This window comes from Elephas maximus, chromosome 6 (genome assembly GCF_024166365.1).
Source record: "Elephas maximus indicus isolate mEleMax1 chromosome 6, mEleMax1 primary haplotype, whole genome shotgun sequence".
NCBI classification, from domain to species: domain Eukaryota; kingdom Metazoa; phylum Chordata; class Mammalia; order Proboscidea; family Elephantidae; genus Elephas; species Elephas maximus.
Window position 1 is genome coordinate 75,329,473 of NC_064824.1, and position 144,179 is coordinate 75,473,651.

General features: G+C 40.5%; 2 protein-coding genes across 8 annotated transcripts; one reads left to right on the top strand and one right to left on the bottom strand.

Moving 5' to 3' along the window:
• The first annotated feature begins 43,985 nt into the window (after positions 1–43,985).
• HNRNPA3 (heterogeneous nuclear ribonucleoprotein A3) lies at positions 43,986–54,723 on the top strand. Of its 4 annotated transcripts, none has more exons than XM_049887525.1 (11): positions 43,986–44,127; positions 46,406–46,528; positions 46,615–46,761; positions 46,841–47,051; positions 47,382–47,471; positions 47,554–47,649; positions 47,742–47,822; positions 48,628–48,768; positions 49,968–50,087; positions 50,170–50,239; positions 50,331–54,723. In XM_049887525.1, the coding sequence occupies exons 1-10, from the start codon at positions 44,056–44,058 to the stop codon at positions 50,220–50,222; spliced, it is 1,134 nt and encodes a 377-aa protein (XP_049743482.1). In that variant the 5' UTR covers positions 43,986–44,055; the 3' UTR covers positions 50,223–50,239; positions 50,331–54,723. The 4 variants fall into 4 exon arrangements, with proteins under 4 accessions (XP_049743482.1, XP_049743484.1, XP_049743481.1 ...); XM_049887527.1 differs by having other exon boundaries at positions 53,003–54,723; XM_049887524.1 differs by having other exon boundaries at positions 50,170–54,723.
• Positions 54,724–59,673: 4,950 nt separating this feature from the next.
• Positions 59,674–104,725, bottom strand: NFE2L2 (NFE2 like bZIP transcription factor 2). 4 transcript variants are annotated; one of them, XM_049887520.1, is made up of 5 exons: positions 104,132–104,725; positions 67,963–68,229; positions 67,071–67,160; positions 66,214–66,405; positions 59,674–61,256 (listed from the first exon to the last, which is right to left on the bottom strand). In XM_049887520.1, exons 1-5 carry the CDS (start codon positions 104,174–104,176, stop codon positions 60,027–60,029), a joined length of 1,824 nt encoding a protein of 607 aa, XP_049743477.1. In that variant the 5' UTR covers positions 104,177–104,725; the 3' UTR covers positions 59,674–60,026. The 4 variants fall into 4 exon arrangements, with proteins under 4 accessions (XP_049743477.1, XP_049743480.1, XP_049743479.1 ...); XM_049887523.1 differs by lacking the exon at positions 104,132–104,725 and adding an exon at positions 103,308–104,125; XM_049887522.1 differs by lacking the exon at positions 104,132–104,725 and adding an exon at positions 102,969–103,301.
• Between the last annotated feature and the right edge of the window lie 39,454 nt (positions 104,726–144,179).

Consider the following 144,179-nt stretch of genomic DNA (forward strand, 5'->3'; position numbering starts at 1 on the left):
AGTTCTACTCTGTCATATAGGGCCACCGTGAGTTGGAATCAACTCGATGGCAATGGGGTTGGTTTTTTGTTTTTTGTTTTTGGCAGATCCTGAGATGATGGGTCCCTGGTTGGTGCAAATGGTTAAGCACTCAGCGGCTCACCAAAATGTTGGAGGCTCGAGTCCACACAGAGGTGCCTCAGAAGAAAGGTCTGGAGATTTACTTTAGAAAAATCAGCCATTGAAACCCTATGGACCAAAGTTCTATTCTGACACACATGGGGCCACCGTGAGTCAGAATCCACTCGATGGCACCGGGTTAGATCCTGGGCAGAGAGAAGGTTGTGAGAAGCTGAAAGAGGCATTTCACCAAACATGAGTCGATTCTCATGGCACCCCATGTGTGTCAGTAATGTAGGCGACCATATTAGTTCTCAAAGTACAATTTTAGGAAGTCATACAGCAAGCAGGTGAGGAAAATAAAAATTGGGGAACCAAAAGTAATGGGAAATAAATCAATACAGTATTCCAATACTGTAACCTAAAAGGAACCAAAATTCTAATAAGAAATTAAAGGTGAAGAAATATTAGCACTGCTCTCTGGCACATAAAACAAAGAGGTATGGTGTTTTTCCGGAACACGTCTGTCTTAGTTATCTAGTGCTGCTGTAAGAGAAATATCACAAGTGGATGGCCTTAACAAAGAGAAGTTTAGTCTCTCACAGTCTAGTAGGCTACAAGTCCAAATTCAGGGCATCAGCTCCAGGGGAAGCCTTTCTCTCTCTGTCTGCACTGGAGGAAGGTCCTTGTCATCAGTCTTCCCTTGGTCTGGGAGCATCTCAGCGCAGGAACGTCAGGTCCAAAGGATGATCTCCGCTCCCAGCACTGCTTTCTTAGTGGTATGAGGTCACCATTCTCTGCTCGCTTCCTTTTCCTTTTATCTCTTGAGCAGGGATGGACCTGATAAGAGTGTTACAATCCCACCCTAATCCTCTCTAACATAAAATTACAATCACAAAGTAGCAGACAGCCACACAATACGGGGAATTATGACCCAGCCAAACTGATACATAAATTTTGAGGGAGACATAATTCAGTCCATGACCATGTCCATTTCTGTACTGCATAACTGACTAATCAAAAAATGCTAAATTTATTAAACTTCAAGCTCACAACCAAGTGTTTTTCTTGCTTTTGATATATCCTAAAACATTTTAAAGTACTTTAAACTGTCATTTCATATAGATTTATTAGGTGGCTAATGGTATGTAATATAATTGTTATAGTTTTAGTAAATAATAAAATTAATGTAGTCTCTTAAAACAAATAGTTATGTGAAATAATAAAATGATTAAAAATTCTTCAAATTATAATATTTATTATGTATTTTTGTTGGAAAGAAAGAAAATATCCAATGGAAGCATGTTCTGTAAACTTCTTTGTAGTCATAACACCTTTTTTGAAAGCTATGCTTTACACAGACCCAAAAAAAACCCAGTGCCGTTGGGTCGGTTCTGACTCATAGCAACCCTATAGGAGAGAGTAGAACTGCCCCATAGAGTTTCCAAGGAGCGCCTGGCGGATTCAAACTGCCAACCCTTTGGTTTGCCACCGTAGCACTTAAACACTACGCCACCAGGGTTTCCTTTACACAGACATTCTCTATAAATACAGCAAGTACAAGCAGATCTGCTCCAGTGCTGTGCTGGTAAACATTTAACAACCAGCTCTCTGAGAAAAACTGATTTGTAATGTTTGCTGATTCCTGTGGTGGAAATGTTCCTACCATGAAGTTGGGAAGATATGAGCACAATCTGTTCTTGAGAGCAGCACGCCTCTGAAACCTTGCCACCCAGCACTTTTCACCTCTACCTTGATGCCACAAAGGGCACAGTCTAAAAACTGATAATGAAATAACTTTGTATATGGAACCTTTATGACCTTCAGCTGGCATATTGCTCCTTATCAATACTTGTTAGGTGCCATCGAGTTGATTTCGACTCATAGTGACCCTATGTATAACAGAATGAAATCCTCACAATCGTTGCTATTTTGAGCCCATTGTTGCAGCCACTGTGTCAATTCATGTTTTTGAGGGTCTTAGAAACTCCATTTTTCTACACTTATGATTGAATGAAAGATTTTTAAAAATACATAGTAGAAATTTAATAACCAATAACAATTTTTCCTTCTTACTGAAATAACCTTTTGACTTTCATCAAAAGAAATACCCTGTATATATATTAGACACATTTTCCTCAAATTTAGGATTACATGGAATTCCAAAGGAGTCACACAAATTCTTAAAAGCTTGCTCTTAAAATTATAAAAATCAAAGCATACCTACACATTAACTTCCTCCCTGCTTCTTTCCCTCCCTCTCCTTTTCCTTCCAAAAGTTGTAACAAATTTGGAGGTATTTAGCCTGGTTGTATAAGTAATTTGAACAGAAGCTTAAAATTCAAGGACATGGACCTTTTGATTACGGGGAACCTAGGGAAACCCCCACACGTCTGTCAGTTGGTCGCACTGTGGGGACTTGTGTGTTGCTATGATCCTGGAAGCTATGCACTGGTATGTCAAACACCAGCAGGGTCACCCTTGGTGAATAGGTTTCAGTGGAGTTTCCAAACTAAGACTAAAAAGAAGGACCCAGTGACTTCCTAAAAAAAAGGCCAGTGGAAATCTTATGGATAACAGCAAAACATTGTCCGATGAGCCTCAGTTGTGAGGATGGCACAGGGCCAAGCAGTATTTCATTCCATTGTACATAGGGTCACTATGAGTCAGATGGAACTGATTTGATGGCACTGAGACCACAGCCTCCGGGCACCATTACCAAACCCCAACTTATAAGTAGAGTAGCATGAGCCACCTCCCCTTCTAACTGGTTTCTCCTGATTTTTTTTAGTCAATTGTCCAACTTCCTGTCCAAGATAAGCAAAACAAGAGGCTGGGGTCTGCAGACCACAGAACAAGTTAAGACCAAATCTGGCCCACCTGACATGCACAGAACCATCAACCCCAATCTGTGGGTGACCCCAAAATTTTCTCCCACCAGACAGAACCAAATTTTAGCAGCCCGAGATTAGGGGAAGACTTTCAGAAGAGAGGGGTCCAAGCCTAAGATCCAGTTTGAGAGACCCCTCCCTTTTGGACTGAGTATAAGCACAGATGATGGAACCGTCCCAGAAACATCTTTTGTGAGCCAGACCAATCAACGGCCTTGCTCCTTTCCACCAGGACCTTCCCTCTAATAAATACTATTTCAGCCATTTTTCCAGGAACCATCTTGGAGAAGCAAGTCCCAGTGTGCTACTTTGCTTGGCCAACCAAATAAAGCTCCTTTTTTCACTTTCACCCATTCCATGTCTTTATGGCTGCGCTGAGAAGACCTGATTACAGCACCTAACAACGAGAGAAAGCCAAGGAGCCCTGGTGGTGCTGTGCTTAAGCTCTCAGTTGCTAATTGTAAAGATTGGCGGTCCGAACCCATCTGCTCTGCAGGAGAAAAATATGGCAGTTTGCTCCCCTCAAGATTGTTGTTGTTGTTATTAGGTGCCATTAAGTTGGTTCCAACTTATGGCAACCCTATGTACAATAGAACAAAACACTGCCTGGTCCTGCGCCATCCTCGCAATCAGTGTTACACTTGAGCCCATTGTTGTGGCCCCCACGTCAATCAATCTCCTTGAGGGTCTTCCTCTTTTTCGCTGACCCTCTACTTTACCAAGCATGATGTCCTTCTACAGGGATTGATTCCTCCTGATGATATGTCCAAAGTATGTGAGATGTAGTCTCACCATCCTTGCTTCTAAGGAGCATTCTGGCTGTACTTCTTCCAAGACAAATTTGTTCATTCTCTTGGCAGACCATGATATATTCAATATTCTTCACCAACACCACAATTCAAAGGCATTGATTCTTCTTCTGTCTTTCATATTCATTGCCCAGCTTTTGCATGCACATGAAATGATTGAAAACACCATGGCTCGATCTTGAAAACCCTATGGGGCAGTTCTACTCTGTCCTATAGGGTCGGTATGAGTTGGTAAACGACTCCAGGGCAACAGGTCTAGAGAAAAAGCCAGGAGCAACGTACCTTCCATTTACTGGGTCTGCCTGAGGAAGCAAAAGGTGATAAAGGCCCAGTTAGAGACGACTGCCAGGCAGGATGGCAGTCACATACGGTGATGAAAAGGTGAAGGAAAAAAGGAGGAACTGATAAGGAATTCCAGCTTTTGCCACTAGGCACTGTCCGTGTTTTCTTCCCTATTTTTACGTTTGTGCTCTAGTTAGCAAATATTCACTTCATTTTTCTTCCTTTCATGGCTTTCTTTAGCCTCTTTCTTTTTTAAAATGTTGCTGTATTATGCTATCAGGGACAGGAGACAAACATTTTCTCACACATGCCAGGGATCCACAGTGAAATGCTCGCCAGTCTCTCTATGGGAAGATAAAGTTAAGGGAATAGTAGGACGGGTGGGAACTGATACACGGAGTTAAGTGAAGACAAGGGGCCTAGCTGGCTGTCCTTCTAAACTACAGCCTGGCCAAAGAGGCTGGGCCATCACTTAAAAAAAAAATTAGTCCACACATATTTAGAGAGGTTCTGGAGGGCCTGGACACTAGTTCTGCCAACCAAGAGCCCCAGTGTGCCCTCAGTTGACGGTTTTTGGTGTTTGTTTTTGTGGGGGCAGGAAGTCAGTGGTCTATACTCATTCCAGGCTGTATTTAAGTCCTTTGCACACATCCAGCAGGGAAGTATCTGAGATCCAAAGCAAATGTCCACAGCGCACTTGAGGGGCTGTACCCTCTGTCTGGGCAGGGGTGAGGGGTGGCGATGCTGGGAAAGGAAGGTGAAAAAGGGAGGCAGAATGTGTCCCCTGGAGCAGGCCAGGCATGTTGAGGACATGCGGAGAGGGAATTGTGAGTGAGTAAAAGCTTTCACGGGAACCATAGCTTTAGAGAGGAAATATAGAGAATCTAGAATGTCATTTTGGTGTTGGCAAAGAATATTGAATATACTATGGACCGCCAGAAGAACAAATAAATCTGTCTTAGAAGACATACAGCCAGAATGCTCCTTAGAAACAAGGATGGCGAGATTTCATTTCACATGCTTTGGACCTGTTATCAGGAGGGACCAGTCTCTGGAGAAGAATATCATGCTTGGTAGAGAGTCAGAGAAAAAGAGCAAGATCCTCATTGAGATTGACTGACACAGTGGCTGAAACAAGGGGCTCAAATATAGCAATGATTGTGAGAATAAGACAGGGCTAGAGCCATTTTCTTAAAATCCTTGTCTTCTCAGGACAGCCCCTTGCCCAGCCCATTTCCTGAAGTTGTTCTTCTCCTTAGAACTTTGAAAAGAAACAGTCAATGGCTAGCCAAAACTGGCTGAAACTTGTCCTGCCCTCCATCTTAGCACTCCAGATAACCTTTAGCTCATTAACTGACTCATGCATAGCAAATTCTCCACCCCTAGGCGGAGAGCTAACACACTAATAAACAAAAATGGCTAACTTCCTCTTCCCCTGGGAATCGAACCCAGACCTTTGAAAATGCTTACTCATTCTAGAACACTGCGCATGTGCACGCACTGTTTTATATTCTGAAACTGATCCTGCCTATATAAACTCCATATAGAGTCTCAACAAGCTGCCTGAGAGCAATCTTCGAAGGGACTTAAGTCACTACTGTCTCCTTGCTTGGCCAATCAATAAAGTTGCCTTTCATTCTCCCCATCTTGGTCTCTGCCTTTCTGGTTGTGCTGAGCAGAACCCAGAGTTCCCAGCAACAAGGATGGCACCGCACAGGGCAATGTTTCACTCTGATGTATATAGGGTCACTATGAGTCAGAACGTAACAACAACCAAATGCCCTAATTTGGGATAGAAGGGCTCCAGCAAGGAGCAAGCGCAGGAGAGGACAGAAAGAGAACATTTGCTCAGGGGAAGCTCACCTCAGGGAAACTGATCAGAGGGTGAATATTCATAACTATAACATATTCATACATGTGAGGGATTCAGGTGACCAGAGCCCAGGATATGCTGGTGAGGAAGGGTCCTAGGAAAAGAGTATCTCAACATTGCAAGGCAAGCCTGGAGAACTTCAGCAAAGTCAGGAAAAGCCCACTTCTCCAGGAGCCGAGAGGTCAGAAGAGGATTCATCCTAAGCCTGGGAATAGAAGAACAATAGAATAACCAGTACAGAGGAGAAGCTAGAAGAACTAATACTCATACTGTGGGCCAGGCACTTTTGTAAACACTTTACAGGTACCAGCTCATTTAACCATCGCAATAGCTCTGTGGGATGGGTATTATTATTATCCTCCTTTTCCAGATGAGGAAACCGAGGAACACAATATTTATCTCTGCACGGTCAGTAAGTAATGAAGTCTAGATTCAAAGCCAGGTAGCATAAGCCCAGAATCTGTGCTCTTAATCACTATGCGATAGCACTAACCCAAAGAATAACAGAATATAACTGAGAAGAATAGGTTGATGTTTTCAAATGAGTAACATGAAACTGTATTATTATGACTTACCTCATTCATCAGTAGCATGTGTCCCAAAATTCTTGCGTATTTACCGTAAAGATATTTGTTCGTGTGACAGATTTTGTGCATGTTGTACAACAGACACATACATTCAACAAACCTTTATTAAGCACCTCCCTCACTGCAGGCCCTTGGCTAGATAATAGGAATTCCTGCTCTCATGGAGCTTACAGTTAAATGCAAGAGCTCAATGGTGATGAATTATTACTAGAGAATATAAGATGGAGAAGAATCCTTAGGTTTAAAAAAAAATAAACACTTTAATATTAAACACTATTGTTATGAATTGAATTGTGTCCCTATAAATGCATGTCAGCTTGGCTAGGCCATGATTCCCTGTATTGTGTAATTGTCCACCATTTTTTCATTTGATGTGATTTTCCTATGTGTTGTACATGCTACCTCTAGGATGTTAATGAGGCAGGATTAGAGGCAGTTTTGTTAATGGACAGGACAGTCTATGAGATTAGGTTGTATTTTAAGTCAATCTCTTTTGAGATATAAAAAAGAGAAGCAAGAAGGGAGAAGGATGGGGCTCATCACCACCAAGCAAGAAAAGCCAGGAGCACACATCCTTTGGACCCAGGGTCCCTGCCCTGAAAAGTGCCTAGTCCAAGAGAAGACTGATGACAAGGGCCTTCCTCCAGAGCTGACAGAGAGAGAAAGTCTTCTCCTGGAACCGACGCCCTAAATTCAGACTTTGAGCCTACTAGACTGTGAAAGGAGCCTTGGAGGCACAGTGGTTAAGAGCTTGGCTGCTAACAAAAAGGTCAGCAGTTCGAATCCACCAGCTGTTCCTTGGAAATTCTACGGGGCAGTTCTAATCTGTTCTATAGGGTCACTATGAGTTGAAATCCACTCTATGGCAATGGGTTTTTACCATAACCTACTTTGCATTTCTATTAGGAAGCTGTTGGTTGGCAAACTGACCTCAACCCTCTTCCCCTACAGATTGTGGAAGAATTTGGGGCATTGAGAACAGGTGTGGTTTGAAAATCTGGAGATCCCAGTTTAAATTGTGACTTCCCCATACTGACTCGTGTTTTGGTAGAAATACAGAGCAACCCACAGCGAATAATGGTGGCACTTTGTCCTGGAGTAACTATCCTCAAGATTGCTTAATTCTCTCTCAACACACATACCCTTATACGTTACATGACAGTGGCCATGTGTAAACACACCCCAAGAAGAGTGAAAAGTGAGAATAAGCACAGAAACAAAATAACAAGAAAAGAAAAATAAAAAAGATATGAGATCTTCATAAGGAGCCCCCCAAATAATCTCTCTGGAATCCTCCAGGCAAATGCCACTTGGTAAATGGGCTTTTTTTGGTCACCACTGAGTCCCCTAAAATAACTGAAGCCTATAGATCTTTAAGGAAACCCTGTTGGCGTAGGGATTAAGAGCTAAGGCTGCTAACAAAAGGTGGGCAGATCAAATTCAGCAGACACTCTTTGGAAACGCTATGGGGCAGTTCTACTCTGTCCTATGGCGTCGCTATGAGTCGGAATCAACTCGACAGCAATGGGTTTGGTTTTTTTAAATAGATCTTTAAAAAAAAAAGTTAGGTGTTACAACTGGATTATAATACGGCTGTGATTAAGTGTTTGGCTGCTAAGTAACAGGTTAGTAGTTCGAACCCACCAGCAGCTCACTAGAAGCCCTATGGGGCTGTTCTGCTTGGTCCTATAGGGTCACTATGAGTCAACATCGACTCAACGGCAATGGGTTTTTTTGGTTTTGGGTTTTGTTGGAATTTAGGTTCTAATGCCATGATTCTCAACCTTGGCTGTATATTGGAATCACCTGGGGAGCTTTTAAAAATACTGATGCTTGAGTCCCCCCCTCAAAAACTGTGATTTTAGTTGGTCTGGGGCCTTGGACATTATCAAACCAAAACCAAACTCATTGCCGTCGAGTTGATCCTGATTCACAGCAACCCTATAGGACAGAGTAGAAGTGCCCCATGGGGTTTCCAAGGAGTGGCTGTTAGATTTGAACTGCCGACCTTTTAATTAGTAGCCAAGCTCTTAACCACAGCACCATCAGGACTTCAGCCTTGACATCAGGACTTTTAAAAGCTCCCCAGTTGATTTTAGTGTACAGCCAAGGTCAAAAAAAAAAAAAACTCAGGAAAAAGGTCAGCACCGAAAGGACTAGAAGAAATTTCTCTGAAACAGTAATAATGGTTATGTTTGGACAGGGTGACTCTGGATAATGTTCTTTTCTCCTTTTCTCTTGTTCAAAATTGTATTGCTCATCCACCACTTTTATTATCTAAAAATTTAATAATATTTAAGAGAGAGGACATGTCTTACATTATCGATATCTATACAAATGTTCTATTTCATTTTCCAATTTGTGAAAGCAAGGATCAAGTCTTGTGCAACTGGATTTCTTTCTTGGCTCCTAATACACAAAATGGGCTTAAGGGTCAGACTTTTGGCCTTATCAGATACTCAAGAAATATTTAAGTGTCAAAAGTTAGCTCCTTCATCACTTGCCATTCCGCTTGAAATTCTTGCACTTGTAACTTCTTTGGATTAAAGCAAAGAAGGCTCCTGATAAACCAAAAATATGCTTTCCAGGAAATGTAATACACTTAAGTCTTAGTTTCTTAGTGCTTTTATAACAGAAATACCACAAGTGTGTGGCTTTTAATGAACAGGAATATATTTTCTCACAGTTGAGGATGCTAGAAGTTCACTCAGGGCACCTGCTCCAGGGGAAAGCTCTCCCTTTCTACTCGAGGGGAAAAACCTTGTCTCTTACCATTTCTCCTCCTTGGTTCCTTGGTGATCTCCAAGTGACACTAATCTTTCTTCATTTATGCTTCCTGGATTTGTGCTTATCTGCTCTTTTTATATCTCAAAGGTGATAGGCTTAAAACAAACCATACACTAACACATTTTTCATTAACGTAACAAAGAAAACCTTATTTCCAAATGGGATTACATCAACGAGTATAGTGTTTAGTATTTACATCACATATTTTGGGGGGATACAATTCAATCCATAACAATTTAACACCTTAATTTATCAAAATAGGAAGTCTACCTTCTTATAAAACGCAGCAGGAATAGGACAAAGGAAAACTAAGTTTTATTGAAGGGTTTAGGAGGGGGTTGAATGATTTTCAAGGATAGGGTAAATCACATTCTTCTATGGAGGCCCACAGGAAAGAGGGTGGGAGAGAGGCTTTCATCAAACTATATATGTTTGACCCTCCCCAATCTGATACATTCTATATGGTATGTGTAGGAGGGGATGAGAGAGCATGTTTAGTGAGATGTTACTAAAGGGAACTGTGTGGAGACATCTTTTTCCCAGGTAAAGGACCTAGGTAAAGTACCATGGTAGATGACCAGGGATAGAACAAACATTGTATTGTATTGCCCCATAAGATATTAACCAGTTTTTTATCTATTCAAAATTCATTTCAGCATTCCTGACTACAAGTGTCTGTATATATTCATCAATACAACACTGATATTTATCGATATAAATGTGTTCTTCAAATTCATCTTTAAATTGGTCTTACTATCTTATTGGTTCTCTCGTTAATTAACAAGTTGATACATCTTCACTTTATATTTGCATGAAAATGTTTTTAACTTTTTGAAAATTATAGTTTTGATGTTGATGTTTGGAAATACTGTTGATATTTCTAAACCAATTTATTGGTTCATATGTCAGCAAGTTCAAAGTTTTAATTATAAAAAATATAATTCCACTTTTAAGCAGATAACAGTTTTGTAATAAATCTAATTTTTCCTAATTTGAATAAGAAAAATGTACCCATCAAGTAATTTCCATTTGGGTGTGGAAAAGAAGAAACCAAGTCAATTGCTTTAAAATAAGATCTTTTAACAAAAACATGATTAGAAGCAGGCAGATCAGGAAAATGTAAAGAGAACAAAATCAAAAGGTGACCACTGCTAAAGATGTATGATTTTAATACTAATGTTGGGCAAATCAACAATGCAATTAGTTAAATAGATGATTTTTGAACACTTACCCCCCCCCCAAAAAATTGATCACAAGCACAGAATTATAATTGAGGCAAAAATCCTGTGGAGTTTGATCCATATACCCATTTTGTTGATTGATCAATGCTTCCTGGGAAATCAAATCCCACTTACCTGACACCAAATGTGTAGATCAAATGAATGCAATCCATTTATTAATTCCACTACTTATACCAACTTTGCAGTGGATCTTCCTCTGATCCTAATCACCTGGAGAGCTACGTCAGATCTCACAAGTTGAAAGGGCACAACTTTCCAGACCGGCAAGACTGCACAAGCCCTCAGACGCCAGCTGCAAGCTTGGAATCCCCATAACACTATCACTTCTGACCTGCTGGCTATAAATTTGGGGTTTTCCCACTACTGTCTAAGGATACCAGGCATAAGCTCAGGGGTCTCCCACCGTTCCCCTCACTCTGACCTACCGGCTCCCACTACTCCCCCAGGTTCGATAACTCAGTGGAATAACTCACAGGAAGTGCTATAGTAGCTTACAGTTTTACTCTAGCAAAAAGATCTGAACGAAGAGGGGTATAGGGCAAGGTCTGGGAGGGTTCCTAACTCAGAACTTCCGTGTCCCAAAAAGAGATGTCCTACCCTCCCACGTGTAAAGATGTCTGTCCCCAACCAGGAAGCCCACGGAGCTTCCAGAGCCTTTATTGGGGCCTCATTACATAGACAAAAGGAGCCCTGGTGGCACAATGGTTAAAGTACTTGGTTGGTGGTTGGAACCCTCAAGCTGCTCCACAGGAGAAAGATGTGGCAATCAGCTTCTGCGAAGATTACAGCCTTGGAAACCCTATGGGGCGGTTCTACTCTGTCCTACATGGATCTACTCGAGGACAATGAGTTTCATTTTTTGGTCATTACTAAGCATGATTGTTTGAACTCAACCTTCAGCCTTCCTCCCCTGGGATCACACAAGGGGTCTTTCTGGCCTGGCCAGCCCCCACCCAAGAAGGAAGTCACTACCATAAATCTCCAGATGTGGTGTGAAGACCTCATCAGAGACAATTCAATCACTAGGGAAATTCCAAGGTTTTATAGGTTATCTCTCAGGAACCAAGGACAAAGGCAAAATTCTTTGGGTAAAGTTAATCTTGTTTAAGTCCTTTATAGTAGATTATGTATAAAGATGCTCTTTTATCTCTTAGATCATTTTCTCCTTTAAAAGCTTATCTTCAACCATCCCAGTATCTTGGCTCTTAAAAAAAGTTAAGGCATCAAGTAGAATAAAATATAATTTGATCTATTTTGCATTTTTGCTTCCTGAATGCTTCATAATCAGATTTCACAATAACTAAAAATGTCATTGGAGTGCAGCAGGTCTGTATCTCACATTGCTGTTTACTATTTAAGCCAAAGATAATGAGTGTTTTAGGACCTACCCTAGGTAACACTTGTCTTTGGTGTCCCTTTTCTCCCTTTCAGCACTCCTTTCTACCAGAGATCCCGTTCATCATGGTTCTTGATGTTTAGGAGTCCCACTACATTGCCCTACCCAGACTTGTCATTCCAACTTTATCCCTGACACTGTCATCTATAGGCTTCCACCCTCACCAAAACCTTATTGCATTTTGTTTTCTTAGGTGTAGGACAGATGAGACCTCTGCTCCTTTCTCCTCATTTTCCCATCTTGCTTGCTTCCAACCCAAACCAAAGTAGGAAATGTCCATATGATTGCAAAGCCCGAGAGATCCAGTTGGCCAAGTTTACTGTTGAGCAGATTCACTGTGTGTTTTAAGGCCATGCTCTCCTCTCTCTTTCCCATGACACCAGACTAATGATTCAGGTTCCCAGCCAAATTCTTCCATGTGACCAAAAGGAAGATAAGACATCAAAGATAACTTCAAGTAACATGATGAACATGATAAATGTCACTGAACTGTACATATGAAGATTATTGAAATGTCAAATATTTTGTTACATATTTATTCACCACAGTTTAAAAAAAAAAAAAGGTTGAAGAATAGAATTGTCCACAATCTAAAAAGAATCTAATCTTAAATTGGTTTTGATTGGACCCTTAACCAGTAGTCTCAGAAGGACCTAAGGCAAAACAAATGCAAAAACATATGAGCTCTCTTTACTTTTAGGAGTGACCCATTTAGGTCAGAAGTGAATTGGAAAACTGAGGGAACCCCATTCTTGGGGCATCAGCTCTTTAGATAAAGAACAAATTTAGTTATTCAAGGACACTAATCTACGTTTTTCCATGAACGCTAAATTACTAAAAACTAAAAAAGGAAATAAATGCAAAAGGTCAAATTTTATGTTTTACCTAATACTAAAAAAAAAAAAAAAAATACTAGCAAATCAAATATTCACAAAAATCTCTCAGTAGAGGAGGCAGTAAAGATACCTGGTTAGAGCTGGAAATCTGTCCTGGGAAGGTGTATAGAGGAAGCCACCATACCTACAAACATATATAAAAATGATCTACTGAAATGTCTTTGTTTAACCTAGAAGATGATGGTCCAGTGAGCTGAAGAGAAAAAGGGAGCACTAGAGTAACTAGAAGAATTCAGGGAATGTACAGTGGGAGGGGAAGGTAGCTCCCATTTGTTACAGGGAGTTAGAGAAACACCATTCCAGGAATATGCTACTGGGTCTTTCATGAAATATGTTTTTGTTATTTTATAACTGCTGTGAAAATAAAAAGATAAAACAAAAGGCGTAAGAAATCAAAGACATGAAATTTTAACCCGGACTTTGCCGGGGTTTAGCAATTAGACTTTGGTCGAATTACTTAACCTATAATGAGGAGAGACAGCACTTTTGACTCAGTTGTGAAGAAGTGATAATAAATGGTTGTAAAGCAACCCATAAAAGAGCCCTGGTGGCACAACGGTTAAGCACTTGGCTGCTAATTACTGATGGTTCGAACTCACCCAGCAGCTCCACAGGGGAAAGACCTGGCTTTCTGCTTCAGTAAAGATCACTGCCTAGAAAACGCTATGGGGCAGTTCTACTCTGTCACATGTGGTCATGATGAGTTCAATTTGATTCGACAGCACCTAACAACAAAGCACTCCATTAAATAGCAACAAAATCAAAGTTTGGTAGTTTTTATTTTTGTTTTTTTTAAAACTAAATGTAAATTCAATGTTTAATTTCTTAAGGCTGGAAACATAATCTATTCTCAGCAATACGATGCTAACCAAGGGTCTCCTGAGCCTTCCTGAGCCTACCCATAACAGACTGTGCAGACAAACCCATTTAAAGAAAGGATACTTCTGAAAATATCAAAGTGTATTTCATACTAAAAGGATTGTAATATCTTATTTCAAAGTAAAAAATGTTTTCAATGTTCCTTAGGCTGAATATCCTTCAGATGCCTCAAACTCAGCCCATGTCAAACAGTGTTATTTTTTATCTCTTATCATCCCTACAAACCCCACCAAAAAAAACCCAAACCCAGTGCTTTTGAGTTGATTCCGACTCATAGGGACCCTACAGCGACTCTGTAGCTACCCTAGCCCTATCTTATTCCTACATTGTAAGTTAACGATGTCATCATCTACTCACATTATCCAAAGACATCAACGCCTACCTCTCTTAATTTAATCAGTTGCTGACTCCTATACGCTGTTTGTCTCAAAACGTCTGATTCATGTTTTCCTTACATTCAACTCCTGCCCTGGCTCCCCTCTATCCCTCATCCCTAAAAACAAAACACATTTAGCTGAAATACAATGATTAGCATATATTTATAAACGCTTTGAAGAAAACAGAAATTTCTATCTGATTTATAATTTACCACCTACTAAAAATATGTTGTATGTCGTCGACTTGATTCTGACTCATAGCGACCCTGGAGGACAGAGTAGAACTGCTCATAGCGTTTCATAGGCTGTAATCTTTACAGAAGCAGATCATCAGGTCTTTTCTCATTCAGAGCCTCTCATTTAGCAGCCGAGGATGTAACCATTGGCCAGCAGGGCTCCTTCCTAAAAACATACTGGATTTTGTAAAAACTTTGTATTTTGAAAATTTCAAATATGAGCGAAAAAGAGAATAATAAACTTCCATGATCTATGTCTTATCATTCATCCTCTTGTCTAATCTTCTTCTAATTCATTTTCTTGGAATATTTGAAACAGGTAGGGGGCATTCGTGGTTCACTGGTAGAATCCTCTGCTTCCTACACCACAGATTCAGATTTTATTTCCAGCCGATGCGCGTCATACACAGCCACCACCCATGGGTCATTGGAGGCTTACACAGGAGCTTCCAGACTAAGACAGACTAAGAAAAAAGGCCTGGCAATCTACTTAGAAAATCAGCCCACAAAAACCCTACAGATCACAATTCTGATCCACAACTGATCATGGGGATGGCATAGTGTTTTGTTCTGTTGTGCATGGGGTGGCCAGGAGTCAGGGGTCAACTCGACAGCAGCTAACAACACCAGAATATGCTTCATATAATGAATCTTTGAAATTTTAGTTTACGTTCAGCTTCTTTTTCAAGAAAATTGACAAATTATGTATTTTAGGGAGCTGAAACCCTTGTGGCATAGTGATTAAGTGCTACAGCTGCTAACCAAAGGGTCAGCAGTTCGAATCTGCCAGGCGCTCCTTGGAAACTCTATGGGGCAGTTCTACTCTGTCCTATAGGGTCACTACAAGTCAGAATCAACTCAATGGCACTGGGTTTGGTTTTGGTTTTTTTTAGGTGGCCCTCTTGAAGTTATGTCAAAACTGGGATTCTGTTAAGATGAAGGATATAGCCTAAGATACATCTATTGGTCTCTACTCATTCAGAGCAAAAGAGAAAGAAGGAAGCCAAACACTCAAAGAGGAAAATAGTCTACAGGGCTGTTAGTCTGCAAGAACCACAGTCTCAACCTACCTTGAGACCAGAAGAACTAGATGGTGCCCAGCTACTACTATCAACAGTTCCAACCAGGGACATAATAGGTGGCCCTGGATAGAATGGGAGAAAAATATAGAACAAAACTCAAATTCCTAAAAAAGTCCAGACCCAGACTTACAGGACCAGTAGAGACTAGAGGAACTCCTGAGAACATCACTCTGGGATACTCTTTAAACTTGGAACTCAAACCACTCCCAGTGGTCACCTATCAGCCAAAAGACAGAGTGGCTCATAAATAACATCACCCATGAGCACTGTGTTCCTCTAAATTATCATCTAAATGAGACCGAACTGTCAACATTTACCCCAAACCAAAGCTGAGAAGGTAAGTGAGGACAAGGAAGCCAGATTAAAGAAAACAGAACAACCAGCATGGAAATAACAAGAACTCTGACACACTGTGAAAAGTATAATCAATGTCACTGAATAGTATGTATAGAAACTGTTAAATGAGAGCCTAATTTGCTATATAAATTGTCTCCAAAATCACAACAAAATATTAAAAAAAAAAAAAAGAAGAAGAAGATGAATGTAGGGATAGCGAGCCCATTCCAAGCACGATGTTCAGCCACATCTCCAGGCCTTCACTCAAATTTGACACCAGGAGCACCTTTCTGTCTCTATTCTATCAACTCAAAAATTTTCCATTCTTTAAAGCTGCATTTAGAAGTCTCACCTCCATCATGGATCTTTCTAGATATTTGAGACCTTCATTTATTTCCCTACTTCCCTCTAACACAGCACTTTAATATAAACCACAATTCAGTATTTATATGTCATCTTCTTGCTCTATGAGAGCTCTTAATCTCTTTTAGTGTTTCCAAAGCTTTCCATAAAACCAGTTGCTGTCCAGTTAACTCCCTCTCATGATGATGTGAACATAAACTATATTCTGAATAAATTCTTGATTAATTATGGTATGGGGGAAGAGTCATAGAAGCCTGAGGGAGAAGAAATAAAATTCATATCCAAGCACTATATCCGTTGCCATTGAGTCTGTTCCGACTCATAGTGACCCTATAGGACAGAGAAGAACTGCCCCACAGGGTTTCCAAGGAACAGCTGGTGGATTCGAACTGCCGACCTTTTGGTTAGCAGCTGAACTCTTAACTACTACACCACCAGGTCTCCTAAGCACTATTAAAAAAAAAAAAAACCCTTTGCCTTCGAGTCAATTCTGACTCACAGCGACCCTAAAGTGTAGAGCAGACCTGCCCTATAGGGTTTCCGAGGAGTACCTGGTAGATGCGAACCGCCAACCTTTTGGTTAGCAGCTGTGGCTCTTAACCACTACACCACCAGGGTTTCTGCTAAGCACTATAGTGCCTCCAAAGTCATATTGAAACATTTATTTATTATGCAAGTAATCTGAAGATGTTAGTATAAAAATAGGTCTTTATCAGTGATTCCTAAAACCACCTGGTTTGTACCCCACATACTTCTCAGTATTTATTCTTTTCTTATTCATAAAGTGGGCCCATGTTTTAGCCTAGTTTACTAGAAAACAAAGTCTGAGGCATACTGAGTACTGTTGCTTTATTCGGTAGGTATAAATCCAGAGCTGGTAAAGTTGTTAACATGCTCGCCTGCTAACTGGAAGATTGGAGGTTTGAGTCTACCCAGGCGTGACTCAGAAGAGAGTCCTGGTGATATACTTCCCAAAAATCAGCCTCTGAAAACCCAGTGAAGCAAATTTCTACTCTGACATGCCTGGGTTTGCCACGAGTTGGGGTCAACTCAACAGCAAATTTTTTGTTTGTTTAAAAGAAAGCAACACTTTCAGTTTCTACCTATAACACCTGTCTATTGTAGGTCTGGCCCTTCTGAGGTGGAGCAAGCCCACATTTGTCCTATTCAGGGGCACGGGTGATAATTGCACAGCCTGGGGTAAGAATACAATTGAAGGTTGCTGCCTATAGGCTGCCCGCCCCCCCCATCTTCTCTTTAGGTCTCCTGCTATGACCCCCAGGAGGAGGAATTTCAGGAGTGCTCAGGTTGAAAATACCAGCCTACTCATCTAAGAGGACCTCACCTGGGAAATAGTACATCTTAGGGAGGACAAATGAAGGGAAGGGACACCTGCAGACTCGGGTGTGTGTTTTGGACTGTTTGGGCAAGGAATTCAGGGGCCCCCAGAAGCTGGAGCATAGTCAGAAAGGGAGTTACTCTAAGAAAAATCACAAAATTGTATTTCTTACTGTAGGTAGTTGAAGGCAATTGGCTGGCTCTGCTCTGTTTAGGCCTGGAGGCCTTTCCATGAGTTTCTAGGGGCAATGTCAGCACTGCTTGCTGGCTGTAGATGATATATTGGCATTTGGGTGTGGGTGCCTGCAAATATTTCTTATGAGAGATCAAAGGTTTTATTTTGTCGTTTTATTGTGTAACCTAGCCAAGGACCTGATTATCAATATTTAATACCTTATACCACAGAGCTTCTTTTGAGCAGAGAAAAACCAAAGCAGAATGGTGTCAAGATGTTAGGAATGACATGGTGAGAGATTACTAGGTGATAATTATAGTTTCATTTTAAATTGTATATTGTAATACCTGCTTTGTTTCTCTTGTGGAAGGGAAGGCAGGAGGGATTTGAGGATTTAGCCAATTTCTCAGGTAAAGTCCTTAGAAATAATTCATTCTTCCAGCATGAAATGATATCATATACTATTTTGATTACAATTTATGCAATCCTGCTCTTCGATCCGAGAGATTTATTATATCTTGCGAGGAAGTAGCTAGTGGCTTATTTTATACTCCTTAACTCACACATCTAATAAGATGGGCAAAATCCAATTAACATCTAAATTTCACACGACTCTGGAAAAAAAAAAAAAATCTGTACTAAAAGCCAGCTCTGAGTCTTCCAAAACTGATTGTCTCATTATTTGAAAGAACCAAATGGGGAAAATGTTTGAAAGCAAAAAAATAAGCTTCGAACTCACTGGGAGAGAAAACAGTACAGGTGCCCGAATACTATACCAACTCCATGTGGGAAATTTCACTGGGAAACTCCTAATAAAATAAGGAATTCAAAATTATACCTTAAATTTTACTCAAAGTACGCTGGGCGGGTTATGGCCTTCATTTCAGAAAACTGAAGTTTCCATGGGGTAGCAGTGACTTTTATCCTTCCTTTGCAAAGGTAGAGTATGGCCTAAGCTGTTGCTATGGCAGGACCAAAAAGAAAGACACAGTTGATGAGTTCCTGGTCAGACCTAACATTCTCATCCCAGTCTTACTCTTATTGTTGCTAGGTGCCATCGAGTCAGCTCCAAATCATTGTGATCCTCTGTACAACAGAAGGAAACACTGACCAGTCCTGTACCATCTTCATAATCATTGTTATGCTTGAGTCCATTGCTGCAGCCACTGTGTCAGTCTATCCCATTGAGAGTCTTCCTCTCTTTCACTGACCCTCTAACTTACCGAGAATGATGTCCTTCTCCAGGGTCTGGTCCCTCCTGATAATATGTCCAAAATATGTGAGACAAAATCTTGTCATCTTTGCCTCTAAGGAGCACTCTGGCTGCACTTCTTCCAAGCAGATTCGTTCGGTCTTTTGGCAGTCCATAGTATATTCAATATTTGCCACCATCACAATTTAAAGGTGTCAAATCTTCTTCTGTCTTCCTTATTCATTGCCCAGATTTCGCATGCATATGAGGTGATCGAAAATACCATGGCTTGGGTCAGGCCCAACTTAGTCCTTATGGTGTCATCTTTGCTTTTTAATACTTTAAAGAAGTCTTTTGCAGCAAATTTGCCCAATGCAATGCATCTTCTGATTTCTTGACTGCTGCATCTATGGGTGTTCATTGTGGATCCAAGTAAAATGAAATCCTTTACAAATTCACTATTTTCATCATTTATCATGATGTTGCTTATTGGTCCAGTTGTGAGGATTTTTGTTTTCTTTATGTTGAAGTGTAATTCATACTGAAGGCTGTGACTTTTGATCTTCATCAGTAAGTGCTTCAAGACCTCTTCACTTTCAGCGAGCATCATCTGCATAACGCAGGTTGTTAACAAGTCTTTCTCCAATTTCGATGCCCCATTCTTCTTCATATAGTCCAGGTTCTTGGATTATTTGCTGGCATACAGATTGAATAAGTATGGTGAAAAGATACAACCCTGAGGCACACCTTTCCTGACTAAAAACAATGCAGTAGCCTCTTGTTCTGTCTGAATGACTGCCTCTTGTTCTATGTACAGGTTCCTCGTGAGCACAATTAAGTGTTCTAGAATTCCTATTCTTCGAAAAGTTATCTATAATTTGTTGTGGTCTACACAGTCAAGTGCCTTTGCATAGTCAATAAAACAAAGGTAAACATCTTTCTGGTATTCTCTACTTTGAGCCAAGATCCATCTGACATCAGCAATGATATCCCTGGTCCCACATCCTCTTCTGAATCCAGCTTGAATTTCTGGCAGTTCTCTGTCCATGTACTGCTGCAACTGCTTTTGAATGATCTTCAGCAAAATTTTACTTGTGTATGATATTAATGATATTGCTCAAGATTTTTCACATTCTGTTGGATCACCTTTTTTTGGCATGAGCACAAATATAGATCTCTTGCCGTCGGCTGGCCAGATAGCTGTCTTCCAAATTTCTTGGCATAGACAAGTGAGCATCTCCAGCACTGCATCCCTTTGTCAAAACATCTCAGTTGGTATTCTGTCAATTCCCGAAGCCTTGTTTTTCACTAATGTCTTCAGTGCAGTTTGGACTTCTTCCTTCAGTACCGCTGGTTCTTGATCATATGCTACCTACTGAAATGATTAAACATCAACCAATTCTTTTTTGTTGTTTTTACAGTGATTCTGTGTATTCTTTTCGTCTTCTTTGGATGCTTCCTGCATCGTTCAGTATTTTTTGCCCATTAATCCTTCACTATTGCAACTCGGGGCTTGAGTTTTTTCTTCACTTCTTTCAGTTTGAGAAATGCTTGAGTGTGTTCTTCCCTTTTGGTTTTCTAACTCCAGGTCTTTGCCCATGTCATTATAACACTTTATTTTGTCTTCTCAAGCTATTCTTTGAAAACTTCTTTTCAGCTCTTTTACTTCATTTCTTCCATTAGCTTTAACTATTCTAAATTCAAGAGCAACTTTCAGGGTCTCTTCTGATATCCATTTTGATCTTTTCCTATTAGCCATAAGCAAATGACTTAGCTTCTCTGACTCATAGTGTTCTGACCTCTACAATGGAGATAATAAAACCTATTTATGGTCAATGAAAGGAACCTTGGTTGTGCAGTGGTTAAACACTGGGCTGCTAACCTGAAGGTTGGAGGTTCGAACCCACCCGCCGATCCGCTGGAGAAAGACATGCTCCGCTAGAGAAAGATGTGGCAGTCTGCTTCCATATGGATTTGCAGCCTTGGAAACCCTATGAGGCAATTCTACTCCGTCCTATAAGGTCACTATGAGTTGGAATGAAGGCGACAGCAATGGGTTTATAGTCAATAAAAGGTCCCTGGGTGGTGCATGTGGTTTGGGCTTGGCTACTAATTTTTGGTTAGCAGTTCAAATCCACCCAGTGGCACCACAGAAGAAAGGTCTGGCAATCTACTTCCCTAAGATTACAGCCATTGAAAACCCTATGGAGTGCAATTCTACTCTGAAACACATGGGGTAGCCATAAGTCTGAATCAGTTTGGCAACAGGATGATCAATGAGAGGATTAACTGAAACAATGTATGCAAACACCTTTGACAATTTGTTGTTATTGTTAGTTGCCGTCCAGTTTATTCTGACTTAAGGTGACTCCATATGTGAAGAATAGAACTGCTCCACAGGGTTTTCAAGGCAGATTGCCAGGCCTGTCTTCCGAATTGCCTCTGAGTGGGTTCGAACCACCAACCTTTCAGATAGTAGAGTGCTTAACCATTTGCACCACCTAGGGACTCCTTTGGCAACTAAAAAAACCAAAAACCTATTGCCGTAGAGTCGATGCCGACTCATAGCCAACTCATAGCGACCCTATCAAACAGAGTAGAACTAACTGCTCCACAGGGTTTCCAAGGAGCGCCTAATGGATTTAAACTGCCCACCTTTTGATTAGTAGTCATAGCTCTTAACCACTACACCACCAGGGTTTCCTTTTGGCAACTAGTGGGCTCTTAATCTACGTATTCATACCACCTCCTACCTTCTAAATATAGGTAGAAGTGGAAGGGCACACTGTTCCTACCTTGTTAGTTATCTTTGTTGACTAGAAATTCAAGCTCACAGCACAGGAAATAGCCCAGAATGTAACAGTGGAATTAGATTAGTGCGCCAGGAATGAGACGATAGACGCTGTGTTCCTAACCTGGCAATTCTTTGACTCTGTGGAAACAGGGTTTCAGAGGAATGAGCAAGGAATTTCAATTTTAGATACCTTTTTTTTTTTTTTAACTACTTAGAAATCTGATGTTATGAACACATTTTAGAAGAAACCTTTGTTCCACATATATACAATTACTTTAATGACACCCTGGGACTCAGCTCATTCTATCCTATAAAGGAATGTATTGGCTAAAATATGATGTTCTTGACAACTAAAAATAGCCTTCCATCACTAGGCTGAAAGACTCCTTTCAGTTCTCAAAGGTGTGTGGCCACTGACACATGAACAAACCCGAAGTGTTCAACATAGAGCTTTAGACCAAGGACTTCAGAGTTGACGCGGTGCTTTGATAATCGGAGCACTATAAATATTTAATGAAGACACTGTAGCAATAAACCTTTTGTTATCAAATAGCATAAAGAATGTCCAAATTTTATTGTTACGAGTTTTAAGGAAGATTTCAGATTTTTCTACAAGAGAAAATCCCAACATCAGTGATATCATCTGTATATATTTGATACTCTACTAATTATGAATGAAGGAAAATCACCTCAAAGTTGGGTTCATTTGCTGTAATAGATACCACAAATATGGCCATGTTTTCATTTCATATCTATGAAGATGGGGCCAGGTAATGCAAAATTAAAACAAAAATCTATCCTGAACAAATATTCAAGTAAAAATTATTGTGTAAATATAAAGCTTCACTGATAAAGATGAAGCTTCATTTGGGTTTCATTTTCTGTCTAAAAAGTGCTCATTTTATATAGTCCCAGATTCGCTTATTCCTTTTTGTCACCTTGAAACTATACTATACCAATAATTAGAAGAATAAAATATAGTATAAATTAATAAGGGATTTGGGTTCCATAATCTGAGGTTCCTTCCAGATCGAATAATTGAAATTCTATTATAATAAAAATTCGCAAATAATATAAAGGGTGTTGAAGGAGAAAAACAACATCATAGCAACAATGAAATACCTAAAGTATAGAATTCTTTCCGGTAATTCAACCAGGCAATTCTTCTTTGGTGAATTTGAATTTATGTGGAATTTCATTACTGTAAAGTGAATTATAGTAACTCAAAATGTCCCTGAATTCATGAGACTATGTTGGCATCTCCTGTCTGTAGGGGAGATGAGAGAGCAGAGGGGGCCAGAAGCTACCCAAATGGACACTAGGAGAAAGAGTGGAGGGAAGAACTGTGCTATCTCATCAGAGGGAGAGCAATTAGAAGTATATGGCAAGGTATATGTAAATTTTCGTATGAGAGGCTGACCTGATTTGTAAACTTTCACTTAAAGCACGATAAAAATTGATTAAAAAAAAAAAAAAAAGGTCCCTAAGAGAATAAGCAGCATGCTCAAGGTTACATGGCAATCCAGTGCAAATTTGTTGAAATTATCAAATGTCAACCGATAAAAATCTTGAAATAACCTCATTAGATTTGTCTTTTCTGTTAATGCAAGCTGTTTGCTAAAAAGCATTTTTGAGAAATAAGTGAATTAAGAAGGACAGTGACAGGATGTCCAGTTCCGTCTCCAGTGAGCTGTGTGGCCTTGAATCACTCACTTCTGTTGTCACACTTCTGTAAAAGTATGGGACTGAAGTAAATTACCTGGGAAGCTCCTTCCAGCTCTAACATTCTACAGTCACCACTGAGGGTTTTAGTCTTTTGAAATTTCTCAAGTATTTTCAAAAGTTTTGCTTTGGATCAAATGCATCTCTGGCAAATCTCCAGCTACAATTAGAAATTCAGTGTTTACCTTTGTTTGAGTGAAAATAAGGAGGAAAAGACATGTAGAAACAGGTACACTTTGGAGTATTTAATGCCAAATGATTTTTTTTTTATATAGGATTCTTGGGTCACTACTTAGGTGTACTTACACTGCTCTATTTTTTAAGAACAATACTTTCAGCTTTTTAAATTATCTTATACCTGATAGTCATAACAGTTAGTAATTAAAGATGAATTTGAATGTAAAAAAACACTAATGAGTAATATATAAATTTTATTTCCAGAAGTCATTAAAACTGCTTTAAACCTAAATCACTGCATATTAGAATATTTATAATTACCTTTTTTATAGGGTTCCTATGATATCTGATTTAAGGGACATTTCACCAAGAAATAATTAATTTGCTGAAAAAAATACAGTAGGAATATAATTACAACATGTAGATAATTAAAACAAAAAAATTGAAGAAATGGATATAAATGGAAAAGAATTAATCTGGTTTTACTAGTATACATTATTTAAAATATAACTACAATTTTAAAAGACCATAGCAATATCGAACTGAACAGAGTTCGCAGTTGATATTGTAAGCTTGTAGCAAACACACAGCATATGCTAGTTAGCACACTCTATGAATAAGCTATGGGATGTAAACAAAACCAGAGGTTTATTATTGTTATAAAGTTCAATGTAGTTAACCCTACCAAATGGAGATTGTTTGCCTGTATTTATTTAAAAAAAAAAAAAAAAAGACATTGGAGATTCTATCTACTTTGTCCCAATAACCTTGTATATTACCTCTCCTATTATGTCAGGTTTCTTACTAGTAGCCCCGTTTTGTTCTTAAGTGTTTACTTCCAAGAATAATCTGAATTGCACTTTGTTTTCCTGCTTGCAGTTCTGTGATTGCCATCATTACTGCAAGGAACTAACCAAAAGAATAGTCCTGTCATATAAAGCAACAGAATAACATTGTTTGGATTTAATATTGCTCTATTGTAAAAAACAAAGTAATTCATTAACTCAGCCTTCACCCCATTTATGCCTGTCATTTCCTATGGACTTAAGGTTATTTTCATTTCACGAACTGATAACAAACTGAAAGCCAGGCGTTCATCTTTAACTTCTGAAAGGATTGTAAATTATCCAATCTACTTCAGGCTACCTTTACATCTACAAAGGACCACTAAATGCCTATGTTTTGAGCCCAAGCAAACCCCTTGTAATTTCATTTTTTTCAGCCATTTTCTCCACTTCGTTCTATGAGTCATAATAACAATAATAATACACAATTGCTAACTTTTTTGCGTTTTTACTCTGTGTCATGTTTTAATTCATTTAATCCTTAGAAATACCTATGAGGAAGGTATAATTATTGTTGCCCTCTTTTATACATGAGAGATTAAGTAACTTGCCCCCAGGTTTCAGAGATAGCAAGGGGCTAGTCCTGGGGTCCATAATCTGGACAGTCTGGCTCCCAAAACCTTGTTCTAAACCACTGTATTATATAGCCCCTGTGTCCATGTGGCGTAAATTGACAAAGGCATCAGAGCTGTGCCAGTCCCAAAGTACATACCTTTACAGGCTGCTGCCCCTCAGAGCCAGACCCCTCAGCAGGCGACATGTCCACGGTAAAGGTTCTGGTTGAGGCCTTTCCTGGTTCCTCTTTTTTTTTTCCTTAGGCTTACCCTTCAGACTCTTAAAGCAACATGAAGAAGAGAGATATCAGTCAGATTCTCTTCCCTTTTAGGAGTCATCTACTGAAGGAAGAAGCCATTTCCTACATAGCTTGTGTTATAGAGAGGATAGGACCAATCTTAGCCAAAATTACAAAATAGAGAACATTTCTTTTTTACTTTCTCAGCTCCCAGAACCCATTTCCCAGCCTCCTGATGCACTCAGAATTCAACCTACTCTTTTAATCAAAAATTTAAAAATTTCTTTGTGGTTAAAAAGGAGCTCTGGTGGCGAAGTGGTCAAAGCACTTGGCTGCTAACCAAAAGGTTAGTGGTTCAAACCTACCAGCCACTCCAAGGGAGAAAGATGTAGCAGTCTGCCTTGGAAGCTCTATGCGGCAGTTCTTCCCTGTCCTATAGGGTTGCTATGAGTGGGGATAGACTGGACAGCAATGGGCTTGAGGTTTTCTTGTTTTGTTTTGTTTTCCAGTTAGATATGGCCATGTGACTAAATTTTGGCCAATGGGATGTAAACATATATTGTGCGTGCAGTTTGCAGGAAGTGTCCTTAAAGAAAGGTGATGTGCCCTTAACTTCCCCTTTCCTCCTTCCTGCTGGCTAGAATGTAGACTTAATCGTTGGCACTCAACATTTTGGCAGCGGTTTTGGATAATGAAGTGTCCTTAGGAATACAGCACAACAGGCAAGATAAAGAAGCTTAATTGAGTCTTTAACACCATGGAATATTATACAGTAAAACCTGTGAAAGACAGAACCTGTGTAAGAAGGAAACCTGTCAGAGAAGGAAAATTTAAATATTTTTCACTAATAGAGAGCAACAGAAAAGTGGTATGACTGCACCCTGTTCAAGGCAGAAAACTTGCAAGACCTGGAAAAACAAGGCAGTCGTGGAGAGTTCCCCCTCTCATAGATTTCACTGTACCTACCCTGGACTGACAATCTCATGGAGGGAAAAGACTTCCTGAATATGACAGAGGAATAAGTCACTATTGTATGGAGTGTTTTGTTACCTTCAGACAAATTTAACCTAACTATTTTCCTTTTCTGCCCTTGAGCAGCAAAACTATGGTTTTGCTAACATGAACAGAAGCGTATCTATCCTCTGTACACTAGGGACCATTGTGAGCTGGACCCTCGTGGCTCAGCCAGTGTGTATTAAAGAGGGAAAGGAATTTGGAAAATTCTTGCCTATGATAAGAACTCAGCTTGCAAGGTTACTGACTTACATGTGCTATTTTGGTTTCAGAAGCTGTATATCATCTAGCTTTTTCTTCTTGCATCCTTTCTGTTTTAAATCCTAATTTCCCAGTTCTGCCATTCAGATTGACACCTATGCCAACTAGAGAAAAGATTGTGTACTAAGAAAATCAAAAGAGAAAATCACGATAATGGTTTTCAAAATATTATTCAGTTACAATAACCTGAAGGAAAATAGCTAAGTCTCATTTCTTTGCATCCATAAGCTGTTTCTCATTCACACAGCAACCAAAGACTCTTTAAAAAAAATACCAGAAAAAATGCCTATTAAAGGAGTAGAGAAAATGATGCCCACCCCTAAAGTCTACAATAACCCCTATCTCTTCCTACACCTACTTCTTTTTATTCTTCTTTCTAATTTTTATGTAAACGTTTGGAGGTTAAAGAGTATGCCTATTATATGCTGCAACAGCAACTAGCAAATTTTGTTTGCTCAGCTGAAAATTCGTAAATAAGACCACTTTTCTTAGTACATAGTTTCTTCCATTTATACTTAATGACATGGGGCTGGGGAACTAACTTCTTCAACAGTGATATCAAGATTTCTTGTACAGGGTATTTGAACAGAGCTTGGAAACCCCTGTGGCATAGTGGTTAAGAGCTATGGCAACTAACTGAAAGTTCAGCAGTTCAGATCCCCCAGGCGCTCCTTGGAAGCTCTAAGGGGAAGTTCAACTCTGTCCTATAGGGTTGGTATGAGTCTGAGTAGGGCTCTACTCAAGGGTACCGAGTTTGGTTGTTTTCGGTTTGAGGTAAAAGGAATTTCAGCAGGGAAAGGATGCTACTCTGCATAACAAAGGGGAGAGGAAATACTGTGCCTGAATCACATTTAAGGTTGTCAATCCCAGATCCTTGATTAATCAAGGGAAAAAAAAAACAAACTCTTTGCCTACTCTATAGGACAGAGTAGAGCTGCCCGATAGGGTTTCCAGGGAGCAGCTGGTGAATTCGAACTGCTGGTCTTTTGGTTAACAGCCATAGCTCTCAACCATTGTGCTTCTAGGGCTGGCAGATTTCCCTTCATATTTTTATCCCAAAGAAAGATTTAACTAAATTGAGAAACCCCAAATATTGTCTAGGAAAACTGAAGTATCAAAGTAAAAAGTTCTTGACGTGAAGCAAAATAACAACATATCCCAGGAAAAGAACTAAGGCAATAATGTAGTAGAAGGACCATCAAAGGAATCATCAAAAAGGGAAATACAAAGAAATTAAAATCAGGAAATGAAGCAAAAAGTATTTTAAAATCTAAGCGGAGACCTAAGTGAGTAGAAGGAAAAAGGGCTAAGGGTTACCGGGAAAAATGGTAATCTGAAGTCTTTTCCTTTTTTTAAGTCACAGTGTTATTTCAATTCCCTACATCAACTATCTCTTGAGCACTACTATATTCAAAGCAATATGAAAGCACTTGTCTGAAAGCACTAATGAAGGATATTTCATAATTGCCACTCAGGATTATTTAATCTTCTCTACCTTCTATATCATTTACAACTATATAGCAGTAAGATTGAAGCCAGGGCTAGAGGTCTGTTTAGCAGAATAAAAAAAATTAAAAAAAAAAACCCTTTGCTGTCCAATCAATTCTCACTCATAGCGGCCCTATAAGGCAGAGTAGATTTTGACTCACAGCGGCCCTACAGGACAGAGTAGAACACGCCCATGGGTTTCCGTGGAGCGGCTGGTGGACCTGAACTGTCGACTTTTTGATTAGCAGCTAAACTCTTAACCACTGCACTGCTAGGGCTCCTTTAGCAGAATAAACCAAAACCAAATCCACTGCCGTCGATCGGATTCCGACTCATAGTGAACCTATAGGACAGAGTAGAACTGCCCCGTAGAGTTTCCAAGGAGTGCCTGGAGGATTCGAACTGTCAACCTTTTAATTGGCAGCCGTAGCACTTAACCACTACACCACCGGGGTTTCCCTTTAGCAGAATACAAAAAAAAAAAAAAAACTCACTGCTGTCGAGTCGATTCCGACTCATAGAGACCCTATAGGAGAGAGTAGAACTGCCCCATAGAGTTCCCAAAGAGTGCCTGGAGGATTCGAACTGCCGACCTCTTGGTCAGCAGCCGTAGCACTTAACTACTACGCTACCGGGGTTTCCAAAAGGAAACACCTATTAAACTGACTTTGAAAGTCCCTGTCCGAAATCAAATTCCTTCACTGGCTTGCCCCAAACCAAACCAAAACACCAAACCCACTGCCATCAAGTCGATTCCGACTCATAGCGACCCTATATGACTTGCCCCAGTGACCCAAATTCCCAGCATTTGAAAATGTTTGCTTTGGGGTAAAGAATTATTGTCAGAAGAAGTTTTCTTGAAAAAAAAAAAAGAAGAAGATCCCCTAGGAGAACTAAAATAACCCAGAGCTGTGGAATTCATTTATTTAACAAAGTGAGCTCAGAAGCCATGAAGTAACAAGGTGCAGAAAAGCTGTTTCCTCATTGGAGGGTCCCAGGGGTCTACTCTCTCCCAGCGTCTCAGTCAGAAGCCTCATACACATTATCTATACACATTCATATTAACATGCTTTCTTCATTTAGGCAGTTCTACTCTGTCCCATAGTGTCGCTATGAGTCGGAATCGACTCGATGGCTGCAGGTTATTAAATCCTACCGATAAGTATTTCCCTTTAATTTTAATAACTTGTATTTGAGTCATAGTAATCTTCACATTTCGTACGCAGATAAGCAGAGAGTTCATAATTTGCAAACAACCGCAAAGCATATATATAATAATTTCAGCCTTCCACTGCCTTTGAATCCTGAAAAAACAATGGGGCTTTTGGGGAATCTGGTGTTCAAAAATAAGGGAAGAGAAGACTCCCAAAGTCAAGATGGGCCTAGGAGGGCTGATTCCAAGGACAATCTCACTGGCAATTAGATGTTATTAACGTTAGCTGCCACAGAGTCGGCCCTTGACTCATGGCAACCCCATGTACAACACAACTAAATGCTGCCTGGCCCTGTGCCATCCCATGTCTGGTTGTGAATCAGACTGTTGTGATTCATAGGATTTTCTTTTTTTATTGTGCTTTAGGTGAAAATTTACAGCTCAGATTAATTTCTCATACAAAAATTTATACACATATTGTTATGTAACTCTAGTTGCTATCCCTATAATGTGACAGCACACTCCCCCTTTCCAATCCAGGTTTCCCGTGTCCATTCAGCCAGCTCCTATGCCTTTCTGTCTTCTCGTCTCACCTCTGGACAGGAGCTGCCCATTTTGTCTCATGTATCTACTTGAACTAAGAAGCACACTCTTCACAAGTATTATTTTATGTTTTTTAATTCTATCTAATCTTTGTCTGAAGAGTTGGCTTCGGGAATGGTTTTAGTTCTGGGTTAACAGAGACGCCAGGGGCCATATCTTCTGGGGTTCATCTAATCTCAGTCAGACCATTAAGTCTGGTCTTTTTATGTGAATTCGAGTTCTGCACCCCTTTTCTCCTGCTCCATCAGGGATTCTCTACTGTGTCCCCTGTCACGGTGGTCATTGGTGGTAGCCGGGCACCATCTAGTTCTTCTGGTCTCAGGCTGATGGAGTCTCTGGTTTACGTAGCCCTTTCTGTCTCTTGGGCTCACATTTTCCTTGCACCTTTGGGGTTCTTCATTCTCCTTTGCTCCAGGTGGGTTGGGACCAACTGGTGCATTTTAGATGGCCGCTCAATAGCTTTTAAGACCCCAGACGCCACTCACCAAAGTGGGATGCAGAACATTTTCTTAATAAACTTTGTAATGCCACTTGACCTAAATGTCCCCCAAAACCATGGTATCCAGACCCCCGCCCCTTCTACTCTGTCCCTTGAAGTGTTAGGTTATATTCAGAAAACTTCTTAGCTTTTGGTTTAGTCCAGTGGTGCTGACTTCCCCTGTGTTGTGTGTTGTCCTTCCCTTTACCTAAAATAATTCTCATCTATTATTTAGTTAATGAATTCCCCTCTCCCTCCCTCCCCACCCTCGTAGCTATCAAAGAATGTTTTCTTCTGTGGTTAAACCTTTTCTTGAGTTCTTATAATAGTGGTCTCCTACAATATTTGTCCTTTGCTACTGACTGATTACACTCAGCATAATGCCTTCCAGATTCATTCCTGTTGTGAGATGTTTTGAGGATTTATCATCGTTCTTTACTGTTTTGTAGTATTCCACTGTGTGAATATGCCATAATTTGTTATCCATTCATCCATTGATGGGCACCTAGGTTTTTCCCCTCTTTTTGCTATTGTGAACAGTGCTGCAATGAACACGAATATGCATATATACATTTGTCTGAAGGCTCTTACTTCTCTAGGATATATTCCAAGGAGTGGGGTTGCTGGATCATATGGTACTTCTATTTCTAGCTTTTTAAGGAAGCATCAAATGAATTTCCAAAGTGGTTGCACCATTTTACATTACCACTAGCAGTGTATAAGTGTTCCAGCCTCCCCACAGCCTCTCCAACATTTATTATTTTGCATTTTTTGGATTAATGCTAACCTCGTTGGGGTGAGATGGTATCTCATTGCAGTTTTGATTTGCATTTCTGTAATGGCTAACCCGAATGTTTCCTCATGTATCTGCTAGCTGCCTGAAAGTCTTCTTTGGCGAAGTGTCTGTTCATATCCTTTGCCTGTTTTTAATTGGGTTATTTGTCTTTTTCTTGTTGAAGTTTTGCAGTATCTTGTAGATTTTAGAGATTAGACCCTGATCAGATATGTCACGTCAGAAATGTTTTCCCAGTCTGTAGGTTGTCTTTTTACTCTTTTGGTGGTCTTTTGATGAGCATAAGTGTTTGATTTTTAGTAGCTCCCAGTTATCTAGTTTCTCTTCTGGTGTTTGTGCATTGTTAGTAATGCTTTGTATACTGTTTATGCCATGTATTAGGGCTTCTAACATTGTCCCTATTTTTTATTCCATGATCTTTATTGTTTTAGATTTTATATTTAGGTCTTTGATCCATTTCGAGTTAGTTTTTGAGAATGGTGTGAGTTATGGGTCTTGTTTCATTTTTTTACAGATGGGTATCCAGTTATGCCAGTACTGTTTGTTAAAGAAATCGTCTCTTCCCCATTTAATGGACTCTGGATCTTTGTTACATATCAGCTGCTCATAGGTGGATAAATTTGCCTCTGGATTCTCAATTCTGTTCCATTAGTCTATGTATCTGTTGTCGTACCAGTACCTGGCGTTTTGACTACAATGGTGGTATAATGGATTCTAATATCAGGTAGTGTGAGGCCTCCCACTTTGTTCTTCTTCTTCAGTAATGCTTTACTTATCCAGGGCCTCTTCCCTTTCCATATGAAGTTGGTGATTTGTTTCTCCGTCTCATTGAAAAATGTCGTTGGAATTTGGATCCTGTAGCATTGTACCTGTAGATCACTATGGGTAGAATTGACATTTTCACAATGTTGAGCCTTTCTATCCATGATCAAGGCATGTCTTTCCACTTACGTAAGTCTCTTCTGGTTTCTTGCAGCAGTGTCTTGTAGTTTTCTTTGTATAGGTCTTTTATTTCTCTGGTTAGATTTATTCCTAAGTATTTTATCTTCTTGGGGGCCATTACAATACTCTGGTATTGATTTGGTGATTTCCTCTTCAAAGTTCTCTTTGTTGGCATAGAGGAATCCAACTGATTTTTGTATGTTTATCTTGTAATCTGATCCTTGGCTGAAATCTTCTATTAGTTCCAGTAGTTTTCTTGTGAATTCTTTGGGGTTTTCTGTGTATAAGATTACATCACCTGCAAATAGGGATATTTTACTTCTTCCTTACCAATTTGGATGTCCTTTATTTCTTTTTCTTGCCTAATTGCTCCAGCAAGGACCTCCAGCACAATGTTGAATTAGAGTGGTGATAAAGAGTGTCCTTGTCTGGTTCCTGATCTCAAAGGGAATGCTTTCAGACTCTCTCCATTTAGGATGATGTTGGCTGTTGGCTTTGCATAAATGCCCTTTACTATGTTGAGGTATTTCCCTTCTATTCCTAGTTTGCTGAGAGTTTTTATCATAACTGGTTGTTCAACTTTGTCAAATGCCTTTTCTGTACCAATTGATAAGATCCTGTGGTTCTTACCTGTTTTATTTATGTGATGGATTACATTGATTGTTGTTCTAATGTTGAACCATCCCTGCATACCTGGTATGAATCCCATGTGGTCGTGGTGGATTCTTTTTTTGGTATGTTGTCAAATTCTATAGGCTAGAATTTTGTTGAGGATTTTTGTGTCTATGTTCATAAGGGATATTGGTCTGTAATTTTCTTTTTTTGTGGTATCTTTACCTGGTTTTGGTATCAGGGTTATGCTGGCTTCGTAGAATGAATTTGGGAGTATTCCAACCTTTTCTATGCTCTGAAATACCTTTAGTAGTAGTAGTGGTGTTAACTCTTCTCTGATAACTCTGATAGTTTTGTAGAATTCTGCAGTGAAGCTGTCAGGGCCAGAGTTTTTGTTGGGAGTTTTTTAATTACCTGTTCAATCTCTTCTTTTGTCATAGGTTTATTTAGTTGTTCTATCTCTGTTTGTGTTAGTTTAGGTAGGTAGCATGTTTCTAAAAATTTGTCCATTCCCTCTAGGTTTTCAAATTTTTTGGAGTATAATTCTGTATAGTATTCTGATTCTTCTAATTTCGGTTGTGATATTGCGCATCTCATTTCTTATTTGGGTTATTTTCTTCCTCTCCTGTTTTTCATTTGTCAGTTTGGCAAATGATTTACCGATTTTGTTGATCTTTTCAAAGAATCAGCTTTTGGTCTTGTTAACTCTTTCAATTGTTTTTCTATTATCTATTTCATTTATTTCTGCTCTAATTTTTATTATTTCCTTTCTTCTGGTGCCCATGGGCTTCTTTTGCTGCTCTCTATTTGTTTGAGTTGTAGGGATAGTTCTTTGATTTTGGCCCTTTCTTCTTTTTGAGTGTGTGTATTTATTGCTATAAATTGACCTCTGAGCACTGCTTTTGCTGTGTCCCAGAAGTTCTGGTAGGATGTGTTTTCATTCTCATTTGATTCTGCAAATTTATTTCATCATTAATGTCTTCTATAACCCAGTAGTTTTTGAGCAAGGTGTTTAGTTTCCATGTATTTGATTTTTTTTCCCCTTTATGGTTTTATGGTCAGAAAAGTTGGTTTGTAGTATTTTGTTGTTTTGGATTCTGCTAAGGCTTGCTTTGTGGCCTAATATGTGGTCTATTCTGGAGAATGTTCCATGTGCACTGGAAAAGTAAGTATACTTGGCGGCTGTTGAGTGAAGTGTTCTGTATATATTTATGAGATCAAGTTGGTTGATTGTGGCATTTAGATCTTCCATGTCTTTACTAACTTCTTTCTGGATGCTCTGTCCTTCACTGAAAGTGGTGTGTTGAAGCCTCCTTCTATTACTGTGGAGCTATTTATTTCTCTTTCTAATGCTGTTGGAGTTTGTTTTATGTATTTTGGAGCCCTGTTGTTGGGTGGGTAAGTATTTATTATGGTTATGCCCTCCTGGTGTGTTGACCCTTTAATCATTATATAGTGTCCTTCCTTATCCTTTGTGGTGGATTTTGCTTTAAAGTCTATTTTGTCAGAGATTAATATTGCCCCTCTTGCTCTTTTTTCATTGTTGTTTGCTTGATATACTTTTTCCATCCTTTGAGTGTTAGTTTGTTTGTGTCTTTGAGTCTAAGGTGTGTCTCTTGTAGGCAGAATATATATAGACGGGTTGTGTCTTTTAATTCAGTCTGCCACTCTCTGTCTCTTTATTGGTGCATTTAGCCCATTTATATTCAGCATAATTATTGATAGGTATGAGTTTAGTGCTGTCATTTTGATGTATCTTTGTGTGTGTTGTTGACAGTTTCTTTGTTCCACTTAATTTTCTGTACTGAGTCATTTTTCTTTATGTATTTTCTTTTCATCTTTTTCGTTGCTGTTGATTTTGTATTTGCTGAGACTTTTTTTTATTGTGATATGTAAGATTTTTAGTTTCCTTTGTGGTTATCTTAATATTTACCCTTGTTTGTCTAAGTTTGAACCAATCTTTTATTTCTTGATATCACCTTGACTTCCTCTCTATATGAAAGTTCTATGACTACATTTTCCAGTCCCTTTTTTTGGTTTGTTTTAATGTTGTCATTTTTTACATATTGATGTCTCTGTTTCCTTATTTTCAGCATTTTAGCTTTGATTTACTTTTGTGACTTCCCTTTCTGGGTTGATATCTAGTTGTTCTGTCCTGTGTTCTAGTCTTGGGTTGTTACCTGATGATATTGATTTTCTAACCAGAGGACTCCCTTTAGTATTTCTTGTAATTTTAGATTGGTTTTTACAAACTTCTTAAACTTCTGTTTATCTGGAAATGCCCTAATTTCACCATAATATTTGAGAGACAGTTTTGCTGAACATATAATTCTTAGCTGGTGATTTTTTTTCCTTCAAGGCTTTATATATGTGGACCCATTGCCTTCTTGCCTGTATGGTTTCTGCTGAGTAGTCAGAGCTTAGTCTTATCGACTCTTCTTTGTAGATGACTTTATCCCTGGCTACTCTTAAAATTCTCTCTTCATCTTTGGTTTTGGCAAGTTTGATTATATCTTTGTGACTTTCTTTGAGCTCTACTTTATGTGGGGTTCGATGACCTTCTTGGATAGATATCTTCTCATTTTTCATATCAGGGAAGTGTTCTGTCAACAAAGCTTTAACAATTCTCTCTGTATTTTCTGTTATCCCCCCTTGTTCTTGTACTCCAACCACACATACGTTATTCTTCTTGATAGAGTCTCACATAATTCTTCGGGTTTCTTCATTTTTTTAAATTCTTTTATCTGATTTTTCCTCAAATAAGTTGGTGTCAAGTGCTTTATCTTTAATCTCATTGATTCCGACTTCCATTGCCTCAGTTCTGCCCCTATGACTTTCTATTGACTTGTCTAAATCTGAAACTTTATTGATAATCTTTTGGATTTCTGTTTGCTGCTCTTGTATAACCTTCTTAAGTTCCTTTGTTGCTTTGTCTATGTGTTCCTCGGCTTGGTCTGTGTTTGCCTGATCACCTTCCTGAACCCTTGAACAACTCTTATATCAATCTTTTGAATTCTACCTCTGTTAATTTCAAGACTTTATCTTCCTCTGGGAAGTTTCTTGGTTCTTTGTTTTGGTCACGTGCTGAAGCCACCATGGTCTGCCTCTTTACAAGATTTGATATTGACTATTGCCTCCAAGCCATTAGTAAGTTATTGTATTTATTTATTTTATGCTTGCTTACCGTGTCCTAGTTTCTTGTTTTGTTTTGATATACCCACATAGGCTGGTCGTGTGAGCTACTTTGATTATTGGCATCTTTGAAGCTCTCATATCCTGTCACCAGGTAGTTAGAGCTGTTACTAAGTATGTGAGCCCAGGAGTCCATTTACTTTTCTCATGTGGATTCAGCTTTGGTGTCCAGGTCTTTGGTCACCAAGTTCATGGTACAGGCTCTCACCATAGTCCTAGATGTGTGGGGGTGACTGGAGTAGGCACAGGTATCTAGTTGCAGTAGGGGTTCATGTGCTGAGCAAGGCAGGGGGCCGACAGCTGCCCTTGAGTACCTGGGTAGAAGGCATGTCCCTGTTCCCTGGAGCGCATGGGTGGGTGGGTTTTGTAGCCAGACTTTGAGTACCCAATGCTGTTGACTGTAAGGACTGAGAGGCATCACTTATTCTCGGACCCCTGTCATGGGTGGCTAGGTGCAGTGGGTGGAGCCACCAGTCCCCAGGCCCCTGATGTGGGTAGGTGAGGACCCTGCTTGATGGGCAGGGTGGTGTCAAATATCACGAATCTGCCACTTCCCCTTACTGTTGCAGTTGAAAATAGACTTCAGTTGCATACCATGTCATACTGTGCTAATGAGGGCCTACACTGTTGAAATTGGCCCATACATGTCTAGGCAGGGTGAAAGGCATTCAAAGTCCTTGAGCCCCTTATGTCTGTGTCTAGGCAAAGGGGCTGTGCCTGCCCTGAGCTCCTGGCTTAGGGGAGCTGGCAGATTATTTTTTCCCATTTGTTAATTCTTTCGTTCTCCAAAGCTGGGAGAATGGCACAGGATGTGTGACAGGTCCTATTTCTGGCCCAGTGGGTGCAGCATTCACTGAAGTTGGCCTGGGACCGAAGCAGAGCAGGCAAAGGGCAGGTAAATGAGAGAGAGGTACTTCCCAAGGAGAGGAAAGGTTTTTTTGATCTGCTCTGTAGGTTAGATGCTTGTACTTACCTCTCACCAATTCAGCGCCACTTCTCACCGCTTCCGGAGGTTTGAACTAACTCTGCTTCTTGGTTTCTCCTGAAGCGGAAAACGCATCCCAAGCACTACTGCTTGCTTCAGCCCACAGATGCTGATTGATCTGGCCTGCAGGGTGCCAGCCAGGTCAGGTCTGGCAAATCTTCCCTGCTTCTGAACTGTCTCTCCTTCCCCCTGCCACTCAGTCTAGGTTCTCAACATTGTTCTCGATGTTCAAAGCTCCTAGATTGTCATATATAATTGATTCACTTGTTTTGGAAGGTCTTTGTCTTAAGAGGGACCACAGGCAGTATCCGACTACTCTGCTGTCTTGGCCTCACCTTTATTTATAGGGTTTTCATTGGCTGACTCTTAGAAGTTGACACCCAGACATTTTTTCCTAGTCTGTCTTAGTCTGGAAGCTTTGCTGAAACCTGTTCACTATCATAGCAACTTAAAAGCCTCCACTGGCACAAGGGTAGTGGCTGCACAAGAGGTACATTGGCCAGGTTGAACCCCAGTCTCGAACCCACGTATCCCAAATAGAAGGCAAGAATTCTATCACTAAACCACCGTGCTCTCCTTTATCACAATTGGGAGGCATGTAATGTCAGGTTGTCCCAATATTAGTGACGCTAGGTTTCATCACTTAGTTAAGGTGGTGATTGCCAATTCTCTCTTGTTAGAGGTAGTATATTTTCCCCCCTTCATAATTAAGCAAATTTCCCCCCAATTAACCCTTTAGGGTAGGGTGCAAAAGGTGAATGCGCTTGGCTGCTAACTGAAAGGTTAGAGGTTTGAGTCCATCCAGAGGAACCTCAGAAGAAAGGCTGGTTGATCTACTTCCAGAAAATCAGCATGTGGAGCACAGCTCTACTCTGACGTACATGGTGTCTCAGCTACTGGTAATGTAATGCAATCTGAAGTACCTGTGATGTATTCTTGCCAAAAATGTTTAATCTGAATCTAAACAAATTCTTGGATTTATCTTCTAGTTTACAGGAAATGCAGGGGATATAGAAACAAATCAAATGGGCCCTGGAGAAAACAATCAGACAAACTCAAAATGTGAAACTTTCTACAATTCATTTGGCATGATCTCTTCAAAGAGTCAGTTCCATGGGAGGAAAGTGGAAGACTATTCTAGGTTAAAACAAAACAAAACTAAGGAGACATAATAACAAATGCTACATGTAATCTCTGTTTGAGTCCTGGGTTAACTAGTTATGAAAGAAATTTGAGGTACAACTGGGAAACTTTGAGTATGGACTAGATATCAAATGACATCAGAGAATTATTAATTTTTGTAGATGTGACATTGTTAGTGACCATGATTAATTTACAGCACCTAGCATTGCCTGGAAAGAGTCAGTGGTGGCTCAGTGGTATAATCCTTACCTTCCTTGTGTGAGACCCAGGTTCAATTCCTGGGCCAGGCACCTCACGTTTGCCAATGCACCACTGGTTTGCCAGCGGAGGCTTGCATGTGACTATGATGCTGAACAGGGTTCAGCAGAGCTTCCAGACAAAAACAGAGGCCTGGTGATCTACTTCTGAAAATCAACCAGTGAAAGCCCTATGGATCACAATTGTCCAATCAGCAAACCATCAAAGGAATAGCGCCGGACCAGGCAGCATTTCCTTCTGTTGCACATGAGGTTGCTTTGAGTCGAGAGCCAACTCCATGGCAGCTAACAACAGCATATCCTGGTACATTTAATGAATGACTGGCTTGTTAAGATTGAGGGGAAGGGAGAATATTTCATATAAATCTATATATGATATAGATATATTTTTGTATAAATGAAACAAAGGTGGCTATACATACAGACTCATATGTACTTACTACATGGGGCCACTGAGTTGGAACCCACTTGATGGCACCTAACAACAACATATACTTAAATTATTGATTAAGCCTAGAAGAAAATGTAAAAGGATATATACTAAGCTATTGACTGGGGTCAAATCTGTGTAATAAGATTTGAGGGGGAAGAGATTTTTATTTTGTTTTGTTTTTTACTTTATATTCTCATTATTTAAAAACCCAGATTTAAGAAAAATAAAGCTATTGGCATATTCTGAATATAGTGACAGCTTGTATTGGTTAACAAAGCTTATAGTTTATTCCTCTATTCTAAGGATTACCTTCCTCATGTCCAAAATGTCTTCATTCAATTCCCATTCTCTTTCTTCAACCCTGATCCTATCATAATTTGCTATAAGATCTTGGAAAAATCAACTACCTGCTTTGCATAACAGCTTCTTCATTCACAAAATGAGACACACAATCCAGACAGTTCTTCCCAGCTGGTTAACTTTTGCACACTTGTGCCCTGAATGGTGATGAGAAATTGACTCCTTCTGCAGTAGGGCAGTTGAAAGGGATCTGGGGCAACCACAGCCCTCTGGCCTAATACCTCTGGCCATGAGTAGCCTTGTTCAGGGCTCCTCAGAGGAGCCTGTGCAGAGCAAGGCCTGGGGTGCATGCCAAACAAGTAGTAAGCACAATGGACATTAAGCAGCACTTGAAGTTCTGTTGTGTGTGTGTGTGGCCAAGGAGGCGCCTGCCACATGGGCATCTGCTAAGCAACCCACTGCCCATGATGGACCAGAGACCCTGGGGCTGCTACAGGTATTTGTGATCCAGGTGCCCAAGGGTACAGCACACAGCCCCAGAGGTGGTCTGTCATGGGGTGAGAGAGGAGCCTGGACTGAGCAGGGTTCCTGGTAGGCTCAGCCCCAGGCAGCGGCCATTAATATTTGTCTTAACATATAGAGGCTATTTTTATTCTTTGCATTTGATGTGCCCTTTTAATGGTGCCCAGGCTAGCTGCTGACAAGGCATTCATATTCTCAAACTAGAGCTTCAATGTGCAAATCTTGATACACAATTGTACTATTGGGTTTGAAATTCATTTGCATTATTATATGAAATTGCAATTACATTTGTCAATAAAAGAGAAGGAAGAATTATTAGATTTTTTAAATATCATTAAAATTGTAAATTTTGAATAGTTGTATAAATGGTTTTAAATATTTTATCACCTACATATGTGATCAGCATCCCTCACTGATAATGACTACTCAGAATATGAAGAATTCATCATTAAAAAGTCTGCAACAGAAACTGGGTAAAGCCATTTCAACTGTAGCCTAATATCAAAACATTATATTCACAGGAACAAGCTTAAGTTGATTATTCAAAAAAATGAAAAAAATGTATTTGAAAGTTTGATGCAAATTCAATATTTAATGTCTTTCCTAATACTCTGTATTTTTTTATCATGATTACGTAACTTAAAGAAAACGTTATGAATTTTTTTACCAACCATCATTTAAAATCAAAAACCTGTTGCCGTTGAGTCGATTCTGACTCATAGCAGCCCTATGTACAACAAAATGAAACACTGCCTGGTCCTGTGCCATCATCATTGTTATGTTGCAGCCACTTTGTCAGTCCATCTCATTGAGGGTCTTCCTCTTTTTCGCTGCCCCTCTACTTTACCAAGCATGATGTCCTTCTCTAGGGACTGATCCTTCCTGATAACATGTTCAAAGCACGTGAGACGAAGTCTCACCATCCTAGCTTCTAAGAAGCATTCTGGCTGTACTTCTTCCAAGACAGATTTGTTCATTCTTTTGGTAGTCCATGCTATGTTTGATACTCTTTGCCAACACCATAATTCAAATGCATCGATTCTTCTTTGGTCTTCCTTATTCATTGTCCAGGTTTTGCATGCATATGAAGCAATTGAAAATACCATGGTCTAGGTCAGGCACACCTAATCCTCAAAGTGACATCTTTGCTTTTTAACACTTTAAAGAGGTCTTTTGCAGCAGATTTGCCCAATGCAGTAAGTCTGGTTTACTCTAGCGTATTATAAAATTATCAATTTCTATATGTGCCATGATAAGAAAGAAGTTGGGAAGCCCTTATGTTGATTACTTATAAAAATGACTGCCACTACAGCCTACTCTAGGACTCACATTCCTTCCTCTCCACTCTATACACTCTCTCTTCTCTCTCATTTCAAGGACAGTCAGGACTGCAAGGCTAGACAGCAACCAAGGATCAAGTCCATGTCACACAGGATCAAGAACTAGAGCAGGGATTTTTATATCTGAGGTACCATGTGGCTCCAGGGATGGAGTGTAAGCTTAAGCAAAAACATAAAAAACAGCTAATGTCTAAAAAAACCCACACACAGTCTGGATACACAACAAATCTGGACAAATCAAAAGGATGGAATCCACGTTTTACTAAAGGACAAAAAGCAAGACCTAAATAAATGGACTGACATACCATGTTCTAGATGGAAAAACTTAGTATTGCATCCTATGTCATTTCTCAAATTAATATAAATATGTAGAATTCAAAGAAGAAAGAATAAGAACAATAAAAGTTACTGGTGGTGGCAAACACCTAGACATGCCCAAAAGTGAAGCCAGGTAATCACTCTACTTGATCACTCTTGCAATGTCTCACAGGGCACCTTGGTGTGAATATCATCTTCCTAAAGTCCTTAACTTTGTATTTTTCTATGAACCCAGAATTGATCAAGTTATTTGGGACTGTTTCATAGGAATCGAGCTCACCAAACCTTGATATGTTAACCAGACACTAAGAGTATACACTTTTCCAATGTCTAAATTACTGTCATTAGGTACTAGAAGTGTTGTGGTAAGTTGAATACATAAACAAAATTTTGTTTGTAATAATGAAATCAGAGTAATAGGAGGAGTCTAGCTTGGAGGGTTATTTCTTCCAAATTACATTAAGGCCTGCTGCAGTGCAATGAATTACTTAATATGCCCTTTCTAGCCATAGTCTCATAACTCCAATTAAATGACTAAGTGGGACTATGGAAATAAGGTGCATGGGGCCCACGATCAGGATTGGATAGCTTGCTAATAATGTAAATAAGGTGCATGGCATCCTTGCAGGGGTGAGGCCATACAAACAAGATATATGGAACCCTAACAAGGGGATTGGTCAGTTTTGCCATTGTGCAAGGTTTAAAAGAGCAGTCGAGCCCAGAGCCGGGGGAGGGGGGGCGGGACGGACTACTACCACCAAGAAAGAAGAACTAGGAGTGGAGCACATCTATTGGACCCGGGATCCCTGGGCTAAGACCTCCTACACACAGGAGATAGAGAGGCAGCTATAACACCAGAGGCTGTGAAAGACAATAAGAAATAGTGGCAGAGGAACGGTGGCAGCAGAGGCAGCTGAACCAGAAGATGAGACAGAGTGTGGGCCAGGAGGCCCATGGAGGAAGGTGATTATAGTGGGTGTGCTAATCCACCTAGCAGGAGAGCTGAGCACCTACCAGCCAAGGCTTACTGACAGAGTGGGGGTGCCTCTAGGCACTTATCCTCGGAGCTAAAAGAGCTTTGCAACACTCGCCCAGGGCCACTTTGAAAAGCGTGCCTGTAGGCACAGCTGAGAAGAGGCTGTCCGGATTGAAGAACTGTATCCTGGGTGCTACTGAACCTGAATTGTGACCTACTAAACCTCACAATTGTGAGTACTGTCTGTGAGTTCTGTGTGGCCATTGTGATGAAGTATCAAACCCAGCAGAGAAGCAGAGAGTGCTATGGGAGAGACAGCTAGTGTCAGAATTGGTAAAAAAAAAAGTTGGAGGTGGAGATACAACTATCTTCCACCTCACTGGAATCTCAGGCTGTTGATCTTGATTCTCCTTCTCCTTGTGAAGTTAGAGTAGGTCAGATGCCCCCTCCACACCATTTTTACACCAGGTGACTGGTTTCTGCCCCAGAACAGAATACCAAAAAAAAAAAAAAAACACCCAGTGCCATCAAGTGGAGTCCAACTCTTAGTGACCCTATAGGACAGAGTAGAACTGCCCCATAGTTTCCAAGGAGCGCCTGACAGATTCAAACTGCCAACCCTTTGGTTAGCAGCCACAGCACTTAACCACTATGCCACCAGCGTTTCCCAGAACAGAGTAAAAACCCTTTGTCAAATACAACTCCTGTCCCCTGGAGCAATATTAGATAAAAATCAATAAATTCTTCTCTTTGCCCTCCATTTTTCTAAATTCCAAGTAACCACTCCCCATTTGTTAACACAAACTTTTTAAAAAAGAATTTGCAATATAATTGATTAGGTTTTCAATCTTTGCAAGTGAGAGCCAAACCAATTCTAAAGCAGTTGCTTCCATGGATTGCCAAATTAAAATGTAGGGCATTTTCCAGTTGGGTAGGAAGACTTCCCAATTGTGGTTATTTTCATGTGTAACTTTAAATGTGGATCCGTAGATCACGAATTTACAGCTGTGTGTTGAAGATCATCTAACCCCATACCCATTCTCATCAAAAACCAAAACACTAAAGCTCAGTAAGGTTAAATGATTCAAAACCACGTGGCCAGTTAGTAACCAAGAAAGGCTTAGGCCCCAGTTTTCTGACTCTTCCACTGTTTATCATATGTCACAACACAACTGGAAACAATGATCACATTAAAATAAAAAAAATCACTCCGAAACAGTAGCATATCTGGCGAACCTACTTATTAATCTTCTAGATTACTCAATTTCTTCAATTCCATGCACTAGGACACATGCATCAGCTCTTTCAACACTAACTAGAAAAGTGTTAGGAAATGGTGCCGACAGATTTCTTGAGATCAGTGAGTACCTAACGAACTGACCTCGACCAGTCCTGCCTCAGCTCGTTAAGGGTAAAAATACAGTGCGTCTGCAAAGTTTCGAGGCCTTTCCAAGGTGCCCATAATTCATGCACGTGGATACTGCAGGAATTTTCAGTATGAGCTCTCTCAGGTGGACATCTCAGAAACTGGTCCCTAACATTTGGAAACGTGCGAGGAGATGCCAAGGGGCTGTGAGGGCCTTCTTGTAATCTTGAAGTGCAGGACAGTAAAGTCTGTGGTTTTCGTTTTGTGAGGAACCGGAATGGAATGCATTCGGAAATGGAGACCAAAAGGCCTGTGTGGGGGAGGGGGAACAGGCGCGAGAAGAAAGGAAAAAGGCCTTTCTCTCTGGTGACGAGCGGTCATGAGGCGTTCTCCCGACGTGGGCTTCCCGCATTGGAGGAGCTCAAGCTGACGTCCCAAGAGCCGCCCCGGCGCGAACAGCGGCAAGGGCGGTGCTGCTCTGTAGGCTGGGAAAGCGCGCGCGCTCCCGCGGTCCGCCGCGCCCCCGCCCTCCGCCGGCCAATCCGATCATCCAGTCCCAATTCGCGCCAGCTTGGCCCCGCCCCTTTCCCAGCTCGCCCCCCCACAAGCACGGCGGCGCGCGGAAAGTGCGTCACGTGACGACTAGCCCCGCCTCTTCCTCTCGGTCTCATATTGAACCCGAGTTGGAAGAGGCGAGTCCGGTCTCAAAATGGAGGTAAAACCGCCGCCCGGTCGCCCCCAGCCCGACTCCGGCCGTCGCCGTCGCCGCCGGGGGGAGGAGGTATTAGGGGGAGAGCGGGGGGTTGCTGGGTAGTGGCCGGCGTGGAGAGCCGGGCTCAGTGGGAGCGGGGAGGTCGGGTGGATGGGGTCGGCCGTCCCGCGCTCTGCGCGGAGACAGGCGGTGGGAGGGGGAGGGGAGCAGGCCTTGGAGGCCTCCTCGGGGCCCCTGGCCTGCCTCGCTGCCTCTTTCGGCCGCACAAGCGGCCCCTTGGAGGCGTGGCATGGCTGAGGGGGCCTCGGGAGGGGAGCCGGCCGTGCGGACTCGGATCGGAGGCCGAAGGCGGTATGGCGGGCCTCGGCGGGAGCGGTTGGGAGGAGGTGGGGGGGAGGGGAGGGGAGGGGACAGGCAGGCACATCCGGGCGAGCGAGCAGGCGGGCGGCGGCCACATTGACATTGATCCGCCGCCGCGTTACGAAATGGCGCATTGGCCCGCAATGGCCGCCGCCTCGCTCCGCCGCCGGCAGCGAGAGCGTGGGATTGGAGGAGAAGGAGAAGGCGGCCCGGCAGAAAGTGCAGCAGATGGCCTCAGAGCTTCAAGCGTAGTGCTTTTGCTGAAGTTCTACGGCCGCGTTTCTAGGCCTTAGAGATCTTTTCATCGGCGTGGAGAATTTAATTCTCTGGCCTGCTCTTTTCTTCGCAGCACCCAGTTGAAAATGAGGTTTTTTAAAAGTTTGGTGCCTTAGAATACTTCCTGATCCTGCCATTCTTGTTAAAATACTTGGGATTATTCTTATCTTCACAACTGGCCATGTGGGTTAAGAACTCGACTGTCTGAGTGTAGATGTGTAGGAGGAACTTAAAAGTCAACTCCTAGTTTTCTGGTTCTCTGATGATTTGGCTCTGGCTGTAGTTTTTTGGCTTTTTGTTTTAGAAAATTGCAACCACAGTTAAAATTTTCATGTGTTTACGGTGCTTTTATGTGGATTTTAATTTCTTTATTATATTTAAAATAAAGCGTCATAATTAAAACGTGTAACGTCAAGATGTAACAGACTTAACATGAGATTAATAGTGAATTCATGCTGGAGGCTGTTAATCATACAACATTTTTCTTCAGCACGTGAGTCTTTTTGATTAAATAAACGTCTTAACGTTTTCAGTACTGGAAGATACAGCAGGAAGGTATTACAATGTGAATGTGAGCCAGTTTGTTTAAAGACTTCAGATGAATGAGATTTTAATGCATACATTTAAATGGCAGTTCATTAATTTATTAAAGAACTTTTGACTAGTCAAATTGTAAAACAGTTCAGTCCACATCTTGATTTTCAAAAAAAAAAAAAAAATCAGTTTCTGCTTTATTGTCCTCCACTCTTCTGGTCAGGTAGTAGTATACTTAATGTAAGTCCTTTGTAAAGCCAATTTGTTGTGACTCCATAAAAATGTTGTACTTGAAATTGTTAACATATGATAAAAGTACAGAAAGACAGTTTTTGCAGCAAATAACATACTTTGGAACAGAAAGTTATCAAATAGGAGGGGGAGATTTTTTTCTTTGTTTTAGGGAAAGGGCCAATTTGGCCTTTTAAAAAACCAAACCAAACCCAGTGCCATCAAGTTGATTCCAACTCATAGCTACCCTATAGGACAGAGTAGAACTGCCCCATAGAGTTCCCAGGGAGCACCTGGTGGATTCAAACTGCTGACCCTTTGGTTAGCATCGGTAACACTTAACCACTATGCCACCAGGGTTTCCAAACTCAGTGCCATCGAGTTGATTCTGACTCATAGCGACCCTATTGACTACCTAATGCCTGTTTTAACATCATCATTCATTTACTTGAAATTATTGAATTTCTCTAAATTTGCTGTTCAGAACTTTTTAGTTGTATTCTTAGATTCGTGGTTTAAAATTAAATGCTTGTTGGCATGTAGACTAAAGAGGGAGGATATGAAAAGAAATGTGGATATAGCACTGTTTCTATAACACTTTTGTTTCTTAGAAAGGGGTGTTATTAGTCACAACTTAAAATCTGTCCCAAGACTAACTTGTAGCTTAAAAAAAATTAAGGGATTTTTGGTTCTGGAATTCTCTTGGATTTCAATTTAGTTGAAGTGATGTTCACATTTGGAAGGATCGTTATAGGTATTTGGTACCATTTAGTTCCTTTAACTTAATAGGTTGCCTTTTGTATTCGTATTCCAGTTTTTATCTGGACAATGTGTAACTGTTACAGGAATTTCATGTTGAATGTATAATTTTTGGTTTGTGTGCTTAAGCAATTAATTGGCTCTGTGAAATAATGGGGCCTATTGAAACATTGGTTCTTTTCATCAGGGCCATGATCCAAAGGAACCAGAGCAGTTGCGAAAACTGTTTATTGGTGGCCTGAGCTTTGAAACTACAGATGATAGTTTAAGAGAACATTTTGAGAAATGGGGCACACTCACAGATTGTGTGGTAAGTTACTAAAGGAACCAAAAGGCTCTGAGGGGTAAAGAGTGACCTGTGGTGTGTTGTAATGGTTTAAAATTTTTGTTCTGTAGGTGATGAGAGACCCCCAAACAAAACGTTCCAGAGGCTTTGGTTTTGTGACTTACTCTTGTGTTGAAGAGGTGGATGCAGCAATGTGTGCGCGACCACACAAGGTTGATGGTCGTGTAGTGGAACCAAAGAGAGCTGTTTCTAGAGAGGTATTTTAATAACATGCTGTGTAACGTGTGGAATTGGTGTGAAAAGTTGTTTTTTGACTTTCGTATTTTTTATTTGTAGGATTCTGTAAAGCCTGGTGCCCATCTAACAGTGAAGAAGATTTTTGTTGGTGGCATTAAAGAAGATACAGAAGAATATAATTTGAGAGACTACTTTGAAAAGTATGGCAAGATTGAAACCATAGAAGTAATGGAAGACAGGCAGAGTGGAAAAAAGAGAGGATTTGCTTTTGTAACTTTTGATGATCATGATACAGTTGATAAAATTGTTGGTAAGTAGCAGTTTAGCCATTTATTGGAATTGGAATGAAGTAGCAGAAATGGCTTCTCTGTACTGAATTGTTCCTAATCTTTTAACGTGTATAATAGTACATTAAGCATAATAGCACATATAAAGCCCTTAGTTTAGTTTTCACAAAGTGATGAGGTATGTGTAACCAACATCTGGATCAAGACAAATGTTACTAACATCCCAGAACATTGCCTCATGCTCAGTCATTACCTTGATAATGTTGTAGTTGGTTATGCAGTGATAAAGGATATCATGTGTGATTTTCAGACAGCATAAACATAACTTGTTTGTTTCATTGAAAAATTTTTAGTTCAGAAATACCACACTATTAATGGGCACAATTGTGAAGTGAAAAAGGCCCTTTCTAAACAAGAGATGCAGTCTGCTGGATCACAGCGAGGTGAGTAGGACTATATACACATACACAATAGATGCGAGTGGTGTTTGTAAGGTTCTTAAAATTATCTTATCTGTGTTACAAGGTCGTGGAGGTGGATCTGGCAACTTTATGGGTCGTGGAGGAAACTTTGGAGGTGGTGGAGGGAACTTTGGCCGTGGTGGAAACTTCGGTGGAAGAGGTAGGATGGTTATCTGATATCGTTAAGTATATGCCTGTCTAAAACTCATGGGTAACTTGAATAAATTTAAACAATATCTTGTTTTTTTTCAGGAGGCTATGGTGGCGGAGGTGGTGGCAGCAGAGGTAGTTATGGAGGAGGCGATGGGGGATATAATGGATTTGGAGGTGATGGTAAGTTTTTTAAATTGATGTTCGTTTCCATAACTTACTGAAAATTTAGTATTTGTTTACACTTCTCTAGTTTTAGTCAAAACTTATTAGACTTTACAGTTAAAGTATGTCTGTAACTTGTAATTGCTGATGAGAGTAGATTTTTTTTTCCCCCTGAAGATTTGACATTAGCTAGTCCTTGTTGGATAATTAGGAGTTCCTGGGTGGTGCGAAGGAGCCATGGTGGCTCAGTGAGTGGCTAAATACTTGGCTGCTGATCAGAAGGTCATGGTTTGAACCCACCAGCTGATGGGTGGGAGAAAGATGTGGCAGCCTACTTCTGTAAGGAGTACAGCTTTGGAAATCCTGTGGGGCAGTTCTCTTCTGTCCTTTAGGGTCACTGTGAGTCAAATCGACTTGACGACAATGGGGTTTTTTTGTTGGGGTAGTGCAAACGGGTAAGGTTGGAGGTTTGAGTTCACCACGAGGCACCTCAGGAGAAAGGCCTGGTGATTTACTTCTGGAAAACTTGGCCATTGATAAACCCTGTGGAGCATAGTTACACTCTGACACACTTGGGATTGCCATGAGTGGTAATTACTAATTTTTTAACAGTGTACTGACAAATAAGATTTAGGGTATTAGTAGTTGAGCTGTAGTTGTTGTGGAGGAGACTGTCTTTCCCAGTGTGAAAATGAAAGCAATAGATTTTAATATCAAGACGTTTAAGGATTTACATTCTTACTAGCCAGTATTCTTGTTGTTCTGTTTACGACGTGTCAGCAGGCTGCATTTATAATGTTTTCGTGTCATCTCACTTTTTTAGGTGGCAACTATGGCGGTGGTCCTGGTTATAGTAGTAGAGGGGGCTATGGTGGTGGACCAGGATATGGAAACCAAGGTGGTGGATATGGTGGCGGTGGTGGAGGATATGATGGTTACAATGAAGGAGGAAATTTTGGCGGTGGTAAGTTACTCAAAGTTTTATTTAAATGTTAAATGCTAAGTATTCTTTATAATTCCATTACAAATGTTTGGAGAAAAGTGCATAAGAGTTAACATTTGGTCAGATTTTATGTAGTATATAATTAGGAAAAGTATTCACCTGTTGGATAATTATAAAAGGAATTTTCTTAATTTTGCTCTTATTGATAAAACATTCAACTGTTAGTATTTTTATGCAGTGGACACTTAAGCATTTTTTAATACATACATTACATTATTTTTAATCAATGATGTATTTGTTGCCAGAATTTTACGTAACTCCTAGGCAGTTTTAATCTGGACAAGTAGGAACTGAAAGCTGAATACTAAGACTTACTAATACGGTGTGCCGTGTGTGCTAGCTGGAGTTTGGTTTACATTGGTGCGGAAGTACTTTGGATTTTAATACTTGATGTTGCAGGATATAAGCAACTCTGAGGCGTTACTCCATGGAATTATAGATAAGAAACCATGGTGGCACGGTGTTAAGTGCTTGGCTGCTAGCCCCAAGATCAGCAGTTTAAACCCACCAGCCATTCCCCAGGAAAGAGATGTGGCAGTCTGTTCTTGTAAAGATGTAAAGATTTACATTTTTGAAACCCTGTGAGGCAGTTCTACTCTGTCCTGTAGGGTTGTTATAAGTCAGAATTGATCCACTGCAGTGGGGTTGGAGGTGTAGATTAAAAAGCCTTGCTATGAATACATTTTTGTTGAATCATATCAAAACTGATGGTATATAATAGATCTGGAATACCTTCTCTATCATTGATTTAAAATGGTAGTTATCGTGAATCAGTAGTGACAATTTTGATGCTGTTACTACGGACTAAATAATTCAGTGGTGTGAAGGAGAGAACGTGCTAAGGTGTAGAATCTAATCTAAGCAAGATATTGATGTTTCTCTAATAACCTGGCATCTGACATTTACCTAGAAATGTGCTAGCCTCACCACCTCGTTTGTTTGTTTGTTTCTTCCTCTCCCACTTGAGCCTTAGGTCTGCTAGTGTGCCTGTAGGTGTGTGGTAGAGGAAATATGGTAGCTCTAAAATCTTCTCAAAGGTTTGCACATGGTAGAGCACGCTACCAGATTTATCAAAAGATAATGTCATATTAACGTAAATTTAAAAAGGAGAGATAATTATTGTGTAGGTCAGCCACAAATAAAAAGCTTTGTAATTTCAGGTAACTATGGTGGTGGAAACTATAATGATTTTGGAAATTATAGTGGACAACAACAATCAAATTATGGACCCATGAAGGGGGGCAGTTTTGGTGGAAGAAGCTCGGGCAGTCCTTATGGAGGTAAGTAGTTCTTCCATCGAAAATTTTCAGAGGCCTTTTTAATTTAAAAGTGTGTGTTTAAAAACTCCATGTGTATTTCCAGGTGGTTATGGATCTGGTGGTGGAAGTGGTGGATATGGTAGCAGGAGGTTCTAAAAATTCAACAGAAAAGGGTAGGTATCTTTCAATATTTATAATGATGTAAAAAATATGTGGATCTGTTCACTGAGTGTAATAATTTTTTTATCCTGTATTATTCAACAGGCTACAGTTCTTAGCAGGAGAGAGAGCGAGGAGTTGTCAGGAAAGCTGCAGGTTACTTTGAGACAGTCGTCCCAAATGCATTAGAGGAACTGTAAAAATCTGCCACAGAAGGAACGATGATCCATAGTCAGAAAAGTTACTGCAGCTTAAACAGGAAACCCTTCTTGTTCAGGACTGTCATAGCCACAGTTTGCAAAAGTGCAGCTATTGATTAATGCAATGTAGTGTCAATTAGATGTACATTCCTGAGGTCTTCTATCTGTTGTAGCTTTGTCTTTTTCTTTTTCTTTTCATTACATCAGGTATATTGCCCTGTAAATTGTGGTAGTGGTACCAGGAATAAAAAATTAAGGAATTTTTAACTTTTCAATATTTGTGTAGTTCAGTTTTTCTACATTTTAGTACAGAAACTTTAACAAAATGCAGTTTCGAAGGTGTTTCCTTGTGAGTTAACAAGTAAAGAAGATCATTGTTAATTACTATTTTGTATGAATTTTGCTAAAGTTAACTGTAAAGAAACACCTGCTGACTTGCAATTTAAGGGGAATCTATTCTCCTCATTTCCAAACCATGATACGAATGGGCGCTGACATGTGGAGAGAATAGATATTTGTATGTTTGCAATGTGTGTTTTAGATAACAACTAGGATTGGGTATTTAAATTAGTATATTTGTGAATTTAATAGTATTAAGTTTTACCTTCAATGAAAAAACTCAAAATTCCTATTTGGTTTTTGTGCATTTTCTTTAAAAATGTAATCAGATACGGTTTAGTGTGTTAGCATTGCTAAGAGTCCTAGTTGTGTTTAGAAGATATACATTTACTTTGGTCACATTTGAACTGCTGCCATAATTTTATTTGGGTGCAAAAAATGTCTGCTGCCCTCTGCTTAAATTCCAGAATGGGGTAGTGGATTTTTTACCCTTTCTTCCTACTTTAAAAACCATTCTAAAAATTAATACAGACCACTAAGCCTGCTGTACCCAAGCAAATTAGTGGCTGCCTTTTTTAAAAAATTCTTTTTGAAGCACAAGAGGCTTATGAATCTTCAGTTCTTTTCATTGGTTTGATTTTTTTTTTTTAAATTGATACCAGCTCTCAGAGCAAGAGAATAAAAATCATGCGTTGTTGAACCCTTTACTGGCTGGTATGTTTTCCTGTTTGCACTCTATACGTAATGCATCTTACTGGATGAAATCAAGGATAGTCTAGGTATAATCCAAAATAACTTACTGCAGCAGAAATGTAGCACAGTTGCTTAGTACAAGCTTCTCACTTCCGAAAGACCTGAATTCAAATTTGGATAATCTGAGTTTTTACTCTCACGTAAATTCCCAAGGAACACACTGTTATTCCACATGTATATTTCAACCTAAATCATGTTGGTATGTGTTGGAAGACCCTGGTTGAGAAGGGTTTTAGGTAACAAGGTCATATATACAAAAACCAATGTCTGTTTTGCACCAGTTAGTGCTTAACAATTTCATTTGAGCCCTAAGTATGTGCCCTGCTGTTATTTTTTTCTTTGACAGTTGAACAACGAATTCAGATTCTTTTAAGAAGTACTAAGCAAAACAAGCAATAAAAAGGGGAATGGGGCGTGCTAGTGTTTGAATATGCTCTATCTTATTGCTCTAATTCTGTGCCTCTGTGCATTATTAATACTTGGATGCATGCAATGTCAGCATGGAAATCGGTCTTCACAGATACTACAGTTTTCCAGAAAACACTCACAAACCAATAAATGTAACAGACAACATTCCATTTGTTAATGGGCATAATGTGAATAAGCAGTGTAGAAAATAGGCTGATATTAGAAAATGGTTAAGTCCTTAACAACTCTAAATGTGTTTTTATAATTGGACACTGTCAATGTTCATAACATAAACCTGGGTACCTGGTCAAAATAATGCTTGGGAAGCATTTTATTAAAATTAAGCTAAATTGTCTCAAGTTCTTTTATTCGTACAATAAAGGTTGAAGGAATGGGGGGAAGGGATGAACATTTCCTGTTTTGATGTTTGTGAAATTGTTTGACACAACCTTGACAGTATCCTTTCATGGCATATGAGGTTAATTGTTAACAAACTTTCTGTTCTGGAACTAGTGGAGTAGTGAAAACGTTTTTAGTAAGTCGATGTTTGCGACCTATAAGCAGGTGAAGTCTGTGTATGTGACCTGTTTATAAGTTGTATTTAGCTTAGTTCTTGTGAAGAGTGGAAAAGTAAGCCATGAGGAGAGCGATTTAACCAGCTTTAAAGGACCTAAGACATGCTTTTTAAGCACAGTGTGGATCAAAGGAAACTCACTAAGACAGGACTTCAGCAGCCTTTTGAGTATGGACAAGTCAGCATAAATAAAGAATGACAAGGCAGCAGCAAGAGCTTCAACTACAGAGAAGTGAAGGCATAAGATACTATGGTGATAGTGAGCAACTTTCCAAAGGCTAGTTAAATCTGCTTATTACAACTGAAATAACGAAGAAGGTCTAGCAGGAGCTCTTCGCCTTTTGGAGCATCAATGAGAGATAGTTCCAACAGTCACTAGGTCTAGCATTTAGACCTGCAAGGAAGGGCAATAAGCATTAGGTAAGGCTTGAATTTGATTTTTTTCACTAATTAAAGAGTAATTTTTTGTAAAGCAAGGTAAGAGTAATTTTTTTGATTTGCAGGTTGAATGAGAAAACCCTACTTGCCTATATGAGGAATGTCTTTCCTACCATCTTATATACGAAGGTTTCTGGCTGGGTAAGGTTTGTAGCTTACAGTAAAACCTGATGACACCATTTGTTTACCTACAAATTTAATCTATATTACATATTTTGAAATTTAATTCGTCCCTCTGCAGTAGATGCATTGGCAAAAATTCATCAGCTGAATTTTTTTTTTTTTTTTGAACAATCTCAAACATGAAAATCTTAAATGGGTTTTTTTAATTCCCCTGCAGTTGCCATGAGGGTTCATCTTGAGTCAGATGTGGCCCTTTTTCTTAAGTTCATAGCTTTAGGGTATACTCAGTTTTGGTAAGGGAAAGATAGAGTGACCTCCAATTTTGTGAAAAGTTTAGTAAGAGTGACTTTTAACAAAAATATTAAGTTGTCAATCCCCATTCTAGGAAAACATCTTGGAATGAACTTAGAAAATTGTCAGTTTATGTAAATACAAAGAGGATCTTTTGTCAAGTGGCCTCATACATACATACTCTTGAATTAAATTCAAGGGACTATTTGGACCAATAGGATGAATTTTTGGTTCTTTTTTTTTTTTTTTTAACATGTTAACCAGAAACAGTCAAGTCTAATTACACAAATGTTCCATTTTAATACCCTTTTCCAAAGGATAATGAAAGTATTAATTACCATTCAAATCAATTGCTGATTTTCATAAGGGCTATTTTTGCTGCCCAAAAGGGCATGTTAAAAATTTAGGCTTAATATAACTCACCTCTTTTAATTAACACTCTTGGAGAACAAATGTTCAAAATATAGTTTCTAAATTACAGGTTAGGTTCCTACATAAAATTGTATCAATTTGCCACAGAATTTATTCTCAGAAAATGACTGGTTGGTTTTGTTTCTGTGTCAAAATCAGGACTGATTTCTTTCACATCACCATAGAACGAAGTGTGTTGGATAAGGCCTTTTAATGACAAACACATGACATTTTAGTGAAGCAAATTTCCTAAGATACGGAACATTTTTCTTTTAAAGGTGGTGTTCTTTCCTGTCTGTCTCTTTTCTTTATGGAATAAAATGATTTTATATGAATGTAGTTCCATTGTCATTTCTGAAAAATCCGATGTCTTAAATCCTTTAAGTTGGTAGCATCAGAAAACAAAGCTATGAGGGGAAAATGATCAAGGTGTAAACATTTTAATGTTAATCCAAGTTGTAGGTTACCACTTCTAATACATTTCATTTTTAAAAGCTCAATTTACACCCATTCTAAAGGAGAATATTTTCGTGTGGTAATAAAGACTTTGTTAAGGGATTGAATAATTTAAATAGGCTTGGTTTTTATGGGTATATACTAGTTGCAATCTGAAACATTTCTAAAGAGGCATCGCTGGAGTTCCAGTAATGTCACAAAGTAGTGACTAAGCATGCTAGTGTGGAGGGGTAATTAAGGGTCGTTAGCCTATCTGAATACCTAAATTCCTTTTAAAACTTGAGGATGTTTACTGATTTTTTTAAGACGTAAGAGGTGGTCTGTAATGGATTCAAATGTTTCGTTTGTAGTATAATGAGATGTTTACAGAAAGATAACTTTTTCATTAAAATATTTTTAGAAATGTGTGTGTTTTGTCACTTCACAATGTTCATGTGATATAAATGCTATAGGTGAATATTAAATACATTATTAGCAAGCAGTGAAATAAAAGGGAACTTGGAGTGAGCCTTACGTATCAGTCATTTAAAAAGATATGTCAATTCCATTTGGTAGAAAACATAGTTGCCATGGGAAATAGGCGTGGAAGAATAATGGGTATTATGGAACAGTTGAAAGTTTAGAATCACTTAGCATTTGTTGCTTAAAAGGATTTGGGTCTTGAAAGAATATATGAGATACTTGGGTGACATGAATCCTTTGGAGGGAAAAAGAGTAGTTAGGATAATTAAGCAGGAGAAACAGTGAAACAAGTTGGGAAAAAGGTGAAAGGGGATTCCAGACATTGAGAGGGGAAAGTTCAGTCATTTCAGTTTGCCCTTTATTGGATGTACTTCAGGATGATTGTGATACACTGAAGCAGAGTAGTATCAAACTATGAAGCCACTTGTTACCACTTCCAGGTTAAAAAAACCCTTAACCTGAGCGAACTCACTGCCCTTTACTGTATTACGCAACTAACCACAGTTCAATGATTTCCTGTCATAGAAAATAACTTGTAGGAGTTCTTTAGGTCTCCATTTTCTAGACAGTGTCTTATGATTGTCAGCAGTTTCTCAAGCATACCTACAAGTAGACATTTTCTTGAGAATGACTGCCAAGGTTGTGCTCCCACCAAGCTTTTTTTCTGAGTTTCCAGTGCTCCCATCATTAGGTCTCACCCAAATAACTTATTTTTCTTCTCTTTAACATGGACTGTCTTCATTATGCTCTCCTCTTTCCAACTTCATAGTAGCAATTCAGAATGTACTAAATTTTTGCTCACTAATTTTTAAATCTGCTGTAAATGACCTCTTTAAAGTGTTAACAAAAATGTCACTATGACTAAGGTGCCTGACCCAAGCCATGGTATCTTTAAAAAAATATTGTTTTAGGTGAAAGTTTACATAGCAAGTTAGGTTCTTGTTTAACATTTTTTATGCAGCTTGTACTGTAGCATTGCTTACATTTTTCATGTATGTCAGCATTCTCATTCTGTCCCGTTTCCATTTATCTAGCTTCCTTGCCCTCCATGTTTAGGGTAAATGTTGACTGGTCTCATGGTTAATAGTGAATGGGTGATACATATTTTATAAGCTAATTATTTTAATGAAAGGTGACCGCTGGGAGTGGCCTCAATTCCAAGTTTAAACGGTATTTCTAGTTGTTGGTCCGGTAAGTCTGGCCATTTTTTGGAATTTGAGTCTTCTACTTTTTTTATCTGTCTTTTTATCTGTTGTGTCTCTGGTCAGATAATCATCTTTTATGCCCTCATTTAATAGGTAGAGGAAGAAGATGCAATTAGGTTTTAGTTGGTCTCTTCATTCTTCATACAGGGTTTTGCCTGTCAGTGAGAAATGTACATACAAGGTTTTAGTAGTTTGTGATCTTGAGCAAGTTACTTGGGTTCTTACATGCTATGTTCCCCTTTTGGCCATTTGGTGACACCAACACACCCCTTAGAATAGTGATTGTATATGCATAAAATGTGTAGTTATTAAGACATCAAAATGAAAAGTTTTGGTTTAGTAATGTGCTTTTAAACATTAAATGAGGCAGGACTGGGCAACTTTTTGTTCTACACAAGGTTGCTGTGAGTCAGCTGACAGCAACTAATGGTGGGTCTAACTTCAAAGTTGTGATGCATAAATGACAATTTTGAGATGATTTACAATGCTGATGATGGTTTAATGGTAGTCACAAGTACTGTGAATACTACTTGTTTGCTTATAATGCTGATTTTCAGTGAAAATAAAGATGTAACTTTCTCATCAAAATTCTAAGTTCTGCCCAGGTAGCAACTGTTTATACCCATTTCCTTTTTTGTAAAATGGAGATAATGCCAACCCTCAATTGGAGCTTAGCTTAGTGCCTGCCTGTCCTAGAGTCTCTAAAAATAGTATATTTGGTAATAAAGATGGGTCTTGGTATGCTGAAGCAAACCAAATATTTTAATGGGTATGTTATTTATGCCAATATCTTTTTTTGTTTTTTCCTTTTCGACAGATAGGATTGAAGTTTTATGGTCTTTAAATTTTTTTCCAGTTCTCAAGAATTTCAGTTCATCAACTGAAAAGTGAAACTGGCCTGATAAATACATTTGGAAAAGAGAATTACTGTTTCTTGTATTATGTTCCTGAGGCTTAATGGCAGGTACATTTGAACAGTGCCCCCGATTGCCTCAAAAGCATGGGCCTGAGAAGAAATCTATGTAAGAAAATGGGTTTTATGTAACGTGCAGTATCATGCAGTTAAGATTTCTGATACAACGCTTGACAGCTTCTCAACATAAAAGGCGTAAGGTACATATTTTGAAACTACAGAATCGAACAAGTTAGGCACAGCTCAGATAAGGTTTATATCAGTTGAATAGCTAAATTTATTCCAAAGGCTGATATAACAAGCTCTATTACCTGGAATATTTCAAACCCAGATCAAGAGAAATGAGCCTTTTTAGATTTGTAACAAATTTAAAGTTACATGATAGGTTAGTAGTTCAAAGAGTGTTGGTTCTATCGTCAGCTATCTTGTATGAACTGGGCAAAATCCTTTGGAATATGAGTAATTCTGCCCACAGGTGCAGGTGTCAGCTGTCAGGGCTTTGATCTGCCTGGCGATGCTCATTCCCTGTATGTACCAGCCAGTTCCAGGTGCTCCAGGTAGGGCTGCTGCTAAGGAATTCTTACCACCACCCCATGATTTTGCCTAAGGGTGAGATCTTAGAGATTTGTGATTTTTATGTCCTGAAGTTGGAAAAATGATGTTTTCTTCCCTTACCACTACCAGCATAGGAGGAAATTCTTCAACAGCATGAGGAAGGAAGAGGTCAGCAGCAAAATATTCAGGAAACAATCTTTATGTTTGAATCTCTGTACCCTTGAAGTTATTTCCAACCCTGGACTTCGTTGATTTGAGTCAAATTATTTTACTACGTTAATTTGACATTGGTTTTTATAGACACCAAAAAGCATCCTAATACAAGGCTAAAGGAATTTTGAGAAAATCCCCTCTGAGGCACAGTTAAGTAACGCATTAAACCCAACCTGGGACTTTTCATGAGTTACTTGCCTGTAGTACCTATTCTAAACATAACCTGCAGTTGAGTCTCAATTTCCGTGAGGTAAAAAGGGTGGGAAACCCTAAAACCTATGAACAAACAGTTGCTTAAGCAGTGAGTGGTTATTGTAATAGAATATGCAGGTTTTTGGCAAATTTTGAGGAGCTCTGATTTTGTAGGCTCTATATCAAACCCCTGGGTGGCTGCTAACCAACAGGGAGGTTTGGGTCCACTCAGGTGCCTTGGAAGAAGGGTCTGGTGATCTTCAAAATATGAGCCATTGGAAATAGAGCAGAGTTCTGTTCAGACTTATGTGGGGTTGACACGAATCAGAATCAACTCTGCAGCAACTGGTTTATTTAGATGTTTAATAATCTCTCAAACTGTGTCCAAAAGTAAACATCTTCCCTCCAGCTGGACTTTTTCTCACACTCCACATCCATTATGGCAAGAAATCCCTTCTACTTGGGGACATACAGAATTCGTGCTGTTTCACAATCTGTGCTACCACTGCGACACGAGCCACCATTTCGCGTGCGAATACGGCAGAGCCTTCCAGTTGGTCTCCCTGTTCACGTGTTTGTGTTTCTGTTGAGTATGCTCAACACAAACCAGAGGGAACTATCAAAAACCAGTTGTATGGTGTTATTTCTTACCACCTCTAATCGTTTTCCACTTACGAAGTCGTTATGAAGGAAACTCTATGGTGCACGTCTACTGTCACATGGGATCACTGAGTAGAAAATTGACTTGGAGGGCACCTAACAAGAATTAAGTCTTATAAGGATCTGTGCCGTGGCACCTGTGCCCCCCCCCGCCCCCGGCTCCATTTTTCCTTTTCTTCAGCTACATTATATCCTTGTTCTTTGTGAAACAGGCCTTAGAGCCTTTGCACTTGATGTGTCCTGTCTGCAATGCTCTTAGCTAACAGAGTGGCTTATTCTCCCACACCTCCAAATGTTGCCACCTCAATAAGGATTTTCCTATTTACAACCCTAATTTAAACTGCACTACTTTTCACTGGCTTTCCCAATCCTCGTTTTTCTTAAAACATACTAGAAAACCAAAAGCCAAACCCGGTGCTGTCGATTTGATTCCGACTCACAGCGACCCTGTAGGACAGAGTAGAACTGCCCCATACGGTTTCCAAGGAGTGCCTGGCAGATTCGAACTGCCGACCCTCTCGTTAGCAGCTGTAGCACTTAACCACTACACCACCAGGGTTCCCAAACATACTGTAGTATGTTGTCTCCCCTGACTGGAGTGTTTAAGTTCCAGGAAGGCAGGTATTTCTGTCAGGGCTTTGAACTGGTTCGTTCCCAAGTGATGCTAGTGTTGCTGGTTAGGGACCAATTCTTGAGAAACACTAGTAGAGCAGTGGTTCTTAAATTTATTATACATAAGAATCACTTGGGGATCTTGTTAAAATGTAGATTCTGGTTCAGTGTATCTGGTGGAAAAGCAAAGTCTCAGCAGGGGTTTGAACTGGAACAAACCAGTGTGAAGCCCTGATTTCTGTTAGGACGGCTGTACTTTGAACAATGCCTGGCACATAGTACGCAGGCATCTATTGCTGTGAATAAATGAATGTTTTCACATCAAAGTATAACATTTTCTTCTTGAGATATGCCTGCTGTACCTATGTATCACTGGTGCTGTAAGTTTAGTATAAAATGCTTTTTATATTTTCAAATAAAACTAAGGAAAATGCAAAACAAATGTGTTAAATGTATTATTTGATGTCTTGTGGAGCACAGTGTGTGGATTAAACTCAATTACAATGAATCATGAAGAACTAACAGTCATAATATTCCTTTATTAGTACCAGCTTTTTAATTTTTTTTGCCAGAGTTAAACAATTTAATATAAAAAATGCCATTTTTTGTTCATAATGTATTTGTAAAAAAAAAAGATAGTGGTTAGTTTTGCAACAATTTGCTTTTAGCCAGATGTCATATCATATAAATCTGTGAATGTATTGAATAAGAACAGTATAAATAAGAAGTTTTCTAGTATTTACACTTACACAGAAACTAGCCCAAATGGTGTTCTAAGAAATTAAGTTTGCAGTTAAAGTGAAACTACTGATTCAACATACTGGTAACTTTCATTTTAATGTTTTTTAAAGTTTTATATTATTTCCTATACTAGTTTTGCTTATAATCTTGCATAGAATTACATATTTCTGCATTTCCCGTCACAGTAGTTTTTAGTATAACAGTTTAAAAAAAAAAAAACCCCACTAACTCAGAAAAGGTCAAATCCTGCCAAATCTAGTTTTTCTTAACATCTGGCTTCTTACTTTTGGGAACAAGGAATACGTTGCCGTCTCTAGTTTGCTGCAGGGAGTATTCACTAGGAGAATAAGGTTTTCCATTTTCATCACGTAGCATGCTGAATACCTCAAGATACAAGGTGCTGAGTTGTTTTTTCAGTAAGTGGAGGCTTTTGTCATTTTCTCCTTTTTCTTTGAGCAATTTTTCTTTTTCATCTTTTAAATGATCCAAATCTTGCTCTAGTTCTACTATATTTTCCAGTTTTCTTTTTCTGCAATTCTGAGCAGCCACTTTATTTTTACCCCTCCTACGTATATCTCGAATTAGTGCAAGTTGAGCTTCATTGAATTGCTCCTTGGACATCATTTCACTGAAATCATCCACAGGGAGGTTAATGATTTTTTCCACAGGGAATGGAATATGGAGAGCTTTTGCCCTTATTTCATCTCTTGTGAGATGAGCCTCCAAGCGGTTTGAATGTTTGTCTTTTGTGAATGGGGTTTTTCGATGACCAGGACTTACAGGCAATTCTTTCTTTGGGGTGTTTCCACACTGGGCATCATGCACTGAAGCACTGTGCCCCGGAGACGGTGACAGGGGTTGGACTGTATCTCCAGAAGACTGTTCAGGCTGTGTTTTAGAACCATTCTGTTTGACACTTTCAGGGGCACTCTCTCTCTCTTCCATTTCAGAATCACTGAAGCCAAGCGGTGTATCTCCATAGATGGAAGATTCTACTGAGTGTTCTGGTGATGCCATGCTGGGACTTGTGTTCAATGAAATGCCAGAGTCAGAATCATTGAATTCTGCTGTGCTTTCAGGGTGGTTTTGGTTGAAAGCTTTACAAAGTGATAGATCAGAAACATCAATGGGCCCGTTTAGAAGTTCGGAGAGTGACTGGCTTAAAGTAGCAGAAGAGGGCGTGCTGTTGCTGATACTGGGCTCTGCTACAAAAGCAGAATAAAATTCATCACCAAAATCAGGGTTTATTGTGGCATCTGAATTTAATGAGTTCACTGTCAACTGGTTGGGGTCGTCTGTGGGTAGGATGCTGCCAAAGAAATCCTCAAAAGCATTGAGAAAATGTGGACTGCAGTCACCCACTTCTTTTTCCAGTGACGGGATCGACGAGTAGAAATGATAATTGTCGTCAATTTCTGTCAGTTTAGTGTCTGGACTTGCAACAGTGCTAGTCTCAACTAGCTTTTCATTTTGAATATTAAGACACTGCATGGAAAAAAAGTTTAGACTATATAAACTATATAAAGGTTAAGTATTTTGAAACTAACAAAAACCAACCCCATTGCCGTCACGTCAATTCCAACTCATAGCGACCCTACAGGACAAAGTAGAACAGCCCCGTGGGGTTTCCACCGAGTGCCTGGTGGATTGGAATAACTAACCTTTTGGTTAGCAGCCGAGCTCTTAATCACTATGCCACCAGGGTTCCATAAACCATTTAATAGTAAAAAAAAAAAAAAAAAAAAATTTTTTTTTTTTTAATCATACCTGATTGTAAGCTTAGGTAAACTCTCTTTCCCTACCCCTTTTCTCTCCAAGCAGTTCTCTTCTGTAATTTTATGCCTAAATATATGTATTCTCCCCATGTGTCTGTCCATTTGTCCTACTGTGGGGGCTTGTGTGTTGCTGTGATGCTGGAAGCTACGCCACCGGTATTCAGATACCAGCAGGGTCACCCATGGAGGACAGGTTTCAGCTGAGTTTCCAGACTAAGACAGACTAGGAAGAAGGACCTGGCAGTCTACTTCTGAAAAGCATTAACCAGTGAAAACCTTATGAATAGCAGCAGAACATTGTCTGATATAGTGCTGGAAGATGAGCCCCCCAGGTTGGAAGGCACTCAAAAGACGACTGGGGAAGAGGGGCCTCCTAAAAGTACAGTCGACCTTAATGACATGGATGAAGTCAAGCTTTGAGGACTTTCATTTGCTGATGTGGCGTGACTCAAAATGAGGTGACACAGATGCTAACATTCATTAATAATCAGAACCTGGATTGTACGAAGTATGAATCTAGGAAAATTGGAAATCCTCAAAAATGAAATGGAACGCATAAAGAACGATATTCTAGGTATTAGTGAGCTGAAATGGACTGGTATTGGCCATTCTGAATCAGACAATCATATAGTCTGCTATGCCGGGAATGACAATTTGAATGGTGTTGCATTCACCGTCAAACATTTCAGCATCTATCCTGAAGTACTACACTGTCAGTGATAGGATAATATCCATACACCTAAAAGGAAGACCAATTCATATGACCATTATTCAAATTTATGCACCGACCACTAGGACCAAAGATGAAGAAACTGAAGGTTTTTATCAGCTGCTGCAGTCTGAAATTGATAGAACATGCAATCAGCATGCACTGATAATTACTGGTGACTGGAATTCAAAAGCTGGAAGCAAAGAAGGATTGGTAGTTGGAAAATATGGCCTTGGTGACAGAAACAATGCCGGAGATCAAATGATAGAATTTTGTAAGACCAGCGGCTTCAATGCAAATACCTTTTTTCACCAACATAAACGGTGACTATACATATGGACCTCACTACATGGAACACACAGGAATTAAATCGACTGCATCTGTGGAAACAGACGATGCAAAAGCTCAATATCATTCAGAACAAGGCCGGGGCCGACTGTGGAACAGACCGTCAATTGCTCATGTGCAAGTTCAAGCTGAAACTGAAGAAAAGCAGAGCAAGTCCACAAGAGCCAAAATATGACCTTAAGTATATCCTACCTGAATTTAGAGACCGTCTTAAGAATAGATTTGATGTGTTGAACACTAATGACCAAAGACCAGATGAGCTGTGGAATGACATCAAGGACATCATATGTGAAGAAAGTAAGAAGTCATTGAAAAGACAGGAAGGATCAAGATGGATGTCAGAAAAGAATCTGAAACTTGCTCACAAATGTCAAGCAGCTAATGTAAAAGGAAGAAATGATGAAGTAAAAGAGTTGAACAGAAGATTTCAAAGGGTGGCTTGAGAAGACAAAGTATTTAAATGACATGTGCAAAGAGCTGGAGATAGAAAAAAGGGAAGAACACGCTCGGTGTTTCTCAAGCTGAAAGAATTGAAGAAAAAATTCAAGCCTCAAGTTGCAATAGCGAAGGATTCTACGGGGAAAATACTAAACGACACAGGAAGCATCAAAAGAAGATGGAAGGAATACATAGGGTCATTATACCAAAAAGAATTAGTCGCTGTTTAGCCATTTCAAGAGGTAGCATATGATCAGGAACCGATGGTACTGAAGGAAGAAGTCCAAGCTGCTCTGAAGGCATTGGCGAAAAACAAGGCTCCAGGAATTGATGGAATATCGATTGAGATGTTTCAACAAATGGATGCAGTGCTGGAACTGCTCACTCATCTATGCCAAGAAATATGGAAGACAGCTTCCTGGCCAACCGACTGGAAGAGATCCATGTTTATGCCTATTCCCAAGAAAGGTGATCAAACTGAATGCAGAAATAATCAAACAATATCATTAATGTCACACGCAAGCAAAATATTGTTGAAGATCATTCAAAAGCAGCTGCAGCAGTATATCAACAGAGAACTGCCAGAAATTCAGGCTGGATTCAGAAGAGGACGTGGAACCAGGGATATCATTGCTGATGTCAGATGGATCCTGGCTAAAAGCAGAGAATACCAGAAGGATGTTTACCGGTGTTTTACTGACTATGCCAAGGCGTTTAACTGTATGGATCATGACAAACGATGGATAACGTTGCAAAGAATGGGGATTCCAGAACACTTAATTGTGCTTGTGAGGAATCTTTACGTAGATCAAGAGGCAGTCATTTGGACAGAACAAGGGGATACTGATTGTTTCTTTTTTTTTTTTTTCCCCAAAACAACACAAATTTATTAATTTTACAATTCTGGAGGTCCAAGATTCAAAATGGGTGTTGTGGGCTAAAATCAAAGTGTCAGCGGAGCTGCATTCCTTCTGGAGGTTCTAGAGAGATCCATTTTCTTGCCTTTTCCAGCTTCTGGAAGCTACCTGCAGTCTTTGGCATGTGGTCTCTCCCTCTATTTTCTAAATACAGTTCTCCAACATCTGCTTCTGTCATCCTATTTTCTGACCCTCACCCTCCTGCCTTCCTCTTACAAGGATCCTTGTGATTCCATTGGGCCCACTGGAAAATCCAAGATAAGCTTCCCATCTCACCATCTGTCATGGATTGAATTATGTCCCCCCAAAAATGTGTGTATCAATTTGCCTGGGTCATGGTTCCCAGTATTGTATGACTGTCCTCCATTTTGTGATTGTAATTTTATGTTAAAGAGGATTAGAGTGGGATTGTAACACCCTTACTAAGGTCACATCCCTGATCTAGTATAAAGGGAGGTTCCCTGGAGTGTGGCCTGTACCACCTTTTTTTTTTTCAAATAATTTTTATTGAGCTTTAAGTGAATGTTTACAAATCAAGTCAGTCTGTCACATATAAGCTTATATACACCTTACTCCATACTCCCACTTACTCTCCCCCTAATGAGTCAGCCCTTCCAGTCTCTCCTTTCGTGACAGTTTTGCCAGTTTCTAACCCTCTCTACCCTCCTATCTCCCCTCCAGACAGGAGATGCCAACATAGTCTCAAGTGTCCACCTGATACAAGTAGCTCACTCTTCATCAGCATCTCTCTCCTACCCATTATCCAGTCCCTTCCATGTCTGATGAGTTGTCTTCGGGAATGGTTCCTGTCCTGGGCCAACAGAAGGTTTGGGGACCATGACCACCGGGATTCCTCTAGTCTCAGTCAGACCATTAAGTCTGGTCTTCTTATGAGAATTTGGGGTCTGCATCCCACTGATCTCCTGCTCCCTCAGGGGTTCTCTGTTGTGCTCCCTGTCAGGGCAGTCATTGGTTGTGGCTGGGCACCATCTAGTTTTTCTGGTCTCAGGATGATGTAAGTCTCTGGTTCATGTGGCCCTTTCTGTCTCTTGGGCTCACAGTTACTGTGTGACCTTGGTGTACTGATCAGTTTAAAGTCAGGAAAGGTGTGCGTCAGGGTTGTATCCTTTCACCATACCTATTCAATCTGTATGCTGAGCAAATAATCCGAGAAGCTGGACTACATGAAGAGGAACGGGGCATCAGGATTGGAGGAAGACTCATTAACAACCTGCGTTACGCAGATGACACAACCTTGCTTGCTGAAAGTGAAGAGGACTTGAAGCACTTACCAATGAAGATCAAAGACCACAGCCTTTAGTATGGATTACAGCTCAACATAAAGAAAACAAAAATCCTCACAACTGGACCAGTAAGCAACATCATGATAAACAGAGAAAAGACTGAAGTTGTCAAGGATTTCATTTTTCTTGGATCCACAATTAACACCCATGGAAGCCGCAGTCAAGCAATCAAAAGACGTGCTGCACTGGGCAAATCCGCTGCAAAGGACCTCTTTACAGTGTTGAAAAGCAAAGATGTCACCCTGAAGACTAAGGTGTGCCTGACCCAAGCCATGGTATTTTCAATCGCATTGTATGCATGTGAAAGCTGGACAATGAATAAGACCGAAGAAGAACGGATGCATTTGAATTGTGGTGTTGGTGAAGAATATACTATGGACTGTCAAAAGAACGAACAAATCTGTCTTGGAAGAAGTACAACCAGAATGCTCCTTAGAAGCAAGGATGGTAAGACTGCGTCTTACATACTTTGGACATGTTGCCAGGAGGGATCAGTCCCTGGAGAAGGACGTCATGCTTGGTAAAGTAGAGGGTCGGCGGAAAAGAGGAAGACCCTGAACAAGGTGGACCGACACAGCGGCTGCAACAATGGGCTCAAGCATAACAAAGATTGTAAGGATGGCGCAGGACCAGGCAGTGTTTCGTTCTGTTGTACACAGGGTTGCTATGAGTTGGAACTGACTTGACGGCACCTAACAACAACAAGTATATGTATTATTTTCAGAGTTCCTAGATCAGACTTCAGGTGTACAATCTGATCTATCCTCAACATCCAGCCCATTTAACCAACAAAAGTTCACATTAAGACAGCTCTCATAGCTAATTAAAAAATATCCTCCAATCCTTCCTCTAAGTAGGATGCGTATAAATGATAAATGATGTGAATGACTAATTTAAAGGCACTGAATATAAAACAGAAACAGAGTCTAAGATATACTAAATCTTAGTTACCTGTAATTCTGGAATGGATAATAGCTCCTCCCAAACTTGATCAACGTCCTGCAGCATATCGTTTATATGGGCAACAGCTGCCTGAGGGTCATGAATTTGAGGTGACTGAGTCTGACTAGGAGCAACGAAGACTGGGCTCTCAATGTTGCTGGGAATATCGGGAACAAGTGATTGAAATGTAGCCAAAGTAACCTAAAATTGACAAATGAGGTATTTATCTACCTGAGTCTGCTACCAACAGACAGTGAGCTCTAAGGCACCATCACAATACCTTTAACTGGAATCAGCTTCAATTCACTAGTTCTCTATTAATTAACTACTAATGACCCCTATTTCTATAAAATGAAACAACTCTTTTTTTACCCAACTGACTCCAAATTTACTCCTTAATTTACTTACCTAATTACTTGTTTGATCCTATGCATTTAATGTAAACTTCAAAATGGGTAAGAACAATCTTTTAGGATTTAACATATATCCCTCCATATAATATCTAGTACAACGCTTCAAACACAATAGGTTTATTGAAATTGTTAACAAGTTCTGGTTTATTACCCATCTTGCTCTTTACTCACCAAAAACTTATTTTCAGGTACCTGAAACAAATGAGTTACTTGTATCCATGGTTATATTGATCCATGTTTCTGGCTATGCAGTAGTAAAGGTTTTTGGTTTTGTACGGTGTGGGGGGTCCTTTTTTTTTTTTTCTTAATTGTAAAGTTTCCTTGACAAAATTTCTTCCTAAAATAAGGTTTTTTTTTTTTCTCATTCTTTTAAATGGAGAGACATTAACAGGGCCTATATAGGGCATATGAGATTTAGCTGTAAAGTTTTGCTGTTAACCAAACGTTTCATACCTCATTGTCATCTACAAACGGGAATGTCTCTGCCGAAAGCTGCATGCAGTCATCAAAGTACAAAGCATTTGGTTTGGGAATGTGAGCAACCTGGATAAGAAGGAAAGACATAAAGAAAAAAAGAATGTTAAATGTATTATTGCCAAGCTAAAGGTTCGTGGTTGACGCTCATGAAATGCTTACAGTGTAGTTAATCAAATATATTTCTGATTTCAGAAATCAGTCTGATGTCGTACAGCACAGAATCAAACCAGACTACCTGAGTTCAAATCCTAGCTCCCTCAATTTCTCGAGTGATCTGGCATGTTATTTAAACTGTTTGAGCTTCAACTGCTCATCTACACATAAGATGAGGAACACAGTACCTAATTCATATAGTTATTAAATCAGTTGATAAATGTCAAGTGCCTGCAGCATTGTGCCATAAGTAAACCCTATCACTAGTTCTGCTACTGCCACTCACTACTACTGTAGTTGCTGCTTGATCTTTACATGATGTTGCTATAGCTTACAAAACTCTTACGTAATTTGTGGTGCAGTAGCTACAGTGATCAACTGTTAACTGAAAGGTCGGCGGTTTGAAACCACCAGTGGTTCCACAGAAGAAAGACATGGCAGTCTCCTTCCATAGAGATTTATAGCTTTGGAAAGTCTATGGGGTTGCTACGAGTTGGAAATGACTCAAGGTCAGTGGGTTTTAATTCACATAATAACTGTGAGGTAAGGAAGCCCGGGTACTGAACTGATAAGGAGGCTGAGGTTGGGAAGTTGACAAGGTCACGACACAGTAAGAGGCAAAGCTGTAACTCAAATCCAGAAGTTTTAACTCCTAAATCAATATTCTTTCCTTAAACCCTGTCATATACCTTTCCAAGAACTGAGTACTCTGTACCTGGGAGTAGTTGGCAGATTCACTGGTTTCTGACTGGATGTGTTGGGCTGGCTGAACTGGGAGGAATTCACCTGTCTCTTCATCTAGTTGTAGCTGAGCGAAAAAGGCTTCCTCTTGCTCCTTTTGGAGTTGTTCTTGTCTTTCCTTTTCAAGTTTTTTCTGTTTTTCCAGCTCATACTCCTTGCGCCGCTGACTGAAGTCAAATACTTCACGACTTACCCCAAGATCTATATCTTGCCTCCAAAGTATGTCAATCAACTCCATGTCCTATGTTAAAAACACAAAAAAGGAGAGCAAGAGAGACCATGGTTAAGATGGTTTTTGAGTGGCAGATATCACATAAATTAATTCATACTATGCCATTGTTGACGGGGGAGGGGATTACAAACCAAATCTGAATGGGAACACCGATCCAATGTTCAAGAAAGAAGCAATTAATTCCACTCAATGAATCTATTCATTAAAGAAACAAAAACAAAACAACCTAAAACATACAGCCATCCAACTAATCACTTACTACTTGGATTAATGATTGGATGATGGCAGAGGTCACTAAAGGGCAAAGTAACAAAGGTTACGCATTGAAAGAAACCCAACGCTTGTTTAATGGAATATAAAAATTGGAGCGAGCACTACAAGTCACTTGTTTATTGTGAGAAATGGGGGTCTTGAAAACAGACTTTTTTCCAAACTTAGCAAGTTTCTAGTTTACAACAGGGAAAACCCCTAAGTAAATTGTCAATCTGGCCATTATGAAATATCACCGTTCTTTTAGTTTTTCCTACATTGGACTGATTAGCTCCTCCCATCATTAATTCCTACTCTGGTCTCTCAGTGGATCACTTATTAGAACAATTTCCTCTCAACTTGAGTTTTAGCTCCTGAGGCACAGGCAAATTGGTAATGAGAAATTCTAGCTAGCAGTAATCTTGTAACACGTGACACGAGTGGCTGCGTACTAGAAGAGTTGGGGAAGGGGCTCTACCCCCAACATTAGTGCCCACCAGGTTCATTCCTGAGAAGTCATAAATGATCCTCTTTAAAAAAACAAGGGGGGGGGGTGGGGAAGGATTGAAGGTATTAACATTTTAAGATATGGGAGAATCTTATGGTCTTATAATGGAAATCTTACAATCTCAACACTGGACCAAGGCCATATATATTTATATTTAGATCTCTGTGAATATCTATATGGAATCTTAGTGGTGCAAACTGTTAAGTGCTCAGCTGCTAACAGGTTGACAGTTTGCACCCACCGAGTAGCTCCATGGGGGAAAGACCTGGATATTGGCTGCTGGCTTCCATGAAATTACAGCCAAGAAAATCCCAAGGTATAGTTCTACTCTGTCACATGGGATTGCGTGAGTTGAAACTGACTCTATTACACCTAACACTATTATTTTGATTTAATAAAAGACATGAGAGTTTTGGCCTATGTGACGAGGGTTGATACCACATCCAGACCTTCCTAAACAAAAATGTGTCAAAAGCAATTTTCCTGATTTGTAACTTCAATTTTTGGAAAAGTCTAAACAGACGTAGGAAATTTAAATCAAATTCCTAATTATCTAGTGCTGCTGCTATAGAAATACCACAGGTGAGTGGCTTCACCAAAAAGATTTTTTTTTTTTCCTCACAGTTTAGGAAGCTAAAAGTCCAAATTCAGGGTAGTAGCTCTAGGGGAAGTCTTTCTCTCCCTGTCAGCTCTGACAGAAGGTCCTTGTCTCTTTTCAGCTTCTGTTTCTGGGCTCCTCAGCAATTTTCATGTGGCGTGGCATCTGTCTTCCCCATCTGTGCTTGCTTTTTTCTGTGCCTAATCTGCTCTTTTATATCTCAAAAGTGACTGGCTTAAAACATACCCTACACTGGTATGACATCATTAACATAACACAGAAAACCCTATTTCCAAATGGTATTTCATCCACAGGTTTACAACACATATTTTGGGGGACACAATTCAATCTGTAACAGTTTTCACTTAACAAATCACCTACACTGAAAATAGTAAGATGAAATGGAGACTCTGGGAAGATCAAGATGTAGGGAGAATGGCAGTTGGAACTTGACGGCCAATAGAGACAGTGGGCACAAATTAAAAACTTTGTCTTTTGGTTCTGCTGTGGCTTACAGTGCTAGACCGCCCAGTATTTGTACAGTTCTACTACTTTCAGCCTCCCAAGGGTAAAAATAACACGGTTGTTGCTTCAGTGAGCAACTGAACTATTTTTACCCAACAAAGTAGTAGAAGGCAACCCAGCCTGGAAGGAGTACAGCTAGTTAGATGGCAAAGGCCGCCTCTAACCTTGACTAAAGGCTGGTGTTGGAGTCTCAAATGCTGTGAACCCTTGCTCATGGGGTTCCTATTCATTATCGTAGCCTTGAAGAGTATAATACATAGCGTAAAGCACACAGGCAGGTACAGTAAAAACAGCACCTGTGGCTCTTACGTAACTGTTTTTAAGCCAACACCTATTAAGGGCTTCCTCTCTGCCAGGCACTGTTCTATGTATACAAACTGATCCTCAAAACAACGATATAAAGTTAAAATATCCCTATTTCAAAGATAAGGGTATTTCTTTTCAGTGAATTTAGATACAGTAGAGTGTCTTTTCTAGACTTTTCATCAAACTGGAGCTATCTGACCAAGGAATTGAAGAGGTGCTTAATGCGGTCACATTTACTAAATGCCAGCACTAAAAATTAAAGGGATACAGGGTCACACAATCTTAATCAAATTCTAGTTTCTCTCTTCAAGCTACCAGTTGCTATCGAGTCTACTTCGACTAGCGGCAACCTCACGCGTGCCAGAGTAGAGCTGTGTGTATAGGGTTTTCGGTGGCTGATTTTTCAGAAGTAGATCAAGGTGCCTCTAGGTAGATTCGAACCTCCAACATTTCAGTTACAGCAAATGGTTAACATAAAATAGGCAGTACCTATTCCAACCCCTTTTAAGAACTGGTGTGGAAAGTACAGAAGATCAGTAAGAGAAACCCAAGTGTCTCTGCACCCTGATGCCACCCTGACACCCACTGCCCCCCTCACTTTCTGCTGACTGCCTGGGGCTGAGGCTTCTTCCTTGTTAAGATACGAGATCCTGGCTTAAAAAAAAATATCTAGCTGTCTTTTTCATATAAGAATTGAAAGAGCACTGAAGCAATTTACGGTGGAACAACTGCTCACAAATCTGACTGTTGCCAAGTAGCCTTAGAACCCACAGTCCTCACGGATGGGAAGAAATTCTCTAGTGGAATTCAGTTTAAAATAATCCAATACAGTGGCATCAACAGTTGATATAATTCTTGTTCTTCCTTCCCATCAGATGATCATGTCTAAGAGGTTTAGACGGTGTATTTATAAATTTAGTATAATTATTCCATCTTACTACTATCATACAGATGTTGGTAGTGAAGTGAGATGTGTGAAAGAGATCCCTATAAATGTCAAGAATGTACATATTGTTATGCATGTTGATGGCAATGGGCCTTACCATTGCTATGCTTGAGACTAAATTCCAGGCCAATGGGTAAGAATGCAGTTGTGGGCCTAACCGTAGTGGGAGCTAACGTTGGGACTACCTAGATAGGCAGAAAAAATGAACCAGTTAACTTTTTTCCAAAGTCATGTACACCTTCATTAAAACAAGGGAGCTGCTAAGTTCTTTGTCACAGTACGTTTGAAACTTACTAGCCATGTGCAATATACAATGTAAATAAAAATGAAAGGATTTGGGTTTAAGATTGACTCTAAAATTATTTATAAAGCAACCTTAAGAAGGAGCAAATTAGAAGACGTAATTTCTGTGAATGATGCGGCAGTGGCTGTGGTGGTGATGGCAGTGGGGACTCCCACATACTTTTACATACACTTTCACGTATGTTTACATACACACATACACCCACCATTCAATTGCCACTGAATTCCTATTATGACTACCCTTCAATGCACGGTTACAAACAAACTCAATTTGTTGTTGTTAAATTTCTCATAACATGATCAGAAAAGAACACCTTGATGAATTCTTACCAACAAATAGGAAAAATAAAATAGGAAGCATGGTCTAGGTTCAGCTCCTGAGCATTCCAGTCTCATTATCTGATGTGAAACAAGAAGTGGCTCCTACTGCCCTAGCTTACTGTCTCCACCAGGAAGGCCAACAAAGGGTGTCTTAAGTGACAACATCTAATCGTTCTTAATGTACACTGGGCAGCATTCAATGTGATCATACTGGCACCAAACCAGGTTTGTTAAGTGTCCTAGGTGTCTACTTTTGTATCTTTTTGTTTATGTAATATTTATTCTTGTTATGAGAGGTCTCTAAAAGAAACCTTGTTGTTGTTTTGTTGTTAGGTGCCGCCGAGTCGGTTCCGACTCATAGCGACCCTATGAACAACAGAACGAAACACTGCCTGGTTCTGCGCCATCCTTACAATCGTTGTTATGCTTGAGCTCACTGTTGCAGCCACTGTGTCAATCCACCTCATTGAGGGTCTTCCTCTTTTCCACTGACCCTGTACTCTGCCAAGCATGGTGTCCTTCTCCAGGGACTGATTCCTCCTGACAACATGTCCAAAGTATGTAACATGCAGTCTCGCCATCCTTGCTTCTAAGGAGCATTCTGGTTGTACTTCTTCCAAGACAGATTTGTTCGTTCTTTTGGCAGTCCACGGTATATTCAATATTCTTCTCCAACACAACAATTCAAAGGCGTCAATTCTTCTTCAGTCTTCTTATTCATTGTCCAGCTTTCACATGCATATGATGCGATTGAAAATACCATGACTTGGGTCAGGCACACCTTAGTCTTCAAGGTGACATCTTTGTTCTTCAGCACTTTAAAGAGATCCTTTGCAGCAGACTTACCCAATGCAATGCATCTTTTGATTTCTTGACTGCTGCTTCCATGGCTGTTGATTGTGGATCCAAGTAAAATGAAATCCTTGACAACGTCAATCTTTTCTCCGTTTATCATGATGTTGCTCGTTGGTCCAGTTGTGAGGATTTTTGTTTTATGTTGAGGTGCAATCCATACTGAAGGCTGTAGTCTTTGATCTTCATCAGTAAGTGCTTCAAGTCCTCTTCACTTTCAGCAAGCAAGGTTGTGTCATCTGCGTAACGCAGGTTGTTAATGAGTCTTCCTCCAATCCTGATGCCTGGTTCTTCTTCATATAGTCCAGCTTCTCATATTATCTGCTCAGCATACAGATTGAATAGGTATGGTGAAAGAATAGAACCCTGACGCACACCTTTCCTGACTTTAAACCAATCAGTATCCCCTTGTTCTGTCCGAACAACTGCCTCTTGATCTATGTAAAGGTTCCTCATGAGCACAATTAAGTGTAAGAAAGCTTACACTTTAAAAAAAAAAAAAAGGCTTGAATTTTAAGCAACTTTTTGGAATTTCTAAAAACTAATGTTCTAGCCAAATTTAGGATGCAGCAACAATGGGTTTCCTGCCATGGCCTCAATACGTCATATTCTGTGTTACTCAGATTTTCACGTAAGTTTCAGAAGAAGGAAACCTGCAGAGATTTGATACTGTATGAAACATTCAAAGCTTCGTGTTAAAATGAGAACTGTGACAGTATGTCAACCCAAGCTTCGCTGTTGGGGGGGCCCCACAGGCTCAGTTACTGTGTTCTGTGTTGACCTAACAGGCAGGCAGGGAGCATTTCCTGCAAGGAGCTGTGTGAGCACATGACTTATTCCACAAATGACCCGTCTCTCTGCCAAGCTGAGGCATCATCATCTAAGAGGAAATAATAGTCTGGGTGGAGTCCAAAACAAACAAGAGCAGGGAAGGGAAGGGCCTAAGGAAGAACTAAAACTGCTTTTCTGCACATAAATGCAGGGCATCGAGGAAGTACAGCTGCCTAATCTCCCGCAAGTCCCCCAAGAGGAAGGCTGCAATGCAAAATGTCAGATAAGTAGGGCTTGGGAAGGGAGACGAAAGCAGAGGGATGGTTTGTAAGGTGTTCCTTAAGACTAGGGACAAAGCTTCTTGAAGGCAATGCAGGCACCGGCTCTGTGCCTTCACGTGCCATACGGAGCAAATGCCAAATGCCACTTAGTGTCTGGGTTTTTTGTTGTCGTTGTCCTTTAGTGATTCCTGAATGTGTTCCAAATTATACTGCTAGCTTGGCTTAGACGAAAGAAGACAGCTTAATAAGAAACATAAATGTTGAACAATTCGTGTTAAATCACCATCTGGCCCAATGGAAATATTCATGTTTAAAATGTATATATCATCATTTGCCATCTGGGTAATCTGTTACACATTTTATGGGAAATTTGAAGTTGGACTGTTAGCTCTACCACTTTAAAACAAACATCTTGGCACCAGGATAAACAAAGAAGAAAAGCCTTGAACACAGAATCCATATTAAAGAAGTCTTTTGCAAGCCAATTTTAGTCCTCTGAACAGATCAGCACTTACCATGTTCAGATGAGCCAAAAACTCAGGAAAAGATACAGCAACGATAACACAATCCCTCTTCTAAATTAAAGCTATTCAGTAAACTGAGGCTTTGGAAAAGCAATTGAAATGAAAAATAAAATGGTTTCTTTTACACAATCCGATGTGTAAATGAGACCTGTAACTCCCTTCCTCAAACCATTCTCTATTTTGCCCCAACAATGATGCAAAGGTGGTGGGAGGCTTCCTCCTAAAAATAACATGTCACCAACAAACTCTCTAAGTAAAACTGCACAGATTACTAACTGTGTAAACAAGATGAAAACTGTTACTGGCTTCCAATTTTACAGTAACACAGGTAAGACAGTATCTCAAGTTTTTCCTTCTTAAAATCAGTTATTTCCATTAAGAAAACGATACATCTTATAGTTTATTCCCCTGGGAATCTCTCCATCCAAATACTGGTCAATAGAATTCAGAGTCTGGTAATGTTTTTCTTTTACACATTTTATTCTTATATTACGCCCAGGTAATTATATTATTTACCTAAAAGCTAAATTTAGTTTAATTTTTTTCCCCCATAGAAGCTGCCCAAATATTTTTGAACAAAACCGGATAGAACATGAGTCAGATCCTACCATCTGGATGAGTATAAACCAAATTAAGAACTGCAGGAGGCTATAAAACCAATTGAGGGTGTGTTTGAATTTTGAAGAATTGATAAAACAACAAAACATCCCCTCCTTGATTCACAGAGCTCTACTCCTTTGCAGTCACAATCCTTACTAAATTGTGCTTGCTTCAGCAGTACGTACGCAATCCTTACTAAATAACCAAAGTAAGATAACTCCAAGCAAGTTTGTTGTTAAAATAAATCCCACTAATGATGACTGTATTTCACAAATATTCTTCTACCTATTTACTTCTTTATGGCTTCTTTCCTACTTCTCCATACAAAAAGATAAATCCACCACAATGCCAACTGTTTTCCAACAACTCTAGAGAAGGGAGACAAGTCATTTTCTACAGTTTTCCCACATTTAAGTACTTTGGTTCTGAAGGACCAACTTGATAGCTCTTGACTATATTGCTACAGTAATTGTGAAGTTGTTATTGCTACCTGCTGACAAGAGGCCTCTAAATCATGGCAACCTTACGTACAACCGAACAAAACGTCGCCAGGTTCTGTGTCATCCTCACAACTGCCAGCATGTTAGAGTCCATCGCTGTAGCTAACGTGTTAGTCCATCTCACCAAGGGTCTCCCACACCCCTCACTGCCCCTCTACTTCGTAAAACATGATATCCTCCTCTAGTGACTAATCTCCCCTGATGACACATCCCAAGTAAGCAAATTGGACAATAATTGTGAAGTAGGTGATAAAAATTTTAAATCACAGAATATTGGAGATGAAAGGGCCCTTACACTCATCTAGGCCAAGTCTAAATGTTGCCAGGTTTATTTCCGTGTAACTACAGCTCCATTTTTAAAAATAACTGGCCTAGTAGAGATTCCTAATAGGTAGTAAAGAAGAAAAAAAAAAAATTGTTGCCATTGAGTCGATTCTGACTCAGAGCTACCCTACAGAACTGCCCCAGAGAGTTTCCAAGGCTGTAATCTTAACGGAAGCAAACTGCAGACAGCCATGTCTTTCACAGGGCGGCTGGTAGGTTGGAATCCTCTTGACCTTTTGGTTAGTTGAGCACTTAACTACTGTACCACCAGGGCTCCATAGGTAGTAACTGTTATACTAATCCAAATTTTCTTTCTGGCGAAATTTTACAAAGGATTACCTCCTCCATCTTGAAGAACTAACACTTTTTAATAACATAAAATTTCTTAACCATACACCAACAAGAGAGAAATTGTTCAAAAAGTTAAAACCCCAAATCACAAATTGGCTATTCCCTGGGTAGCAGTACCATCCTTCTACCCTTTTTATCTTTCAACTAGAAAGTGGTTCAGTTTCCTCACAGTCTGGCATCTACAGACATTTTCATGAGCTGCTTCCTGTTCACAAACAAGTTTCTCAGCAATGACTCAATCTAAGAAATGTGATCCAGCCAGTTTACTGGAACTCTCGTCCATTATGCTGGTCTGTAAACTATGAAGCATGATGCAAAGATAAAGCAAAACTGGAAAGCAAAGCAAGCAGTGAGTTGGATTTTTTTTTTTAAGAGGCACATATGTAGCTTGGCTTGAAATTAGAAGGACAGTTAATCTCCAAAACAGTAGGTGACTCCACCTGCTATGAAAAGTATATTGCTCTGTCTTTTCCATGAGGTTTTATAGCTAGGATTCAATAGGATGGTTTTTTTTTTTTTTTTTTTTTTGATTGTATTTGAGCAGAGTGCTACTGTCAGGCCTCAGAGGACATACTCAAGGGTTATGATTACTTTGCCAAGACAAAATGCCTTGGTTTATAAGCACACGTTAGGACACATTTTTCTAATCTCTTCCCCGTTTTTGAACAAGCCATGTGGGTATTCAGTTCCAGATGCTGTCCTCCAAACATGAAAGGAACTTTTTGCCTCTATAAGTAGGTCCTTCCACTACTGTTAGAATGATCCCACAGGGCACCCTCCACAAAGGAGGGGGATTGCTCCAATATACTCCAACCCCAGGGGTTCTGTACAGCCACTTCTGCCACTAAACTCCCTGAGTGGTCCTTGGTCCTTTACTCGCTCTAGGCTTTGGGTCCTGCAGTTGTCAAAGAGATGATACAGTTCATTCTTCAGGGCCCTTTCCATTTTTAATCACCTTAGGGTTTCTGTGAGTCAGCAGAAGGGTTTTGTATGATTAGCTAAAAAAGAAAAAAAACATCAGGACGGTTATCCAGGATTGGGGGCTGAGTAAGTACAATATGCTGTTTGTTAGGCTAGTGTGCCCATGGTGGTGGTGATGAATTTTAAGTATATTTATATATTATGCATATATACTTATGTTATTTAATATACATGTTTATATATTATTATACATATACATATATACAAAGAGAGGGAGAGAGATTGTCCAAAACATTTAGCTTTTTTTTAAAATGCAGATTCTATTAACATGTATTCCAAGGTGTGTTTAAAAGAGTTACTAATGTCTAAAATTTTGTTTTACTGGAATGGTGATAGTTATAAAGCTGCTGGTCAAGACCAAAAAGATTAGTGTACCTAGTGCCCTACAAGGATCATTAGTCCACTTATCCATCTAATATAGCCATCTCTCAGAAGCCAGGAACCGTACTAGGGGCTGGGGACACAAAGGTAAATAAGGGACCATCTCTGATCTCAGTTCTCAGACAGCGTGATGAGGAGCATGTAGGAGCTAAGGCAGCATGGGGGAAGTATCACTAAATCTGCACAGAAAGACCTCACAGAGGAGGTGACATCTGTCATAGATTGTCCAAATACCCTACCTAATAAACAAGGGCCAAACCTGGTTTCCAAAGGTCTCGCCCAATTGCATACTTGAAAGCAAGGAGGCTGTGGAGGCATAAAGAACACAAACAAACTATATCTCCACTCATTTTATGCATTCTTGGTCTCCCTTTATTTATCTCTTTGGAGATTTTCAATCAAAATTTTATATGTTTATTTTTTTTAATTTTAGTTTGTTGATGTTGTTTGGAACATATGCAGCTAGACATACACCAATTCAATAGTTTCTACATGTACAATCCAGTGACACTGATTATATACTTCAAGTTGTGTACTCACTCACCCTCCTTTTCTGAGTTGTTCCTCTCCCATTAACATAAACTCATTGTCCCCTAAGATTCATATCTAATCTTCCAAGTTGCTGTTGTTAATTTGATCCCATATAGATAGCTCTTAAAAGAGCATAATGCTCAAGGCAGACATTTTTTACTAGTTAAGTTAAACTACTGTTCGGTTTTTAAGAAGATTTTCAGGGGATATTTCTGGTTTAAGGTTTAAAGGTTACCTCTTTTTTTTTTCAGGGCAACAGTTTCAGGGGTTTATCCACCCTCCACGGCTCCAGAAAGTTTGGAGTCCATGAGAATTTGAAATTCTGTTCTGCATTTTCCCCTTCAGATCAGGATTCTTCTACAGAATCTTTGATCAAACTTGTTCAGTAAGGTAGCCGGGCACCATCCAGTTTTTCTGGACTCATGGCAAAAGTGATAAGTTGTTCATGGAAGCAATTAGCCACACACTCCATTTCCTCCTCCTATTCCTTTGTTCTCCCGTCTCGATGATGGCAATGTTTTCATACCCGACACAGAGGTTCAGATTTTCCATCTCATACACAGAGACTTCTTCCTCGCATTTGGACTGTTCGGTCAGTATGACTCATCTTAATCGAGATGGGAATTACTGCTAATACCACACTGTCACGGAAATGCTACAATGGGAAGGGACCCTAGGGATCACTGAGACAGACCATTTCGTTTTTTCAATAGGGAAACTGAAGTCTAGAGGATGAAATGATTTGCCCAGGGTCAAAGGTCAAAAGCATCTCTTGCCCTAGCCTGCCAGCTACACAGGCATCTAACAGCTTCTATTAACACCCAGCATTTGCAAAGCACTTTATGGTTTACAGGACTGTTCATGGGTGGTACTCGAGGCTCACTGTAGCAGTGCAAGGGAAGTCGACCAGATATAGTTTTCTTCATCTACAGATGGGCAAATTTAGGCTTTGGGGATCTAGCGTAACTGCCCCAAATTTCACGCTCGGCAAGCAGCAGAGCTAGGACTATAACCCAAAACTTCCCATTCCAAGCCTGGGAGGCTCTTCCCAACACACAACGGTAACACTCCTTGATGCTCACACAAAAACAGGGCAAGCTCTGCAAATGGCTTTAGCCCCTGTGCCCTCTCCCAGAGATGAAGGGCTTGGAAGTCTATTGTCTACCTATAAACACTAAGATCGCTGACCTTGACCACTGACAGGCAAATCTTAGGATTTAATCTTCCCATAAAATCGATATTTACCCATTTTATACATCTTATTTGGGTTTTCTTACAATGGTCTGACTAGACTATGAACTACTTCAGGGCATAACAATGTCTTTTCTGAACAGACAACACAGTCACAGTACAAAATTTTAATGCTGCAGAAGTAATCTCCCAGTTACCCTTCCCCAAGGCAACAACTAGAATCAGATTTTTTGTGTCTTCTTAGAAAGATACTCTATTAAACACACACACACACACAGAGACTAATAATCAGTGTTCCACATTTTGCTTCTTTCCCTCCATTTAATCTGTGTTACGGATAGTTCCACATCAGGGCATAGAGTCGCCCTATTATTTTTAACGGCTGAACATCATTTCACTACAAGGATATTGTTGTTGTTAGTTGCCACTGAGTCAGTTCTGACTCACAGCAACCCCATGTGTGCGGAGTAGAGCTGCTCCATAAGGTTTTCAAGGCTGTGACCTTTCAGAAGCAGATCGCCAGGCTTATCTCCCGAGGCCTCTGGGTGGATTCGAACCAGCAACTTTTCGGTTAGTAGCCGAGTGCTTAACCATTTGTGCCACCCAGGGATTCCGTATAAGGATGTAGCATAACAATAATAATATATTATTTAATAATATAATTATTTATCAGCCCCCCATTGATGGATTTTTGTTTGTAAGCTTCTGCTATTACAAATAATGCTATAATGAATATCCTTGTATATAAATCATTTATAAACTTGTGAAGGTATCTGTAGAATAAATACTTCAAAGTGGAATTGCTGGGTCAAAGAGTACATGCATTTTTAATTCTGAATAAATATTGCCAAACAGCCCTAGCCAGAGGTGTTGTGTCTTTTACACTCTCAGCACTGTGAGAGAATGTCCCTTTCCCTACTCCTTCATGTCCTCACACCTTTCCCAGCTCATTTATGTCCTTCCCACTTGGCATCTTACTGGCACGTGGTACTCACTCGATAAAACACATTGTTTGCATGGTCTCGTATATTAATTCCAGAATCCTTTCAAAATCGAGGCCTCCCATTATCTCCTAACTATAAAATTGAGGCTGAACAAGAGAATAAATGTCACATCCAGAAGTGTCAGTTGTTCAGCAACCAGCATTTCTTTAACCACCAGCCTATGCCCAGCCTTGTTCCAGCCAAGCTAACCTTGGTTTGGGCCTTCAGGTCTAACATGAGGAGCTGGCAGCATGTTTGCAGGGGCAAAAAATGTAGAGGCCCCGGTGAACACAGTTAAGACAGAGTTCAGGCAAAGCTGCAATAGGGAAACAAAGCACAACAGGCAAAATCAGCAACCTCAGCATTTCTAATACACAATGAAACCTTTTTAAAGAGAAAATAAGTCCAACCAGGTCGACCCTAATGCCTCCCCTTGCCTCCCATCCCCAAATCCTCAAAAAATAAATAAAATACTGGGTTGCTCCAAGGGTGTTCGATGAAGTTATTGATGTCTTTTAAATCGGTTTTGCTACACTTAAAAGAAAACAATACCAGAAAACAGGCCTGCATTTCACCAGACACCTCAACTAAGTAATGAACACATGAAATCAAGTTCTCAGTGTTTTCCTCAAAGGACAAACACTGTAGGAATGGTTTAAAACCGCTGGTTTTGAGAAAATGACTTCTTAAAATATGGAAGCCAGATGTATGAAGTTTTCCAAAATAAATGCTCACACAGAGTGTGAGTTGTTTTTACCTCATTACTCTTACCCATGAAAGTATCATTACACTGCCTAACAAAAATCCATGTCCAACCCTACCCGATCACACGGCCCACTGACTGGAAGGCACAGCACAAACTCTTTTTCCTTACCATCTGAGATTCTTTCTTTTCAAAGGCATTGTCTTCAGTCCGGATCTGATGGAAGTTTAATCCCTTTTCATCCCTGTCGTCCACTACATTCCCAGCGCTCCACCCAAACCCCAAAACCACACCCGCCGCCGGTGGGCCAACTCCAACTCATGGCGACCCTCTAAGTGGCAGACTATAAAGAACACTAAGATTAGGTGACATCATTTTACAGTAACTTCTGCCTTGGTTTCTTTACCTGCAAAAGGTTGGGGTTCGGTTAGGTGACCCTGAAAGTCCCTGCCTGATTCTATGAAGTCCAAAATATAAGTCTGAAAAGTAACTTTTTTGGGAATTTATTTTTTATTGTACTTCAGATGAAGGTTTATACAACTAGCTTCTTATTAAACAGTTAGTACACATATTGTTTTATGACATTGGTTAACACCACGATATGTCAAAAACTCTCCCTTCTCAATCTTGGGTTCCCTATTGCCAGCTTTCCTGTCCTCTTCTGCCTTCTAGTCCTTGCCCCTGGGCTGGTGTGCCACTTTAGTCTCATTTTGTTTTATGGGCCTGTCTAATCTTCGGATGAAGGATGAGCCTCAGGAATGTCTTCATTACTCAGCTAAAAGGGTTTCTGGGGGCCACACTCTTGGGGTTTTTCCAGCTTCTGCCAGGCCACTAAGTCTCATCATTTTTTGGGAGTTAGGATTTTGTTCTACATTCTTCTCTAGTTCTATCCAGGACCCTCTACTGTGACCCTTGACAGAGTAGTCAATGGCGGTAGCCGGGCACCATATAGTTGTACTGGACTCAGTCTGGTGAAGGCCATGGTAGTTGTGGTCCATTAGTCTTTTGAAGTAATCTTTCCCTTGTGTCTTTTGTTTTCTTCATTCTCCCTTGCCCCTGAAGGGGTGAGACCAGTGGAGTATCTTAGATGGCTGCTCACAGGATTTTAAGACCCCAGATGCTACTCACCGAAGTAGAATGTAGAACATTTTCTTTATAAACTATGTTATGCCAATTGAGCTAGATGTTCCCTGAGACCATGGTCCCCACCGTCCTCAGCCCAGCAATTCGGTCCCTCAGGGAGTCTGGATGTATCTATAGAGCTTCACGACCTTTCCTTGTACAAGTTGTGCTGGCTTCCCAAGTACTGTGTACTGGCTTTCCCAGTATTGTGTACTGTCTTACCCTTCACCAAAGTTACCACTTATCTATTGTCTATTTAGTGTTTTTCCATCCCACCCCTCCCCTCCCTTGTAACCATCAAAGATTGTTTCTTTTTATATGTAAACCTTGAAAACTAATTTTGAATTTTAAAAATATTGGCTAATTTCAGCTAACTGAACAGATACATGCGCTAAAGCAGCACTCTCCAATAGAAATACAACGTGAGCCACATACGTTATTTTAAATAGTTTAGCAGTCTTATTAAAAAAACAGATGAAATTAACTTTAATAATATATTTAAGCCAATATATCCAAAAGATTGTTTTAACATGTAACCAATATAAAAATTATTAATGAGGTATTAGAAATGACATACACACCCAACATACACTACAATAGTATATGATTTGATAACATGAAATGTAGTCCTATCAAAACAAAGTCGTACATAACAGAAAAATATTTTACACTGCTTCCGTCTTTAAATTTAAGTCAGAACTCTTTAAAATTAAAAATTCAGTTTCTCAGTTACACTAGCCATATTTCAAGTACTCAAGAGCCACAAGTGGCCTAGTAGCTACAGTACTGGGAGTGCAGCTGTGTGTGAGCCTACGGAAAATGAGCCTTCCACACCCCTTACAGGTGAATTCTATTGAACCAACTTCTTCCATTTTGGAAATAACTCCTTAAGCATACACTGAATATACTGAGAATATTAATGCTGTCGCGCTACACCAGGTAGTACTTATAGTGTTACCAATTATTTGTAAAATGCTTCCTCAATGACCTGAGAGAACTTGTGTGAGTCTGAATTACTAAGAGGGCTCCTAAGGACTAATTGGATCATCCTGTGTTAATCAACAATGTTACTGTCTAGACCCCATACAATTTCTGTGATTGTTGCAAAGGTCATCTGAAGAATGGGTAGAAATAAGAGGACTTAGATGATGAGACAGGAAAAATATTATCTGGTCCAACTAAGAACATGATTTTCTCCTGAGATTTGGAAGAAGTCTTCTAAAACAAGAGTCTGCTTCTGTAAAGATTACAGCCTTGGAAACCCTACAGGGCAGGTCTACTCTGTCCTATAGGGTCATTATGAGTCAGAATCGACTCGATGTTGTGCACAACTGTGCGCACGCACACACACACATACACACACACAAATACATATATCTATTTCATTCTCTTAAAATCAGTATGAAAAATGAATCTATTTGTCCTTAATATGAATCTTTTCAATTAAGCAACTAAAGAAATATTCAAGGACAGTGGCTACCTGCTGAGCCTTCACATCAAGATTTAAGAGTGAAAGATCAGTGTCAAGTTTCTAAGTCGAGATAAAGGAAAGCATGATGCATTCTAAGTAATAGACACCATATATCGCACGTCTATGTACTCAGCACTATTCCAAGCACTTGCATCCATTATCTTGTAAGGTGGGTTATATCATTATCCCCATGCTGGAGTAAGGAAAGTGAACCATGGAGAGGTTAAGTATTTTTGCCTGAAGACCTCCATCGAACAAATGGTGACAGCTAGATCCAACCCAGGTTCATTTTTGAGAACCAGAGTTCTTACCCACTCAAATAACACAAGCTCTTACTTCAGAATAACCTAGGCTTCTTTCAGGAGATTGCATGGTGTGGTAGAAAGAAAACATGTGGGTGCCAGCTGGGGCTCTCTCACTAACTAGTCCGTAAGGGGTAGCTTTGGCCTAGCCAGCTAACCTCACTGTGTTGTTCCTGTAATAGAAAACTTAGACTAAAGCACCTTTCCTCACAGAACTGTTTTTCATTTGAAAAAAATGTACGTGAATAGTCCTTAAAAATAGAAATGATGTTGTTGTTACGTGCAGTCGAGTTGATTCCGACTCGTAACGACCCTATCCATGTACAACAAAACAAAACACTGCCAGGTCCTGTGCCATCCTCTCAATCATTGTTATGGTTGAGCCCATTGTTGCAGCTACTGTGTCAACCAATCTTGTTGAGGATCTTCCGTTCTTTTGCTGACACTCTACCAAGCATAGCATTCTTCTCCAGGGACTGGTCCCTCTTATTAGGAGTCTCACCTTCCTCGCTTCTAAGTACAGCATTCTGGCTGCACTTCTTCCAAGACAGACTTGTTCTTCTGGCAGTTCATGGTATATTCAATATTCTATGCCAACACCATAACTTGAAGGAATCAATTCTTCTCCCATCTTCCTTATTCATTGATCAGCTTTTGTATGCATGTGAGGCGACTGAAAATACCATGGTTTGGGTCAGGCACACCTTAGTCCTCAAAGTGACATCTTTGCTTTTTAACCCTTTAAACAGGTCTTTCACAGGAGATTTGCCCAATGCAAAACGTTGTTTTCTTGACTGCTGCTTCCATGGGCATTGATTGTGAATCCAGTAAAATGAAATGCTTGACAACTTCAATCTCTTCTCCATTTATCACGATGTTGCTTACTGGTCCAATCGTGAGGATTTTTGTTTTCTTTATATTGAGCTGTAATCCATGCTGAAGGCTGTAGTCTTTGATCTTCATCAGTAAGTGCTTCAAGTCCTCTTCGCTTTCTGCTAGCAAGGTTGTTAGCTGCATACTGCAGGTTGTTCATGAGTCTTCCTCCAATCTTAATGCCCCATTCTTCTTCATATAGTCCAGCTTCTTGCATTATATGCTCAGCATACAGACTGAATAAGTATGGTGAAAAGATACAACCCTGATGCACACCTTTCCTGATTTTAAACCATGCAGTATCCCCTTGTTCTGTTCAAATATCTGCCTCTTGGTCTATGTACAGGTTCCACATGAACACAATTTAAGAGTTCTGGAATTCCCATTCTTTGCAATGTTATCCATAATTTGTTATGATTCACACAGTGGAATGCCTTTGCATAGTCAGTAAAACACAAGTAAACATCTTTCTGGTATTCTCTGCTTTCAACCAAGATCCATCTGACATCAGCAATGATATCCCTCATTCCATGTCCTCTTCTGAATCCGACTTAAATTCCTGGCAGTTCCCTGTCGATGTACTGCTGCAACCATTTTTGAATGATCTTCAGCAAAATTTTACTTGTATGTGGTATTAATGAAATTGCTCAATAACTTCTGCATTCTGTTGGATCATCTTTCTTTGGAATGGGCACAAATATGGATCTCTTCCAGTCAGTTGGCCAGGTAGCTGTCTTCTAAATTTCTTGGCATAGATGAGTGAGCACGTCCAGCGCTGCATCCGTTTGTTGAAACATCTCAACTGGTATTCTGTCAATTCCTGGAGCCTTTTTTTTTTTTTACCAATGCCTTCAGTGCAGCTTGGACTTCTTTCAATTCCACAGGTTCTTGATCAAATGCTAGCTCTTGAAATGGTGAAACATCGACCAATTCTCTTTGGTACAGTGACTCTGTGTATTTCTTCCATCTGCTTTTGATGCTTCCTGTGCCGTTCAACATTTTGCCCATAGAATCCATCCCTATTGCAACTTGAGGCCTGAATTTTTTCTTCAGTTCTTTCGGCTTCAGAAATGTACAGCATGTTCTTCCCTCTTGGTTTTCTAACTCCAGTTCTTTGCACATTTTATTCTAATACTCTGTCTTCTCAAGCCGTCCTTTGAAATCTTCTCTTCGGCTCTTTTACTTCATCGTTTCTTCCATTCACTTTACTACTCTACATTCCAAAGCCTGTTTCAGAGTCCCTTCCAACATCCGTTTTGCTCTTTTCTTTCTTTCCTGTCTTTTTAATGACCTATTGCTTTCTTCATGCATAATATTCTTGGTATCATTCCACAACGCATCTGGTCTTTGGTCATTAGTGCTCAGTGTGTCAAATCTATTCTTGAGATGGTCTCTAAATTCAGGTGGGATATACTCAAGGTCATACTTTAGCTCTCGTGGACTTGTTTTAATTTTCTTCGGCTTCAATTTGAACGGATAGATGAGCAACTGATGGTCCGTTTTGCAATCAGCTCCTGACCTTGCTCTGATAATAGTGAGCTTCTCCATTTCCTCTTTCCACAGATACAGTCAATTTGATTCCTGTGTATTCCAGCTGGTGAGATACATGTTTATAGTCACCGTTTATGTTGTTGAAAAAGGTATTAGCAAGAAATAAGTCACTGGTCTTGTAAAATTCTATCACGTAATCTCTGGTGTCATTTCTGTCACTGAGGCCATATTTTCCAACTACCGATCCTTCCTGTTTCCAACATTCACATTCCAATCACCAGTAATTATCAATGCATCTTGACTGCATGTTTAATCAATTTCAGATTTCAGAAAAAAAAGAAGTTGGTAAAAAAATCTTCAATTTCTTTATTTTTGGCCTCAACGGTTGGTGCATAAATTTGAGTAACAGTTGTATTAACTGGTCTTCCTTTTAGGCATATGGATATTATCCTTCCAAAGCAACACACAAGCCACCACAGGAAGACAAACTGACAGGCGAGTGGAAAATATAAAGGATATAATCCACATAAAGAATGTAATACATATAAAAGGATAGAAAGGATATATATCCATATAAAGGATAAAGGATAAAGTATTATATTAATACAATTAATAGGTATTAATACAATTAATAAATTCAATTCCTATTGAAGACATCAAATGAACATGGCAAGCATTTAAATTTTAACCTTCTGGGTCTAACCACTACATAAAAAATAAACTATGAGGTCACAACTTGTTTATGTTTCAATCATTTGCATGGCAATAACAAAGAATAATAAACGTAAAAATTTTCAACCATGTCATCTCCCTGAAGGGTCTCAGAAGGCTTTCCTTTCCTTTACACTCTGCTTTTTATTTTAAGGCCAAAGTTTCTTAGGGGTAGTTATCACAAAGAAATCTTTGGTGTTGGTGAAGAATATTGAATATACCACGGACTGCCAGAAGAAAACAAGCCTGTGTTGGAAAAAGTACAGCCAGAGTACTCCTTGGAAGTGAGGATGGCGAGACTTCCTCTCATGTACTTTGAACATGCTCTCAGGAGGGATCAGTCCCTGGAGAAGAACACCACGCTTGGTAAAGTAGAGGGTCAGCAAAATAGAGGAGGATGCCCAATGAGATGGACTGACACAGTGGCTGCAACAATGGGCTCAAACATAACAACGATTATGAGCACAGCGCAGGAGCAGGCAGTGTTCTGTTCTGTTGTACATAAGTTTGCTATGAGTCAAAACCCACTCAACAGTACCCAATAACAACAATAACTAAAAGATGGGGAGAGGGGTGGGAAGAGGACAAGGCCATGTCCCATCAACTCAGATCATGTTTGGAGTTTGCCCTCCACAAAGGCACTTCTACTCCCCGAGTTCCCTCTGTCCTAATAACTTGCCTGTGGATGCTCTTCCACTTCCAGGCCCACAACCCCAGACTAAGACATTCCACCACAGGTGAAGGAGCAGGTCTGGGAAAGAGCTCTATGAGATGGTTTAATAATAGCCATAGTTATAGGAAATCCAGTGGGCAGGCTCGAGGTCCCACAAGCAAGACAGGTGCAGCATGTGGGTGCTCTCTGTTCTAGGGCACTTCTAAGGCCCTACCACGGGTCAGCTTTCTCTCTTATGTGGCTTCAGTCTCCGTGATCATTAGGTCCTCACATAAGGCCAGGGACATGCATAGGGAAGACCACAAGAGAATGAGAAATTTACAGCAAAGAGCAAAAATGGCATGAATGTTTAGCTAGAATTCAAGGAGGGATTTTTTCAAGTGAGACATGGAAATCCTAGCTCCCCACATATTCAACATCTCTGAAGAAGAAGAGATAGAATTATGATAACAATTAGTTATCTAGTGCTGCTATAACAGAAGTATCACAAATAGGTGGCTTTAACAAACAGATACTTAATTTCTCACAGCTTAAGAGGCTAGAAGTCTGAATTCCGAGTGCAGGCTTTAGGGGAAGGCTTTCTGTCTTTGTTGGCTCTGGAGGCAGGTCCTTGTCTCTTCCGAGCTTCTGCTGGTGGGCACTCTTCATTTTGGTTGGTATCTCTCTTCCCCCACCTCTGCTTCTAGCTTGCTTGTTTAATCTTTTTTATATCTTAAAAGAGACTGATTTAAGACACACCCTATACTAATCCTGTCTCATTAACATAACAAAGACAACCCATTCCCAAATGGGATTATAACCACATGCATAGGGGTTAGGATTTACGGCACATGTTTTTGGGGGCAAGATTCAAACCATAAAAGCCCACATTTGTTGAATGTGTATTGCATGCTAGAGCCTGTGCCCAGGTCTTTATCTTATTTAATTCCAACAACCCTGTGACACAGATTTTACCCACATTCCAAAGACAATGAAACAGAGGTACATCTCACTGTAAAATCTATCAGCTTAATTTCTCTGGGTTGCAGTTCTTCATCTATACAACAGGGATAATGCTCCTTACTTTGCGGGACATAGTAAGGCTTGCGTGTGGCAAAAGTAGTTTGTTAAAGCACTCAGGGTCATGCCAGGAATTGGGAAGACCCCAAGAGATGGCAGCTGCCACTGTCAACATTGTTAGATACCCCATCACATTAGCTTGGGGCTCACCAGCAAAGTTCACAGGAGAGAAAAGATACGGTCCTAGTTTTTTTCTTTTCTCGGTTGAATGCTGCTAATCATTCTGACTGGACGCCAAGGTCAGACTGTCACAACTGAAGACTGAAGGCAGTAAATCTATCTTAGAGAAGGGCAATAAGAAAGAACGCCCTCTGTGCCACCTTGGGGAAGTAAAGAATTTACCTGTAAAGCAAAACAGCAACTTCTCGCTGGCTTTTTTTCTCTGCTCTCATCAGTGTAATGAAAACACTGGTAGATGAGTTTTGTTAAAACATACAAATGTATTAGCTTGAGCACAAATGTTTTCATGGTGGGGCCAACAGAGGCAGGAAATCCACTTTTTTAAATTTCTTTCTAAATGGCCGACAGAGGTATAACTTAGGGTTATAATTACAGATCCTTAATGCGTGTGCTGATGCCACACCTACGAAGCCATCACACCACCACTCACCCCCACACTACAGCAGGAGCCCCCTCACTTTCTCCCTGCTTCTAACTTGTCCTTCTTCCCATTCGCCCTCTACAACAACTTCCTACAGCTTCTGGTCTTTCCCTTTCCAAAACCTTCTGTGGTTTCCAGATGTCTTGCATAAAACTGAAACACTTCCAACAGGCACTAAAGGCCCTCTATGTCCAGCCCCAAGTTAACCTTTTCAGCCCTATCGACTCAGCACTCTGCAACAGTCCAGCTCATGCCTGCACCATTTCTTGGGCTTACAACTGAAGCCAAGGCCAATCAAAATCCTACCAGTTAAAATGCCACCTCCTCCAGGATGCCTTCTCCGAACACCCCAGTTGGAAATGACATTTTCTCCTGGGTACTGTCACATATCACACAGTGTTGTTAGTTGTTAAGTCGATTCCAACTCATGGTTACCCCACGTGTACAGAGCAGGACTGCTCCACGGGGTTTTCAGAAGCAGATCGCCAGGCCAGTCTTCTGAGGTGCTTCTTCTATTAAATACTGATCTCCTTGAGCACCATTACTGACTCACTCTCACATTTACTGAGCTCCTACAAAGTAAGCACCAACCAAGCATAGGGCTAGATAACAGTCTTACAAAAAAGAACAAATTACAGTGCCCACCCTAAAGGAGAAGGGGCTCTGGTAGCGCAATGGTTAAGCATTTGGCTACTAACCAAAAGGTTGACAGTTCGAACCCATCACCGGCTCTACAGGAGAAAAGACCTGGCAATCTGCTCCTGTAAAGATTACAGCCTAGGAAACACTATGGGGCAGTTCTACTGTCATATAGTGTCGCTATGTGTCAGAATTGACTCAGTGGCACACAGCAACAACAACCCTAGAACTCATATCTGAAGCCGAGGAGACAAAGGTGTAAACTAATTTCTATTAATTTTGATATAATGGAACATACCTTATAAAGAGCAAAGGGATTGGTTAATTAGGAGACAAATCTGAAAAACAAATGTCCTTCAAGGAGAACAGCACCTGTGCTGCTATCTTAGAAGATTAAAACAACTTCATGTCTTGAAAGCTCCCGAGCTTATATAGACACCTAATAAATATCTGTTGAATGGATAAGTGTACAGTATTCAGGTTCAGAATTCAGTATTTTCATCGTATTATCTAAGGTGACTGGGGTTAAAGAGTTCTAATTACTTAGATAACAAAAAGTATCATGTTTTTATCACTTAAGATCCAACTACTCATCATAGGAAAATTATTTAACCTAACTCACACTAACAATACTTCAAAATTAATCTCTGGGCACTGTATAAAAAATATTTTATCTTAAGAACTATGAGCACATACCCACCTTCCAGTTAACAATAAAACTGATTTTTAGGAAGAGGAATGTGATAGTATCTTTAAATATCCATTAAAGAATTTTGCCATCTGGATAATATAACAATCAATATAAATGTTGATTAAGTTGATTTTCTTAGAGAGTAGTAGTTATTTCCCCCAGGCTAACTGTCAAAAAAAGGACAAGGAAGTGGGCAGCCTCACTTTCCCTCCATTTTCTAGACTTTTTTCTAGAGCATCAAGCTATTACTATCATATGTCAACCTCTTCAGCTATTCTCCAGTTGCCCTTACTCTCTTACTTCAGCCTTCAGACTTCATCAATAAGTACCCAGTAGAAAAGGCAGTGAAGACCCAGAGAGGTATGGCAAATAATTTTTAACTTCATCTCCTTGAAATTTTTTAAAAACCAGTAATAATGTTTATCTTTTTGGGACCAATTTCCTTGCAGCTGGAGGCCTGAGAAATGGCAAATATTAGCAGCAACAATGAATGCATCAAATAATGTTGCTCTCTGTTAAGGGAACTGGCCTAGACCACCTGAGTAAATGAAATGTACCTGGTCCCTCTGGTTTCTAGAGCTTTCATCACTTTCCATGATCTCTCTTCCATTAACCTCTTTCAGTTTAGAATGAAAGATGTAAACAGGCTGCCATCTGGGGACATTGTGGGCCTCCCTGCAAAGAACAAGGTCAACAGTAATACCCTGGCTTCAAATTATCTCTAGAAGTCTGTGTATCACAGTAGTCCACTGGGGATGGCACCACCACCCAGGAGCATTTGGAATTATATTTGGGGTGGGGAGCATTCTGGCTGTCACCAAGACATGGGGCATTAATGACAGTCCTCCGCACCAGAGAAGCCCAGCCAATGTACCCTCTTTGATAAACAAGGGGAGCTTCTTGAGGTAAGGATCCTGACTTATTAATCTTTGTAAAGGTGTCTGCCTTTAACATCTAGCAAAATGACCACAGTCATTAGGGAAGAAGGGAAGGGGGAAAAGGGAGAGAAGGAAAAGAAGGAGGAGGGAGGAAAGAGAAACATAAAAAATGACAGGAAGGAAGGAGGGAGGGAGAGATGGGAGAGAATAGGGGTTACAGACATTCAAAATTTATCTCTGTTCTACACTTGCAGGTAGTATGGCCCTGGACAAGTTATTTAACCTCCACGAATGAGTTTTTTTCATTTGTAAAATGGAGATCATAGCCCTTGTCTCCATAGATTGTCAAATTAAGTAAGGGAACATGCCAAGGGTCTACCACAGTAGAGCAGGTTTTCAGTAAATGTTAAGTTTCTTTACCCTTTTCTTCCATGAAATTAACAGTTCTGTTTGTATTTGGGGCCCTGGCTGCACAATGGTTAAGAGCTTGGCTGTTAACCCAAAGGCCAGCAGTTCGAATCCACCAGCTGCTCCTTGGAAACTCTACGGGGCAGTGCTACTCTGTCCTATAGGGTCTCTATAAATCAGAATCGGCTTGATGACAATGGGTTTTGTTTTTTTGGTTTGTATTTAGATGTCTTGTGACACCAAAAGGCCAGTTCAGTTCTCTTCAAAACTTAAGAAGTGAGTCGGTAACACGAGCTGAAATGAAAGACTAATTGTTTCCTCTTTCTCCGTTTTTATTTTCTCCAGCGCACACACAATCATCATTGAAGCTTTATAGCACAATTGTACTGTTATCAAGTGAACTTTGGAAATGTGGGGCACAGGGCAAGAGCTGTATACTTCCTGAGCCCCAGACTTCCAAGAGTCTGGCAGGTGCAAAAGGAAGTGAGATGAATGAGTTTCTATCTCTGGGAGTCACTGCTACCCACATTTCTCTGGGGAGATAAGGCTTTATTTATCAGGATCAGTGAGAGCTGAGGTTTCCCCAGCTCTGTCTAAAATGCCTCTCTCCTCCTTTCTGAACCCTAAATTCAAAATCCCGAGACCCTAGTCTTTCATTAACACCACATGTATCCATATAAAACCGATCCTACCCTGGCATCCAAATGGGCAGCTCTAGGGAGTACACAGAACCTACCAACGACAGGAATACTCACCTAAATCAGGAACTCCCCTGATGGAGCCATTTACACCCCACTCTTTGGAGGAATTCCTAGGATTACATTATTAAATTAGCCTATCATTATATATGTGAGCTCCATTAACTAAAAGGAATATGTAACTATCAAATGTTCTGTGAAAATCAGAATAAAGTCATCGTTGTGGTCTCATTCCTTCTGCAAACGGGGCAACATGTGAATCCCATGCTGCTACACAATACATTCACCCTCAAAAGCAGGAGTGATATGTGTCCCTAAGACAAATCACCAGGCCTGAGATTTCTAAAAAGGAGATAGTGGTTTACAGAAAGGTGGAAGGACTTTGATAGCAAAAGAGGCTCCAATTCTGGCTCCAGTGCTCACCAGCTTGCCAGCTCTGTGACCATGGTAGTCATTTGCCTGTGGCTTCTATATCCATCCCCCATCCTGCCCCTTTGTTTCTAGGCTCCACGCCCAACTGGCTTCTGGCGGCTTTTCCCAGCTAGCACAAAGTACACCAGCCCTATTGCAGTCCTTTGGGGTTGGTTTTTCAATTATTCGTCATTGAAAATCACCAAGAATAAAACAACTTCTTAAAGAAACTGACAATTTTTCCTATGGCAAGTAAAAAATGATAGTTTTTTTAAAACTTTTTTAGTGTTTTTTACACCAGTATCTTAATGGTTTAAAAAGTTTTTGTTTGTTTTACATGAAAAATTCTTAGTTCTTCAACACACTAAACACAGCAGCAAGGCTCCCTGGTTCCAGTACCGCAAAACAAAGAAAACACACAGGCTCTTAGTTGACCCTCCGCCTCCTGAAGAAGTAGCACCATGCTAGCACCATGCATCATATCTGTGTCTCTTCTGTTCCCAGAAGGCAACATGTCACTGTGTTTAGTTTTCCCTCTATTGTAATCCCTTAGGCTGGGACTAGGTTGGGTTTCTGTATTCATGTGAAATATTATAATTTTGTACTGAGCCTGAGCAGACAAAAGACCATCAGGTCTGAAATAAAGCAAAATTCTATACCCTTTATAAGCAGGTCACCTAGGTACACAGTCAATACTGTCCCAATGGTCAGTTCCGTTCTCTCCCACAGACAAAAGGGGGTGAGAGATGGGTACAACCCACTCTGAATGCTGGCTACATTCTTATAAAGAAGGGAAAGGGCGTCTAATGGAAGAAATGATTCAGTAAAATACCAACAAGTATGCACTGCATGTAGCCTAAATGTTAACACTGAAACTCTTCTGTTTTGAGGTAAATAAACTCATATTATGTATATCATTCAGAACAAGTAAATGAATAAGACATTGTTTTTAAATCTTAATACAATAGAATTCCAAACTACTCAAGACTTGAGTTAGAAAAGCATGCAGTTTCCAAAGGAGTGAGGGTAGGGGCAGGTCTGAGTGGGGCCACATATGCTTTACCTGACAACACTGGGTGGGCAGACCGGGGTGGGGAAGGAGGTGCCCACTCCCTCCTGAACCTGTTCCCACCTTGTTTGCCAGGCAGGTCTATAGGACAGGAGCTAAGCCAGCTTCAGAGGGGCCCCCCACCACACCCTCAAGTCTCTTAAGTGAGACTACTGTTTTTTATGAGACAGACAGACACACATATATCCTGCAAAAGTCTGGAAGCTAGCCCCTGTATTCAAATTTGTAAACCAGAAAACCCTACAGTTAAGTACAAATAGTAACCACTGTGGTCGGGATATGGTGTCCCTGGGTGGCACAAGCAGTTAAGTACTCATCTGCTAGCCAAAAGGTTGGAGGCTTGAATCTACCCAGAGGCACCCTGGAAGAAAAGGCCTGGTGATCTACTTCCGCAAGATCACAGCCATTAAAACCATATGGAGCACAGCTCTCTTCAGAAACACATGGGATCACCATGAGTCAGAATCAACTCCATGGCAACTGGTTTGGTTTTTGATTTGGTGGTCAGGATATAAAGTTGGACTTTATCAGGCAGGTGTAGAGAACCAAAAAATTAAGTCACTAAAAGACCCCTTCAAGATTTGAATGCTTTGTTTTTAGGGCTGGTGACACAATGGTTACAGAGCCCTGGTGGCACAGTGGTTAAGCACTTGGCTGCTAACCACAGGTCGGCAGTTCGAACCCACCAGCCACTCCGCAGAACAAAGATGTGGCATTCTGCTTCCCTAAAAGTTACAGCCTTGGAAACCCTATGGGTCAGTTCTGTTCTGTCCTATAAGGTCACTATAAGTTGGGATCAACTCAATGGCAACTGGTTTGGTTTGGGCTGGTGCAGTGGCTAGGCGCTCAGCTAACTGAAAGGTTGGTGGTTTGAACCCATCAGCCACTCCACGGGAGAAAAATGTGGCCGTCTGCTTCCATAAAAATTCCAAACCAAACCAAACCTACTTCCATCAAGACAATTCTGACTCACAGCAACCCTGCAGGACAGAGTAGATCAGCCGCATGAGGTTTCCGAGGCTGTCAATCTTTACGGATGCAGACTGCCACATCTTTCTCCTGCCTGGCATTTCTCAAGCTGAAAGAACGGAAGAAAAAATTCAAACCTCGAGTTGCAATACTGAACAATTCTATTGGCAAAATACTGAACAACACAGAAAGCTTCAAAAGCAGATAGAAGGAATGCACAGAATCACTGTACCAAACAGAATTCAACCATTTCAGAAGGTAGCATATGACTGAGATTCAATGGTACTGAAGGAAGAAAAGTCCAAGCTGCACTGAAGGCAGTGGGCAAAAAACAAGGCTCCAAGAATTGACAGAATATCAACTGAGATGTTTTGACAAAGGGATGCAGTGCTGGAAGCGCTCACTCGTCTATGCCAAGAAATTTGGAAGACAGCTACCTGGCCAACCAACTGGAAGACATCCATATTTGTCTCCATTCCAAAGAAAGGTGATCCAACAGAATTGAACAATATCATTAATATCACATGCAAGTAAAATTTTGCTGAAGGTCATTCAAAAGTGGTTGCACAGTACATGGACAGGGAACTGCCAGAAATTCAAGCCGGATTCAGAAGAGGACATGAACCACAGATATCACTGCTGATGTCGGATGGATTTTGGATGAAAGCAGACAATATCAGAAAGATGTTACCTGTGTTTTATTAACTATGCAAAGGCATTCAACTGTGTAGATCATAACAAATTATGGATAACATTGCAAAGAATGGCAATTCCAGAACACTTAATTGTGCACATGAGGAACCTATACATAGCCCAAGAGGCAGTCATTCAAACAGCACAAGGGGATACCGAGAGGTTTAAAATAAGGAAAGGTGTGTGTCAGGGTTGTAACCTTTCACCATACTTATTCAATCTGTATGCTCAGCAAATCATCCCAGAAGCTGGTTTAGTTTGTTCTACTCTTCACCATATCCTCACTACCAAACTTATCTTAGATTACTACTTCAAAATAAAAAGAGCCAATGGAACAGGAGAACGTACCAACTAACAAGGCAAACAAAGATAAACAAAAATGCCAGTAACTAGGACATTTAATTAAGAAAAGAAAAATGGCCCCTGGAAAATGTGAAGCAATATCGGACAGTGCTGAATTCCAGACATTTAAAAAACTATTATTATATTAAGAAATGGTCCTGCCTCCCTAAATTAAATCCAGTTAGGCCTCTATATCTTCCTTAGAAGGACTACGTGTGGTAATTCCACTGACAAGCCCAGAAGGTGGGCTGTATGAAGAATGCAGCATCAGTATCAGCAGACTCATTAGTAACCGGCATTATCCAGATGACACAATCTTGCTTGCTGAAAGTTAAGAGGACTTTGAAGCACTTACTGATGAAGATCAAAGACTATAGCCTTCAGTATGGATTACACCTCACATAAAAAAAATAAAGATCCCTACAACTGGACCAATAAGCAACATCATGATAAATGAAAAAAAGTCTGATGTTGTTAAGGATTTTACTTGGATCCATGATCAACACCCATGGAAGCAGCAGTCAAGATATCAAATTACATAACACATTGGGCAATCCCGCTGCAAAAGACCTCTTTAAAGTATTAAAAAGCAAAGATGTCACTTTGAGGATTAAGATGCACCTGACCCAAGCCATGGTATTTTCAATCGCCTCACGTGCATACGAATGCTGGACAATGAATAAGGAAGACCGAAGAATTGATGCCTTTGAATTATGGTGTTGGCAAAGAATACTAAATATACCATGGACTGCCAGAAGAATGAATAAATCTGTCTTGCAAGAAGTACAGCCAGAATGCTCTTTAGAAGTGAGGATGGCAAGACTTCTTCTCACATACTTGGGACATGTTATCAGGAGGTTCGGTCCCTGGACAAGGACATCGTGCTTGGTAAAGTAGAAGGTCAACGAAAAGCAGGAAGACCCTTGATGAGATGGACTGACACAGTATCTGCAATAATGGGCTCAAACATAGAATGACTGTGAGGATGGCGCAGGACCGGGCAGTGTTTCGTTCTGTTCTACACAGGGTTGCTATCAGGTGGAACTGACTCGATGGCACCTGGCAACTCCAACAAAATCTTTACAGAAGCAAATTGCCACATCTTTCTCTCGTGAAGTGGCCAGAGGGTTCGAACTACCAAACTTTTGGTTAGAGGCCAAACACTTTAGCCACTGCGTCACCAGGGCTCCCGTACAGATTATAGCCTCGGAAATCTTGTGGAACAGTTCTTTCTGTTGTATACGGTAGCTATGAAAAAGCTATGAGCCAGAATCAACTCACTACCAACAGGTTTTTTTGGTTTTGGTTTTTAATGGAGAAAGATAATGAGACCTAGGAATGCAGGGAATTAAGTTACAGGGAAGTTAGTGCAGAGCCCAGAGCTTCCTAGTCAGTCTTCTTTCCTAGCCTCCAGGCTTTGTCTAGCTTGAAAACAAAGTTGGCCTCAGAGGAACAGGGGTCTAGCACACCTATCTAGAACATTCTGTGCATTCTGTCATTGCTGCCTTTTCTATGTTATTCCCAAGTAATCTAGGTTGCAGATTATCAGTCTACATTCCTAACAAGACATGGAAAAAATCTACGACTCACTCGGGAAAATGCCTTTTGAACACAAAGTTATTTCCCAAATCTCCAAAGGAATTAAAGACCTCAAGTTATATTTGCTGAATTTCAGACATGCACCTGACACCTTGAAACACAGTTCCCAGATGTAGGTGTTACTCTTAAAGTTGTGAAAGTCAGCAGCCAAACATAAAAATACATCCTTACTTTTTGTGTGACAGACTGACTTGATTTGTAAACTTTCACTTAAAGCACAATAAAAATTATTAAAAAAATATATATATCCTTACATGATTTAGGTAAGACACCCTTACTAGATTTTCTAAATCAATACAGTGAAACCTGTGAGAGCCAGAACTCAAAACAGGACTGCCTTGTTTTCCCCAGGTCTCACAAGTTTTCCGTCTTTGACAGGGTGCCTGCACTCTTACCACTTTTCTACTACCTGTTTTAGTGGAAAGTGTTTGAGTTTCCCTTCTCTGACAGGTTTTTGCCTTACACAGGTTCAGTCTTTCATAGGTTTTAACATAGTAAGTACTGACTTATGCTACTACATGGATGAAACTTGAGAACATTATGCTAAGTGAAAGAAGTCAGTCATAAAAGACAACATACTGTATGATTCCATTTATATGAAACATCCAGAATAGGCAAATCTAGAGACATAAAGTGGATTAGTGGTTGTCTAGGGCTGAAGGCTGGACGTTAACTGTTAACAGAGTATGGCATTTCTTTTGGGGATGGTGAAAAAATGCTCTAATGCTAAATAGCAATAAAGATTTTAAAAGGCAATTAGAGAGACTGGCCTCAGTAATACAAAATATAAAATTATAGACTCAGAAGGAAGTATCAAAGCTAAAGTGACCCGGTATTTTTCATTTCTTACCCCAATCATCTTTTCTTCTTCAATGTTAAAAGGCAATGGAGAGTTTAGATCTCGTCAGTGTACTGCCAATGCTACTGCCCCCAAGTCTCAATTTCCAAGCTTGTGAAAAAGAAATTACTCAGCATTGTCAAGGGAATTTTTTTAATCCTTCAGAATACAGGCTGCTGATGGATTATAAAGACTCTAAAGAGTCAAATATCAACAGGGCCTTTGAAAGATGGACTTGGTGCTCTAAACTCTTCATATGCTCTGGATTGGTCTTTACTAGTACCAGAGTTTGAGCCAAATAAACTCCAAGTGTGCACACATGAACATACACACACGGACTTTCAACTACTAACTTCAAAACACACAGGTATTATAATACACATATCATGAAAACAACTAGTTAAGAGTGCTTTCCACCTTTAGAGTTCCTAATATTCTTAATACTAATAGTTACTGCGACAATGGCTGACACGTAGAAAACTCCTGCTTTAGGTGGCGTAGGATTTTGTTTAGCAGTCTAGTAACAAGTCTTGTTCTTTTGGGGGGTGTGGTGGGGGGAGGGAGGTGAATGTAAGAACACCATCCACATTCTTCCAATACTGAATGGGAATATAAGTATGATACTCTTGAACATATTTGTGCTTTCATTTCCAGAAAAGAAACTGTTATGAAGTGAGGAAGTCTCAGTATATATCATAAAACCCTTCTAATAAATAGTGAAGGTTTTGTTAAAAGCAGGTGGTAATGCAATTTCAACAACTGCTAGATACCAAACGATCAAAATATAAACTCTATTCCCTATCTTATGGTACACGTCAACATACATTTCTACAGCCACGGATGAAAAGAAGCAGGTTAAATATTCCATTTAGTAAATTTGTTCTACATCCTATTGTGCAACAAATTTCAAAAAACTTTCAGAAGTGGCTCAGCCAGGCATTTATCTAAAAACCCTGGATTTACCCAGGCTATACAGGCAACTCATCCATTGGATCCTAAATGTCCTGTAGCATACTTAACTCAGACAAATAAAACAATAATTCTGAATACAAACTGTTCAATGATAAGGACTAAGAAATAAAGTATTTAATTTTGAAATGTACTATTCTCAAAAACCCAATAAGCTTCAATTCGATAGACTTGAGCCCTTATAACTTGCTTCAACTGAGAAGTGCCAAAACAGGGGATTAGTGTTTAATTTGAGCCAACAGGTTTCTGCTAGCTGTATTCAACTCAAATTCTTCCCATTCCACCCACTTTCCTTCAACCTGGTTTAACCTAGTTTGTGCTTGACTACTAACCCAAAGGTTGGCTGTTCGAACCCACCCAGTGGTGCCAAAAAAGAAAGGCCTGGCCATCTGCTTCCATAAAGATTGTTGATTTTGTTAGTTGCCATTGAGTTGATTTCAGCTCATGGTGACCCCATGGGTGCAGAGTAGAACTGCTTCATAGGCTGTGAGCTTTTGGAAGCAGATGGCCAGGCCCTTCTTCCAAGGTGCCTCTGGGTGGGTTCCAGCCACCAAGCTTTCAGCTAGTAATCAAGCACTTAACCGTATACATTACCCAGGGATTCCTCCCATAAAGATCACAGCCAAGAAAACCCTATGAAGCAGTTACACTCTGTAACACACAGGGTTGCTTTCAGCTGGAATCAATTCCACCGCAATGGGTTTGGTTTAGTTTGTTCTACTCTTCACCATATCCTCACTACCAAACTTATCTTAGATTACTACTTCAAAATAAAAAGAGCCAATGGAACAGGAGAATGTACCAACTAACAAGGCAAACAAAGATAAACAAAAATGCCAGTAACTAGGACATTTAATTAAGAAAAGAAAAATGGCCCCTGGAAAATGTGAAGCAATATCGGACAGTGCTGAATTCCAGACATTTAAAAAACTATTATTATATTAAGAAATGGTCCTGCCTCCCTAAATTAAATCCAGTTAGGCCTCTATATCTTCCTTAGAAGGACTACGTGTGGTAATTCCACTGACAAGCCGTATTATCTAACAAGGCCTACCTCCTCCATCACATACCCAGTTATCGAATTTCTTGGTAACTGGAAAAAGGTGCAGACATTAATCTTTTTAATTCCTGTATCTCCTCCCCCCAGTTTTTCTCAATTTATCCACTTTTTAAGGCATGGTCAAGGAGTCACGGGGGTGCAGTGGTTGAACACTCAGTTGCTAACTGAAAGGTCCGTGGTTTGAACCCACCAGCAGCTCTGAGGGAGAAAAGACCTGGTGATCTAGTCCTATAAAGATTACAGCCTAGGAAACCCTACGGAGTAGTTCTACCCTGTTCTATAGGGTGGTCACTATGAGTCAGAATCTACTTGATGGCACACAACAAGGCACGGTCCAGTTCTGAAGTGATTAAGAGCCACAGGTGACAGACTGGAAACCCTGATAGTACAGTGGTTAAGAGCTACAGCTGTTAACCAAAAAGTTCGGCAGTTCAAATCCACCAGGTGCTCCTTGGAAACCTTAAAGAGCAGTTCTACTCTGTCCTATAGGGTTGCTATGAGTTGGAATCAACTCAACGGCAATGGGTTTTTGGTTTGGAGACAGACTGCCTACATTTAAATTCTACCTCTGCCACTCAATAAGCTGGGTCACTTTAAGCAGGCCTCTCTCCCTTTCTGTCTCTTTCCTCACCTGGAAATCTGAGATAACTGTATTCCCATGGAGTTACTGTGAACTTATGCATGAGAAGCAATTATCACACTGCCTGGCATCATGGTAATGCCCAATAACTTAACTATTATCATCTTAGTGCCAAATTCTTTCTGCACCCAAGAGTTTACACTGAAACGTTAACCGAGGTTCAAGAAGAAATTAAAGAAGTATTATTTATATTTATGCAATAAAAAAAAAATACCTTCTTTAAATATGTTTTTTCAGGACAGAGGAAATTCCTGGGGGGGGGGGGAATATGCTTGTAGACCACAGACAGTCCCTTTTCACATACATCTTTGTAAGTATAATTCATCCTGAATAAAAATAAATACTAGGAAAAGTAATGTATTGGACTTTCAACTATTCCTGGTAATCCTAAAGAAAGACGGGTTTTTTGTTTATTTTTTTCTCCCCTACATTGTTTAGAAGAACTCAAGTTTGCAAGAAAGAGTTTATAATGGCCTAAGTTATTTTTAATGCAGAAAGACTGAGTTATGCATTTATTCTCCTACATGCTGCTTGAACAATCTCAGAGATTTTTCACATATCTAAAAAGTCAAGTCGTTCTTTGCTTAACATTAATTCAGGAGATGAGAGGCCCGTTTTCTTCTTTGTGTTTGACTTTTAAAAATAGCCTTATTGGTCTAGTCCAAGATCAACTCCATCCCTCATCTACAAAAGTACTTCATTTCTCCAAGACACCCTTGAAAAGAGTAATGGATGGATCCTTCCTCTAATAGAGCTATATAATAGAGCTATAAGTCCTGTTAACACCTTCTCTCATACAGAGAGTGAAAGACTGCATCCCCACTATGACTTCACACCTGGAGTTTCTCTGACAAAAGGTCAGAATCCACTTTTGACTGTTTAAATCTTTCTGGACTACAAATTGTAATTTGTATGAATTTACTTCATAGCTATAGACATGAAATCCATTCTAAAATTTAACTCCATTTACTTTTCAGTCTTCAAATATGCAAACTGATTTATAATTACAAAGATGGAAAAGCAGTAATTTTATCAAACATAACTGAAAAATTCACTTTAAAGGGGAAAGCAGTACATGCGCTTTATGCACTTTCATATACGGAATGTTAAAGTTCACAATAAAGGAAAAAAATTTTAAAATAAGAGAGGACTTTAGACTACAATTCCTGAATTTAGGAAAACTAAAGTCCATTAGCTCATATATCCCTTGGACAAACAAGAGCTCCTACAGACTACTAATGAACAGCATCTAAATAGGAAGGATTTTACTTCTTCCTACTAGTGGGAACCTGGAGGATACAATCCCAATCAGTACTGGGGGAAGCTCAACACAAACAACTTAAAAAAAAAACAGCACAATGAATCATCGTCAACAACTTGAAAGCTTACATTAGATCTTCAGGGTCAGCCTAAAATTTCACATTTCCAAGCATAAACACATTTACTATTACTTTTTAATCATGTAACACATTTCCTTAAACCAAATATTTTTCTAAAAACCCAATTACACACACAAAAAATTCTGCAAATATAAATACGTATTCCTTTAAATTTTCCCACAAAGTTTAAAGAGAAACTTGTTTTCACTTTTACGACAATTTACAGAACTTGTGAGCAAAGCATTATGAAACACAAGTGTCCCTCCCTCTGCCCTTGCAAAAAAAAAAGGCAACATGCTAAGAAACTGAGGCAAATCCTCAAACAAAAAAGGAAAAATATGTAAGCACCCAAGGGGGAATAATAGCTGAAAGCAAATAACTGAATAGCAGCCTAAAAGCAGTAGAAATTCTAATCTACAGTCGAAACTCTTACCCTTGACAGCACAGAACAGAATATCCTGCCTTACACATTTTGGAATTGCAATTCTGAAACGCTAAATCCAAAGACAAAGCCGCTCTGGGGAAAATAACGATTGCGCAACAGATCAACAGCTCCAACTTGTCCCTTGGCCCCGGCGCGGCGAGGTTTGCACGCTATAAGCAGGAAAGGGCCAACCGAGGGCCGCCGTGACAACCAACCGGCCACTGTCACGGAGGCTGAGGCGGCCGAGGCCACGCACGCGGCGTGCAACACCGGGAGGCACCTCGTCCGGAAAGGGAAGCCCCGGGCGCCGCGCACTCCGACTTCAGTGTCCGCTGTCCTCTCTCCCACCTCCCTCGAGGGGCTGCAGGGTCCGGCCCAAGGTCCACGAGCCCCAACCTCTCCCTCGGCCCGGCAGCCGCACGTCGAGGCTCCAAGCACGACGGGCCGTCAGGACTTCCTCCCTCCCCCGGGGGCTGGGCTTTCTAGCTCAAGGCTGACCAAAGAGTGATTTCATGGATTGACAGCTGATTATTTCGTAACCGAGAACCCATAGACGGCCTGGTGGGGTCTGCAAGCCCCGCAAAGGCCCTCGGCGCGGAGGTCGCAGGACCCGGGGAGGGGCAGCGACAGAGGAGGGGCTCTGGAACGCAGCCCAGCGAAGACCTCAGCTCCCCCGAGAGCAGCCCCGTGACTAGGCACATTTTTGCCCGCTCCTTTTCCTAGGCGGGGGAACCGCGCAGCAGCGGAAGGGCCGGGTCGGACCGGCTCCGACTACGGCCGTCCGCCCCCTCCTGCTCTGCCGCCTCAGCGTCCCTCACACCCCGGGAGCCGGCTTGGGCTCCCCGGTGCCAGCTTCGGCGGCCGGGGTGCGGCCGGTGACGTTCTCTGCCCCACCCGCGCGGGGGCAGCTTAGAAACTCTCCCCACAGTGCCCCTCGGGGGCCGCGGGCTCGTAGTCGGTCTGGCCACCCGGCCTCGTCCCCACACCCATCCCGGCCCCTAGGGTCCCCGCTCCTCCTCTCCGCCGGCTCCAGCGCACGCGCAGCGGCTCCAGTCCGCGGCCGCTGCAGTTCCGACTCTGGCCACAGACTGGAGGAGGAGCGGGCCGCGGTCCCCTGACGACCCTGCCCCAGTCTTGGAGCCACCGCGGGTCTCGGAGGATCGGGACGGCACCTGCTGGGACGGTAGTTCCGGCGACGGCAGCTCCAGATCCATCATGTTGAGCTGGGGACTGTGCGCTAGGGCTCCCCGACGGCGGCCCTGTCCCGGCTGCCGAAGTGCGGACAGGGCGGCACTGGCAGCGGCTCCTCCCGGCTCCCCGGCACTCGCTGCTGGGCAACCCGACCGGAGTCGCCGGCGGTGCTCTTGCCCCGCTCCGCCTCCCGCCCTGCGAGGGCGGGGCAAGAGCACGGGCCCTTCCTTCCCCCGCTGGCCGCGCGAGCAGAGCCGCGGAAAATCCCCCACCTCCGCCCCGGCTGACGCAAGAAGCTTGCGGTCCGGGGGCGCGGAGGGCGGCGGACTGGGGGGCCCAGTGGGAGGCCGCAGGCGGGAAGGCGGGATGCAGAGAAGAGGGGTCCTTTAGCTTCGCGGTCCTCGCGCTCAACTGGCCTTCCCTCGCAAATAAAACCAGCGCCCTCCGCCCGACAGATAAAAGAGTTGTTTGCAGAGGGTCTTTCGGGTTCGGGCGCTTTGAGACAGTTTAAACACTTGGAACAAACACGCCCGGAGACTAGGCAAAGGCGCGGATATCGGAGGTGCGCCTCCCGGATCTGAAGTTGCAGAACCTTGTCCGGGCTTATCTCACTCACCGCTCAAGGGTGGCGCCACCCGGGGGCGGGAGCAACAGGCTTGGACCCACAGTGTGCACACCACAAACTGCCCTTTCGCCCTCGGTTCTCTTCCGGGCTGGGCCCAGTCGGCCCTTCCCAGGGGACATGGGAACCGCGCCGGGAACTCGTGCTCGCAGTCACCCTGAACGCCCTCCATTTACTCCCACGCGCTCGCACTCTCGCTGGGGTCACATCGCCAAGGTCAAATGGAGAGGTCTCATTTGTTCAGAATGGTCAATATTGTCCACCAAAAACTTTCTCTTCCCCAAAAGCTTTTTCTTCTCCCCAAAGCACACTCACCACACCACAGATGGCGTCCTTTGACTAAAACATGCCATAATCCGTAAAAGTTTTTCATTTATTCACGACATAGTTAAGGGGGGGGGCGGAGAACAAAGTTACAAAATGTATAGTAATGGGCCCGTTCTTTGAAAAAAAAGTGCCTAGGGGAAAAGCAAAAAGGAAGGATACCAAAATATTAATAGTTGCAGGATCATGAATGAATTTTACCTTCCTTTTTTATTTTAGGAGCCCTGGTGGCTAAGTGGTTAAGAGCTGGGCAGCTAACCAAAAGGTTGGCAGTTCTAATCCACCAGCCGCTCCTTGGAAACCCTGTGGGGCAGTTCTACCCTGTCCCAGAGGGTCACTATGAGTTGGAATCGACTGGTTTGCAACGGGTTAGGTTTTTTGTTTGTTTGTTTGGGGGGGAGGGTAGGGTTATTTTAAGTATGTTTTAAATCCACAATGAATATATATCATTTTTCCATTAGAAAACAATTATTTAAAAATCATTCCCTACAGAAAACTTCCAAGTTTTTAAAAACGGCAGTATTGTAAAGTCTTACAGGATTTAAAAGGAAATAGCGAAATTGTATTTTTTTTTTTTTCACTTAGGTATTAACAATAACTCTTTAACAAATCTGGTTTTCGGTTTCTAGCTTCTTGGAATTATTCAAAACCAGGTGAAGTGGTGCCACTGTGGTTTTACTATTTCATTCGAAAACCTCACCACAAAAAAAAAAAAAAAGGCCGACTATAGCACATCAAAGGAGCCCTGGTGGCACAGTGGTTAAGTGCTGGGCTGCTAACCAAAAGATGGGCAGTTAGAACCTACCAGCTGCCCTGCGGGAGAAAGATGTGGCAGTCTGCTTCCTTTAAAGATTACAGCCTTAGAAACCCTAGAGGGCAGTTCTGCTCTGTCCTATAGGATGGCTATGAGTCTGATTCTACTGGATGGCAACAGGTCTGGTTTTTTACAGCATGTCGATGCCAAATAAACTGTAAAGAACTGTTTTCTCTTAGTTGCATAATTTGACACTCACAGGATTTACCTGTAAATTAATATCTTCAAATACTTGAGATAAATGAAGCCTAAATTAATTAATTGTAGTTGAAGCAAGCTTCTTCAACCTAAATTAAACCCTTTCAGCGGTTATGTAAAAAGCCTGCAAAATGATCTGCACTTTGAAAAGAAGCTTAGGAAAAATTATTTACAAAGAACTGGACATGAAACATGAAGAGACATAACAATGAAATGAAATTTCTGCATCAAAGAAGGAGACAAGAGTGTATTGTTAACGATTCAAGTTACTTATTAAAACTACTACATTGGCGGAGGTAAACGATGAGTCCAGCAGGTGGGAGATAACAAAAATCATATATGACATGGTTGTTGCCCTCAAGGAATTTATGAAGTACTTGGTATTGTTAAGCAACAAAATTTCCATTGAGTTTAGACTGAATAGAAATAACGTTTACTTTTACAAAACTGCAATTTTCTGGGAGTGTATTGTTTCAGGTACCTGCAGAGTACATGTTTTCAAAGGGAGGAGAACAATATGATAACAGTCTGAACATGTTTAAGAAATATAAACACCAAGGGAAAGCTGTTCAGTGCAAGAAAAGGGAACCTCAATCTGAGATCACCCATATCAAAGAGTGTCTTTAAAGACACTAAAATGAGATAGATTGTCTTCATTTGAGCCTGGGCCCTTCCCTAAATTGCCTTGTCTCCCAAATTTATATATTATGCTATGGGGCACAGATGGGACACGTCGAGAAACTCCAGGGGAGCAGGAAAAAAGAGGTGCTGGTTATCTCCTCTGTTCAGGCTCCATAAAAACCCAGAAGCTCTTCTCACTGCCAACCTCTCCTAGCTTATTATTTTATTTTTTCCCCGATTGGTTTTAAATTTAACTGATCTTTGTACATTTCCATTGATGTCTGAATTCTTTACTGACTTTGGAAAGACAGACCTCCATATATGTTTGTGCCAGAATAGTACCTTGCTCCAAAACTCTCCTCGAGTAAGCTTTCTGTGTACACAAAATTTGGATAATGGTGATGCTTTAATCCATTTATTTTTACCTTCTTCTGCATGCTCTCATCTGCCAATTTGCAAAACCCTAGAAAGTAACAACTGTTTCAAAATCCTCCAACACTTACTTTGAGGTTTCTTCCCTCTTCTCTCTTTCCCTCAGCTATACTCAGTGTTTGAGTCAGAAAAAATATTCAGAATCTCTTGGGATTATAGTTGAAATTCTACTTTGTTCAGCTTAGTTGGAGCATAGGGGGTAGCTAGTTTCCAAAGACGGCACCCAGTAAACTGCCCCTCCTGATAGTGATGTGCTTGTGTAACCCCCCAGCCCCCAATGCTGAGTCATGGCTGGCCCTGTGACTTGCTTTACTTTATGGAAGGAGGCTGCAAGTAACACTGTGCCAGGCCCATGATTGAGCCTTAAGAAGGCCTGGTAGCTTTCAATTTTCCACTCTTGAAAGTCAGCCATCACGTAAGAGTTTGACTACCTTCATGAAGAGAGAGGCCACGGGAGAAGCCTTGGAGGATGAGATTCCAAGTGGAGAAAGGCCACACGAACCAAGGCACCATCTGGTGAATGAAGAAACCATCTTGGCCCTTCCAGACTATTTACTGGTAGTCAAGCTCCCAAAAAACTCCAACCTCAGCTGCTGTCTAACTGCAGCCACACAAGAGACTTCAAGCAAGACCTGGAAAAGACTGCCTGGCTGAAACCAGTCAATCGAAAGAATTGTGAGAAACTATAGCAAACTGTTTTCAGCTACTAAATATTAGGGTGGTTTGTTTCGCAGTAATAGATAAGCAAAACAGCATATACTGAATATCAAAGGCAGGTTTCTTCTGGCTGCTTTTTTGTTGGCTAAGTTTTTTTAACCATCACCAGGAGCACAAGTACAGAAACAGTGCTTCAGTAGATAAGGTAGAAGCTAACTGGCCTTCCTGGAAATGAGGACGGGAACTCTGTTGCCACATACAGAGTGAATAACTTCATCACACCAAGCTTCAGCTCCCATACCACTACATGTTGTTAGCTGCCATTGTATGGACTCTCCGACTCATGGCGACCCCACGCACAATGCAACAAAATGCTGCTTAGTCCTTCCTGTGCCATACCCATAATCAATTGCAGATCGGAATTTTGTGACCCATAGGGTTTTCATTGGCTAATTTTCAGAAGCAGATTGCCAAGTTTTGCTTCCTAGACTGTCTTAGTCTGGAAGCTCTGCTGAAACCTATTTGGCATGATAGCAACACACAGGCCTCTGACAGATAGGTAGTGGCTGTGCTTAAAGCGCACTGTCGAGACGAGAATTCTACCACGGAGCTACCACTCCTCCCTATGCCATTACTTAGATGATAAAAAATATTTTCTTTATCAAAATACAATTAAAGAACACAGACACTTCACCAATTAAGTAGATGGAGGTATAAATGCATATAGAGATTCTGGCCCTAGCGTGACCTCATTTATATCAGTTATGTCAGATGCTTGCTGAATATCTGCTCAGGGAGTTTGAACTTGAAGAGCGACCTGCCCAGCAGATAAACTGAACTCCCATTCAGCAGTGTTCAAAATAATTGGTGTATTAGTTTCAAAACACACCCATAACCCTGGTTCCTTGGTGTACACACCTCATTATGCAAACTACTGCTATGAAGAACTATATGTGTACAAAGCCAGTTTTAACCCTTGCGGTATTCTCCTCGTGGTAGAAATAGTGCCCAGCAGGAACAGCAATACAATGAGCAAAGGGGAAAAACAGAGATTTACAACAGCGGTTTTGAATTATGGGCTGTATGTCTATATAAATCTATATCTATATAAATACATAAACATAGGATAGAAAGACGGAAAGTAGGGGCTCTAAAATGTCAACCATAATTATTCTGATTATTTGCATTAGCAATGATTTTTATCTTGCTCATTTTTGCTGGTCTGTATTTTCCTAAATGAACATATATTACTTTTATAATAAGAGGGGGAAAAAGTGGGGGAGCCAGGGGTCAGGGAGGAGCCCTTGCTTTTCTCCATTTCATTTTCCAATTGAATTTTAACCACAAGCTTTGTAAATCTTTCCATTCTGTATTTACTTGACCTGAGTGAAGCCTGGAGAATTTCACCACACCTTTTTAATATGGTTGGGAGAACAGTCTGAAGATCCATTTCTCTTTCAATCCTCTGTATTTTCAAAGTTTCACTCAGCAGAATAGGAGCCCCCAGACGAAGACCGAATGTTAAGAGCACATCGTATAGCGACCTAAGAAATGCAGCTTCTAAGTGCTTGCAAAGAGGTCCATATATAACATTGCTGCGTGGGTTCAGAAAACCACTTATGCCTAGACCTGTGTCTGCAAGGCTGGTTACCAAATATTAATAATGGGGGGTGAGAGAGAAGATAATTTTCACTTTCATCTTTGTACTTTTTTTGTATTCACGTTTTTATGGCAAGCATTTTTACGATTGGAAAAAACAAACGAACTCTTCTCATTTTTGGACAAATAAAAGGTAGAATGCAGTGAATGGGAGAGCAGAGCATCCTCCTGGACAGGCCTTGCAGACAAAGTCTATATATAACACTCTCTGAGGCTGAAAGTAAAAAAGGGAGGTAAGACTTGGCAAGATAGTTGTCTTCTGACATTTGCTATTCTGCAGGCTCTCATTTTTCTCTCTGAGTAATATTTAGAAATAAAAGAAACCTTAGAGGTCTTCTGACCCAGAGATGACAAGTAGGCTTCACTTTGATTGCCAATTCTGATTGATAGTGGCTACCTACATACAATGCTTTGCTAAGATGTAGTCAGAAGCAGTTGCGCAGTTTGATACAAAAAGTTCAGTGATTGACTACCAATGCCTGCCCTGGGCCCAGAGCTATGGAAGTGATAGCATATATCATCAGTTGTTTTCCCTTCCTGATCTAGTCCAACCCTCTAATTTTATATTTGAGGAAACAGATAGGTAAAGTGGTTACAATGATCACAGAGCTAGTTATTGGCAGAACCAGGAATAGAGTTAACAGTTCCTGACTCCTGGTATTATGTTTTTCCCACACAGCAAATTGACTCAGGCTTTTAAACACAAATATAGCACTAAGCCAGACCTAAAGGTGCAAGTGTAAATTTTATTCACACAATAGCACATTATTTTTGGAGGGGATTAGTGATCTGGTCTATTAATGATAATTTTTGCGTGTATTTTGTAAACATCTTCTATAAATTAAGGTGATACAATTAGGCCCAATATCATAAATCAGAGAGCTACAAAACAATTAAGTGACTTGCTCAAAGCTTAAAAAAAATTATTATTTGAAAAAGGCCAATTCCAAAGTCTATGTTCAGTCCACTCTAGGTCAGGTCTCTGTAGAGTCCCCTGGCTTGTGCTGTATGTACTGAGAATACTCACAGCAAAGCTCCCTGAAGGTTACATTTTTCCACATTCTGTTTAATTAATTCCCCATAGAGAGAATGATAAAGTATTTCTCACTAGAGAGAAAACTTGCAAACAAATATGAGAACAAGATTTCTACATATAAGAACTTCAAGGTGTTAAAGAAGCATTATTCATAACAGCTGAAAGGTGAAAACAGACCAAATGTCCATCAACTGATAAATAGATATACAAGATATGGTACATATATACAATGAAATATTATTTGGCCATGAAAAGGAATGAAGTATTAATACACGCTACGACATGAATGAACTGTGAAAACACCATACTAAGTGAAAGAAGTCAGTTACAAAAGACCACATATTATATGATTCCATTTATATGGAATGTCGAGAACAGGGAGAACTATAGGGAGAGAAAGTAGATTAGCGGTTTCTTAGAGCTGGGGATGGGGAGGATGAAGGACTAGGAGGGTGATAGCTAAAGGGTACAGGGTTTCTTTTTGAGGTGATGAAAATGTTCTAAAATTGACTTTGGTATGGTTGCACGTATCTGTGAATATACTGAAAACCATTGAATTGTACACTCTAAATGGATTAATTTTATAGTATGCGAATTATATCTCAATGTTGTTGTTTGTTGCTGTTGAGTCAATTCTTACTCATTGCAACCCCACGTGTGTGGAATAGAACTACTCTATAGGGTTTTCAAGGCCTGTAATGCTGTTTAAAAAAAAAAAACTCAAAGTAAAGGCTGGAGAGAAACTAAATGGGCTGTTTTGCAACTTTGGTCTCTTCATCTAGTGGCAGGGTTTTTTTTTTCCTTAATGAAAAGGTCTATGAACTACATATAAAATGTACTGAAAAGACTATAAGCTATTGCAACCCCACACTTCTTCCAATAAATAAAATTCCTCTAGTAATATGCTTCCAAAAAATCAAACAATCAGGTAACTTTAAAGGCAGTGGACAAGTCCTCGAATTTATTAAGAACCAGTTTAAAGCTATCCCTTCTCTTAAGACTCAGGCACCCATTCATCACATTTTCTCTCTCCTGATGGAAGATAGAATATTTCATTCATTGGTGTTCATAAATTTTCAAGTTCGTGAAGGTAAATGCATGAACTCACTCGTCTTTTTTTTCCTTCCAACATTTATTATGTTGTATCATAACCCTAGTTTTTAGATTCTTTATTTGTCTATAACACATTCGTTGTTGAGTTAATTCCAACTCCTAACAACCTTATATGACAGAGTAGAACTGCCCCATAGGTTTCCTAGGCTGTAATCTTTATGGGAGCAAGTTTCCAGGTCTTTTCTCTCATGAGGTCGCTGGGTGGGTTCAAACAGTTGACCTCTTGCTTAGCAGCCAAGTACTTAATGACTGCAATGCCAGGGTTCCTTCTATAACACATTAGGGATATGAATAACAATAGCACCAAAAGAAAAACAACAAATATTTACTGAGTGCTGACTATGGGCCATGTGTAAACCCTGGTTGCCTAGTGGTTAAAAGCTATGGCTGCTAACCACAAGGTTAGCAGTTTGAATCCACCAAGCACTCCTTGGAAACCCTATGGGGCAGTTCTACTCTGTCCTGTAGGGTCACCACGAGTTGGAATCGACAGCAACGGGTTTGGTTTTGTTTTTGGTTTATGGGCCATGTACTTTATATGAATTATTTTGTTGAGTCCTCTCAGAAAATCAATGACATAACTTCATTACTACCCCACTTTTCAGATAAGGAAACTGAGGCTTACAGAAGGTATGTAATTTTATCTAAGTTCAAACACTAAATAGCTGAGCATGTTATTCTGACTTTGAAATTATTAAGCGTGGAGATAAACTGCTTCTCACAATGTTTCAAAAAAAAAATGGTGAGGGTTAATTAGGGAATTTGGGTAGAAATGTTTCTTGAAATTTTTATTTTTATCATACTTTAAATGAAGGTTTACAGAGCAAATTAGTTTCTCATTAAACAATTAATGCACATATTATTTTGTGACATTGGTTGCCAACCCCACGACATGTCAACACTCTCCCCTTCTCAATCTTGGGTTCCCCGTTACCAGCTTTCCTATCCACTCCTGGCTTCTCGTCCTTGCCCCTGAGCTGTTGTGCCCATTTAGTCCCATTTTCTTTTATGTGCCTGTCTAATCTTTGGCTGAAGGGTGAACCTTAGGAGTGACTTCAGTACTGATTTAAAAGGATGTCCACTCTTATACACTGCTGGTGGGAATGTAAAATGGTACAACCACTTTGGAAATCTATCTGGCGTTATCTTAAACAGTTAGAAATAGAACTACCATACAACCCAGAAACCCCACTCCTCGGAATATACCCTAGAGAAACAAGAGGCTTCACACAAACAGATATATGCACACCCATGTTTATTGCAGCTCTGTTTACAATAGCAAAAAGCTGGAAGCAACCAAGGTGTCCATCAACGGATGAATGGGTAAATAAACTGTGGTATATTCACACAATGGAATACTACGCATCGATAAAGAATAGTGACGAATCTGTGAAACATTTCATAACATGGAGGAACCTGGAAGGCATTATACTGAGCGAAATCAGTCAGAGGCAAAAGGACAAATATTGTATAAGACCACTATTATAAGATCTTGAGAAATAGTATAAACTGAGAAGAACACATACTTTTGTGGTTACGAGGGGGGGAGGGAGGGAGGGAGGGAGAGAGTTTTTTACTGATTAATTAGTAGATAAGAACTGCTTTAGGTGAAGGGAAGGACAACACTCAATACATGGAAGGTCAGCCCAATTGGACTGTACCAAAATAAAAGAAATATCCAGGATAAAATGAATGCTTCAAAGGTCAGCGGAGCAAGGGCGGGGGTTTGGGAACCATGCTCTAAGGGGACTTCTAAGTCAATTGGCAAAATAATGCTATTATGAAAACATTCTGCATCCCACTTTGAAATGTGGCGTCTGGGGTCTTAAATGCTAACAAGCGGCCATCTAAGATGCATCAATTGGTCTCAACCCACCTGGAGCAAAGGAGAATGAAGAACACCAAGGTCACACGACAACTAAAAGCCCAAGAGACAGAAAGGGCCACATGAACCAGAGACCTACATCATCCTGAGACCAGAAGAACTAGTTGGTGCCCGGCCACAATCGACGACTGCCCTGACAGGGAGCACAATAGAGAACCCCTGAGGAAGCAGGAGATCAGTGGGATGCAGACCCCAAATTCTCATAAAAATACTATACTTAATGGTCTGACTGTGACTAGAGGAATCCCGGCGGGCATGGTCCCCAAACCTTTTGTCAGCACAGGACAGGAACCATTCCCGAAGACAACTCATCAGACATGAAAGGGACTGGACAGTGGGTAGGAGAGAGATGCTGATGAAGAGTGAGCTAATTATATCAGGTGGACACTTGAGACTGTGTTGGCATCTCCTGTCTGGAGGGGGGATGGAGGATAGAGAGAGTTGGAAGCCGGCAAAATTGTCACGAAAGGAGAGACTGGAAGGGCTGACTCATTAGGGGGAGAGCAAGTGGGAGTAAGGAGTAAGATGTATATAAACTTATATGTGACAGACTGACTTGATTTGTAAACGTTCACTTGAAGCTCAATAAAAGTTAATAATAAAAAAAAAAATGACCAACTAAAACAAAAAAAAAACCCATTGCAACTCCTAGTGACCCTATGGGACAGAGTAGAACTGCCCCCCAGGGTTTCCAAGGAGCGGCTGGTGGACTTAAACTGCCAACCTTTTGTTTAGCAGCTGACTGTTCAACCACTGCGCCGCCAGGGCCCCAAAAAAGTAACAAAGGTGGGGGTCTTAAATACTAGCAAGCGGTCATCTAAGATACATCAATTGGTCTCAACCCACCTGGAGCAAAGGAGAATGAAGAATACCAAAGACATAAGGTAAAGAAGAGCCCAAGAGACAGAAAGGGCCACATAAATCAGAGGCTACATCAGCTTCAGACTGGAAGAACTAGGTGGTGTCCAGCTACCACCGATGACTGCCCTGCCAGGGGACACAACAGAGAACCCTTGATGGAGCAGGAGAACACTGGGATGCAGACCTCAAATTCTCGTAAAAAAGACCAGACTTAGGGGTCTGACTGAGACAAGAGGGACCCCAGAGGTCATGGTCCCTGGACCCTTTGTTAGCCTAAGACTGGAACCATTCCTGAAGCCAACTCTTCAGACAGGGATTGGACTGGACGGTAAGACAGAAAATGAGACTGGTGAGGAGTGAGCTTCTCGGCTCAAGTAGACACATGAGACCGTGTGGGCAACTCCTGTTTGGAGGCGAGATGTGAAGGCAGAGGGGAACAGGAGCTGGTTGAAAGGACACAGGAAATACAGGGTGGAGAAGAGGAGTGTGCTGTCTCATTAGGGGGTAAACAGCTAGGAATACATAGCAAGGTGTGTCTAAGTTTTTGTATGAGAGACTGACTTGATTTGTAAACTTTCACTTAAAGCACAATTTTTTTAAAAAGTGACAAAGAAAATGTTAATAATGCAGATTAAATTTAAAAGTATGTGAAAAAAAAAAAAAAAGGATGTCCAGGGGCCCTACTCTTAAGAGTTTCTCCAGTCTCTGTCAGACCAGTAAGTCTGGGTTTTTTTTGTGTGTGTGTGAGTTAGAATTTTGTTCTACACTCTTCTCCAGCTCTGTCTGAGACCCTGTACTGTGATCCCTGTCAGAGCAGTCAGTGGTTGTAGCCGGGCACCATCTAGTTGTGCTGGACTCAGTCTGGTGGAGGCTGTGGTAGTTGTGGTCCATTAGTCCTTTGGACTAACCTTTCCCTTGTGTCTTTGATTTCCTTCATTCTCTCTTGCTCCAGATGGAGCGGGATGAGTGGAGTATCTTAGATGGCCACTCACAAGCTTTTAAGACCCCAGACGCTATTCACCAAAGTAGGGTGTAGAATATTTTCTTTATAAACTATGTTATGCCAGTTGAGCTAGATGTCCCCCGAGACCATTGTCTCCAGCCCTCAGCCCAGTAGTTCGGTCCCTCAGGGAGTTTGGATGTGTCTATGAAACTTCCATGACCTTGCCTTGTCCTGAAATGTTTTGCCAAAATACATCCAGGCAGTTTATTCATTTAAAAAACAATTGATAGAAGAATTCTGCAATGTTGCAGGGTACAAGACCAACACACAAAAATCTGTTAAATTCTTTTACACTAACAAGGAGAAATCCGAAAGGAAATCGAAAAAGCAATACCATTTACGATAGCACACAAAAAGATAAAATACCTAGGAATAAACCTAACCAGGGATGTAAAATGCTTATACAATGAAAACCATAAAACACTACTACAAGAGACTAAAAGAGACCTACATAAATGAAAGGACACGCCATGCTCATGCACTGGAAGAATTAATATTATGAAAATGTCAATATTTCCCAAAGCAATCTATAAACGCAATGAAATCCTGATCAAAATTCCAACAGCATTCTTTACTGAAATGGAAAAACATCACCAACTTCATATGGAAAGGAAAGAGGCCCCAAATAGGCAAAGCAACATTGAAGAGGGAGAACAAAGTAGGAGGCCTCACACTCCCTGATCTCAAAACATAACTATACAGGTACAGAAATCAAAATGGCCTAAAACTTGATAGATACATTGACCAGTGGAACAGAATTGAGAGCACAGAAATAAATCCACCCACCTATGGACAGCTGATTTTCAATAAGGGATCAAACTCCATTCGATGGGGAAGAAACAGTCTCTTTAACAAATGGTGCTGGCAAAATTGGATATCCACTTGCAGAAAAATGAAATAGGACCCATAACTCACACCATACACAAGAACTAACTCAAAATGGATTAAAGAATTAAATGCTAAAGCTAAAGTTTCTGGAAGAAAAGACAGGGATAAAACTATGGGACCTAATTTTTTGTAAAGACAGATTATCAGATACAACTACAAATACACAAACAACAGAAGCCAAATTAGCTAACTGGAGCCTCATAAAAATTAAACACTTAATCTCATCAAAAGACTGTATCAAAATAGTAAAAAGACAATCTACAGACTGGGAAAAAAACTTTGGGTACAACATATCCAATAAGGGTCTAATTTCTAAAATATACATAAAACTTCAATGGCTCAGCAATAAAAAGACAACCCAATTAAAAAATGGGCAAAAAGCATGAACAGACACTTCTTCAAGGAGGACATTCGAGCAGCCTAGAAACACATGAAAAGATGCTCAAGATCATTAGCCGTTAGAGAGATGCAACTTGAAACTACAGTGAGATACCATCTTATCTCTGCTAAAATGGCATTAATTAAAAAAAAAAAAAAAACAGAAAACAACAACTGGTGAGGACGTCGGAAGATTGGAACCCTTATCCACTGATGTAAACAACCTAAGTCCCCATCAACAGATGAATGACAAGCAATATGTATTTATATATATGTATTTATGTATGCATGTATACACACACACACAACATACACAGCCAAAACAAAAGATGAGTTCCTGAAACTTCCTGGAAAATGGAAAACCCTAGAAGACATTATACTGAGTGAGATGAGTCAATCACAAATAATGTGTGATCTCACTTATATCAAATTGCAAGAACAACTATATATACAGAGATTAACGGTCATTGGTGGTTATCAGGGACAGGGGTGGGGAGGAAGAGAGGAATTTATTCTTTAGACAGTAGTCACTTTATGGTGATGGGAAAGGTAGTGCCACATAGAAGAGAAGTGTGCACAGCTTAACCAAGACAACTGATGCCACTAGTTTACACACACACGCACACACGCAAAGCTGTTTTGGTAAATGCTATGTTATACATAATTTTGCAACAACAACCAAACTACATATGTGTAATAGGTAGGTATGCATATATATGTGTATGTGTGTATATGTATATACACACATACATATATATATATATATATATGAACCCTAGTGGTATAGTGGTTAAGTGCTACAGCTGCTAACCAAAAGGTCGGTAGTTCGAATCCAGCAGGTGCTCCTCGGAAACCTTTTAGGGCAGTTCTACTTTGTCCTATAGGGTCACTATGAGTCAGAATTTATTTGATGGCAATGGGTTTGGTTTTTTATATATATATATATGAACATATGTGTATATATATATATATTTCTGTATATATATATGTATATACAGTGGTACAACATGTATACTGTGCAGTGATTAAGTGTTTGGCTGCTAAGCAAAAGGTCGGCAATTCAAATGCGTCAGCTGCTCCTTGGAATCCCTATAGGGCAGTTCTACTGTGTCCTATAGAGTTGCTATAAATCAGAATCCACTCAAAGGCAACGGGTATGTGTATATTTATATATATGAATAATAAAACAAATAAGGATCACAAAATCTGATACTTCTTAGACATAACCAATCACTTCATGGGGCTAGTTTTCTTGGTTTGAAGACTCAGAGTCATAGTCTCGTGGGACAACTTGGTCAACTGACACAATATAGTTCATAAAGTTTATGCTCTAAATCCTAGTCTGGTGAGTAACTTCTGGGGCCTTAAAAGCTTGTAAGCAGCCATTTAAGATACAAGAATTGGTCCCTACTCATCTGGAGCAAAAGAGAAAGAAGGAAACCCAAGATTCAGAGAAGGAACTGGTCTATAGAACTAATAGTCTACACAGACCATGGCCTCAGCTACCCTGCGACCAGAAGAACTACACAATGCCTGACTACCACTACCTACCTTTCTGATCAGGGACACAATCCATGGATTCCAACAAAATGGGAGAAAAATGTGGAACAGAACTCAAATTCTGTTTGAATTTGACTAACTGGAATGGTTGAGACTACGGGAGTCCCTGAGACTATCGCACTGAGATATCCTTTAAATCTTGGACTGAAACTATACCCTGAGGTCACCTTTTAGCTAAATAACAGGTTGGCTCATAAAATAAAAAGTATCACCTGTTGAGTACTGCACTCCTTTAAAAAATCATCTATCTGAGACCAAAGGGTCAACAATTACTCTAAAGCAAAGATGAGAACGGGGCAGAGAAATTAGATTACTAGAAATGAAACAAGAATGAAAATGTGAGAATGCTAATACCTCGTGAAAAACATTACTGAACAATTTGTGTAGAAATTGTTAAATGAGAGCCTAATTTGCTGTGTAAACTTTCACCTAAAACACAACAAAATGTTATTAAAAGATAGCAACCAATGTCACAAAACAAATGTGTAAAAATCGTTAAATGGGAAACTAATTTGCTTTGTAAACTATCACCTAATCCACGATAAAATGTTCAAAAAATAGTATTAAAAAAAAAAATCTAAGGGTTATGTGGGAATTGTCAGATTGGTGTTACTAACTCTAGTTAGACATGATTATGTAAAAATGTTTGCATACGGACCAAATGTGATCACAAAAGAACACTCAAGAAGTGTGACGCTGTGTTAGGATGGTGGGATTAGGGATGATTATTTTCGAAACATTTTATAAGGTAAAAATATCTATTAAGGTGAGATCTAATTAGCCTATGCCATCAAGAGAAATTTATTCTTACTATGGTAGCTCTTCTGATAGAACTTTTAAACTAAAGAACTAGTTCCCCTGTAAGGGAGTGATGAACAAGGAGCAACAGTTTACCTAAGTACTACTGATAAGCAACAACTTTTAGCAACAAGATGTTTAGCTTGGACCTATAGGTCTTTAAATACTGCTCTTATATTACATTCAGACTAAACATTTCATGGTAGAATTGGTTGCTAAAATAGCCACATAAATCGTTACTGGTTACTTAGAGCACCTTTGGTCAAATCAGTAGCTTTCAAAGACCTGCCTGGAACAGAATCAGCTGAGTGTGTAAAGGCGCACATTACCGGGCCCCTTTTCAGACCTACTGATGTTGTCCCCAGGATTTTAAAAATATCTCAGGTGACGCAGATGTAAAGTTAGAACAACTGCTACCCGTTTTCTTTTTCTCCTTGACGCCTCTCTCTGGTTGTTATCACAAACAATTTTAATCAAATTGGTTAAAATCATCTATTAACTATCCTGATGAACTCAATGAAGTTTTATAGAAAAGGCACTAAATACTGGGTAGATAGATATGCTTTCTGTCAACTGATTTATAAGACAGAGGAAGTCTTTTTTTTTTTTTTTTCTAGCATGTTATAGACTTCTCTATTAGGAGACATTTCTTGCCAAAGTTTGCCCAATCTAGCCTACTGGGGAACTAACTACTGTACTGTCAGCATTATGAAATATGTCTTTTGAATTGCCCACTCCAGTTGGAAGATCAGATGTTGAAAATACTTACTCCTTATAATCAATTCGATCTAATATAAAAATCATTGTGTGTACTTTGTGAAGCACCCCACGTGACACCTGAGTTTATTCTGCAAAGTTCTACTTGCTGGCACTTAAATATGTCATTACTAGTCTTCACAGCAACCATTTTACACATGATAGAGTTGAATTCAAACTGGTTTGGAAACTTGGCCAAGGTCATACTTCTCCATGATTCATTAACGTGGCCAAGATTTCATGGCAGAGCTGATATGAAATCCTAGGTTTAGCTGTTCTAAAACCTTTGCTCTTTTTACTAGGCCAAGATAGATAACTACCAATGCTTTCTGAATAATTAAATGTTGTAGGGACCATGATCTATACTATAATTTCTGCTATGATCCTTGCTAAAATGTATGATGTAAATTGAAGGGTGAAGCATAATTTTACGCTGTTGGGATATAATAAAGCTATATAAACTCTGTCATAATTTTCATATCGATATTCAATTTAAGATATCCATGCATTTGTTTACTTCCTTTGTTACAGCTTATCAAACCAAAAACCAAACCCACCATCCACAAATAGCTTCTGACTCACAGTGACCCTACAGGACAGAAAAGAACTGTCCCATAGGGTTTCCAGGGCTGTAATCTCCACAGAAGCATACTGCTGGCTTGGCAAGAGACCTTGTATTTACACAGAAATGGAGAGGTTGTGTATTTCATTTTGTTATATTTTTGTATAGGCACTTTTTTGTCATGTTGTAATAGGGCACGTGTATTTAAAAAATTAACTTGTGGTTTGGCAAGAGACCTTGGTATTTACGCAGTAATGGAGAGGCTGCATACTTCGTTTTGTATGCTTTTTTTGTTAATAGTTTATGACATTCGTTTTCTAACTGCCAAGGAATTTTCTGAGGCAGAAAACATGATCTTGAGAAGGTCTTTGTAATGTGAGATTTGCTTTATTGTACTAGCGAAATCTCAGACTTTATTTAGAAAATATTTTTAACAATTCTTAAAAATGGCTGTGAAAAATAAGGAATGGTCCTTAGTGTTCTTTGCAACCCTTTACGTTTGTAATTTTAGGAGCCCTTGCTGGCTGAATTCTGTGGTACTACTGCCAAGAATTTGTAGATTGCACAAACATTTTCATTTGTTGAAATGTTAATGTCTTAGTTTCAAATCCACATAATTTAATTCATTAGGGCTAACGGCCCCTACCGTTCACTTTGAAATCGCTACCTGTTTTAGAATTATTTTCCACTTCCAATTTTACATATAGCCAATTTCACACAGGATTTGGTGTGCTTTGCAGGCCAGCAGCTCACTGTAAGCCTGCGGAAGACCAATATTTATCTCAGCTGTTTATCTTTGGTCGAAGTTAATTTGGCTCTGCCAGAGCAGCATGATTTCGAGGACCAAGAAAATACTCCCCTCCTGCCTAAAAAAAAAAGAAAAGTCTCCTATCTGCTTCTCAATGACTAAGACCCTTAAGATTTGGCTGTCTCTGGGATTAGGAGTAGAAAATACTCACTTCCTACCTTACATATTTCTGTGTTGTTTGACTTTTTTTAAACTAACACTCTTTAAATATTTAATATTTGAGTAATTCATGCACATAATTCAAACACTTAAAAAAACCTAAAAAGCTCTTTCCTTTTCCTTTTGCTATCTCACATCCACCTAGATCACCTTCCTTTTTCTGCCCCAAACCACTGTTATTGTTTTCTTGGGTATCACTTCTATTTTTCGTTAAAAATATCTTGGAGATTTTTCCATATCAATACGGTACACAGACACAGCATCCCTATTCTCTTTCTTTTCTTTCTTTCCCTTTTATGGCTACATAATATTCCATGAGCTGGGTCGTAATGTATGTAACCAGTCTCATACTGATGGACACTGGATTGTTTCTAGCCTTGCTATTACAAGTAATGCTGCAATCAAGAACCTTGGACTTACATCCTGTAACATGTCAAGTCAATCCATAGGACACATTTGCTTAAGAGGAATTGTCGGGTCAAAGGATATGTATATTTCTAAGATTTATGGGTCTTACCAAAATCCCACAAAATAGATTATCATACTTTAAGATTTTTGAAAATCTGATATGTGAAATATAATATAGCATCACAGCTTTAATTTACATTTCTTTTATTATGAGTGAGGTTGAATATCTTTTCATATATTTGTAAACTTTTCTGTGAATTGTTTATTCATATCCATTGCCAATTTTTCTATTGAGTTATTGACGTATATATACATTTAGTCTTATTTTTTATTTCTAGAAGTGCTTTATATATTAGTGAGATAAATACTATGATATGAATTGAAAATATTTTTTTTTCTGGTTTGTCATTTGTCTTCTAATTTTGATGATTTTTTTGCCACATTGAAATTTTTTATTCTTATGTAATTGAATTTATCAGTTTTTTAATGGCTTCTGGATTTCGAGTTACATTTATAAAGACCTCCTCAGATTGTAAAGAAATTCGCTCATGTTTTCTTCTAGTAATTTTAGTTTGATTTCTTACATTTAAATAAATGATACCTTTGTAATTTGTCTCAGTGTATAATGTAAAGTATGGATACAGTTTTATTCCAGATGGCTACTCAGTTATCCCTACTTCACTTATCGAATGCTCTTTTTTCTACTGATTTGCTACGTCGCCTTTGTTAGACAATCCCATATGTGTTTGGGTCTATATCAGAATGTTCTCATCTATTCCACTGATCTGTATATCTCATATGGGCCAGTCCCACATTGTTTTAATTATTGAGGCTGTATATATCTCAATATCTCATAGGGTTAACCCTCCTACTCTTTCCACACACAGTCACACATATTCCTCTTCAGAATTTTTCTGGGTAGTCTCCCCCTACTCGAGTATAAATTTGAAATTGTTTTATCACGTTCAAGAGAAAAAAAAAGTCAGTAATTTTATTGGGATTGTGTTAAAATTTTGAATTAATTTACATAGAAGTGACATTTCAGCAATTTTTCTGTTTTTTCATCTTTTCAAGTTTTTTGGGTTCATTGGTTTTGTATTAAAATTTTATCATTTAGGCCTTGTACATTTCTTGTTAAATTTATTCCTTCACTGCTACTTTAAATAAGGTCTTTTCTTCCTTATACCTTCTAACAGATTGTCATTTGTGTGTACAAGACCGATTCGCTTCTGTATCTTTAATTTTGCATCCTCTACCATACTGAATACCCACTGTTTATAATAGTTTTTCAGTTGAATCTCTTGGGTTTAAAGGCATATAATATCATCTGCAAACAATAAAAGTATTTTTCTTCCTTTGCATTTTTGTACTTGAGTTCTTTATCATCCCTAATTGTGATTGCTAACACTTTCGGTCAATAATTAAATAATAATGGTGATAGTGATCACCCCTGTCTTAGTCCTAACTTTGTGGGGCTGCCTTGAGCACATCCCCATCAAGCAGAATGCTGGCTTTGGGGCCGGCATAGATTTATTTTATCATGTCGGGGAAGGATTCATCTGTTCCTATTTTATTGAGTGCTTTTTATCAGGTTGTTAAATCTGACAAAATCACAATAAAGCTATTCTGACCTGTCTTCCCACCCTCCAGTCTCTTACTGATGCCTCTGGTTGACTGCTGTTAACGAGAAGCCAGAGGGGAAGGGAGCCTGGGTGCTGCAGTCCCCAGCAAGCAGCTTCCTAGAGCACAGAACAGGGTAGATTAGAGAAGGGTGGAGGACAGGTCTGCAAGATCAGGCAGGGTATACCCAGGGCAGAAACCAAGGAAAGGAAACAAAACAACCTTTCTCTCCATTAGTTGGAAACAAAAAGATTATCATAGTGGCAAAAGGAGTTTTCTTGAAGCTAGTAGCCTCGGCCTTAGGCGTTCTAAATGAAAGCTACTGGTACTAATTTTCTAGATCTAATGTTTGCAGGCCCATGGATTGGATTTTGGGATCTTAAGCTCATATTCAGTATTGAGCTTCTTGAATGGAGTTTTCCCTATATATAGTACCTTATTTTTAAAATCTTGCCACTCCTTCTTCGGACCTAAAAATAATAGTGTAGTGGATATCAGGCAGGTCAGCTGTCACCGCCGGAACCAGACACTGTATCTTCTGGGAAGGATCCCAGTTCTCAGGAGAGTTCTGTCCAAGCCTGCCTCAGATGCCCCTGCAAGTCAGCAGGCTTGACTTGGGTGTTAGTGATTTCGTCTGACTGTACCACGTGAAGCCCTCTCTGATGGGCTAGTTCTCTTCTGCTGCTGCAGTCCTGGCTCTCTACTGCAGAGGCTGCGTGTTTGGGAGATATTGTAGGTCATAGGTAAGGTTGTCAGATAAATATGGGATGCCTAGTTAAATCTGAACTTTGGATGAACAACGAATAATTTTTTAGTATATGAATTATTTATATTTGTTTAGTATTATATATTTAGTATAGTATGTTGCTGTTAGTTGCCATTGAGTTGATTCTAACTCATAGTGACCCCATGTATGCCGAACAGAATGGCTCCACTCCATAGGGTTGTCAAGGCTGTGACCTTTTGGAAGTAGATTACCAGGCCTATTTTCCCTGGCACCTCTTGATGAGTTTGAACTGCTGATCTTTCAGCTAGTAGTCAAGTACTTAACCATTTGCGCTGCCTAGGGACTCCTATATATTTAATATATACACTATCATATATTTTGTATATATGTACATGTCATAAAATACAGTATTACATATTTAATATAAGTACGTCCCATGGAATATTTGCAGATATTTCATTATCTGAAATTCAAATTCAGCTGCATGTCCTGGATTTTTATTTGCTAAACATGTCAGTGCTTACCATAGAGCTCTTCCCGAAATAATCCTCCACTATGCACCCCAGCTGCCCTCCAAGATTCCCCAAGGTTCCTTGAAGTGTCTGATGACTTAACAATGTGTATTAACTACAGAGGTCACAGTTAAGATTCACCTCTGAGGCCGTTTGGCCCAGGGCTTTGAACTGGTTATTCCTGGTTCAGTCATGACCAAGGAAGAGAAACCGGAACAGACCCAAATTTTTAAAATTGGAGTTCATTTTTTAAATTTGGGTGAACTGTGAGTTGGAAATGACTGGACAGCAGTTGGTTTGGTTTGGTTTTGGTTTGGAATGATAACTAGAATGGAAAAATTATAGGCTGAAGTCTGGCTAGCAATCTCAATTCCCTATTAGAAAACAAGGACAACATACACATTACATAGCAACCAAATCTCTTGCCCATGGGATTTTGAGCAGAGTTGCAAACAGTGGTGCCCTGCTCAAAGATGGCAGCCTACTGCACAGCTTGGAATGTGTGTTGCTCTACACAGTCCAGTAATCTGATCTCATGCATCACAATCCTGAAAGGGGTCACTATGCCTCTTCTGAGCCTCCTATTCCAGGGCTTCGACCCAGAATTTTTTCCATTCCAGTTATTGTTCTGTCTGGATCACCCAATTATAAAAATTCGGGTCTGTTTCGGTTTCACTTCGTTGGCCATGACTGAACCAGTTGAAAGCCCTGCTTTAGCCTCTGACTTTAACCCCCAGTAATGTGGATGAGTTGATCAGATCAGTAAACTTTTTATCTGGGCACTAAGAAAGACGTTCCAGCAGTGGTTGAGAGCAAGGATGGATCATGAAAAATTTAGATTCTGGACAACAGGTGTGCATGGCGTGGGGAGGTAGGGATCTTGGAGGTCGCTTAAATAAATGTAAAAGGAGCCCTGGTGGCACACTGTTAGCCAAAAGGTTGGCAGCTCGAACCCACCAGCCACTCTTTGAGAGAAAGATAAGGCAGTCCGCTTTCTTAAAGATTACAGCTTTGGAAACCCCATGGGGCAGTTCTACTCTGTCCTATAGGGTTGCTATGAGCTGCAGTGTACGTGATGGCAACGAGATAAAGAAATATACGCAGGAAAGAGAATATAGAAGAAAACTTATACCCTCTGACAAATTTGTCATTATTTCTTTCTTCCATTCTTTATTCAACACATACCCCACCCCCAGGTGTAGTGCATGAGCTAGAGGCTGGATCCCAGCCAAACAGAGACCAGGAGGCCTAGCGGAGGAAATAGCTGCTGAGCAACAAATGTCTGAGGCAACAAAGCCCAGAAGGAGAAGTAAAACCTAGAAAAATTTAAAAATGAGGTGTTTGACGTTTAAGGGAAAAAGTCCAAAATTAGTTAAGAATGACTGTTATTGCAGGATTCAAAACCTCTGAATAACAAAACTTCCGAAAAAGGAACTGAGGGTAGCACGGGGTATCCTGCTGATTTATTTTCCTGCCCAGTACTTCTCCATTCCCATCCTCTGGGCAACCACACATCGCAGAGACAAACAGCAGCAGCATGTTCCTCAAAGGCTCTGTGAGCCACACGGCTGCACTGACACACAGCTACTCCATCTCTATGAAGTGAAGAAACCAAATCACAGCCTTATTTATCTGAGACTGACTTCAATCTAACCAACTTTCCCAAATGTTGTGGCCCAAGAGGCCAGTTTAGACTGCCACAGACACAGGCTTACCTCATGTGCTTTCTACCACGTGGTGGCCCAGCCCATGCCCGGAGACTGACCATGTGTTTGCTGCTGCTTCCCCACTCTGGGTTTCTGAGCTGTACCAAGCAGCCTCGGGGCCCTTGCTGAAACTCTCTGCTTGTGTCTGACCTGTGCAGAGATGCAGAAGAGTTTTAGGCTCCCAACCAAACCCCATTTGCCAGGGCCTTTCCCAGTTTTAACACTGAAAGTCCCACTTTCCAGGAAACCTCTCTGTCCCAGGCATACCAGGATGGTTGGTCACCCTAAAATCAAGCTGCCAAGGGTTTGGTGCCTGAATATCAGTTCCTCAGCTGTAAAATGCAGGGATTGCCCAAACAGCTTCTAATGTTACTGCCACATCTAATGGTCCATGATTCACTGTCATGCCCCTGACCCTACCCATTTGCAGCTCAGCTCCCAAACAAAATTCCCTGGATGTAAGTCCTGTGTTTATGTAATCTGATAAACTAACCATAGGTGTATTAATGGGAAAGGTTGGTAGGGTTCACAAATGAATTTTAACAGTGATCTCTTGGAAAAAGGCACGTGGCCTTGGCTGGGTGGCTCTTATGGTTGTAAGTTCAGCAGGGGAGATGGAATGTGTATCTATGTCATCCTGAGAGGAAGGTATTTTAGGCAGGCCAGGTTCTGAGACAGCAATCCCAAGAAAGTTGTGTTTTTTTGTTGTTGTTGTTTTGTGTTTTAATTCTTGGATCAATTGGGAAATTTTGAAATTTCCCCATTGATTTTCTTTCTTTTCTCTCTCTCCCTCTTTTTTATTGTAATTTACATGAAGGTTTACAGAGCAAATTAGTTTTTCATTAAACAATTAACACATGTATTGTTTTGTGACATTGATTGCCAACCCCACGACATGTCAAAACTCTCTCCTTCTGGACCTTGGATTCCCCATTACCAGCTTTCCTGTCTGCTCCTGCCTTCTCCTTCTTGCCCCTGAGCTGATATGCCCATTTAGCCTTGTTTCGTTTTATGGGCCTGTCTAATCTTTGGCTGAAGGGTGAACCTCAGGAGTTACTTCAGTATTGAGCTAAAGGGTGTCTGGGGGCCATAACTCTCAGGGTTTCTCCCAGTCCCTGTCAGACCAGTAAGTCTTTTCTTTTTGTGAGTTAGAATTTTGTTCTACATTTTTCTTCAGCTCTCTCCAGGACCCTCTATTGTCATCCCTGTCAGCAGTGGTGGTGGTAGCTGGGCGCCCTCTAGTTGTGTTGGGCTCAGTCTGGTGGAGGCTGTGGCTGTGGTAGTTGTGTTCCATTAGTCCCAAGAAAGTAGCTTTGATGGGCTGGTTTCAGCTGTACAGCAGCAACAGTGGCCACAGGCAGGGCAGGGCCATCTTGTCCTCGTTGGGCCAATTTCTACACTGTAACTTGAGTAATGTTATATAGCTGAATCTAGGGACTGGAGAAGAAAGGAAGTAGTTTACTTATAGCACCCTCCCCCACCTTTCTTTTTAAAATGGCATTTGCCCTAAGCTTGGGTCTGTCATTTGAAATACAGGTACACAATTCTCATTTTGGGGTAGTTGAAAGGTCAAATTCTGGAGTTACCATCTACTAATTCTGTGACATTGGGCAACTATTAGGTTGAATCACATGAACTGGCCAATAGTCAAACTTTTTCGACCTTCCAGGAATTCCACAAGGTTCAACCTAATAACTTACTCTCTCTTTGCCTTAGTTTCCTCATGACTGAAATGCAAATATGCACTGACCTGGGAGGATACTGTGAGGACTAAATGAGAGAAGACACATAAGGCTCTCAGGACAGTCTCTGGCTTGCAGTCCATGCTTAGTAACCTCAGCTATACTGCCACCAAGATTACTGGTGAAGCAGCACACAGGGCTGACAGACTCCATCAGTTGAACCTAGGGGACCCAGGCAGTCTCCAGGACAAGCTGGTCACCCTAACTGAACTGCAGAATGTCATTCTAATTCCAGGGTTAGGAAAGGAAAGGACAAAATGATTCATAACACAGATCTTTCAGGTCATTTGGAGAACTGAAGATTTGTTTTTTCCTCACAGCATAGAACAATCACTTCCAAGGCACAACAAAGGAGTTTTACGATGAAATTTTGCTCTAACAATATTGGGCCATGTCTTTAGTCTGAATCTGTGTCTGTAGCAACCATACAATGTGGCCATTTTATTCCATTTAGTTGTATGTACACACACACATAAACATTGCGAAGCACATACAAAACAAATGAGATTGCCTCATTTTTATCAGAGTACAAAAAAGTTACGTTGGATTTCTTCTCTCAGTAACTAACAGGAAGCAACGAAAAGAGAGGAAACATAAAACATTTGCAGCAGTATTATCATCATAATTAAATAAAATTTATTAACTTAAGCAAATCCACTTGGGCTTTTCATAGCTCATGGAATTTAGGAAATAGCTTCCTTACATAAAATGAGGCAGTGCATCTTTAGGTCTCTTAGTATTTTTCTTCCTTTTGACACTCTTGTGTTTTGTCTTTTCTCTTCATATTCACCCCTTGATGCTAGAGCAATTTGTTCACAGAACAGGGAACCCTTCAGTCCTTAGGTCAAATGATCACTAGGTGAACCCTCTGACTCCTAGGCCAGCACTTCCCCATTATGCTGATCCCACACATGGGATGTCAGAAAGCCAGAACAAACAACAAAAAAACAAACCTTGAACCTGGCTTGGTTTAAACTCTCTCCCAAGCAGGCATCTTTCAAATGTGAGAAAGCTCAGCTCTCAACGTGTATTAACAAAAGGTGTTTACAAGGGAATGCTTGGTTGTGCCTGCTAATGGCTTTGTTCTTTGAATTAATTCCTTTCTGGTGACAAAGGCTGAGGTTTTGAACTTCTGGGTATGGCTAGGCAGGGCATTTTTACTTGGCTTGGTTCTGTTAAATGGGTAGAAAAGGCTTGGTTAGGCACCTGGTATTTTGTGGCCAGTAATTATACTACAATTGTTACCGTGCATTACTGAAACTTTGTTTTTTGGGCAAAAGCCAACTCTACTGTTTAAAACAAACATCTTTTGAAAGCCTACTGTGCTTTGAAATGATTTTAAAATCCACTTCACAAATAGGATCTGGTACGAGCCGGATTTTTTTTAAATGGTGTTTTGCTTTAACACGGCACAGTGTATCTTTGCCTGTCACTCGATCTGAGCTCCTTTAGCTCTTACAAGCAGTATATGATCTTTCCACTTAAGTGTCTTAACGCTTCCTTTTCCCTTCATCACAGTGGATGTACTATACAACGATGTGTTTCCCCCGGAACAGATTTACTCTAGAGTGCGTGCTCATAAGTGAGGTAGGGGAAGTGATTATCACTTAAACAGCCAGATAAACAAATCATCTTTTCCACATTTAAAAGACCAGTGAATTATTCAGTCCTCTTCTGAGAAGACCAGGTCCCCAATTCTTAAGCAAAAACTTGATCACCAAGAATGTAGGATCCAGACATCAGGAGTGGAGACGTGGGGCTGTTGAAATGAGTGGAGGTTAGAACATTTAAAGACCCAGCAGGTGGGAAGGGTCGAACCTACTAGTTCCCAAACATAAAAACTCCCATTGATGCTTCTTCCTCTCACTGTTAGTGTCAGAACGATGACACAGATGCTCACCTCATAAGGACCTGATGATGTAAATGTGATACACATGTGATAGGGAACTGTTTCTTGGTATTCCCCTATCCTTTCCTCCCCACCTCTATCCTTTGTACAGGAGGCCCTTAGCCCTTGACTCACTGCTTCAAGGTGGGGGAATGATGTGATAGAATAAAAAGCAAAACAAGGACAACAAAACTGTGAGTTGTGTTTTGTGTCACAAAAGCCCTCAGAGGACTGGAGAGGATTTGGAGGACAGCCAGAGTATCTGGAAGATAAAAGGTTTGAGGAGAGTGGGGCTTCCCTTGAAGTCTAGAAAGCTTTTCTCAGCTGAGGTGGGAGGAGAGACGGATGAAAGTAAGGGGAGCAAAGGCATAGGTAGGTCCTTCCCCCCTACCTTATCGCCCTTCCTCAGGGAGGTAGCAAGCCTGGGGAGAAGACTGTGTGGTAGGGAGCTACAGACTTCCCAGGCCCTGTAATACACACACACATGTTGCCATCAAGTTGATTCTGACTCATAGCAACCCTATAGGACAGAGTAGAACTGCCCCATAGGGTTTCCAAGGGGCACCTGGTGGATTTGAATTGCTGACCTCTTGGTTAGCAGCCATAGCTCTTAACCACTATGCCACCAGGGTTTCCCCAGGCCCTGTAGTGCCCCCAAAGTAGCAGGGATGCAAATGGGCCATGCAAACAGGAATAAGGAACAGAAATATCAGTATCAGGAAAGGAAGCCTAGAAGGAAGTATTGCCATTTTTGTCGATGCCTCCTCAAAGATCTGACTTCAGAAACAAATGGATCTCCCAATACCTTGACACTACCTAACTCCCCTACCCCAAACTTAGACACAGCCTCAAAGGTGGAGAGATATAAAAAATGATGAAAGTGATTGCTGACACCTTCCAACATAGAATGGGAGCTTGAAAGATAAACTAGGTTGACTTATATAAGAATAAAGAAGTATATATTGCTTGCATACTTGAGTTTGTATAACGAGCTCTGTGCCTCATCTAGTTTGAGCTTTTGGGGAAGACAGTGTGATGTAGTGGAGAGACTAGTAACCTGAGAAGGAGAAAAAAGAGTTCTGTCACTTAATAGTGTTGACTTTGGGCAAGTCATTTAATCACTTTGGGCCTCAGGGTCCTCATAGATAGAATGTGGATAATGAAACCTATCCTGACAGCTCACATGCTGTTGTGTGGAATGTGATGCCCCACGTGGATGAACTCTCAGAACTGCCAGAGAATACAGCGCGAGGGGGCCATGCAAGTAGTATAAAATTCAAAGCGTGATTAGAAAACAAATACTACATGATAATTCCAACTTGTAGGAACTTATAGCAGAGACTGGTTAGATACTCATCAATTTCATTTTCTCTTCCTGGGCACACAAGAAGCCAAAATTCCCAGCCTCCCTCGTAGTTAGGCTGGGCTGTGTGAAGGGATTCTGGCTAATGGGAAGCAGGCAGAAGTAACAGACGGCACTTGCAGACCTGATCACAGATCTCCCTGTGTGGTCTTATACGTACTCTCTTCCCCCTCTGTGGCAACTTGTGAGACCAAATGTTGAAGATAATAGCATTTTAAGAGGGAAGCCTGAATCCCCAAGTCACTATTTGCAAGAGTTATCCAGAGCCCCCACCTACATTTGCTTGTGATGTGAGATACAAATTTTTATCATGTTAAATCACTGGTATTTTTAGGTTTATATGTTAATACTGTTTAGTAGTCTGTATTAGCTAGACTAATACAGTAATGTAACACTATGCTATATAATATATATGTTATATATACATACCATGTATGGAGTGCCAGGATGGTACAAATGGTTAACATACTCAGCTGCTAACTGAAAGGTCAAAGGTTTGAATCCACCCAGAGGTGCCTTAGAAGGAAGGCCTGGTGATCTACTTCCCCCAAAATTAGCCATTGAAAACCCTGTGGAGCACACTTCTAATCTGACACAAATGGGGCCGCCATGAGCCAGAATCAACTCCATGGCAACTAGTTCTTTAAATGTACGTATACATCCGCACACAAAATGAATTGAGGCGTGAAGGAGTAGCTCAATCAGTCTCTTTCCTTCCAAATTGTGAAGAACATAAAAGTTACTTTTGTGGTGATCTTGGGCAAAACTGTCACAAAGAGAAATCACAACTTTCAAGTGCGTGTCTGGTTTGCTCAGTGGAAGCACATTCACCTAGAAACGTGAAGGAACTCTCTCACCTGCAGTTGACAGGCACCCAGGCCCTCTGTGCTACCTTATCTCAGCTCCCAAGGTTTCATCTTGCATGATCTGCTATACCAGTCTCAGCTGGGAGTCATTGCTTCCTCCCCATCTCAAGTTCTCCATGGACACTCAACATTCTAGCAGAGAGGGCCCAAGAGATGCTCTCGGATCCAGGCAATGAAGAAGAGCTGTTCTGCAGGGACCCCAGCTCTTACAAAACATCTCAAAGCAGTAGGTTTTCCATGTTTGCTTATTGCTACCTCCATTCCCTAAATAGTTCCAACATATGCATATCTGCAGCTGCACTTCTGCTCAAGCCATCAGAGCAGTTGGTACCATTGACTGTACTCAGAGACCGGCACCTCACTGCAACCCTGGAGGCTGTCCGACTGCAGAGTCTTTCCCCAGAAACCACAATCTCTTTGTCCAGAGCTGGCAAGAAAGCCCAGTTATCTTCAATGCACTGGGTTCAAATTAACTCTGCTGCATGCCTGATCACCACTCCTTCTCTGGACAAGACTTTATTCTAATGCCTTTGGACTAGTGGGAAGCATTCAGGGGCACTTATTTCTTTTACTTACAAAGACTACCTGCCTTTGGACAGGTTAGCTGGCTTTGAACTGTGACAGAGAACCCTGCCAGTGGGCAGGCAGACTTGGGCCGTTGGGCACACAGGGCAAATGAAGAACCATGAATACAATGGGAAATCTGTTGGCACAACTGGATGGAACCTCAAAGCTCCTGACCTATCGAAGATGAGGCTATAGCCTCATCTTTAGATGAATGGTACTGACCTTCAGAAAAAGAAAGCTTTAATATATTTTTTTTATACTTTCTACAGGTATTTTTAGCAGTAGCAATACTGCGCTGAGAATTGGAAACCTGAATAATATACTTTAACTATTTTCAATTCATGCCTGAATTTTTTTTCTTTTAATTTTTTGTTGATACTATGCGTTTTCAGTAATGGAGGGGATGCTAAATCATTGATCATGTTTGAATTTCTGGTAGGTAACATGGTTTTGTTTTAAGCCTCATTTCACAAATTGTACCCTTAGACTCCAGAGGTACACTTGTGTACCCCTTGTGAAAACAAATCCTACCCCCAGAGTCCACACCACCCTTACGCTTAGACCCTGGCCGATGGGGTAATCACTACCTGAAATATTGATAATTGCCCTAGCAGGGTGACCAACCATCCGGTTTTCCTGAAATTGTCCTGATTTTAACACTGAAAGTCCCACATCTTGGGAAACTCCTCAGTTTCAACAAACCGGTAGTTGGCTACCCTGTGGAGAAGTGGGGCAATCCACACACTGACTCTTTAAGCTTCTGCTTAGACGCTAAACAGGACTCTTCTCCTTTCAGTAACCTGAGCAAATCACATGGACAGAGAACTCCAAGAGGTGGGGAAGTGCCATCCTACCATGTCCCCAGGGAGATCTGGAAATATTTGGTTTCCAGTCCTAAAGACCACCACACCTCATTTCTCCTTTCTTCCCCCAGCTGGCTTTATAGTCTCAGGTAGAATCCAGCTCTAGCACCTGATCCTAGCACATTTATTGCTAATGGATTTCCATTTCCCATGCTCCACTCCAAGAACTGCAATGGAAATAAGTTGGGCACTGGATGCCAAAGACACAATCAGCTTCTCCTTCAGTGTCATCCATTCATTCATTTATTGATTAGTGGATTCATTTATTAGATAAACGCTAATTGAACCTATTGTGCTGGAGATGTGCTAGGTGATATGATGTGACCTTCAATACAAAATAGATAAATCCAGGAAATAGAAAGCTGGTAATATTAGGCTTTTATTATGCCATTTATAGATCTCATTTCTTCTACTAAATTATTTTGTGGGAAATTTGCTATTTTCTCTCCTGCCTTTTCTCCACACTCACTAAAGACTGAATTTATAGGCTTAAAGTAAGTAAAATTACCAAAGTGCTCATATTAATAGGGTCATCAGAGCCTTGCCCACCCATGGCTCTGACTCCTGGGTGCTGGATTTAGAGGAGGAGATAAGACTTAAAATTGGGAGATCGTGGTGCTTTTACTATTTACTCGCCTCTGAAACTTGACTTTGTGCCATGAGTGTGCCCTTAAACATGTTCAGATATAAGTGGCACTTCAGAAGGTCCAGGTGGCAGTGGTTCTCAATTGCTTGGGGAGCTTTTAAAAACCCCTGTACCCAGGCCGCATCCCAAACCAATTAAATCAGAATTTCTGTGGTGGGGTGAAACTCAGGCATTGGTAGTTTTCATTCTTTCCCAGGTGAAGACATTAGCCTAGGCCAAACACAAACCAAATCCATTGCCGTCGAGTTGATTCTGACTCATAGCCATCCCAGGTGTTACAGAGTAGAACTGCTCCATAGGATTTTCTTGGTTGTAATCTTTTTTTTTTTTTAATCTTTATAATCAGTGCCCGTGGGAGCAGCAGTCAAGAAAGCCAATGATGTATTGCATTGGGCAAATCTACTGCAAAAGACTTCTTTAAAGTATTAAAAAGCAAAGATATCAGTTCTATGCCTAAGGTGCACCTGACCCAAGCTGTGGTATTTTCAATCGCCTTACTTGCATGTAAAAGCTGGACAATGAATAAGGAAGTCTGAAGAAGAATTGATGCCTTTGAATTATGGTGCTGGCGAAGAATATTGACTGTACCGTGGACTGGCAGATGAACAAACAAATCTGTCCTGGAAGAAGTACAGCCAGAATGCTCCTTAGAAGCAAAGATAGTGAGACTTTGTCTTGCTTCCTTTGGATATGTTATCAGGATGGACCAATCTCTGGAGACGGACATCACGCTTGGTAAAATAGAGGAAAGTAGAGGCTCAGTGAAGAAGAGGAAAACCCTCACCGTGATGGACTGGCACAGTGGCTGCAACTAGGGGCTCATGCATAACAAGGATCGTGAGGATGGGGCAGAACTGGGCGACGTTTCCTTCTGCCATACGTAGGGTCATTATGAGTTGGAACCAACTCAACGGCACCTAACAACAACATGGTTGCTAGGGGTCAGAGCCTGACTCGAGGGCACCTAACAAGAACAATCTTTACAGAAGCAGATCACCAGGCCTTTCTTCTGCAGCACTGCTGGGTGATTTCAAGGCCAATCTTTAGGTTAGGAGTTGAGTGCAAACTGTTTCCACCTCCTAGGACAGTGGTTCTAAAACTTTAATAAGTATCAGAATCACCTGAGGGCTTGTGACAATCTCTGCCACCTGCCATCCCCAGTCTGATTTGGTTGTCTTGGGTGGGGCCTGAGAATTTGCATTTCTAACAAGTTCCCAGGTGATAATGATGTTTCTGGTCTGCAGACCACACTCTGAGAATCACTAGTCTAGGATACCCTCAGCCTTCATAACAAACGAATGGCAAGAGGATGGGATATGGGCAGGAAGGCCTAGTCTAGTTTGTGGTTAAATTGGAGGATCCGAAAGATCTGTTTCAGTTGTGATCCAGGCTCAGACCTACTTGGGAGCACTCTGTAAAATGGAGATATAATAAAATAAAACTACTCTGTAGCTAGTTGTGAGATTTAAATAAGGCATGCAAAGCCCTGGCACAGAAACGACCACAAAGGAAGCAATTGAATAATGTTAGCTGGTGGTAGTAGCAATACCACTCTTCAGGAACACTGCTTGTCATGGATTAAATTGTGTCCCCCAGAAATACGTGTATCAATTTATTAGCCCATGATTTCCAGTATTGTGTGATTGTCCACTGTTTTGTCATCTGGCCTGATTTTCCAGTGTTGTAAACTATGATGTTAATGAGGTAGATTAGCGACAGTTATGTTGATGAGATCTACAAGATTAGATTGCGTTTTAAGCCAATCTCTTTTGAGACATAAAAGAGAGAAGCAAGCAGAGAGACATGGGGACCTCATATCACCAAGAAAGCAACGCTGGGAGCAGAGCATGTCTTTTGGACCTGAGTTTCCCGCACAGAGAAGCACCTAGACCAGGGGAAGATTGATAACAAGGACCTTCTCCCAGAGCTGACAGAGAGAGAGAAAGCCTTCCCCAGGAACTGTCACCCTGAGTTTTGGATGTCTAGCCTCGTAGACTGTGAGATAATAAATTCCTCTCTGGTAAAGCCATCACTTGTGGTATTTCTGTTGTAGTGGCACTAGATAACTAAGACACTGGTTGAAACCAGGTCTCCTCAGAAACCCAGGAATGAACTGGAACCCCTAAGAAGGATCTGAAAGCTCCATACCTCTCATGAGTCTTTCTTCTGTTTCTTTCTTTTTTATCTTTTTCTTTTAAAATATAAATAATTTTTGAAGAGGCCATAAACATTCATGGTTTAATGATTTAATTGTACGAAAGGATGAGAAGTAACTTTGCCTTCTCTGAATGATCCCCAGTCCTCCAGTTCTGCTCATCAAGCACACTAGTGCCAGCTGTCCCTGCGTTATTTACTGCAGATAACAACTACATTTGTGTTTGTTCTTTTTAAAGAAGTACTAATGATAGCTGTATAGACACTATTTTGCAATTAAAAATACATATATACAGGCTCCAAAACAGTTAAATGGAGAAAAGACAGTCTTTTTAACAAATGGTGCTGGCATAACTGGATATCCATCTGCAAAAAAAAAAATGAAACGACCCATACCTCACTCCATGCACAAAAACTAACTCAAAATGGATCAAAGACCTAAATATAAAATCTAAAACGATAAAGATCATTGAAGAAAAAATAGGGACAATGTTAGGAGCCCTAATACATGGCATAAACAGTATAGAAAACATTAAAAAGAATGTAGAAGAAAAACTAGGTAACTGGGAGCTCCTAAAAATCAATCACTCATGCTCATCCAAAGACTTCACCAAAAGAGTAAAAAGACTACCTACAGACTGGGAAAAAGTTTTTAGCTATGACATTTCTGATCAGCCCCTGGTCTCTAAAATCTATATAATACTGTAAACACTCAACTGCAAAAAGACAAATAACCCAATTAAAAAATGGGCAAAAGATATGAATAGACACTTCACTAAAGAAGACATTCAGTTAGCTAACAGATATACGTGGAAATGTTCACGATCATTAGCCATTAGACAAATGCAGATCAAAACTGCAATGAGATTTCATCTCACTCCAACAAGGCTGGCATTAATCAAAAAACACAAAATAATAAATGTTGGAGAGGCTATGGAGAGACTGGAACACTTCTACACTGCTGATGGGAATGTCAAATGGTACAACCACTTTGGAAATCGATTTGGCGCTTCCTTAAAAAGCTAGAAATAGAACTACCATATGATCCAGCAATCCCACTCCTTGGAATATATCCTAGAGAAATAAGAGCCTTTACACGAACAGATATATGCACACCCATGTTTATTGCAGCACTGTTTTCAATAGCAAAACATGGAAGCAACCAAGGTGCCCATTGACGGATGAATGGATCAATAAATTATGGTATATTCACACAATGGAATACTACACATCGATAAAGAACAGTGAGGAATCTGTGAAACATTTCATAACATGGAGGAACCTGGAAGGCATTATGCTGTCGAGTTGATTCCAACTCATAGCGACCCTAAGAGTGAAATTAGTCAGTTGCAGAAGGACAAATATTGTATAAGACCACTATTATAAGAACTTGAGAAATAGTTTAAACTGAGACGAAAACATTCTTTTGTGGTTAAGAGGGGGGGAGGGAGGGTGGGAGAGGGGTATTCACTGATTAGATAGTAGATAAGAACTACTTTAGGTGAAGGGAAAGACAGCACACAATACAGGGGAGGTCAGCACAATTGGACTAAACCAAAAGCAAAGAAGTTTCCTGAATAAACTGAATGCCTCGAAGGCCAGCGTAATAGGGGCAGGGGTCTGGGGACCATGGTTTCAGGGGACATCTAAGTCAATTGGCATAATAAAATCTATTAACAAAACATTTTGCATCCCACTTTGAAGAGTGGTGTCTGGGGTCTTAAACGCTAGCAAGCAGCCATCTTAGATGCATCAATTGGTCTCAACCCACCTGGATCAAAGGAAAATGAAGAACACCAAGGACATAAGGCGATTACGAGCCCAAGAGACAGAAAGGGCCACATGAACCAGCGACTACATCATCCTGAGACCAGAAGAACTAGATGGTGCCTGGCTACAACTGGTGACTGCCCTGACAGGGAACACAACAGAGAACCCCGAGGGAGCAGGAGAGCAGTGGGATGCAGACCCCAAATTCTCATAAGGCCAGACTTAATGGTCTGCTTGAGACTGGAAAGACCCCGGTGGCCATGGCCCCCAGACCTTCTGTTGCCCCAGGACAGGAACCATTTCTGAAGCCAACTCTTCAGACATGGATTGGACTGGACAATGGGTTGGAGAGGGATGCTGGTGAGGAGTGAGCTTCTTGGATCAGGTGGACACTTGAGACTATGTTGGCATCTCCTGCCTGGAGGGGAGATAAGAGGGTGGAGAGGGTTAGAAGCTGGCATAAAGGACACCAAAAAAGAGAGTGGAGGGAGAGAGCAGGCTGTCTCATTAGGGGGAAAGTATGTGGGAGTGTGTAGCAAGGTGTATATGGGTTTTTGTGTGAGAGACTGACTTGATTTGTAAACTTTCACTTAAAGCACAATAAAAATTATTTTAAAAAATACATATATATATATACACACACACTGTTTTGCAATCTTTTCTTATTTTTTTCACCTGAGAATGTATCTTGGGGATAGTTTCATATTGGTGCATATAAATCCACAGTATTCTTTTACATGAATCTGTATCACTCCATCACAATGATGCAGTATAAATTATTTAACCAGTCTCTTATGGGTGTTTTTATATATATATTTGCCATTATAAGCAATACAGCAACGAGTATCTTTAAACATAAGCCAAACAGATCTATCAGGTAAATTCATAAAGGTGAAATTGCTGGATCAAAGAATCTGTCCAATTTTAATTTTGACCTACACTGCTAAAAATCAAACCTGTTGATTCTGACTCACAGCCAAACTCCCTGGGAATTTCCAAGAAGCAGTATAATAGCAAAGGTTTCCCGCTTGATGCTTGGGGTTAGCTACTGGGTTAACCACTTACTAGTTGTAGGACTTGGAGCAAATTACTCAATATCCTTGTGCCTCAGTTTTCTTGTTCATAAAATGGGGGAGAATAGCAATTCTTCCCTCACAGGGTGGTTGTAGGCATTAAATGAGAAAATACATGAAATATTCAGCACAATGCCTGACACAAAGCAAGTCCTAAGTACCTCTGACACAAAACAGGAAACAAAGTCAGAATAAGACAAGTAGAATCCCTGAGACATTGCTGGGTGACCTGGATTACCCTTTCTTGGTTTGGGTCTCGCTTCCACGTGGTACTACTGATGGTTCCCAACGAGCCCACAGTTGGACTATACATGCAGGTTACACAGATGGAGCCTGTGTAAGTACAGGGCAAGGTATGCCTAAGAGATATGGCAATTTCACTACACTAATATAAATTCCCTGAAGCCAGGCTCTTACCTTTGCTTTAGGTCCTGTCACAATAACTGAAACAGTAAGTGTGGGGTTCCAACACTAGGTCCTCCAAAAGACTGATGTGCCAAGAGTGAGATTTGATGCAAACCTACGCTGAGAGAAGTTAAATGACTTGCCTAAGGAGCCCTGGTGGCACAGTGGTTAAGAGCTTGGCTGCTAACCAAAAGGTTCACAGTTCGAATCTACGAGTCACTCCTTGGAAACCCTATAGGGCAGTTCTACTCTGTCCTTTGGGGTTGGAATCAGCTTAACGGCAACTGGTTTTTTTGGCTTTAAGGTCGTACAACAACGAACTCACAGATCGGAGTTAATACAATTACAATAGATCTTGAAAGCTCAGCAAAATGAAAAGACAAGCTAGAGACCAATGGAAGTTTAAGGGTTAGTTGGGGGTCTGGGTCCCCTAACCAGTCACCCGAAATAATAAACTAGGTAAACATGATAGGCTTGCCATAAAATGTAGCTTTAGGACAAGTCTTCTTCCTAGCCTCCCACTTGCAACCAGATTACCACCCCTAAGCCTCTGCAGAGGACTGGCTCCATTTACCCTGGAGCTTTTAGTAAAGCACATTCAATTCCTGGTGGTTAAAAAACGGTGTTTTAAAGCTTGAGTATAATTAAATTTGTTTGAATGAATATAGCCATAGGAGTCCCTGGGTGGCCCAAACGGTTAAGCACTCAACTACCTGCCTAAAGTTTGGCGGTTCGAATCTACCCAGAGGCACCTCGGAAGACAGGTCTGGTGATCTGCTTCGGAAAGATCACAGCCTTGAAAACCCTATGGAGCAGTTTACTCTGTACGTATGGGATCACCATGAGTAGGAATCAACTTGATGGCAACCAAGAAAAACAACAAATATAGTCATCCCAAACTCAGATCCATTTGAGGCCAAAAGCACCTCCACCATTCCCTAGTATTCAGATATTCCACACTACAGCCCAGCCCCATCCATCCCCTTCTCCACCTGAGTTACTTCACTCTCTTTCCTGCCATCAGGCCTGACAGCTCTTTCTGAGTATGGGCACAATAGGAAGCTTCCTTGGCTCTGTCCTGTCCCCACCCTCCCCATGCGCCATGAAGCTGTTCCTGCCAATCCCAACTCTGAATAGGCCGCACCATCTAATTTCTCTACTCCTGTCTCCAGGCTGTCAAGGTGGTAGTGAAATTAGATTAAGCTGCAAAGTCATGGTCTCTAAACACAACTTGCCCCTCTCTGAGCCTGAGTAATCTTTCATCGCACTAAACTATCACAGAGATTCTAAGCTGGTGGAAGAAGAAGGGCTCATGGTTTGAAAGCATGATTGGGCTTTACCTCATTGCTTTACTTCATTTGAACTTTATTTTGAATTTCTAAAAACACAAGAGGAGAATAGGGGACTTTTACGTTTTGCAAAGTGTAAGGGTCCATCACATTTGTGTACTGTCACTTGCCCAAGGTTAATAAGTAGAACTTGGATTTGAATCCAGGTCTGCCTCACTCAGAAACTGCTCTCCCATCCTGTTCCACAATCAAGTTTATCTTCTCACTCCACCAAAATTGCCCTTTGAGAGAGCTTCAATGGCTATTTAGCTGCCAAATGTAAAGGCCTTTTTCCGGCTCTTTGCTCTCCACTCCTCTGTAGCATCTGAAACTGCTGACTTCCACCTTTCTTCAAACTGTCTCTTTATTGAAACTGTGTCTTTCTTCTGCATCTATTGCTCTTGTGGTCCTTTCCTCTTATGCACTGTTTCTCCTCTGGCCCTACTTCCTTATGCCTTTCCCCAATAAAAGGGTACCTCACAGGTTCATTCTTGGTCATCTCTTACCCATCTCTCTATTCTCTCTTGGTATCATCCAATCGCCTGCTTAACCATCTACTGGTGTAACCCTGCTGGGCATCTGAAAATCTTCATAGTCCTGAGCTTGTCTCCCAAGGTCCACATTTCTAGCTGCCTCCTGGACATCACTGCCTCATTGTCTCACTACTTTCAACTCAATATGTCCACTAACTCATCTCTCCCCTCAGACCTGCTGGGTCCCAACTTTCATCTTCCCACTAACTTTACTTTTCCTCTTTTTGTATTGCCTTCCACATAAAATCCATGCCAAGTCCTGTTAATTCTACCCACCTCAATATTTCATATCTCTTCTCTCTCTCTACTCTGCCCTATGGGGTCGCTATGAGTCGGAATCGACTCGACGGCAGTGGCTTGGCTTGGCTTCTCTCTCTCAGTTCTCACCACCATCACCTCTGTCTTTATTACTCTCACCAAGACAAGTACAACTGTTATAAGTGGATTTGTACAGTGCTGGGCACCTGGTGTAAACTTATCAAATGGCAGCATTGCTGTCATATCCATCTCCCTTCCTTCTGATACATGCCACACATTGTTGCCAACTCAGTTCTGAAAACATAATCACGATCATGCCACTTCCCTGCTCGAAAACCTTTCAGTGGCTTCCCACTGTCCCAAGTCCAAAAGTCCAAACTTCATCTCCTGATATAGGCCCTACACATACCATAATCCCAACCAAACTTTACAGCTAAATTTTTCACCATTAATTTCCCTTCATATGCTTTTACATCTGCTAGACTGAACTATCAACTATTTATGCTACAAATACTCCACACTTTCCTACCTCCTTTCCCACCACCGTTACTTACCTTGCTAGAGTACCCTCCTTTCACCCATCTCTGCATTTCCAAATGCTACCTATTCGCCAACACTCAGTTCCAATGCCGCTTCCATAAAACCATCAGTGAATGCTTTGCTCTGCCCTGCCTCCCTAACTAGAAGTTGTAGCTTCGGCCATGAATTCTCACAGCTCTTTATCCAGATTTCTCTTACTACACATCACATTTTCTACTGTATGTTATACTAATTTTTATTTAAAACGCTAGAAAAATGTCTGTTAAAAAATTGTTAAGTATTTTCCATGCATTACTGTGCTTAATTCTCTTAATGACTATACGAGGTAGCTACCAATACTATTATTCCCATTTTGCAGGTTAGGAAGCTGAGGCATGGAGAGGTTAAATAACTTACCCAGGGGTATAGAGATAGCAAGTGGCAAACAGATGAACAAGTGTGGATGGTAACTGGAGAACAAATGAACAGAGGCAGTCTGCCTCCAGAGCCCACTCTTCTAACCACTGTTACACAAGACACTATTGGTGGCTTACTAGACTGGATGGCAAAAATCCTTGTGTGATCCATCTTTTCGTCTCCCATAGTTCCTTATGCCTTTCATTGTACTTTAATGAAGCTCAGTAAAAAGAACCACAGATTTGGTCAAAGGTGCACTTTCTGTTATCAGTGTTGTTGTTGTTGTTGCTAGGTGCCATCCAGTTGGTTCTGATTCATAACAACCCTATGTACAACAGAGAAAAACACTGCCTGTCCTGTGCCATCTTCAAAATCATTGTTATGCTTGAGCCCATTGTTGCAGTCACTGTGTCATTCCACCTCATTGAGGGTCTTCCTCTTTTTCACTGACCCTTTATTTTATAAAGCATGATGTCCCTTTCCAGGGACTGGTCCCTCCCAATAACATGTCCAAAAACATGAGATGAAATCTCGCCATCCTCTCTTCCAAGGAGCACTCTGGCTGTATTTCTTCCAAGACAGACTTGTCCATTTTTCTGGTGGTCCATGGTATAGTCAATATTCTTTGCCAACACCACAATTCAAAGGCATCAATTCTTTTTTGGTTTTACTTATTTATTGCCCAGCTTTCACATGCATATGAGGCAATTGAAAATACCAAGGCTTGGGTCAGGTGCACCTTAGTCCTCAAAGTGACATCTTTTCTTTTTAATACTTTAAAGAGGTCTTCTGCAGCAGATTTGCCCAGTGCAATGCATCATTTGATTTACTGACTGCTGCTTTCACGGGCTTTGATTGTGGATCCAAGTAAAAGGAAATTCTTGACAATGTCAATCTTTTCTCCATTTTTCATGACATTGCTTATTGGTCCAATAGTGAGGATTTTGTTTTCTTTATGTTGAGATGTAATCCATACTGAAGGCTGTAGTCTTTGATCTTCATCAGTAAGTGCTTCAAGTCCTCTTCACTTTCTTCAAGGAAGGTTGTGTCATCTGCATATCGCACGTTGTTAATGAGTCTTCCTCCAATCCTGATGCTGCATTCTTCTTCATGTAGTTAGCTTCTCAGATTATTTGCTTAGCGTACAGATTGAGTAAGTATGGTGAAAGGATACAACCCTGACGCATACCTTTCTTCATTTTAAACCACACATTATCCCCATGCTCTGTTCAAATGACTGCCTCCTCGTCTATGTACAGTTTCCTCATGAGGACAATTAAGTGTTCTGGAATTCCCATTCTTCGCAATGTTATCCATAATATGTTATGATCCACATAATTGAATGCCTTTGCATAGTCAATAAAACACAGGTAAACATCTTTCTGGTAGTTTCTGCTTCAGCCAAGATCCATCTGATATCAACACTGATATCCCTTGTTCCACATCCTCTTCTGAATCTGCTTCAACTGCTTTTGAATGATTTTCAGCAAAGTTTTACTTGCATGGGATATTAATGATATTGCTCAATAA

Excerpts from the sequence above, each read along its gene's own strand:
- HNRNPA3 (XM_049887524.1), top strand. The coding sequence starts at position 44,056 with ATGGAGGTAAAACCGCCGCCCGGTCGCCCCCAGCCCGACTCCGGCCGT. Across the intron at positions 47,052-47,381 it reads TACAGTTGATAAAATTGTTG|TTCAGAAATACCACACTATT; the intron begins GTAAGTAGCAGT and ends AAAAATTTTTAG. Across the intron at positions 48,769-49,967 it reads AGGAGGAAATTTTGGCGGTG|GTAACTATGGTGGTGGAAAC; the intron begins GTAAGTTACTCA and ends TTGTAATTTCAG.
- NFE2L2 (XM_049887520.1), bottom strand. The coding sequence starts at position 104,176 with ATGATGGATCTGGAGCTGCCGTCGCCGGAACTACCGTCCCAGCAG. Across the intron at positions 67,161-67,962 it reads AATCTGCCAACTACTCCCAG|GTTGCTCACATTCCCAAACC; the intron begins GTACAGAGTACT and ends CTTCTTATCCAG. Across the intron at positions 66,406-67,070 it reads CGTTTGTAGATGACAATGAG|GTTACTTTGGCTACATTTCA; the intron begins GTATGAAACGTT and ends TGTCAATTTTAG.